Source organism: Hemiscyllium ocellatum, chromosome 32 (assembly GCF_020745735.1).
Source record: "Hemiscyllium ocellatum isolate sHemOce1 chromosome 32, sHemOce1.pat.X.cur, whole genome shotgun sequence".
Classification (NCBI taxonomy): domain Eukaryota; kingdom Metazoa; phylum Chordata; class Chondrichthyes; order Orectolobiformes; family Hemiscylliidae; genus Hemiscyllium; species Hemiscyllium ocellatum.
This window is the reverse complement of record NC_083432.1, coordinates 32,590,293-32,734,471: the sequence shown is the minus strand read 5'-3', so window position 1 is coordinate 32,734,471 and position 144,179 is coordinate 32,590,293. Positions and strand designations below refer to the sequence as shown.

At 40.3% G+C, this 144,179-nt stretch overlaps 1 protein-coding gene across 1 annotated transcript; it reads left to right on the top strand.

Moving 5' to 3' along the window:
* Positions 1-35,303: 35,303 nt before the first annotated feature.
* LOC132830885 (protein HEG-like) lies at positions 35,304-127,831 on the top strand. The gene is made up of 12 exons (XM_060848805.1): positions 35,304-35,855; positions 88,957-89,706; positions 91,230-91,343; positions 93,183-93,292; positions 94,150-94,208; positions 99,623-99,765; positions 105,447-105,575; positions 108,705-108,747; positions 110,187-110,224; positions 113,388-113,475; positions 116,062-116,239; positions 124,124-127,831. The coding sequence occupies exons 1-12, from the start codon at positions 35,759-35,761 to the stop codon at positions 124,244-124,246; spliced, it is 1,872 nt and encodes a 623-aa protein (XP_060704788.1). The 5' UTR covers positions 35,304-35,758; the 3' UTR covers positions 124,247-127,831.
* The last annotated feature ends 16,348 nt before the right edge of the window (positions 127,832-144,179 follow it).

The window sequence follows — 144,179 nt, the reverse complement described above, 5'->3', positions numbered from 1 at the left end:
AATATAAGAACTAGGAGCAGGAGTTGGAAGTTCAGCACATCAAGCCTACTCCACCATTTGATATGATCATGGTTGATCTCAACTCCACTTTCCTGCCACTTTCCGTCAACCTTCAACTCATTACTAATTAAAAATCTGTCTATCTTCTTCTTAAATTTACTCAGTGTCCCAGCATCCACTGCACTCTGGGGGAGTGAATTTGACAGATTCATGACCGTTTCAGAGATAGGCAACAACAAAAAGTAGCCGAGCAGAGGCTGACAGCCAAGTTTGGTACCCATGGGAATGGCGACAACTGGGACCTTGGGTTCCTGTGACACTACAGGTGACCCCATTGCACTACACACACACACACACACACACACACACACACACACACACACACACACACACACACACACACACATTCAGATCGTCTCTCATACACTCATATGTACACTCCCACACACACCCTCTCACAGACTTAAGCCCCTTTAAACTCACACACTTACACAAACCCTCTCACAGACACTCATGACCCCCCTCAAACCACCTTTCCCCTAACATCCTAACCCCTTCCCACCCACCTCCCCTCACACACACACACACACACATACACATATAAGTTTGTGGGGTGAATTTGTACTTGCAGAATTACATTTTACTTTGCTCAAGAACTGCATGAATCCATGTAAGATTCTGAAAATCCATTTTTTGGATTAGAATCAGTCTGACCACAGACAGCCTCACAGGGAGTTAACACCGTCAATACCTTACCTGGGCCAACATGACACCAATTGTTAAAGTGCACTTGAGAATGTAACTTTTAAAAAAAGTTTTGCGATTTATGTATGAAAGAATTGATACCAACATGGTCATTCTAAAGGATGAGAGACTTAACAAACAATTTGGGTCTATTTCAATATATAATTTCGGTTACATCTCACTGGGAACTTTTGCTATAAATTCTGCGCTTACAATCTTATTCTCCACAATCACCTGAAGAACGAGCAGCGCTCCAAAAGTTCATGCTTCCAAATAAACCTGTTGGACTATAACCTAGTGTTGTGTGATTTTTAACTTGATGCCAAAATTCCATTTTCCTTCCAAATTACCTGCATATTACTTTTCTGTAATGCACGCACTGCACCCAAAACTCAAAAGTCTCTGTCTATTTTTCTATTCCTCTGACCAAGTGAAGAACCTTATACTTAGCTATGTTAAACTTCATCATTCCTGTTTTGATTATTGATTTGTGGTGAATTGGTAGATCTTATCAAAAAAGAAACATTAAATGATTTTTATCACCTCAGGATAGCACAAAGCACTTTGTAGTCAAGGAAGTACTTTTTTGAAGTTAGGTCACTGTTGTTAGAGTAGAGACAGATAGCAACTTAATCCAGCGATAATGTAACTGAGAGCTAATCTCCCCTTTCAAAAGTGCAGAGGCCTGGATTGGAGAAGTGCACAGATTCCATGGATGGTTAGAGGGGGAGCTGCAGGATAATACAGAGATCAGCAGGATTGAAACTATGGAGGAATTTGAAAACAAGGATGAGAATTTTCAAATTGATACATTAAGGGTCTGGGAGGTAGTAGATAACCAGAACTTGGAAGCCAAGTGTTGGATGTGCTTAAGTTTATGGAGGGTACAAATTGAAAGACTATTCCATGAGAATAGCAACTATGTGGTGCTAAGATTATAAATTGTAGTCAAAATTTGGGCTTAAGTCCACAACTTTCCAATTCAAAAGTGAGAATATTAGCAATCAGCCAAGATTCAGACCTTTGTCCAAGCAACTAACATTTGTGTGTCTACTATTTGCCTCAAATTATGAAAAATAGAACCTAGAACTCCTACTCCTCATGTTTCTCCATGACCTGAGCTGGAAAAAGCATTGGTAAAGGCAGCTGAGTGTTTGATCATGACGGCCTACATGGTTGAATAGGTACCCAACATTCACATGTGAAGAGTGGCTAGATTGATTGATTCATTCATTGATTGATTGCCATCACATGTACCAAGATACAGTGAGGAGTATTGTTTTGCATGCAATGTAGGCAGATTGTATCATACAAAGTGCATGATGGTAGCAGAACAAAATGCAGAATACACATTGCAGCCACAGAGAAGGTTCAGAGAATGAGATCAGAATTAACATTTGAGAGATTTGTTCAAACGTCTGATAATAACAGAGAAGAAGCTGTCCTTGAATCTATTTGTAAGTGTATTCAAACTTGTTTATCTTCTGCCTGATGGAATAGGATAGAAGAGAGTATAACCAGGGTGGGAGAGGTCATTGATTGGGAAGAATACTAACGGGCAGTTAGTCCTGTAGATGTGTGGTCAATATGAGATGACGCATGAAAAGGGAATAAACAGCGTATGTTATGACATTGAGGAGCCAGGCGGTGCCATGATATTAGTCTAAAAGATTATTCGAAATGCAGTCTCGTGCCAATAACCCGGGAAGTTGTTTTTAATTGCATGTTTCAATGAGAAGTAATGGCTTAAGGTCATTGACTACAATGTTAACTCTTTCTCTCTTTGCTGCCTGACTTGCATTTATTAATTTTATTTCCGATTTTCAATGTCTGTAATGAATTTCAAACCCAGTCCAAGTTTTTACAATGCTACATTTTTTCTAACAAGTGAGAAACCCCAATCGGATTAGGCCAGGAGACACCTCTTGGAAGTGGCGAAGTTAGGAAATAGTCATCCAAGATGGAGGACAGGAAACATTTCTGGCTTTTTGAGGTATTTTAGGTGTTGCAAAATGACAGCAGCCACACTTGTTTAGAAATCTCTGAAGAATTTTGTCTATGACTGAAGGTAATTTACAAACCTGTTTCCTTCATTGTTTTCAAGGAGGGAAGAACATTTGTTTGGTATTGGAGCCTAATCAGTCTCAGTTCGGGCATCAAGAATAATCTGTTACCATGTTGCCTTCTATAAATCAATCTGTGGTCAGTCTAACCAGCCACACCTTTCAAATTACACACAAAATAAAAAGGGTGCTATACCAACATGACTGATACAACAAAAAAACAAGATCTAGGAAGACTAGGAATGGCCTCCAGATTAAAAAAAGAGTATCAAACCAGCAGGAGATTGCAGGGTTTGGGGCTGGTACATGCTGTGCGAATTCAGCGTGCTATTTAAATATCTTGTTTATTTCTGACATACAATTCGTAAGATATTATCATATAATCTCCTTTCAGTTCAAACACAATGTAATCAATCTGGCAGTCAAAATGTTCTCTTTTACCTAATCACTCCCATTAACTAAATAATATCAGCAGAACATGTGCTTACCCACAGCAGGATTCTGTGTAGGACTTCAAGCCATGTGCTTTAATGTCGTAATTATGTTCTGGGATATGTTGTGTGTGCTGTCATCTGTATCTTCTAAGTTTGTGGGTTCTTTCAAGACTTACATAGTTTAGAGTGTGCAACGTTAGCCAGTTTCTGGTCTAATCAGAAAAGATTTGTACAAAAAAGCAACATTTCCTTCATCTTTTGAACACAGTTCTGTAACTATTTCTTCCTTTGCTCAACTTTGATAAGGTGTTACCAATGAGCCTGGTATTCATGGCTGGAAGTCACTATTGGGTCGACTTCTGCCTTCCAACAGTCCTGTTTAGGTATGAACCACATTCCAGGGAAATAATTCAGACCATATTTACTGACTTTTGACCAGTCTTGAGTGGTGGATGTGGCTGCTGCTATCCAGACTGAGTAATGAGTATAGGCACACAATACTGTAAAATGTTGATGGGTGGCACGGTGGCACAGTGGTTAGCACTGCTGCCTCACAGCACCAGAGACCTGGGTTCAAATCCCACCTCAGGATGGAGTCTGTGTGGAGTTTGCACATTCTCCACATGCCTGTGTGAGCACCCTCTGGGTGCTCCAGTTTCCTCCCACAGTCCAAAAATGTGCAGGTTAAGTGAATTGGCCATGCTAAATTAGGTGAAGAGGGTAAATGTAGGGGAATGGGTCTGGGTGGGTTGTGCTTCAGAGGGTCGGTATGGACTTGTTGGGCCAAAGGACCTGTTTCCACACTGTAAGTAATTCACTTGGTGTTGACTAAATTATATGTTTCCTTTGGGGATCCACCAGTGCCTCCATCTCCCTTCAGATAGAACTCCCTAAAATTGTTCCCTCATTACTTGGGTCGAGCCTCAAATGGTCAGGGATCACCATATTCCTATTTTCAATAGTTGGGTTTCACTCCATCTGGCATGAGCAGATTTGTTCCCCCATTCATATTGTATATAGAAAACTCCTTTGTGATTAGGCGGTGATTGAGACACCTGTATCCTCTCATCATAAAGTCTCTACAGTGCAGTTGGAGACCATTCAGTCCATCACGTCTGCACTGACCTTCTAAAGAGCATTCCACCTAGAACCATTCTATCTCCATAACCCCATACTTACCATAGCTAATTCACCCAGCCTATTCATCCCTGTATGTTAACAGAGTAATTTAGCATAGCCAAGCCCTAACCTGCACACCATTGGACTGTGGGCGGTAACCAGAGCACCCAAAGGAAACCAGTGTAGACTTGGGGAGAATGTGCAAACTCGATATAGACGTTCATCAAAGGCTGGATTGAATCTGGGTCCCTGGCACTTTGAGGCAGCAATGCAAACCATTGAGCCACCTTGCTGTCTAAGCACACTAACATTTCATACCAGCAGCTCCCTGATGATGCTTTTATAAATACTTGTGGGTCCTGTCCATTCCTGCCTTCATGGGCTGAGGAAATGCATTTATTCATTTGGCAATCCTTCCAGGATCTGTACTGGACCAGCTCCCCTGACCCAGGATCTGATGGGGGCAGTTTTACCACAATTAAGTTACTGGCTGGTCTTAATAACCGTATTCAATAATGCCACTATTTCACAACTGCTGCAATGCTTCTCAGAGTGTGTCTTGCTTGTTAAATGGCTACCTCATTTACCCATTGTAGAATGGGTCTGTAATCAGTGTGTCCTAAGAATCCAGAACTAGAATTTTCTGTAGGTCTAACTGATTCCTTCCTTTAGCATATTCAGAAATACTGGTTCATTCAGAATTGGATTATAAACTCCTAAGAATTCCAAAAATGCCATGTATTTTCTTTCAGCATAACTCTAGCCAGACCTTTCTCCTGGGTTTTGGGTCACCCCCATTCTTCTTATCACCTCTCCCATTACTTTGTTCATTGCCCAGCACTCCCTCTACTGTTTCTCAAATCCCTGGGATATTTAGTGGGGCTTGATATTTGTTGCCTGGGCATTGGCTCCATTGTTTTCAGAAACATTTTGCTCATAAAAGAACATGTACGTCCTTTGAATGCATGTTGTGAATCTGTGTAATTTTTTCCAATTAGGTGATGTGAGGGCCTTCAAAGTACAATGGGATCACACAAAAAGACACCCACAAGCAGCAAGTGCTGCCTGTGTACTGCAGCTGTCATGTTGTGGACTGTCCTGGGTAAAAAATGAGGTCTGCAGATGCTGGAGATCACAGCTGAAAATGTGTTGCTGGTCAAAGCACAGCAGGCCAGGCAGCATCTCAGGAATAGGGAATTCGACGTTTCGAGCACAAGCCCTTCATCAGGACTTTGGTAAGGTTGTGAACACATTGGAGAGACTGTAAGAGAGATTTACAAGAATGATTCTTGGATGAAAACCTTCACTTATGAAGGGAGATTGGAGAAATTGCAACTTTTTTCTTTGAGAAAGAGAAAGCTAAGAGGAGATTCGATAGAAGTTCTGATAATCATGACAGACCTTACATAGGAATGTATGAGCAAGGAACAAGAGTAGACCACTTGGCTTTTCAAGCTTGCTCCTCCATTCAATAAGATCCTGACTGATCTGATTTTAAACGTACATATTGCCTGATAATCTTTCACCCCCTTGAAATCAAGAATCTATCAGCCTCAGCCTTAAAAATATTTATTCAGCATCCTCTGCTCTTTGAGGAAGGGAATTTCAAAGACTCACAACCTTTTGAGAGAAAAGAAATTCCTCATACCTGTCTTAAATGGAAACCTCCTGGAACACTGTTTGGACGTTGTGAGTTTGGCATGTGTATATGTGCTCAAGACTCTTTTCTCCCTTCTTCATAATTGAATTAAAAAACCTGGGCCTGAATGACCTTTTGATTAGTTTGGAATGGGTGAGGGTGGGTGCAAAACCCATGCTAAGAAATTATTTCTTCAACAAATGTTAAACATAAAGGAAGTATTTCTTATTTACAGTGCTGTGGTGCTATCTAATGCAGAAATAGCACAGCTCCCAACAGAGCGATACTTAAGGCCTACCAATATTTCCTATATCTGCTCCCAACATGGTTGCATATTACACACTTTTCCTCTACTTTTCCTGCTTCCTTCATTCTTTTCCAAGTTAAAGTTCCAAAATCATAAAACTACATTTCTTTACTTATATTAGATTCTGTATAATGTGAAAACAAGCCCACACTGACCCTCCAAAGAAGGACCTACCCAGATCCACTTCCCTATATTTGCCCTTGACTAATGCACTTAACTCTGTGGGCAATTTAGCATGGTCAATTCACCTAACCTGCACATCTTTTGGATTGTGGGAGGAAACCCACACAAATACAGAGAACGTATAAACTCCACACAAACAATCACCCAAGGCTGGAATTGAACCCAGGTCCCGTAAGGCAGCAGCGCTAACCACTGAACCACTATGCCAGCCTTTTATGGAATACGTTTGAACTTATTGTTTACTTATGTGGCTTTTCTCCTTGCTCTCTTTCTCTCTTTCTCTCCTCTGAATTGATTTTCTTCTTTCTTTTTCTTGCTCACTGTTGTTTCTCCTGCTCATTTCCCTTTATCAAAAAAAAATTATGCTATTTTCTTCTCTCTCAGCTCAAATACCCTGCCACTCCAGGTGTCAAGCTAAGCAATGTACAACAAAGATGGTTGGATAGTTTCTCTTTAAAAATTATGCATTTTTGTCTACCTCCCTCTAAAATATCACATTTGTGTAATTCCTTAGAGGTGAAAATCCACATTTGTAGGGGACCTCAACAAGCACCAATTCCCAACTTCTAATTGGGAATCCAGCAGAAAATGGCAGGCGTCTCAATAGTGAGAACACTGCAAATTTTCTCTTGTAGTGTTGACTAAGAAATGTGCCTTGAGGAGCGGCAGCACTTGATCTGTGTTTTTTCCCCACTCGGTTATCTCAAGAATGAATTGGTGCCTGAGTAATGTTCCCATGTAAACACCTGTTCCCCTCAGCAGGGATCATTAATTGGCACACATTGTACCAATACCCATGGTGTTGGCTGCAGGCATCTATAGTATGGATTGTGAAGTAGAACATAGAGTTAACATGGTTAAGAACTTACTGTGGGAAACCTCTGTGAATTTACAAGTTAGAAGTACTTCATAAAATGAAGGAGCACAGAAACAAAATCCAGCGTTTAGCCCATGAGCCAATTCAGAAAACGAAAACAGCTTCTTGGTGTTGATGAAATGTGTATTGTATTCTTTTGGGTGGAGCATGAAGTAGCATAAAGATCAAATCTGGATCTGTTTAATGTGGATTCACTGGCCAAATTGCAGGAAACAATATAAACAGTAAGAGACTTGGCCTTCAAACCAATGTTAATAAAATCCTGATGCCTTATATTCATTGTGAAACTTATTGCAATAGCCTGATTAAACTAAAGCTAACTGACTTACTGCCTTTAAATAAACTTTTGCAACATTATTATGATCATTTGCACTCTGCCAATCACCTCCCCCACAAATCCCTTTGTGAACTCCTGCCACTCTACTCTTTCATTCAGGTTGTTTTTTAGTTAGTTCCTTGGTTGACTGGTTTGAATTTAGTTGTCCACTCAGCTAAATTATTAATCATTATCATTTCACAATGCGTTGGCCTTGTGAGTTGCTTAATTTTGTGTGTGAAAGTCATGAGCTCAATCAACATTGACTGAGAAATCTAAATGTTAAGATTGGTGCTAGGGATTTCTGACATATGTTGCATCGCAAAGTTACAAACTCCAACCACAAACAAAACCTGATTAGGTTGTCAACCACCTTCCATGAATTGCAAACTTCAAAAAGGCTTTTATTGAAAACAGAACTAAATGATTAGTCTACTCATTTTCTGAACTTTCAAGTTCATGTAAATGGTAACTCCCTTCCCGCTGAGTCAGAAACTTGGGAACTGAAGCCTTTCGGATTTGACCCTTTAAGCGTAGCTCCTGTTCCAGAGTAAATCTGAGGGAATGCTCCTTTGTCAGAGATGTCACCTTTTTAAACCCTAAACCAAATTCTAAATAAATAGAAGAAAGTGAGGATTGCAGATGCTGGAATCAGAGTCAAAGAGTGTGGTGCTGCAAAAGCACAGCCGGTCAGGCAACATCTCAGGAGCAGGATAATTGATGTTTCGGGCATAATCCTTTCAGCAGGATGAAGGGCTGATACCCGAAATGTTGATTCTCCTGCTTCTGCGATGCTGCCTGATTGGCTGTGCTTTTCCAGCACCACACTTCTCGGCCCTAAATAAATAGAGTGAAATATTTAAAAAGGATGCAAAATATTAAGTAATACTGGGAAGGAGATTGGAAGGGCAAAAAGGGGAATTAGGAAAAGTAAGATAAAATCACCATTGTCCCAGAGGACCATAGGGCTCCATTAAAAAGAGACAACTGGTGGTGGTTTAACCTATGGTGGGATATTCAGACCAGTGTAGGAATTGAACTAGTTTTGTTGATGTCACTCTACATTACAAACCAGCCATCCAACCAACTGAGCAATGAAGTAAGAGTAAATTGAAGGAGTTCAAGATGGAGAGATTTTAAATGTGGAAGATGAAGATACTAAATAAACACTTTGTATTTCTTTTCACAAATTACATTAAAAGTGAACGTGTGCTTACAGGGGCATTTATTAAAAATAACAGTAGAAAAAGAAAATGAATCTGAAAACAAAATTTAGGCTGCAAGTCACAAGTCCCTTATGGTTTGCTTTCCAGGCTGAAAAGGATTAGCAGTTGCTCTAGCCATAATTTTTCAATCCACAGTTTTTAAATCCACACATGCACAAGTTGTGCTGCTTAACTGGAAACTAGCCAATGTAAGAACTTTCTTCAAATAGGAAGAGAGGGATAAAGTGAGTAACTGCAGAATAATAAAACTGACGTCAATTGTGGGCAAACTCATCACATTGTAAATCAAGGAAGAAAATAGTCAGCATGTAGAAAAGCATGAGGTAGTCAAGATTAGCTGCTCTGGATTTGTTAAAGGCAAGTCCTGTTTTACAAATTCAGTAAAAGCTCTTTTAAGAGGTAACCAACTGAATAAAACAAATGTGATATTACATAATGTACATGGATTTGCAGAAGAAATTCAATAGTCTGTCACATGTAATGGTAGAAAACTTCAGGCATATGGTAGGAAATAAAATATGCCATAAATAGGAAATGAATTGATAAAGCAAAAAGCTTGTTTAAATTTGTTCTGAAGAAATGTCATGTTGGACTTGAGACAATGGCTTGTCTCTCCGCAGATGCCATTCTGCTGATTTTCTCTATCGCTTCCTGTTTGTACAGTCGTGTATATTGGTGTTGCTTAGATTGGAGAAGGCTTAGAAATGGTAACCTGGGCACCGTGCTGTTTATAGTAGACACAGACCATTTAGACATTGGGATGCAGCTTTCAGGTTCTGTGGTTGATACAAAAGTGGGGGTGTTAGCAAGCAAAAATGCAAAAGCCTTCAGGAAGACACACACAGCAGTGGAATATGTAGACAGGCACTAGATCAAATTTAACAAAGATTAAGGTGAGGTAATGAATCTCTGAGAGACAAATAAGAAAAGGGAATTATATCTTTAATGGAAAGATACCAAAGGTTATGAACAAAGAGGCACTTAAGGCTTCAAATATTCAATTCCTTGATACGTGTGTCAGGTGGACAAACTGTAAGGAAAAAAACACCAGTATTGTGGAATTAATAAATAAAGCACAAAACAGAAAAGTAATGATGCATTTGCAATAAACATCTGTTGAACCACAATTAGGATATTGTGTGTGCCATTAAAGCCATAGGGTTCCATGTCAGTGTGATATTTTCATCTCTGGAGGTGGCAAGAGAGGTGGCAAAAAGGGGAAATATTGGGGTGAGTCTGCCCAAGGTAGAAACTCATCCTCTTCTCGTCACCTCAGTAATTATGTTCTGAGCAAGAAGGTCATAGTGACTTTTTGACTTCAGACCAAATAAGCCCCTTAAGTGTTCAATTAATTGCCACTTAAAGATCTCAAGTTATCACCTTCCTAATCACCTGCCACTCAAGCAGGTAAGAAAGATGACTAATATTCCAATTGGGAAACCAGGGAAAACTACCTGTTAATTTGAAGGCCTTCAAATTGCTCTAATATGCTCTGTGAGAAGAGTCAAAGTTGTACTTCTGACCACTGGATCCCCTGAGAAGTAGGCCTTGACCAGCAAGCTTTATGACCCAGGTATTTCTGATGGCTCATTGGCCAGCAACATTTAGTGAGATGTGATGCTAAAGATGAAGTTTGTAATTTGCCAAGCATCTTGGCAAGCTATAAGCAGTTGATTGACAGGCAATTTGATGTGCTTCCTCAGCAATGGACTCAGTGGGTTAGTTATTATCCAACCCATTCGACCCTACATTTGAAGAGAAAATGGGAAATTTTCAGCCACAGAGTAAATGCATCAGCCATTGCTCAGTTGGTATATTCTTGCCTCCTTGAGTCATAAGATTTTAGGTTCAAGCCTATTCCAGGATTTGAGCACAATTGTCAAGGCTTGCACTTCAGTACAAAGCTGAGAGAGTGCTGCACTATTAGAGGAGCCATCTTTTGGAGGAAACGTTGGAGAAGGCCAACTACATATAAAATATTCCAGGGCAGTATTTTGATGAAAAACAGGGAAGTTATCCCTGCCAACATTTATACCCAAAATAATCTCACAAAAAAAAGTCTTATCTGATCATTCTCACATTTACTGCATGTGGGAAAATAATGTGAAAATTAGCTGGGAGGCTTCCTGCATTACAACAAGGACTCCATTTTAAAAGCAATTTGTTGGCTAAAAAGCAGTCTGAGATACCTGATGGCTGTGTAGAGCATGATGTAAATAAACCTTGTTCTTTCATTTTTGAGCTAGGGTGCATGCCCGAAACGTCGAATTTCCTATTCCTTGGATGCTGCCTAACCTGCTGTGCTTTAACCAGCAACATATTTTCAACTGTGATCTCCAGCATCTGCAGACCTCATTTTTTACCCGCAGCAAGGAATCATCAGGTTGGGGAACTGTAGTTACACAAAAATACTTGAAACTACTTCTATTGGAGTATTGATTATTTAATTGAGATTTGTAAAACACTGTAAGGTTTTGATAGCACCTGTTAGAAAGACTATTTGCCCTGTTAACATGTTGTCAATTTGAAGCTTTAATCAAGGGAACAAAGAAACAGGTTTATAGAATATAGATCCATTTGACTCCATGATCACTCTCTCTTCTTTGGGCAACCCTTTCATACACTAATTCATGTTTTCAAAAGTGACAACTTAACCAGGCTTTCTTCAATTAGCAAAAAGAGCAAGCTTATTAATTTCTAAATGCAAGAAAAAATAATATTTCAACATATAGACAGATTAGAGATAAGAAGTGAGTTTAAAAATATTTTGTAAATGCAAGGATCAGTCTGTGAATTGTTCATGAAGAGTGAACATTGCCGATGTTGCAGTCGATATCATTAACAGCATTGACATTGGAAGTTTAACAACCAATTTTGAGGTTTTGGCTTTGTAGGCTCATTGTAATCCTTGGCGTCATTTTTTACAGCAGTGGTTGCCTGGCAGCACTCAGAGTTAGAGTGAGGTCATTCCCTTTGCTTTATCTGCTGTGCTTAACTGGCTGTTCTCGGAGCTGTGGCTAATGTATCACACTTGTCCACACAGGAGAAGACCAGTTCAGGCCACTAACACGCATATACTAGGGTGGAAACTCATGTTCAACTCCTGTCCCTGTGTATTCTTGAAAGGGGGAAATGCATTCATGTCTCTCAGAAGATGGGTTTCCTGGAATTCAGCTGAAATTCTAATCCAAGTGCCTCAATAATTCTTTTAACCATTTAAAGGATAGAATGTTTAAATTGAACTTTACTTAATTCTAGTAGGAACACACCAGTATTTAAAGCAGACACTTCTACGCTGTAGCATGCAAACTCAAAATGACTTTTGCAGTTGTTTCTTTGCATATTTTAAAAGGAGCATCCTAGGAACAGGATGAAGGGCTCTGGCCCGAAACGTTGAATTTCCTGTTCCTAGGATGCTGCCTAACCTGCTGTGCTTTAACCAGCAACACATTTTCAGCTCTGATCTCCAGCATCTGCAGACCTCACTTTTTACTCAAATATTTTAAAAGGAGCCAGGTTAATCAGGCTTTTTTGAAGTAACAGTAGGAGTGAGCTTATTAATTACAGAGTGAGAGGAGAAATATCAAAACGACACACACACACAGATTAAAAATAAGAAATGAGTCTAAAAAGATTAAGTTAAAAATTAAATAAGCTGATCAGTCTGTGAAATGTTGGTGAAGTATGGATAGTTTAACATTATGGTCTGCTGGGATGAGTTTGGATGGTCTGCCTCTCATTATCTGTCCCTTATTAGGCTTTCCATTAAAAGTTTCCCTGACTTTGTACAGGTATGAGATTCTATGATGTCATCCAGGACTTCGCCAAATAGTGGTTGAATTTATTGCTGAAAATGTGTTGCTGGAAAAGTGCAGCAGGTCAGGCAGCATCCAAAGAGCAGGAGAATCGACGTTTCGGGTATGAGCCCTTCTTCAGGAATGGCTCATGCCTGAAGAAGGGCTCATGCCCGAAACGTCGATTCTCCTGCTCTTTGGATGCTGCCTGACCTGCTGCGCTTTTCCAGCAACACATTTTCAGCTCTGATCTCCATCATCTGCAGTCCTCACTTTCTCCCCAGTAGTTGAATTTACACCAAGTAAATGTTTGGCTGTGGTAGAGCTTGTTTACAAAATACAATTTTGAGTTAAAAGTTAACAATGTCCATGGAAGTTCAAGGTTGTCTTGATTGTACTGTGTCTTTATTGAATTGCTGAAAGGTGGAGATCTTCACTGAGTGCCTCATGGTAAAGGTCACATGACCACAGCAAGCCAGAAAGCTCATTAGTAAAGTGTTGCATTTCAATACCAAGCATCCCTCTTGTCATGCAAACAAAATTGGATGGTTTATCATTTACATTGTAAATTACACAAATTATCAACTATGTACACAATTGTTCTCAGGCAATTATTCTCATCAGTTTTTGCATATGCATTGTACACATGGTCTTTAAATACTCCTGGTCTCGAAATAGTACACATGTATGTTTTTGTAGATTGTACACCTGGGTGATGTGAAATCGATAAAGTATGGCGCTGAAAATAGCACAGCAGGTCAGGCAGCATCCAAGGAGCAGGAGAGTTGCTGTTTCGGGCAGGACCCTTTATCTGGGTGATGTTCCAGCCTAGAATGTCTACTGGCATATTGCAGGACATGATCTATACTGCCATGAATATGCTCTCGCTGCTGATTTACAACCTCAATCCATCTGCAAATGTCAATTAATTGCCTGAGAGTAAATTTCTCCTCTCTCTCAGTCATCATGCTTTGATTGTGGGACTGTAAAACTTACTACAATTGTGTCATTAATTAGATCATCTTTTAGTTAAACAATTCAAGATTCCCAAGATTCTAGGAGCTGTGTCAATGAGATGAATAATGGACTCTTTTTCACTTTGGGGTCCAATTTTGAACATATACTGTTCATAGCTTATATTCACTTGGGCTTCAAAGTATGCTTTCAAAATTTCTGCTCCATTTTATCAGTTCTTCAGAGAGATTTAGGGCACAATACACTTTGTAACAGTCTCTTCCCAACAGTGAAAAAAGTGCAGCCATTTTCAGCTTCTTTCGCTTGTTAATTACATTTGTTGCTGTCTTGCAGATTTTCCATTGCATGTGGAAAGTCTGCCAGTTCTGCTTCAAATTATTTTTTGTTTTGACCGGCACTGGAAGAGGAATGTTTGTAGACGTTCTGTCTTAACCAAATGTTTTCAGCTGTGACTTGCATCTTTTTTCATTTTCTTTGGCTACCTGTGACTTTTAGCAACCTACAGCAATTCTAACCATTCCTTCATTCTTCTTTAAGTAGCTATGCCTTTATACATTGCTCCAATACTCTGTCTCAGCTCCACTCTGACACCATGTTATGAACTGGCAGCACAACTTTATTGCTTGTACTGTGTCTTTGTTGAATTGGCTATAAGGTAGATGTTTGCAGTCAGTGACACATGGTAGAGTTCACATGACTACAGCAAGCCAGGAGACTCTTCTGTAGAGTACTATATTTCTATCCCTAACAGTGTGAATGCTTGGTGTGATATGTTTAACTGAAATTCCAGCAACCTAAGCCAAGTTAACCTGAGCTCTAAGTTTCCTCTCCTTCAAATATGTTTAAGAAATGTTACTAAAACCTTCAGAAAATTATATGTCAGTCTATGCCTGTTAAAGCTTGGGAAAAGTGAATAGTACAGATTTTGTTGCAAAAATATTAGCAATTGATTTGTGCTGACCAATGCAGAATTCGGCCAGCATCTTGTGGTGAGGAAGAGATGCTGATGAATTGAGTCTGTACTAGTTAGTACCACACATTTGCAGAATTGTTTGAAGTGTACAAATTTCAAATAAAACCATATCACAAATAACTGACCTAAAAGGAATCTCTTTTTTGCTAAATACAAAACATTTAAACCTCCACAGCCTGTGGCGATGGGATCATCCATATCAGAGCAGGTGGCTTGTGAAAAGAATGACCTTCTCCTGATCTTCATGATAATGAATTGCTCTCCAGGAAACAGGACACATACTTTCAGGTGAAGTGCAACATCAGCAAAATACAGGACTCTTTACATTATCCCATCATTGTATTTCAACCTCAATACCCAACTGCACAAAAGTGACCTATTAATTTCCAGCGTTGTGCATCTTTGTGACCTCTGAGTAAGATTGCAGAATGAGTATTAATTGAAGTGAATTCAAGGGCAATTTTGTGGTGTGCAGATTTTTTTATTAGGAACCACTCTGTGACTGAACAAATAGGATATATTAAGTAGCCTTAATAGTCCCTTCACAAACCCTTCTAATCATTCTGTCTGCATTTTTATGATTACAAACAGATTCCAAGGTTTGATCAGAGGACAGCTATATAATGTTGGTTCCAGGATGAGTAATGTGAGTCATGCCTCAAAGATAAGTCAACCTTCTTTGCATTACTTCTTAAATAACATTAATTAAGGGCGACATAGTGGCTCACAGCACCAGGGACCCAGGTTCGATTCCAGCCACGGGCGACTATCTATGTGGAGTTTGTACATTCTCCCCGTGTCTATGTGGATTTCCTCTGGGTACTCCGGTTTCCTCCCACAGTCCAAAAAATATGTTGGTCAGGTGAATTGGCCATGCTAAATTGCTCACAGTGTTAGGTGCATTAGTCAGAGAGAAATGGGTCTGGGTGGGTTACTCTTCAGAGGGTCGGTGTGGACTAGTTGGACTGAAAAGCCTGTTTTCACACTAGAGAATCTAATTTGTGTTTAAAATGTGCAGATAAAGAAATATATTCTGCTTGTGCATTTCGACCGGTCTACAACACTTCATGACTGTGAACAGCAATGTCAAATTGTCTTAAGACAGGCATTTCTGTGTTACTTGGCATGGGAATTTTAAAAATGCACATTTTTACCTGGATGATATTCAAATAATGTTGCCAGGAATTACTAATTATGACAATCTTGGAGTGCTGAAATTCATTGCTATTTATTTTCTTTGCAATGAGAATATTACTTAACATTTTCCGCTAGATAAATCTAATATAGCTTTCCCTTACAAACCTATTAATATCCTATAAGGGAGACCGTGCTTAATCATAATCACTGGACTTGTCATTCAAAGGTCAAGGTTGGTTCTTTGGGGATGAACTTCCACTATGGGAGCTGATTTAAAATCAATTAATAAGTTGGTTTTGGAAGTTAATTGCAAAGGTGGTGAACATCAGTTTTCATAAAAACCCGTCTGATTCATCAATGCCCTTCAGGGAAAGAAATGTGTGACCTACATTGATTACATGGATTTTCATGGAATTACATTGTTCTTGTGGTTTCCTATTGTCACTAGAGAGAGAAATGGCCCAGATAGATGTTTTCTATTTAAGTCCTTTTAAGATCATAAACCATATTAGAAAAAGGTATAAATGGACAGTTCTTTATGAACAAACCTTGGCAAATTATTTGAAAGGTATACACATCCAATGTTCCTCCTCCGTTACTTATGGAGAAATTACATCTATGTTGGAAATACCTGAAACTTTTGCAACTGATTGTAAACATTTAAGATCCTGGGAGCAATTGAACAGGAAGAATGCTGAGAGGATGTTTGCTGTAGTGGGCGAAGCTAAAATTGGGGGAGGCCATTTAAAAATAAAAGAGTCTCTCATTTAAATAAGATTCATTTTCATTGAGGAATTCTCTTCCTCAGAGAACAAGGAACCCAGGGTCATTAATAACTTTAAGGCTGAGTTAGATAAATTCATGATTAAGAGAGTCAAATGATATAGGGGGCTGGCCAGAAAATGGCCTTGAGGCTATAATCAGCCCAGCCATGATCTTGTCAAATGACACAATAGCTTAAAGAGGCTGAGTGGCCTACCTTGCTTCTAATTCATTTGCTTATAAAATATTCCATGGTACTTTTTAACAGTGGTGTAGAGAATTATCTCAAGGATCCTAGCTAATATTTATCCCTTAATTAACATTACTTAAACAGATTATCTTATCTTTTCACATTGCTGTATGTGGCAGTTTGCCGTCAAAATGTTAGTTACTATGTTTCCAACGTTACAACAGACACCACACTTCAAAAGCATTTCATTGTCACTATTGTATTTCAAGGTACCCTGATAATGTGAAAAATTCTAGATAAATCAAAGTTTTACCATTAACTTCATACACTTTTTATCGGCAGATGACCTCTGACAACATCCTCAAGGTGAATTGTGTGTTTATCCTTGAAGTTAACAACCGATTGTTACTAACAAACAGATTGTGAATACCATGACTTCACTATACGGATTGACTCTATTGTACCCTGCAATAAACCTCTCCTTTGGTCACTTTTTAATACCTTGACCTATAACCTTGGTATTTAATTGGTACACAATAGGCATTCAATACCTCACAGCTAATGCAAACTGATATTCTAAAATCCACGATATAAATTCAACTAATGTGAATGCTTTTATAACCTCAAAATAGAGACAATCTATAGAACTAATTCTCTGATTAGTTGTACCATTTTACCCACCCTATTAAAATCTGTGATCTTAGCAAAGTGAAAATTCATCCATCGTTTTACCAATTCAAGAATGATGCACCAATTAGCATAATTTTCTTCTCTGAGTAAGGGATTTAATGCAAAATCTAGACTGACATTCCAATGCAATGCTGATGGAGTACTGCACTGTCACAAATGTTATTTTTCAGAAAAACATTAATCCAACAGGCTGCCTGCTCTCCCAGGTAGATGCAAAAAGATTGCACAGAGTTATTTTAAAGCAGGGCAAGGTGTTACCCTAGTATCTTGGCTGATATTTTTCCTCAATCAAACATCACTTACAAACAAATTACTATAACTTTGCTATTTTAGGACCTTGCTTTTTGAAATTGATTATTTTCTTCTACATTACAACACTGAATCAAAAATAATTAATTGTCTATAAAAGGTTTTGAGACGACCTGGGTTCAGGAAGGCACTTTATGCACGAGAATCCAGCTTGCTTCTCATACATTTTAATATTCCCATTTACTTCAAGAACTATTTAATATTATTTATGAATCTACCTCAACAACAGTTTATGATGGAGAATTCCAGATTCTAATTATTTCCTGTGTAAAGATAACCTCGTAATTAATTCGCTGCATGGTTATATTAAATATTTGCCCTTTCTTTACTGTTTCACCAACCATCCTGCTGCTCTTCAATTCCATTCAAACAATATATTTATCCAGGTTTTTTTTAAGTTATTAGCATTTTATAAATCCCAATCTTAAGCATTGTTTCAGGAATGTCAGTTTTATGTTTATGTGAGATAATTCTCTTAGGCCAGCTTAGCTAAACAGTCTGCTTCCATGAAATTGCAGACAGAACTCAGAGTGTTCTGTTCACTTGACAAGCGCCCACATTGGTATGGTTACAGGATTTTGTTTTAAATTCTATGAAGTATAAATCTGTAGAATTAAATCTGGATGGGATAAACACAATAACTTCTGAGGTGGTTAACTCTGCTCCCTCCATACAGCAATATCTTAAATATTGCACAAACAGTCATTTAACTATTTATTAACCACTAAGTGAAGCATTTTTGGAAGCGAGCATATTCAGTTATAGTGGACTAATATTAACCTAGGCCACATTTAAGTGTTGCAACTCATGGTAAGTTAGCCAAATAAATGGCACTTACAAGCAGGTTATTTCATTGCTGGTGAGAAACCATCATGCTTGCTATCTCTGAGGAAACATTAGGCTTCTGATTGCAAAACAATCAGAAGGTAGGTTAGACTGACAAGAGGACATGATTTTCAACATGGTCGAAGCACATTGTGGTAAACTTCCATGTTCAAATGGAGGCTGGGAATGTCACCTTATTCACATTTGAAAAACTAAGGTCTGTTGTAGAATCATTGAAAGGTGTAGAAAGAGGCCTCTCTGCACCAGCTGAGAACCAAGCCAGTAAACCTAATACCACTTTCCAACATTTGGACCATAGCCCTGCAGATTACAGCACTTGATATGTACATTCAAACACCTTATAAATGAGCTGAGGGTTTCTGCCTTTTCCACCCCCACCAGACCAGTTACAGACCCCCACCACTTTCAAGGTGAAAAACTCTACCCTCAATACCGCTCTAATCCATCACTTCAAATCTATGCCCTCAGTCACTGACCTCTCTGCTGAGGCAAATAGATATTTCCCAGACAGCCAGGCTCCTCACAATCTTATGTCCGTTCAACTCCTCTATTTCAACCTATCCAATCCTTCCTCATAGCTCTATTTTTCCAGTCTTGGCACCCTCGTGAATCTCTTCTACACACTCCCTAGTGCAATTGTATTCATTCTGGAATGAGTTATCCAGAATAACACACCTTTCACCTAAATGTTATGTTGGACTCAATTTCGCAGCAATTTGCAGCACAATGATGTTTGGGGTTGAATGATGAGTGAAGATGTTTAATTAATAAAAGACGTCTAACTCCAGAAAATTCCATGCCATTGATGCACCATCTTTGGGATTCACAGTAATGTAATCTGAGAATGACACTGCACTGCTGACCAAAGAAAAGTAGATTCCATTTTGCCATGTGTAAATGCAGAAGTGAATTGAATAGATCAATAAATCTTAGTAGGTGATATTGACCCAGTCAAACCAGGGAAGTACAAAGATATGATTCTTCATCTGTGTTTAGTTTAGTTGTATGATGAAGTCATAGTAATGTTTATTTGCTTTATATCTTCACTTACTTTCTTTGTCTTTGGGGAGGTTTGGAAGGATGTGTTGGCTGCATATCAACTCTTATGAAGCATTTCATGAGTAATACAACATGTCTTGAACTTAGAACTCCTGACTGTGAGACAGCAGAATGACTTGTTAAACCACAAGACTCTCAGGACTGTAACTCATATCCCCTTCTGGTGAATCCAGTTATGGAGACAGTTAGCTGGAAATCCTGCTTCTAATCAGTTTGTGCTACCAAACATTGATGTGGGCAGGATTAGATTCAGTTACAATACAGTACAAAGCTCAGTAGCCCATTATCCAGGCTTATATAAAAATAATTACTTTTGCAGTAAGATAATGAGAGTGATTTGGTGTCATCTAAATCCATATTGTGCAATTATTTATGTGTCCAGCAGATGGAGTCATGACCTGGTGGTAATGATGAACATAGTTGAGATGTAGAAGATTGAGTTGGAAGCTGCTGCCAAAACAACGTTAATTGGTATAGAGACAAGTCGGAGAAAGGCATTGTTTCTCTTCAACTTTATTCAAGCCAAATTCTGCGTATGCAATTACCTCAGTAATTCTTTCAGGAGAGCAGGAAGGAAAAAGGAATATTTTGCATTCAAAAAATATCAAGTATATTTGATTGAAAATAGATCTGAAATCATATTGAGCCTAAGACTGAGAAGAACATCGCTTAAGACATTACTTCCCTCGTTTAAGTGGAGCATGTAACTTGCAACTGAAAAATACACAAGAATGTTAAATGGTGGGTTTATTATAAAGTTATTACAACATATAGCTTACGCAGAGTAAACAGATTGTACTGTAACCATTTAGGAGCCACATAATAAATTTAAAGCAGCCATAAACTAACAGCCCGAAGGGAATCGGACGCAGCAGATCTAACGTTTTGCAACAGTCATCAGGAAATACTACATGTACCCATGACAACGGGTCTGTTCAGGCAGGTAGATTTGAACTGACAGGCAAGTGTCCCCTTTTCTGTTGCTTTCTCAACTGCAGTTTCCCTGTGTTACAGTGACATTACTGTATCTCAAGACACAAAAGAATTAATTTATTCAATCTCCAATGGAGACTGTTTACAGCAGTAACAATTGCAGCCAGGGAAAGCTCAATGAGTTACTTGACAGTCAATATATATATTAAAAAAATGGCAATTTTCATCTTCTGAAGAATCAACAGATTTAGGAACAGGAAAATCATTTTCTTCCATTTTATTACCTGCTTGAAGTTCTTATATAATAACAAATTCTATGAGCCTTTATGGTTCGTTATATTGTTGCCAATGTAATGTATTTAGCTTTCTGTTTCCATGTCAACAAGCCTCACTATTAATTGGCAAGAAACCAATTTAAAGCTTCAAATTGGAAGTGTGGGTAGCTATTATTTTGTGGTATCTATTGTCAGATCATGAAATTCTTGCAAACTGTGTGGATGAGAGTGGGGACAGCAGGGTGGATGAGTACAGTACAATTTTACCAGTTGTTATAAACAATATGCAAACGTTTGCTTCCTATGTTCTATTTATAAAATGTGTCCAAACTCACAGCAGTACCATGAACACTAACAAGTTATTCACCACATTCCCTGTACCAGTCATCCTCACACCCTTTTAGCACACTACAGGTAGTTCTAAGATGTAGAAAGTGGGTACTGCGCATGCTGGAGATTAGAGGCAAGATTAGAATGGTGCTGGAAAAGCACAGCAGGTCAGGCAGCATCTGAGGAGCAGGAAAATCAACTTTTCGAGCAAAAGCCCTTCATCAGTTCTAAGATGTACCCCCAAGCCCATCAGTAACATAACCAGAGGATGCTCTAAACTACATAGGACTCTCAGATGTTTACAGGTATTGTTAAGTTGGCAGAGTGTGGGTGATAGGAGTGGAATTTCTCCTGGGTCAATATCCTGATGTAATAGATTACCTCCATGGGCACTATTAAAAAACAAATGGTTCAGAATCTGCCTGAGTTTTGTTCCACACAGATACTACATCCACTCCCATGATATCATGTTTGACATTCACTAAACCCTGGTATGCCTGGGATCAGATCCAGGGAACTCTCTACCTGAATAAAATTTTGATTGCATCTGTCTGGAGCAGATTCAAGCTTCAGTTTTTGAGATATAAAGCATTTTGTTTGAAACTGTTGTGCCATCCAGTCGAGTTGAATTGACTTCTCCCTGAATTGATATCAGGCAAGCAAGCATGCAAACAAAACTGCAGATTCGCAAACTGTGGCAGGGTGCTTTCCACTTGTTGTAATGGATAACAGGGAAAAAAAGTCACTCATTGTTTATGAATCAACTGCAATGTTTTGTAAATGGATTTTGAATTGAAAGCAGGGCTGTGTTCCATTTTCAGGAGGAGGCATTAAAATTTAAGAGTCATTTTAAAATGAATGCTTCCTCTTCTGCAGTAAATGTATACAGCTGGAGGAATTAGGGATCCAGGTTAAGAATCTGGAGTCTGAGTTTCAGACGTCAGGGAGGAACAATGTTAGCTGGACACTTCATCACACACTTCAGTTAGGCATTTCGAATTTCGTCTGTGGTCAGGGGAAAGTGGGTGTGATTGCCGCTGAGGCAGTATTGGGACTCAGAGAGCTGCACTTAAGGAGTCTCAACCCTTGCAATTGCTATGAGGGTCTTGTAAGTTGTGTGGGGACAGCAGCACCTTGGTACAAGTGGCCATCAAGTGGGGGCATGGAATGGGAATGTAATTGTGATTGGGGTGAGTATAATGAAGGGAACAGATGCTGTTCTCTGAAACACGGAGTCCTGAAGGCTGTGTTACCTGCCAGGAACGTAGGTTAAAGACATCTCCTCAAGGCTAGACAAAACTTGGCGAGGGAGAGGAGAGATCCAATTGTTATCATCCATGTTGGTAGCAAAAACATTGATAAGGTTAGGCAGGAGGTTTTACTGAAAGACTTCCACAGTTAGGAGCTACATTAAAAAGTAAAACCTCCAACGTAAGACTCTCTGGATTACTACTTGAGCTACAGGCAAACTGTCATTCAGCAAATAATATCAAGGAGTTAAATGCATGGCTCAATGATGTGTGTGGGTGGAATGGGTTTCAGTTCATGGGGTACTGGCAATCCTGGGATAGGATGAAGTTGTTCTGGAGGGAGAGACCTCACTTGGAGTAGGCTAGGTCCAGATTCCTGATGAATTGAATGACCAGGACTGTCGAGAGGACTTAGAGTAATAGAGGGGGCAGGGTTTGAAGAGGGATGACAAAGCAGAAAGATGCTGCTATTATTCCAAAAATACTAAATAATCAAAAGGCACAAAAGGAACAGGAAATAAATACAGTAATTTTCATGAGAAAAGAATCTAGGGAAAATAATTGGGCTTTCCCCATATCTGATGGCTTGTCTCCTAAGTCATGAAAAGAAATGGCTACTGAAGCGATTACTCTAATAGTAATCATGCAAGAACTCATAGATCAGGAAAGTGCTGGAGAATTGGAAAACTGCCAATGTAACTTCTTTATTCAAAAGGAAGAGATTAAAATAAAAGCATTATAGGCCAGTTAGCTTAACACCTTTTATTGGGAAAATGTTAGTCTGTTATAAAAAATGTATCACAGACCATTTAGAAATCCATAGCATAATCTACCTGAATCAGAATGGATTCGTGAAGGGGAAATCATGTCTAACACCTTTATTATAATTCTTTGCGTGTTGTCCTATTTCCCCCCTCAGTCAAAGCAAAATGTTGAGACTCAATATAGTTTTACCTCCTTCATCTTTATTCCGGGACCTGGAGGGAGAGAGAATGATCACCCATGTGCACAGGGACATGGATTCACGGTCTTCTCTGGAATAGCAGTTTCTTAATGAAATATATAGTCATTTTACAGGAAAGAACATCCAGATAAGGCAACATACATATTAATTGTGTGACCATTACAATCAACGAGTATCATTAGCAAACCCTTTACTGTTACAAAATGAATGTTTTTAATCTTGTTAACTGGATTAATTGAATGGACACTTTTCCCCTTGTTAGGTGACCTTCCATACTGAATGCTTCCATTATTGTTAAATGGGTCTACATAATGACTGCTTTTCTACCTTGTTAACTCATTACCCTTGCCTCCAGCAGCTCATTGTTAACTGTAAGTTCTTATTTCATCTGAATCATGCTCAGCAGAACCTCTTGCTTCACAAAACTTTGTCTAATCTGAGTCATGGTCAGCTGAACTTCTTGTTTCACAAAACTCAGAATTTAATTCTCTCCCTGCCTCCTTATTACACTATACACATTCACATGAGGAAGTAGCAACTGGATAGATAAGGGAAAAGCAGTGGAAGTAATATATTTGGATTTCCAGAATGTTTTTCATATGATCAGAGCATGCAGTGTTGTATATTAGCATGAAGAGATGATTTAATAGAAAACAGGCAAGGTAAGGGTTGTATTTTCAGAACCACAGGGATCAATGCTGGGCCATATTTTTCTCTATACATGTCAATGACTTGATTAGATTAGATTAGATTCCCTGCAGTGTGGAAACAGGCCCATCGGCCCAACAAATCCACACCGACTCTTGGATGAGGAAAGTGAATGTACTATCGCCAAGTTTTTCAGATGACACAAAATTGGTGCGAAGGTAAGTGGTGAGAATGAGTGAAATATCATGCAGAGATGTTAAGACAAAGAACAAAGACTTGGCAAATGGAATATACTATGGGAAAATATGAACTTATGTGCTTTGGCAGGAATGACAGAAGAGCTGAATATTATTTACGTGGAAAACAATTGCAAAGTAGTGCAGCACAAAGCAATTTGGGAGTCCTTATGCATAAATCACAAAAAAACTAGCACACAAGTAATGAGAAAGGCAAATAGAATATTAGTATTTACATCTATAGGATTGGAGTATATAAATAGAGATGTCTTGCTAAAACTGTGCAAGTCAGATCACACTTGGAACACAGGCAAGGTAAGGGTTGTATTTTCAGAACCACAGGGATCAATGCTGGGCCATATTTTTCTCTATACATGTCAATGACTTGATTAGATTAGATTAGATTCCCTGCAGTGTGGAAACAGGCCCATCGGCCCAACAAATCCACACCGACTCTTGGATGAGGAAAGTGAATGTACTATCGCCAAGTTTTTCAGATGACACAAAATTTACCTCAGGAACGATATGTTGGCATTGCAGGCAGTTCAGAGAAGGTTAAGTAGTCTGATCCCAAGTCAGAGGGGATCATTTTATTGAAGTTTAACAAAGTGAGAAGCGACATTATTGAAACATACCAAATTCTTAGAAAACTTGACAGGGTAGGTGCAGAAAGGTTGTGTCCCCTTGTGGCAGAGTCTAAGACAAGAAAACATAATCTCAGAGTGAGAGGGTCACACGTTACAATTACATAGGACAATCACACAGGACAAAAAGAAGGAGAAATTTATTTTCTAAGAGGATAGTAAATCCGTGGGATTCTGTAAGACAGATGGCTGTCAATGCTGAGTTGTTAAATACAATTATGGCTGAGGTAGACAGATTTTTTAAAGGAAAAAGACAGGGAAGTGGAGTTAAGGATTGTTAGATCAAGTTTGATCTCAACTGAGTGATAGAACAGACTTAATGGGTTGAATGGTCTACCTCTGATCCTATGTCTTATGGTGTTGTGATTTCTTGAAGTAACCAAAGGAGTAAGAATTCATAGTGCAGTGATAGTCTTTTAAAGTTGATCTGCTGTTTTAATGGGTATGTGTTTATGTAGTGTCAATGTCACTGGTCTAATAATCCAGAACACCACATTAATGTTCTGGGGGCCCAAATTCAGACCCCATTATGGCCAATGATGAAATTTGAATTCAATAAAAACTGGAGTTAAACATTAACCTAATGACAAAGATTGCTGTAAAAACCCATTTGGTTACTAATGTCCATTGAGAAAGGAATCTGTTGTCCTTGCCTGGTCTGGCCTGCATGCAACAGCGATATAGTTGACCCTTAACTGCTCTATGAAATGGCCAGGCAAACCATTCAGGAAGAGGGCAATTAAAAATGGGAAGTAAATGCTGGTCAAGCAATGCCCAAACATACCACAAATGAAAGAAAAATGAATTGCATTAATGTTTTATCAGAGATTTCAAACACTTTCTGGAGAACAAAATACAGTAGCCCCAGGCGTGAGTATATAGTTCCACAAAATAGGGATTTTTGTATGGAGACTTTAGGACCACTCAGAAAAAGTGTGAGACTTTGCCAACAGGATCTAAGCGGAGAGTGAAACATTTGGAAGAGGAGCCCAGATTTCCTCCACTGGAAACAGATAGCTCTGGTGTGTGCCATTTCTGCAGCCCTGCAGGAATTCCCCTGAGATCCTCAAACAATATCGTCCAAACCCACAACCACTTCCATCAAGAAGGACAAGGGCAGCAGGTACATGGGAACACCATCATCTTCCTGTTCCCCTCCAAGCCACTCACCATCCTGACTTGGAAATGTATTGCGCTTTCTTCACTGTCGCTGGGTCAAACTCTTGGAATTCCCTCCCAAATAGAATTCTGGGTCAACTCACTGCAGGTGGACTGCAGTGGTACAAAAAGGCAGCTGACCAGACCTTCTCAAAAGCAACTAGGAACGGGCAATATAAGACTAGCAATGCCCCAAATCCCACTGAAGAATTTTAAAAAGTGAGTTAGGTGACAAAATTTGAAAACAATAGTAAAGATCCCAGCATCTGGCTCATGGAAGTGGAGACAGAAAGTGTCAGGGTCCAGGGGTTTTACAAATGGTAGGGTATGATTGGATGGGCGGTGATGGACAGGGGTGCAGGTAGAATCCTAGAATATTTAGTCATTCCAATTGTAATTACTCCCCCTATTCACAGCGATGCCATTGGTTGCCAAGGTTCCCAAACTCTCAAGGTCCCTCTCTGACTTTCTTCGTTCCATCTTCAAGATAATCTTTAAAACCTTCCTGGCCAACCTTTTGGTGCAACACCTTCTTCTTTTGTGGCTCAGTATCAAATCTTGAAGATAACATTCCTCTGAAACATCTTGGGACATTTTGCTGTGTTCAAGGTGCTATATAAATATAATTTTCAGTTGTAGGAGGATAAAAAAAATGGCAAGAATTGGAGAAGGCAGATCCCTATCCATTCCAAACATACATTTGCCTTCTGGCTCTATTCTCAGCTTGAAGCCATCTTTCAGCACCACATGCATTTACTGCATATGTAGTTTAATTGTTTCTCTTTGTAAATGGCTCAGTTGAAGCTCTGGGGAGCAGACATGTTACCAGCATGACACTGTAGATTAGAATTTATCCACTGAAGAGGTTATATGAAAGCCTTTTGAAACCCCTATGACTAGAGGTTAAAGGAGTGATTAAGGAAAAAGTGATAGCATTTATTAAGTTGCATGATCTCTGAGAGAACAGCTTACCAATTTTTGCATGTCTAGTAAATATTTAAGGTAAGGCATTTAAGAAGACAACAGGCTGAAGAGCAGGGAGAATGTTGGAAGGGATAGAAGTCACAGAACCCCAACATTGGGCCTAATAGATCTCAGGATCAAGTGCACTTGGGCAGCAGAGAGCTGGAGTGTAACAGGCTGTGGGCGCATAAAGTCGTTCAAAATGAGCAAAAAGTTCAAGCATTTGGGTTCAGACAAAGGTTACACTTCAGGGAATAGTGATTGGTAGACATACTTTCTACGTGATCTGGGAACTTTTACAGATAAGTTAAAATATTTCCACTCACTCCAATAGTACATTCCAAATTGTGAATAGTTGGCAGGTAATTGAGGTAAAAAAACAGAGATAGGAACTGTATTGAAATTGTTTGGAGATAGTTCAACTTCTCTTTTCCATTAAATGCTTTTATAACATTTCTATTGAATGAAACAAACATAAAATTGTGCATGTCAACCAACCAGGTGGAAGAAATTTAATGGTGATGGAATGTATGTGGTAAACGCAATGCAGAATTTTCCTTTCAATTTGAACAGTAACAGAGAAGCATGATAGAAAATAAACACATTCAAAAGTTTTGTTGGTATTCTGTGATATTGCCTGTGCAGAGTTGGAAAACATGATACAGTTCTGCTTGCAGTTGGTGTGTTGTTAGGGAGAAGGACACTCGAGGCTAAATCTTACAAGAAATTGATTAAATGTCATTTTCATCAATTTTCACGAAGGGTTTTATCTCCATGGGCATCAAGTCCCCAGGGCACCTATGTTATCTCAATTATCCCACTCACTGTAGGCAGAAGTCCTTGCATTGCTGGGATATCACAGGATCCCTGGTGCAGGCAACATCTTTGCAACTCAGCCAAGTGTTGGCAGTCAAGAGTTGCCTGTTACCAAGCAGGTAGTGGGATAGCTAATACTTCTCAGAACATGTACGGGGCATGGCTGACACCTCCCTGCAGGTACAAGTGCATATTCCTACACATTATGCTGGTGAAGCACCAAGCCACACCTTTCATTTCCCTTAATCTCTCTAAGCAGTGCTTCTCATTACCCAGTGCCCATTGTAGGCCAACATTGTGGGAACATTGCATGCAGGAAAGCCTTCAAACCAGTTACTTTGAATCAACAGCAGCAAAGCCTAACAGCAAACAAATAAACAGGAGCTACAGTTCACTCTCAGAACAGAAATGGATTGTTTCACTTTTGAATCAAGAACTGATCATTGCACCCAGCTCTCGTCCACTGGAACCAGGTTTCAATTAAGTCCCAATGAAGATTCCAATAAACGTACTTGCTCTCATGCCAACATTTCCATCCTTGGCTTACAGCACAGTGTTCCATTGAAGCTCAACACTAACTGAAGGAACAACATATCATTTTCACCTGAGGCACTTTCTAGGCTCTCGGAATCTATACTGAGTTTCACAATTTTTGAGTAAAGTCCTCTGCTCTCTATTCTTCTGATATGTCACATGCCTGATGAAGGGCTGATACCGAAATGTTGACTCTCCTGCTCCTTGGATGCTGCCTGCCTTGCTGTGCCTTTCCAGTGCCACCCCTTTTGACTCTTCCATCCATTCACTCCATCTATACTTACCCCTGCCTCAGGAAGTCAACCAACATAACCAAAGATCCCTCCCACTTTAGTTATATTCTCTTCCACCCTCTTCCATCGTGCAGAAGATATAAAAGTTTGAATACATGTACAAACAGATTCAAGAACAGCTTCTTCTCCAGTGTTATCAGATTTTTGAACAAACTTCTCAAATGTTAATCCTGGTCGCTCTCTCAGCTCCTTCTCTACACTCTGTCCTGCTATCCTGATGCACTTTATATGGTAAGATTTCCGTGTATAGTGCACAAAACACCTTTCAATGTATCTTGGTACATGTGACAACAATAATTCAATCAATCTGTCATTTCACATAAACAATGTTATGATTACAAATAATTTCAACCTGTACTCTGCAAGTGCATGTTTGATGCCATTACCCCTTGAACGGTTTCCCATCCCTCAGAACTGAGGCCCATGATAGAAATGGAAGACTGACTCTGTCCATTCCCAGGTATGGCTGCAGCATTTTCAATTCACATTTAGTTTGCATTAAGGAGTCCTGAGAACATGGAAGGCACCCAGGCCAGAGGGTTATCTTGGTAATCAAAGGAAGTGCCCCCCAACCCAAACCTCCATGACACTGTCTAACAGACATTCCTGATCCTCCACATCTACTGACCAACCACTTAAAATTACATCTGTGACTCTCCTCCTTACCTACTCGGTTGTGCCCTTATACTTTAGTCCTGCAGTGATAGTGACTGCCTTTAACACCCCTCCCACAGCATCCACGACCCGTGCAACTTCCCCACTTCATTTGTCAAATTCCCCCCTTTCATCATCCTTGTGCCGTCTGTATCCCAGCTTCTGCCACCGAGCCCCAGCACCAAGCTCCCCCACTACCGTGCTACAGCAGTGCCTCCTGACAATTTCCCAGGTTCCACTGACTTCTAGGACTGAGTGTGACCCCACCCCATAACTGGCGGTTGGATCACCCTGACTCCTGACTGACCAGACCCCTGACTGTTCTCTGCGTAGCTCTCAGACCGACAAATCATGAATCCTTTGGCTGCTGCAGGACTGGCCATGGCCTATTCCCTAGACTGATGTCCTTGACTGGCAATTTTAGGAAGTTCTGACTGATGTCCCTTGACTTCTCTGAGGACTATTCCCCATCGATTTTGAGACATGCCCATTTGGTTGAAACACATGCATTGTGCTTGGCGCACATGCACTGGCACATACTGTAGGGTAACTTTGACAAAGCACGGTGCCATATAGCAACATGGCCATCCCCACTGACTGATCACTGCTGACAACCACGACAAGCTGCCTGGCTTTGCGTCCGTACTAAATGGTAATGCAAGACCAAATTATTATGAGCCTTAAGGTGTGAGCTGAGGGGACAAAGTGAGGTAAGGTAAGGTAAGACAAGGTAAGCTGGGGATGCTGTAAGCCCTGAAGTCAGCACAAGTGAGTGAGCAGCTCAGAGTTGCACCCTGGTTCACTCCATGAGCTGGGTCCCCCTGTCCAAAATATATTATCAGCACCGTTGCAATGAAAGGGGCGAGTGCGCTCCAAACTGCAGAAGCAAGATGTAAATGATCAGAGATGTGCCACAATGGTGTAGCGACATTGTTAAATGCTAGATGCCGTGGTTGTGTTCTGCACGTGGCTGCTGTCCAGGGACTACAGTTTGTGCTCAGTGCCCAAGATGGTGGACCAGGGGAGGAAGTGTCAAGCTGCAGGCACCAGATAAATGCTCTGACATTTGTTTTGGGAATTCTTGGTGCTCAGTTTATGCCTAGCAGGTGGAAATTTGGGCAAATTGCATATTAATGAGGTGAGATTAAGCTGTAATTAGGATGATAGTGAATGATAATCCACACAAATAACTCACTGGTCAGAATCTCATCTCAATATCCAACACTTGGTTGGAAAATGAGACATTTTGATCTCTACATCTCTCCCAATTTTCCTAAATTCCTCACTATAGTCCATGTCAATCGGGGGCTGGGAAAATTCTACCTTTGGTTTGTGAGGATTCATCTATAACTCCTCTCCTCTCTTCTATCTTCCTATTCTTCTCAACTCTCCTCTGTTCTGTGTCATACTTTCCCACTCTACTCTTCTTTCTTATGTTGCCCCTTATGAGAACTCTACCCAATGAATGTGAGTTGTAATGTTTGTATTTTCTATCAATACAATGCAAGTGATTATTACTCAAGGATCAGTGGCTTTTTAATTTTAAAAAATGAAATCTGGTCAGCATGTACAGGTTGGACTGAAGGGTCTGTTTCAATGCTGTACATCTCTATGACTCTATGAAATGACCTTCAAACTATTTGAGAAATCTTTCCACAAGTTCACTTATCTTTTTCTGTTTCACAACACCACAATGGAGTGCAGCTCACAAACAGCAGGTGCTAACATGCTGTCTTACTGATGTAAGATCAAAAAATTGACAATCGTTTGAATTTGTGAAATGTTATTTGAATAAAGCAATTCAAATTCATAAACCAGCTTTGTGATGAAATGTGGAAATCCATTGACAGCACACAAACATGTATCATCTTCTCTGTTCTACGTTTTGGTTTTTATGCTATTGTAAAATATGTAATGCTTTTTATTAAATTGGAAATCTTAGATTGAAAATGGAGTCAAGATTTTTATTGGAGATCTACATAGGAAAGAGAAAAATCAATCTGACATTCTGTACTTAATCATTGCACATCAAACTCACTGAGTATCTGGCATGAGGAAGCAGTCTATAGCCCTCTGGTTGTACCTATATTACATGCGCTGTTATGGTTCAAAAGGATGTCTCACTACCACCTTCTCAAAGTCCATTCAGGATATGCAATAAATGGTGACCTTGCCAGCATTGTCTACATTCTGTGTATGACAATGAAAAGAAAATTATTTGCTATGAGGTTGCATCCCCATGTCTAGTTTGTGAACATGCAATATTGATTTGTAGGTAAAGAGTAGCCACTTAGATACTCAATTGTTAAATATCTCATGTAAAATTTCTTCTCTAATAGGGACAGTGTCAAGATATGTTAATTGAAATTCCTATCCAATACCATGAAAATTAAAATTACCCCATGGAACCCTGTCTCAGCAAGAGTCAGAGTCCTCAGCAGAGAAATGGAGAAAGGCATAATTCTCTAAGTATCTTCAAAGAACCCATACTAATAATAAAAGACTTTCAATTTTACATGAGGTCATTAATAATAAGTAAAGCTATTATAAATTTACAATTCATTAACAAAGTTGCTTAGTAATATAATCTTACACTATTATTTAGAATATGAGCTGATAGTCCCTGTGATAACTAATTTAACCAAAACCATTAACAAACTGTAGGTGACCATTGGAAAGAATGAGTAACTTCTTTTTCAGTGATTTCTATACATAATAATTCATGGTGAAGATTTCCCTGGCAAAGTTGGAGTGAAATCTTTTTCACTTCCACCTTTTTTTGCTAGCTGGGAAAGAAAATGAAGTAATTCTCTGGAATTTAGAGGTGCTTATCTTTTCCTGCCCATGGGAAGGCTTCAGCCAAGCCTGGCTGGCTAACACCTCAACCTAACCTGATCTTGGCATCATTTCCATTCAAGTGAGTATGCACAACTGAATCCTCTCAAACATTTGTTGTGTGATTGTAATTCTTATAGTGAAGGGTTTTGGAAATTCAGGCTGCATTCCTGTAGGATGTTCTGCAGATGTCTGTTGTAAAGGTCGCAAAAAGATCACGAACATAGTTATGTTGACCTTAAGGCAGAATTTCACATGGGGTTGTGTGGTGGTGGAGAAAGAAGGGCCAGCAACATAACCTTTGGAGATGCTGCTTCAAACCTTTCATAAGGTAGGCACATGTACATCCGATTTGAAGTACAAGTCGAGGTTGAGATCCAAATCCTCGCAAGCCACAAAGATGTGTTTTGGAGCATTCTCTTCATTTGAAACTATTCACAACAGTGCAGCATTCCTTCAGCACTGAACTGGAGTCTCAATCTATTTCAGGTCCTGAACCAACAACATTTTGATTCAGAGGTAAGTGTGCCAGCACTAAACAAAAATGATATAATTTAATTCAAACTAAAAAGAGACCATTCTGCCATCTTTTAAATGTTTTGATCCTGAAATTCCTCAACAAGTTCACTTAGCCTCTTGTTCCATCCACCCCTTACAAATAGATAGATAGAGGCTGTACTCTGGCTTTCATGTGCTCACATTCCCAGCCGCACTCACACATTCATGTACACCCACCTGAGCACAGTACAATCTGCAAAACTTTGCTCAGGAGCATGGAGTACAAATGACATGGTACTGTTCAATTTGCGTTGAAATAGACTCAGCATAACCCAAGGGATTTCCTTAGAGGTATGCCTAGTTTTGATTGAATCTGTTGGGGTGCTATTACAACTTTTAAACATGTTTAATGGAAATTATTAAATAAACCAATAAATGATTAATTACTGACAGTATGAAGCAGATGTTATTTTATTAAATAATCATACAGTGTACAGATATTGGTAGGTTAAGCCTTGAAGGAAGATTGTATAAAAAACATGCTCAGACTAATAGCAAGTAGATGAACCTGTACGAAGAATAATAATCATGTTGGTTATTAATTTGCTGAAATGTTATTAATTCTCCCTTATTGTGAAACTCCTTGATTATCAGGAAAATTGAAACAATTCACCATTTGGAGGATCGCTTTAATAAACTTGACTATTCCGTGTGCAAGTATGTAGATGTCATTCGCTTCACTTCACAGAGAGTAAGGTGCTTCAGGTAATTCTGAAAACATTCTTTGTCTTCTGAATAGGAAATAATATTCCATATTGTGTGCATTTCAAAAATTTTCAACATAAACCAGTTGTGAATAAATGTAAGTGGGGACCAAATAAGTATTCCCCTCACAGCTTCTTCCCTCAGTCCAAAGGAAGCTGACACAGAACGTGATACAGTCTCCCAAGGGTCAATCATCCTCCAGTACTTGATTCAAGACCGACTATGACTCAGCTTTTTTTAAAATCATGTACACATCACAGATGAGCTCATTTCTTATTCAATCTCATCCACAGCCCAGTGAGTAGCATTCTTGACCTGGTGCCTGTAGGATTGTAATTTTCAGCCTTTGGAAGTCCTTCTTTCTTACAACTTAATGTTCATTCACATGCTCAATCTGGCAGGAACTAGATCATGATCTGAAAGCAAGAATTTTCCATCTTCACCAACTCCAAGCTGGGACCAGTTATTTCTAAAGTGTAAACTGAAACTTGCTGAAACTTACATGTTTGAAGCAACACACACTACCCAAATTCACAATGCAGGACAAAGAGCCCGAAACAGCTTGAGCTTACTTAATATAATAGCTTGACCCAAGTATACGCTCTGTGCAAAAGCAAAGTACAAAAAATGCTGGAGACCTGAAATAAAAACAGAGTGCAGGAGAGACTCAACAAGTCTGGCAACATCTTCAAATGAAGAAAAGTCATAAGGATCTTGAAACATTAACTCTGTTCCATTCAATTTGCAAAGAAAATGCTTTATTCATAAAACGTAGATAATGGTTCAAGCCAGACATTACAGGAAATGCAAAATTAAAATTACATTTTTCATTTGAGCATTGCACGTTTAGGTAAGAATTCCTACAGTGTGGGAACAGGCCCTTTGGCACAACAAGTCCACATTGACCCTCTGAGGAGTAACCCACCCCCCCATTCCTATTGCTCTACATTTACCCCTCACTAATGCACATTACCTACACATCCCCAGACACAATGGGCAATTTAGCATAGCCAATTCACCTAACCAACACATCTTTGGATTGTGGGAGGAACCCCACACAACACAGGCAGAATGTGCAAACTCCACATAGCCAGTCGCCCAAGTCGAACCCGGGTCCCTGGCGCTGTGAGGCAACAATGCTAACCACTGAGTCACCATGCCACCCATTTTGTTCCTCTATCCAAATGCAAAATTGGAACATTTACCAAATATGAGCAGAAATTACGTACATTCCAATACAAGGGGTTCAATTACTTAACAGCTCTGATGAAGAGTCATTTAAACTTGAAATATTAGCTTGCTCTGATTCCACAGATTCTATTGTGATTTCCAGCATTTTGCTGGTTTCAGTACAGATTCCACCATCTGCAGAAATTTGTTCCTATTACTTCACAGCCCCTTGGCACATTCTGGCAGAAAGGCATCAGTGCCCTTTTCCCAGTGTACCTTCGGGATTGCCCAGGGTTCAGGGTATCCTTTAGCACTGGTCCTGGACCTTGGAGTGTGCCGCTCGGTTTTGGACAACTGGAGGATCAACAAGTTTCAGGCAGACCAAAGACGGGTCTTTGAGCAAGTTGTTGGTATTTGAGGCGCAATTGTTAACCCTGGTTCTCCCTCCACAGATGCCAGCGCATCTGCTGTGCATATACAGCACTTTCTGTCCTTTTTAACACCATCCACGCGTTGTGGAGCGCGGCGGCGGGCGTAAATGGAAGGGATTTAGTGCCGAGTTTCTCGCTCCTGGGCTGAAATGTTCGGAAATGCTGATGGCAATTTCATTATACCTCACGTCCTGTGGGTGTACACCCCGCATGTCTGAGATGCTGAATGTAATTACCCCCTCTGTGCATGCCAGTAAGGTTAGCGCTAGGAGTCTGACTCAGACACACACACACATATACGGAACCACTGGCTGTGTATTGTCATGTATTCTTGTCAACTTGAGTCATCTCTCCCGAGGGGCAGGAGCGGAGTCTTTGCAGACGATACGCCTTTAAGGCCGGCGAGAGGGTGGAGTCTGAAGGCGCCGTGAAACCGCTACATCTGCTGAAAGTGACCAGAGCCGGGAGTTTTACTGAACACCTGTACGGTACAGTCCACACAGGGAGTGCGGGTGACGGACTGATTGACTGACCGTCTGTCTGGGGACCGGGCCCGTTCAGCTTTTCCGTGGTCGTTAAGGGAGAGACCGCCTGAAACAGCAGCACTGTCGTTTGGATAAGGAGCCCGCGACCTTTATTTGATTCTCTGCCCACCATCAGCAACCCCCTCACCCTGCTCTCTCTCTCTCTCAGGCCGAATTTGTAACCAGCAGCCAGGATGGCGATGATACACAGAGTCACATTGACTTGCCTCCTTTCGCTTATCTGCTACATTACAGTTGAAGGCGACACCAGCAACAGCACTGCGTCCACGGGTAGGTCACTGGGAAATTGTCCCCCCCATCCTCCTGAGGGTTTACTTGGATGGGGGGGGGGGGGAGGGGGGTGGAATACTAAGAATGGTAACAAACTTTGTTTAAGAAACTTTATTTTTTTTGAAAAAAAATGTATCTTTGTTGAATTCCTTTCCAAGAAACCAGTTTTTTTAAAAAAAAGCAAGAATCCATCAGGCGTAAAGTTTCGCTAATCTTCTTACAATGATTCGCTGCAGTTCACATAGCAACTGTGCAACGACTCAAATAACCTGGAGCACTCCAGTGAGGTGTCCTCCTGTTAGTCCGAAATCCAGATCGAACACGTTTAAATCTCTGCCAGTGAGGCTTGTTGTGCATGCTCTACCCCCTCTTTTTGTGCGTGTGCGATATATTGTCTGAGCAACATTGCGCATTTTTTTCCGTTTGCGTTACAATGAAGTGGGAGTGACGCCTAAAACAAAAATTTACTGGCTGTAGCTTTCAGCGTGTTTTTTTTATATCTCTCTCTCTCCCAGTTGGTATTGCCACGGTGGAACCCGGACAGTTCAGTTGCTCTCTGCCCATGCCCGCTCACTTTAATTTTATCGGTTGATGAGCCACCAGCATTAACTAGCCCTTGATATGAAGCATTTGGTTTGAATTGTTTTGTCCATAAAACCGCCTCCTAGATCAGTCTGCCTAAAGCGGACAGTGATGAATGTTCGAAGTCTTTCCTGGGCTCTTTGCGGATATTTCCTTTCAAATGGACACTTTGAGTAAAAAATAACTTGAAACTATTGAATGCTAACAAGCTGTGCCCAGCAGTTGTCACTATTAGCTGAGTCCCAGTCTCCAGTTTAGTAACTGGAGGGAGGCTGTCTCTCTATTGTTTCAGTGATACCAGCCCCTTTTGTGAAGGGAGCGTAAGTGTATTTTTTCCCGAGTTGTGTAACTTGTCATTGTCAGAGATGTACAAGCCATGTTTCCTGTCATTCAGTTGGTGCACAAGAATTAGGAACAAGATCAAACCATACCTCCAGCTCTGCCATTCAGTATGATCACAGCTGATCTCGGATTCAAAATGCAAGCACTGAGCTCAACAGATCAATAGTGCAACCTTTACCCTCCACATGGAGGTTGCCAGGAACAAGAAAATCTGTGTTACACATGTACGGGCTGTTTTAAATTGGATTCCCATTTTGATCTGCCTTTATCCATCTAAGTGGTAGGAGTGCAATGCTACTATGATTCACTGTTGAATAGCTGTACCAGTGGTTGGTCACCAATGGAACTTGGAGCATGTCAAGATTGGTTTGAAACTATGGAGATTGCAACATAACATACAAATGTCGCAATTAACTTGCATTTGACTCACTTGGACTGGATCACAATCAGACAACTCTAGTGCACTGTCAGAGTAACTTCAATAAACGCTCATAATTTGAAAGCCATGTAGCTTCTGTTTTTTTCTAAAGTTTGTCATTTAAAGCTAGGCTTTAATGGTATAGAAAATTAATTGACTGTAGCATTACCGAATCCAATTAGAGCCCTACTTGTCTGGTTGCCTTTTGCCTGTGCGTCAGTTCTGCCCAGATGAAGCTGACAATATTAACTGATGCTCAGGCTGTTTTGGTCAGAGGTTGTTGGCGGCAATTAGTCAAGATGTTTTATAGTGAGTCAGGAAGCAAGGTGATGAATCGGCATTTAGCTTTTTATTTGGGCTAACTTCCCCTAGCAAATTGTTTCTGTAATTGCAGGAAGCAGATTCTAGGGTTGTGCTTTGAATCTTTGTACTTTTTAATTCCATTTATACATACAAGGGTATGTAAGGATCAGCAGTAGGCTGTTTGATACCTTTGCCATTCGTTAAGATTGTGACTGATCTGATTTGTGACTTCAGCACCACATTCCTGCCTGTCCCATGAGTTTTTTAAAAGAATTGTTTTTAAAGGTGGAATGTTTGTAACCACTTAGCTGTGCACTATACTATTATTCTGGATTAGAGTGATGCTGGAAACTGTCCCATTTACAATTCCCATTCTTGGTCAGTACAGCTGGTCTCTAACTCTTCAGTTTAAGCACAAGTACAATCTGCTCATGCTGCTCCTAATTGTTACTAAATGATCCAATGGGGAAATATGAATCTTAGGTGGGAATGGTACATGCTAAACTGCTGACACACACAATAGGCTCACAAATCTACAGAATAAAGTCTCAAATTTAAAAATTGGCTTTTTCTTGACGCTGGCCAACCACAAGGGATGAACTCAGATTTCTCCAGTTTCCTCATTTCCCCCCCCCCCCCCACCCCTTGTCTCAGTCCCAACCCTCGAACTCAGCACCACCTTCCTAACCTGCAATCTTCTCCACCCCCACCCCCACTCCCACTCCAGCCTATCCACCCTCATCTTAACCTCCTTTCACCGATCGCATTTCCAACGCCCCTCCCCCAAGTCCCTCCTCCCTACCTTTAATCTTAGCCTGCTTGGCACACTTTCCTCATTCCTGAAGAAGGGCTCATGCCCGAAACGTCGATTCTCCTATTCCTTGGATGCTGCCTGACCTGCTGCGCTTTTCCAGCAACACATTTTCAGCTCTGATCTCCAGCATCTGCAGTCCTCACTTTCTGCTAGTCTATTCAACACCTGTGTATGATCATCAAGATGAAATAACTAAAGACTCGCTGAACACTTTGTTTAAATCTAGTTTGATGCAGGAGTTACCTGTTCTAGAGTATGCTGGGTCTTTCACCATCTCTTTCCATCATCCAGTTGAGGTTGGGTGCTGGATCTAGATTTACATTTCAGCATTAGTAACACTGAGTTTGACTGCAACCATCATTTATCTAAACCACAACCTAACTTCAAGTTGCAGTGCATCCATTTTGTTCACTTGCCATTTACAGCCATCCCTGGATGCCCTTGGGAAGGTGCTGGTGAGCTGCCTTCTTGAACCACTGCAGTCCATTAAATTAGATTCCCTACAGTGTGGAAACAAGCCATTTGGCCCAACAAGTCCAAATCAACCCTTTGAAGAGTAACCCACCCGGCCCCATCCCTCTGACCAATGCACCTATAGCATTTTCAATCCACTCTAACCTGCTCATCTTTAGACTGTGGAATGAAACCAGAGCAAACCTGGAGAGAATGTGCAAACTCCACGCAGTCACCTGAGGTGAGAATTGAACCCAGGTCCCTGGTGCTGTGAGGCAGCAGTGCTAACCACTGAACCACCATGCTGCAGGTTATGGTTATAAATGAACTATAACAATTGGCTACTTAATTTCCTACAATTGACTTCTTCTCCTTGGGATATCGAGATTCATGTCTTGATAAAATGGAAAAGCTTAATTTTAATTCTACTTTAGATGGTGGTACTGTCTAATAGTGTGAAGCTTGTGAATTTTTAACCATTCATGGAATCTGGTTATCGTTGGCAAGGCTAACATTCCTTGCATTTTCCTAATAACATCACACAAAGAACTGAGTTGAAAAGTTACGTGGAGGTGAATCATGAATCCCATCTGTGTTTTGCAGAGCTTGGGGATTAAATAGAATGATTTATTGTAAATACACATTTCGTTTGGAATTCTAATTCGCCCGATTTAAACAACTGGCCAACCGGACTGCATTCAGTAGTGTATTGTTGTCAGTAAGGAAAGGAAGGCCCATCATCCTTGACTGGTGGTTTCCCTGTCAAAACAATTCTTCTCTGTGCTTGAATACCTCACAGTTTAGGTTTCAATGTTTTAAAACCTAGCAGAGCAGCCAAGTGATATATTTACTCAGAGTCAAAATCCATTTGTCGACTGCAAATGTTTCCAGGAAATTTTTAATACGTATTGGAAATTAAAGCAACTGTTGAGGCTTATCAACTTAGTATTTTTATGATCTACCTTTTGGAAAAATCAGATTCGTTGCTACAAGTTAGTTTGAATAGTAAATGTCATAAATAGAGTTAAATCAGTGGGCACCGCCCAGAACAAAAGCTCTCACTGATGCAGAGTGATTCCAAACTAGTAACAGCATACCAAATATTACCTTCCAAAAGCTCCTGAGTTATACTGAGAGACAAAAAGATGTTGTAGGGAACATTGGCTACTCACTTGCCCCCAGTATGAACTCTGTCCCTTCCTACCCATTGGCTGCTTACGAGCCTCTGGTATGAATTCTGTCCCTTACTACCCACTTAGGCATTTTTTTTTTCTTTTTGATTCTTTTCTGCCTAATAAGAATATTGGTGCCATCCTAACTATGAAATGGTCAGTTTGAATCTGAGAGGAGTGCAGTAATGATCAGTTTTGAATGTATGCATTATGGGCTGATTGGACCTCTGGATGGGAAATATGTGAGGAAAAGGGCAAGCCATTTTTACTGTGGCTCTTAACAGAGATGTATGCTTACAACGGTAAAGGCAATTGAAGGACTTTTATAAGAGGATCTTTCAATCCACGTAAAATTCTTCTGGCTTTGATTTAAAACATTTTCAAAGACAGGAATTATAATGTAATTCATGTAATTATAAATCTCATAAAAGAGGGGACAGCCTCCAAATCAAAAATTGTTGACAGAAGATTTGGTTACAGGACACCTCTGCTGGGAAAACTATCTCAGAAGAAGTTAGGGACTTGCTGGGAACAGAGTAGCTATCTCTTCCCAAGAGATGATTTTAGTTAAAGAATGCATGCTTATAACAGCCTCCCTTCCGAGCTGAGTAATTAAGCTCGTGGGCTCGCTTGCAAGTCTTAATGTTGCAATTGAATGGCTCGCCCCTGGTGCCCTGCTTGTCTGTGTTTACACTATGTGACTCCTGCTTGATTGCACTTCCAAGAGCATGATAAATGAAGGACGGATAGTGCTCACTTTGGGCAGGTGTCCCTCCAAGATAACAGCAGGTATTGCAACATATGACAAAAGAAAAGAAATCGCATCTGTGCAGCATTTTCCATGATCTCTGACTGCCCCAAAGCTCCTTGTAGCCAATGCCTTTTGAAATGTAATCACTGTTGTAACGTAGGGCATGTGGCAACCAGCATAGCGCACAGCCTGTAAAATTGAAAAGGAACTGATTTATTTTTCATGTTTTGGAAGAGGTCTGAGGTCTGGGAGGAATCCCCACCAGGTCTTCGAAAACCGTGGAGTCTATTAGTAATCCTGAGCAGTAGTGGTTAGCTCTGTTTCACCTCATATCTGACACCACCAAAAGTGTAACATTCCCTCAGTACTGCATTTAATTTGTTAACTTAAATGTCGTACTCACGACCTCTGGACTGGGCCTTGACCCTGTAATCTTCTACCTCAGAATTCTTCCCTGAAGGCGTGAATCAACTCTATATGGTATTATTTCCAACGTCATTGCCTTTCTTGCAACATGTATTGGCATTTTTTTACATTTTTTTTGCTTTTATGGAATAGCTTCTTCTGTCCTGAAAAAGGGCTTCTTCTTCCTAAAATGTCGTCTATCCTGCTCCTCTTATGCTGCCTGACTTCTTGATTTTAATCTCCACTATCTGCAGTCCTTACTTTCACCTTGCTTCTGTCATCAGTTGGTTGATATATTTTACCAACAAGTTCAGAGGTTTGGACTTGAATGCGAGCCTCCTGGCTCAGATATAGGGACACAACCACTGCACCACAAGAGCTACTAGCTTCTGTGATCAATGCTTCACTGGCTGGTTTTGGATCATTTGTAAAGCTTTGTTTTGAAGTGTTGCTGGGATTTATTGTCTTTCTGTAGATAACAGAAAATAGGATCAAAGTTGAATCTCAGCAGCATCTTTGGGGAGAGAAACAGAGTCAACGTTTTGAGTCCAGTATGACTTTTTTTGGAACTGCACATCAATGTTAACTCTGCTTCTTTCTCTCTACAATTGTCATTCAATCTACTGAGTTTCTCCAGCACTTTGTTTCTATTTCAGATTTCTAACATCCACCGTACTTTGTTTTGTTGTTCTCATATGTTGGGGTCTGCCTCCTTGAAAGAAGTTAAAAATCACACAACACCAGGTTATAATCCAACAGGTTTATTTGGAAGCACTAGCTTTAGGAGCGCTGCCCCTTTATCAGATGGTTGGAGTGGTACCACCTGATGAAGGAGCGGTCCTCCAAAAGCTAGTGCTTCCAAATAAACGTGTTGGACTGTAACCTGGTGTTGTGTGATTTTTAATTTTGTCCACCCAAGACCACCACCTGCACCTTCAAGTCCTTGAAAGAAGGTTGCAGTCCAATTGGCTACTTAGTCAAAGTTTAATGAAACTTTTTCTGTGCTGTATGATGCTATACAGGCTTAGAAAGGGTGGACGCTAGGAAATTGTTTCCATTAGACGAGGAGACTAGGACCCATGAACACAGCCTTAGAATTAGAGGGGGTGAATTCAGAACAGAAACGCGGAGACATTTCTTTAGCCAGAGAGTGGTGGGCCTGTGGAATTCATTGCCACAGAGTGCAGTGGAGGCCGGGACGCTAAATGTCTTCAAAGCAGAGATTGATAGATTCTTGTTGTCTCGAGGAATTAAGGGCTACGGGGAGAACGCTGGTAAGTGGAGTTGAAATGTCCATCAGCCATGATTGAATGGCGGAGTGGACTCGATGGGCCGAATGGCCTTACTTCCACTCCTATGTCTTATGGTCTTATAACGCTATTTATGAATCTGTAAATCTATGATTCTATGACTAGATAGCGTATTTCAGTGGGTGTGGAGCCACATATGGCCAGACAGGATACAGGAAATGGGATTCCTTTCCGAACAAATATCACTGATTCAATTGGATTTTGAACAGCCTACCTACAGCTTTCTGATTATTTTTGCTGCTACCAGCTTCACATTTCCAGATTTTAAAAAAAACTGAATTCAAATACTCAAACTGCCATTTCAACTCAATTTCTCAGCTCAGAAATATAGTTATGACACTGCAGCACCCGAGTTGTATTATTGGGCTAATTATAGCCAATTGTAAGGCTCCTTTTTTTAAACTACCTTTCATCAGGATTAACTAAAATGTTTTCCACTTTTCAAATGCTGGTTGCCATTATCTGCCTCTGCCAGTTGATGTTGGCATATTGAAATTGTCCCTGGCCAACTTTCTGCTTTTCATAAAACCAAAGAGCTGTGGATGCTGGAAATTAGAAACAAAATCAGGAATTGCTGAAAAAGCTCAGCAGGTCTCACAGCATCTGCCAAGAGGAGCAGAGTTAACATTTCTGGTCCAGTGATCCTTATTCAGAACTGATTGTAGCTAGGAAAAGGTTGGTATATATGGTTAGAGAAGAGTGGAGGGAGTGGTCGCCCAGTCTGCACTTTGTCTGCTCAGTGTAGAGGAGACCGCATTGTGAGCAGTGACTATAGTAGACTAGGTTGAGTGAAGTGCAAGTACTTTTACGAAGTGCAGACTGGGTGACCACTTTGCAGAATACCTATGTTCTGCCTGCAAAAATGACCCTGAGCTTTCAGTTGCCTGCCACTTCAACACACCACCATGTTCCCTGGCCAACATCTTTCTTATGCTTACTCCAGTGCTCCAGAGAAGTTTAAAGAACTGCATCTAATTTTCCGCTTGGGAATCCTACAATCTCTGGACTCGATATCAAGTTCAACAGTTATAGGGCTTGAGCATCTCACCCATGTCCTTACCCCATCTCTCACACTAGGCCTTGTTACCATATGGCCTGGTACCACACACAACCAACCCATTGTCAGCCACTAATAGACTGACCTTTATCCACTTCTCTGTCTGCCTGCTTTTCTCTCTCTCTGGTCTCCATCTCCACCTATTGTTTACAATTTCACCCTCCCCTGACCCCCTCTCTAACATATCAACCAACAATTTCACCCTCCCCCGACCCTCTCTCTGACATATAAACCAACATTTTCCTAGCTACAATCAATTCAGAAGAAGGATGACTGGACCCGAAATGTTAACTCTGCTTTCTCTCCACAGATGCTGCCAGACCTGCTGAGTTTTTCCAGCAATTTCTGATTTTGTTTCTATTATTTATTTCGTGCTGAAGATGGAGTTAGGGAATTGTAGCTAATTGACGTGAGCTTTGAAGTTGTGTGTTAGTCAAATATCACATTACCGTAGGGACAAAGGACGTGTCTAATCCTGTTCCCAACTGCATTCTTCATAACTGTGGTCATTGTGTGGTGATCAGGAATGCAAACGCTGGCCAATTTCCCAAACAGAAGCTGTTTCCAGATTTATCAGCGGGCTGATTTGCCACAAATTACCATTGTGTGGACCTCATGCAATTGTAAATTTGCCAATTTGCTCAAGCCAATGTCCAGAAAATCTTATTCTTAAACTGGGGCACCCCAGATTTTTGACACTTATCATTACGACAGAGTTGTAATAAAATTCCGACTCACGGCACAAGACCCACATCAACCTATTTTATTTCAGAAATACTTTTTTTATTAAAAATCTTTATACGTTCTAAACCACATTTGTACAGGTCCGCAGTGTTTAAAAAAAAGTCAAACAAAAGATTGGAACTTTGACATTTCTCAGAGCCTCTCTACAGTTGCAAATAAAACAGACATTTTCTCCTTTATGTTCACTATGTTCTATGAACCATTTATGCTCATTTTGAGGCCCCAGGAGGAACTGACAACTGATTGCACCCATGTTATAATTTGGTAGAAGGACCCTAGACTTTCAGTTTTCTCCCAGTACGCTTTGGCGGCAGCTTTCCTGAGCACATAGTCCTGGACATTAAATATGCCATTCTGCAACAGTCAGTCAAATTTACAGTCAAAAACCAACAAGTTTCAGGTAAACCAAAAAGCGTCTTTCTTTGTTTTTTATTCATTTTTGTGGGATGTGGGCTTTTTTGGCTAGCCAACATCTATTGCCGTCCCTAGTTGCCCTTGAGAAGGTGGTAGTGAGCTGCCTTTCTAAACTGCTGCAGTCCACCTGCTGTGGGTTTATCCACAAGGCTGTTAGGGAGGGAATTCCAGGACTTTGTCCCATTGAAGGAATGGTGATATATTTCCAAGTCAGAATGGTGAGTGACTTGGAAGGAAACGTGAAAGTGGCAATGTTCCCATGTATCTGCTGCCAATGTCCTTCTGGATGGAAGTGGCGTGGTATTAGAAGGTGCTGTGTGATGATCTTTGAATTTCTGCAGTGCATCTTGTAGACAGTACACACTGCGGCTACTGTGTGTCGATTGGTGGAGGGAGTGGATGCTTGTGGATGCAGTGCCAATGAAGTGGGCTGCTTTGTCCTGGATGCATCGAGCTTCTTCAGTGCTGTTGGAGCTGCGCCCATTGAGGCAAATGGAGAGTATTCCATCACACTTCTGACTTGTCATTGTAGATGGTGGACAGGATTTGGGGGATCAGGAGGTGAGTTACTTGCTGCAGTATTCCTAGCCTCTGACCTGCTTTTGTAACTACTGTGTTTATGTGGCGAGTCCACTTGAGTTTCTGACCAGTGGTCACTCCCAGAATGTTGATAGTGGAGGGTTCAGTGATGGTAACACTATTGAATGTCAAGAGGTGGTCATTAGATTGTCTCTTATTGGTGATAGTCATTTGTGTGGTGCAAATATTACTTGCCAGTTTTCAGCCCAAGCTGGATATTGTCTAGATCTTGTTGCATTTGAACATGGACTGCTTCAGTATCTGAGAAGTCGTGAATGGTGCTGAACATTGTGCAATCATCAGCAAACAACCCCACCTCTGACTTTATGATGGAAGAAAGGTCATTGATGAAGCAGCTAAAAATAATTGGGCCTACGACACTATTCTGTGGAACTCCTGTAGAGATGTCCTGGAGCTGAGGTGACTTACCTCAAAGAACCATGACCATTTTTGAATGTGCCAGGTATGACCCCAATCAGTGGAGAGTTTGCACCCTGATACCCTTTGATTCCAGTTTTGCTAGAGCTTCTTGATGCCACACTTGGTCAAATATAGCCTTGATGTCAAGGGCTGTCACTCTCCCCATATCTGACAACAGACAATAAACATTCTCTGGAATTCAGCTGTTTTTGAACCAAGGCTGTAATGAGGTCAGGTGTTGAGTGGTCCTGGAGGAACCCAAACTGATTGAGCAGGTTATTGCTGAGTAGGTGCTGCTTAATAGCACTGTTGATGACACCTTCCATCACTTTACTGATGATTGAGAGTAGACTGATGAGGCAGTTATTGGCCAGGTTGAATTAGTTCTGCTTTTTATATACATAACATATCTGGACAATTTTCCACATTGTTGGGTAGATATCAGTGTTGCAACTGTACAGGAACAGCTTGGCTCTGGGAGCGTCAAGTTCTGGAGCACATCTTCAGTACTATTGCCAGATGTTTTCAGGGCCCATAGTCTTTGCAGTATTCAGTTCCTCCAACCTTTCCTTGGTATCAGATGGAGTTAATCAAATTGGCTGAAGATTGGTATCTGTAATGCCTGGGGACCACTGGAAGAGGCTGAGTTGGATCATCCATTCGGCACCTCTAGCTGAAGATTGCTGTGAAAGCTTCAGCCTCATCTTTTGCACTGATATGCTGGGTTGTTCCATCATTGAGAATGGGCATACTTATGGAGCTTCCTCCTCCTCCAGTGAGTTGTTTAATTGTCCTGCACCATTCTCGACTAGATGCAGCAGGACTGCAAAGCTTATGTCTGATCTGTTGGTTGTGGGATCATTTAGCTCTGTTTATCACTCACTACTTTGGCATGCAAGTTCTCCTGTTTGATAGCTTTACCAGGTTGACAGCTTATTTTCAGGTGTGCCTGGTGCTGCTCCTAGCATGCCCTCTTGCACTTTCTATTGAACCAGGGTTGACGCCCTGGCAGAATGGTAATGATTGATTTGGGAATATGCTAGGTCATGAGGTTACTGAATTCGCTGGAGTACAATTGTGCTGCTGTTAATGGTCCACAGTGGCTCATGGATGCTCAGTCTTGAGTTGCTAGATCTATTCGAAGTCTGTCCCATTTAGCACAGTGATAGTGCCACACAACAAGATGGAGGTTATTCTCAATGTGAAGGCAGGACTTTGTCTACACAACGTCTTTGTGGTGGTCCCTCTTACCGATGCTGTCATGATTCACCGAGTTGATGGTCCTCCAGTTTGGTTGATATTTGTCTCACTGTGTATCCCAGGGAGACCTATATCAATTGCTTCTTGTGGTGGATTCTACTGACAATCAATAAAGAAATAAGTCAAGGAAATTGGTCAATCTTAGCAACTCTGCCACCCAACTTCTGAGTGCAGCTAACTTGGCACCAACAGGTCATTGAGCCCTGGTTTGTCCCTTGCTTACCAAGATGCTTTTATCACCCTGAGGAGATTTTTTTTCTCTCCATCTGTGAGATGAGGTGAGACTGTCAAAACTGTTTTTGAGAGGAAAGGAGCTAGAAGTGTATATTCAGATTTGTGTTGGCAACAATGCAATCCATATGTCAGTTTAAATGATTATGTGAATGTTGTTTATATGACAAATCATTTGCAAGTCTCCAGCAATGATTTTTTTTTAAATTACTGTTTGTTCTTGTAACCTAAACAGGAAAATCAAGTTTCAGTATAAAAGCTTTCCACATAATGCTTGGTTAGCAGATTTTGCATTTGTATTTAAATCTCTGCATGCTTGGGCTGGCAATAATGTACATTAGAAGTTCCAAGTAAAGATCTGCCCTCTGATCAGATCAGCAAATTCAGCATGGATCAAGACTGAAACTTTGGTGTTATTCTAATCTATGTTGTTCAGCTGCTGATTTCAATAGATTTGCTGAACCATCGTAGGGGTCATTCCACGTGGTGTAATCCACTGACAGGTTATTAAATCAATGCAATTCTTCAAATTAGTATTCAGTACCTTCCATTCATTGGGAGACCATCTTTGACTTTAAGTGCATTTAATCCATTTGGAGGAACAAATTATTTTGAGCCTGAAACTTTTCTTTGCTAGAATACTTTAAAAACATAAGAACGAGGAGCAGTAATAGATCATTCACTCTCTTACTTGCTCTGTTATTCAATACTATCAGGGCTGATCTCATCTCAGCCTCAACCCCACTTTCCTGAGGTCTCCATAACACTTCAACCCATTATTAATTAAAAATGTGTCTATGTCCTCTGTAAAATTAGAAACCACTGCCCATTGACATTTAGTGGTGTTACCATGACTGAATCCCCCACATCATGAAACCTATAATGATAACGTTAAAAATCACACAACACCAGGTCATAGTCCAACAGGTTTATTTGGAAGCACTCGCTTTCAGAGCATTGCCCCTTCATCAGGTCACAACCACCTAATGACGAAGCATGCTCCAAAAGCTATTGTTTCCAAATAAATCTGTTGGACAATAACGTAGTGTTGTGTGATTTTTCACTTTGTCCACCCCAGTTCAACACTGGCAACTCCAAGTCATGACTACAATGATAACATCACTCTACTTTTAATCCCTGTTTGTACTCAAGCTGTGCTAACACTCGCTATTCATTCCCTACGTGAGAGCTACAGGTATCAGGTACTTGTTTTCAGTTAATGGTACTGTGCAAAGAAAGGTAAAGGAGATAAAAGTGAATGATTGCAATCTTGACAGCCAAGACATTCAAATGAATGATCATTAGATGAGGACTTGACAGGGTCGATGCGGAAAGAGATAGTCTAGGACCTGAGGTCACACATTTAAGACAGAGATGAGGAATTTACTGCTTTCTGAGAATGGGAAATTTGTGGAATTCTTTTCTGCAGAGGGCTGTTGAGTCTGGGTCATTAAGTATATTTAAGGCGGAGATAGGTTTTCAATCAGTAAGAGAATGAGGTTTATCGGGAAATGGCAGAAAAATGGGAGTTGAAGATGGTCAGATCAGCTGTGATTGCTTTGAATGGTCGAGCAGAGTGAATGAGCAAAATGGGCTATTTCTGTTCCTATGTCATTGCTTTAAGTGGCTGAGTAGATTCTGTCTAATAATGTTGTATGTAGTTAGTTTATTTTTATTGTAATATTCATTTATTATTAATAATTAGGCTCACTTGACCCTTCTAGGGATGGAAAGCTTACCTTATGAAGAATGTTATGCTGTTCAAAATTATGTCTACTGAAGTTTAGAAGAATGAGTGGTGGTCTTGAGGGATCAGATAGGTGGCTACCGAGAGGATATTTCCTGTTGTTTGGTCTCTTTTAGACACGTGAGAATTATTTTTCACTAGTGTAGAATTCTTTCCTCAGGAAGTAGTAGGGTGTCAATCTTTAAATTTATTTAAAGTTGAGTTAGATGCATTTTTGATAAAACATGGAAGATGAGGTTTATGGGTACAGACAAAAAAAAATGGAGCTTATATCACAACCAGATCATCCATGATCATATAATGTAGTGGAGCAGCCTCAAAGGGTCAATGGCCTATTCTTGTTCCTCAGTCCTATGTTACTCTGTATGAAGGCCACACCAGGAATGGCAAGTAAGATTTCAGAAAGTAACTTTATTTTGAATAGAGGGAACCAATCTGACTCAATGTTGGAATCTCTGTTATCTTCAATTAATTAATTTTAGTCTCTTTTTATATTTTCCTAAACATTTTGCTTCCTATAGTATTTTTCTCACTCTTTTATATCTGCGTGGAGTATGGACAAATTAAAAGAAGAGGCAACAGTACACTCCTGAAAGAAAAATTAAAAATTATGGAAATATATAAATGTGTCAGTGTCTGATGGAGATCCAAATACAAAATTGAAATGACAGAGCAAATGGGGGAGTCAATTGACAGCAGTTTTGCGTCTGGGTCTAAGGTGACTGAAAAGTTTAAAAATTGCAAAAACAAATGAAGGGGATTGGAGATGAAAATAGGGAGAGGACTAGGGAAAATAAAATCTAGAGAATACTTTTGAATTTGGTCATTGCTAAAATTAGAAATGTGTTTCTTGTGATTTGATTTTTTTGGTAATTTTTTGTCCTTCCTGTTCCCAAACACACCTTCTGACTCACCAAAAGTTGGAGCAGACTGCCCTTACCTTGATTTGAAAAATTGTTTAGTTGCACATACAGCTCTGATTACATTATACTTGAACTATTTTAAAATAACCAGATGTTATCAGGCTGAAAATTTGACAGGGGGCAAGAGGTTAAGGAACAAAGCATGCCACGAAGTCAGTATGAGAAGGGGGGAAACAATAGGCTGAAGTATTTTTATGTCCTGTATTTATACAGTTCATTATTAGATCATTCTCCCCTTTTTTACCTGGAAATGCTGAAGTCCCAGGATTCAGCAGAGATGCCTGTTCATATAAGCTCCTTAGCTGAAATCGGCCAACTTGTTAAAGACCAGCAAATATGCATGAACATGGACGTAAAAACTCCATTCACTAATGAATGAAGCTTTGTGCATCACTGAACAGTATTTCTAAATTGGATCATAGGAAGGTGGGTGGTAAATGTGGAATAACCTTTTGTAAGAAGAGATAATGTAGTTTAAAGTGGTGTCCCCAGTGTCATAAAGCAGGTTTCTTTCAATTTGGGGCCACAGTTTGGAGGCTAAGCCAATAATCTTTGTATTTCTTTCTTTCTTGCATTTTGGAGTGTCTTTATTTCATGAGGGTTGCCACTTCAGCCCTCCTGTTTGGGAACACCCACACATCACTGATAGTAAAGTAAAACAAGAAATAATTAGGCAAGTTTTAGCTACTACTGAGAACAACTAACTTGGCACAAGCTGTTAATTGAGTCTGTGATTTTCCTGATCTTTATGATATTTACCCAAGTTTGTTAATGTTTGTCATTTAAGAAGCATGTAAAATAATGGGAAGACAGATAAACTTGATGTTTTCTCTCTCATTCCTTCCCCAACCCCAAGATTTGTATGGTATACACTTGTGCAGCCTATAAATACTCAAAGGCTTGAATGCACTTTTGGCTGAGAGATCAAATACACTGTTTAGTACTTGAACAGAGATCAGAAAAGCATTGTGTTTTTTTTAATCGTTTTCTGTTAATCATCACAGGTTTTGGTTATTGCAGTTGGCCTCTGTAATCATACACTGAAGAGGCTTGAAACAAAATTAACCAAAGTTCTGGGTGGAGATGAAGGAAAATTTCCTGGAAAGAAGGAACAGATTAAGGTTGTTTGTGCTGTCAAACGGACCCTGAAGGGTCAAGAGAGAAACTAGCAAAAAAATGCCATGCACAGACTTTGTTAGTAGTTGTGAAATAAGTATGAAATAATAACAACTGAGGAAGTTTTGTCTTTTTAAAAAAAGGGACTTTCACTTTAAATTTCTATTAGTTCAGTTCAATGTGTTTTGTGATGCAGTTACTAAAGTATTAAATCAATATAAAAGTCATGACTTAACAGGTTATGTTATTGACCAGTTCCTCTAACAACTTCCATTTAATTAACAAAAAGACAATCACACTAAACATGTTCAAATTGTTGCTTGAGTTGTTATGTTTTGTTAATGCTGAAGAGTCATGGGTGTGACTGACTGTAGACACTTTTGACAGTTGTTTAAAGCAATGTGTGTAACCAGAATGCAGTTTAACTCTCCAACTATATATAAAGGAAGAGCAAATGATTTATTAATATGCGGCCGATGGGGAAGGGTCCACGTCAGTACTGAACATGCTTAAGGTTGAAGTCTTCCTGTTGAATCTGTCCGTTTTAATGCTGCAGCTATATAAGGTTTGGATTAGACCACACCTGGAGTACTGTGAGCAGGTCTGGACTTCACACCTCAGCAAGGACTGTTCGCATTGGAGACAAAGTTAAAAATCACATGTCAACAGGTTCAATTGGAAGTACTAGATTTCAGAGCGCAGCTCCTTCATCAGGTGTTGACCTGATGAAGCTAGTGCTTCCAATTAGATCTGTTGGACTATAACCTGGTATCGTGTGATTTTTAACTTTGTACAGCCCAGTCCAACACCGGCATCTCCATATCATTGGAGACAATGCAGTTTAGACCTACTGAAATGATACCTGAGCTTTGAAAGAAATTTTGGAAGAGAGACTATACAAACTAGCATTACATTTCCTGCAATTTGGGTTAACAGATGGTTTGATTAAAGTACCAAGTTATTAGGTGAAATAGATAGAAATATTAGTTTTGGTGGTTGGGAGGTCTAGAGCAATGGAATATGATCTTTAAAAAAGCCAGATCGTTCAGGAGTTAGTTAATGAACAAATAATTTTAGCCAAGTCTTTGGGTGGTTCTAGTTCTTTTTGTGCTGCTTATGTTATGTTTAGCCGAACACTCCCTAAATCTATAGCTTCCTTTGCCAACGCATCCATGGGAATGTCTGAGAATCAGACCTTATACAACAAGTTCATATTTGTCAGTACAGAATCAGTGCCTAGGGTCAGAATGGTTCTAAGACTGCTGTTTTGTTTTACGAGTAAGTACAATATATTAACCTTCCAGTGTCAACTTGGCTTAATAATAATACTTTCACTTCTGAGTCAGAAGATCACGAACTCAAGCAATACTGTAGGTTTTAGGTGACACTTTGACTATTGAAGGTGTTATCAGATATGCTACTGTGTAGATGTTTTGTTAAGCTGAAGTTTGACTTGTGTTCGTAAAGCTGAATGTACAGGATCCCACATTACTCTTTCAGAGAGTACGGTGAGTTCTCTCTCTCAGCCTGGCTGACTCTGATTCCTCAATCAACATCAACAAAATGAATCAATAGCTTGTTTGTGTCGGAAAAGAATTGGCTGCCACATTTCATAGGAATAAGAGTTGGCCATTCAGCCCGTCGAGCCTTCTGCACTTTTCAAAACGATCATGGTTGATCTGTTGCCTAACTCTATATGCTTACCTTGGTCCCGTAAGTCCTGATACCCTTGCTTAATAAAAACATTTTTTTATCAAAGATGGAAATTTAATAATTGAATTAGCATCAAATGCTGTTTGAGTTCCAAACCTTGGCTATTTTTAGTGTATATAAATGTTTTGGAACATCTGTCCTGAATTGAGAATGTGGTGCTGGAAAAGCACAGCAGGTCAGGCAGCATCCGTGGAGCAGGAAAATTGACATTTTGGGCAGAAGCCCTTCATTAGGAAGGACTTTTGCCCAAAACATCAACTCTCCTGCTCCTCGGATGCTGCCTGACCTGCTGTGCTTTTCCAGCACCACACTCTTGACTCTAATCTCCAGCATCTGCAGTCCTCACTTTCACCTATCTGTCCAGAATGGCCCAGTCCTAATTTTTATACTAACCCCACTGGTTCTAGTATCTCCAACCAATGGAAATTGTTTGTCTTTGTTTCCCCTATCTTTCCCTGTAAATATCCTGAAAACCTTGATAATATCACCCCTTAACCCTTTAAAATCTAGAGAATAAAGGCCTAATTTGCCTAATTTCTCCTCATAACTTAACGCCTGAAGTCCATTTAACATTCTTGTAAACCTGCATTAAACTCGGTACAGGGCCAGAACATCCATCCTAAAGTGTGGTATCTAGATCTGTTCCAACTACTTGAAAGTGGGATCTAACTAGGGTTTTGTATAACAGCAGCATAATGTCTGCATCCTGATACACCAGCCCTTTAGCTGTGAAGACCAGCGTTCCATAAGCCTCTTGACTATTTTGCAACAGTGACTGCACTTTAGAGGTGCTTCGTCAATTGGTAAAAAGTAAGCTAAAGTCTCTTTAGTTCCCACGGCTGATGTCTCATTAGAGGAACATTACTGCTGGTGGTGATTTAACCTAAGGGTCGTCATGGAACATTCTTTATCATAACCGTAACTGGTGCAGGAAATTAATCCACACTGTTGACGTCACTCTGCATCATAAAGCAGCCGTCCAGTCAACTAGTTAAGTGCCCCCCCCCACTTTGTCAATTGTAAACTGCTTTGGAAGCTCCTGAGGGTGTGAATGGCACTATATAAACGCACAGCATTATTTATATCTTGCTGTACATTAATTGATTGCTCTCTCTTAGCAATGTGATTGTACTTCCAAATATTATCCATTGGCTGTGAAGTGATTTTCTAAGTCCCAAGGATGTGAACAAAATATAATGCCCTGCCCTGCCAAAAGTATAATTGACATGAATTGAAACTCCCTGTACCCTTGGAATTAATTTAGGTATAGGGGAAAGCAGAATTTTTTAAAGAACTGAGATTATTCTGATGTGAGAAGTTATAAACTATACAATATAATCAGTGAATATTGTACAAATTTCAATTTAGAAAAAAGCTTTAGAATGTACAGCAGGTCCTTGTAATGTTTGTTGAATTTCAATTGTTGCATTTTTGACAAACCATTAAGGATTTCATAGAATTTAAACTTATAAAATTACAAGTCTTAAATTAAAGTTTTTAACTTGTAGTACTTTGACTGCATAAAGTATATCAGTGATATGGGAAAACGCCATGGAAATTGAATAAGATATTTCAATGTATCATCCATGAAGATTACTGTTGACATGACTAATGCACTGCTGACTACAATAGGCATAAGAACTTCTGTTATACTCATCCATGTGATTTTGCTAGTGCTATGAACTAACCTTTTTAAACATCTCATACTGCTTTGAAAATCAATTAATGACTGAACAACTATGTGTGTTTCATACTGTCTTTAGCATAGGAAAATGTTCCAAGGTGCTGTCACAGAAATAATTGTCAAATAAAATGAGTCACAATTATGGTTTTGTTTCGTGAATTGGCATGGGATCCAACAATTGTACTGACATCTTATTCACATATCTTATTTTTGCCCCAGGTGAAGTAGGTGTTTGTTGGATCAATAGTTGGCAGCAACAGAGACATGGATTCAATTTGCACTACAGCAGATGGTGAGATTTTTAAGTCAATTACTAGACCTGAGATTAAAAGTTTATGGTGACCATGAAACCAATGCCAATTGTTGTTAGAACTCATCTGGTTCACTAAAGTCCTTGGTTAGATGAGGAAAATCTGCCACTCTCACCTGGTCTAACCTATTTATGACTTCGGATCCTCAGCAATGTGGTTGACTCTTTAAGTGCTTTCTAAAATAGTGCACCAAATCACTCAGTTGTACCTAACCAATGCAAAGTGCGGTAGGAAGAATAAAACCGGACAGACCATCTGATATCCACCAGGATTTCAAACAACAGTGGCACACAAAGCCCTGTCTACCCTGAAAAGTCCTCTGGGCTAACATTTGGAGTTTTGTGCCAGAATTAGGGCTGCTGTCCCACAGGTTAGTTGAGCCCCACTCAGCCTGATATAGTCATACTCACAGCATCATACTTTACAGATCATGTTGCAGATGCCACCATCACCATTCAGGGCAGGCTGATCAGATCTGCTGGCATCATGTTACAGTCAGGAGGGAGTTGCCTTGAGAGTTCTCAGCATTGATTTAAGATCCCATGAAGTCTCATGCCATCAACACAAAGGCACGGTAATCTTGTTGATTACCACCTACTGCTCTCCCGTGGCTGATAATCACTGTTAAACACCACTTGGAAAATACATTGAGGGTAGGACTAGCATAAAACGTACCGTGAGTGGAGGGTCTTCAATGTTCATTGCCAAGACTGGTATTGTAGAGCCATTATTGACTAAGTGCTTAAGGGCAGTGTTAGCTCAGTTGGCTGGATGGCTTGTTTGCACTGCTGAGAGATGCCAACAGGGTAGATTTGTTTCCTGCGCTGCCTGAGGTTACCATGAAGGACTTGCCTTCTCAACTTCTTCTCTTGCCTGAGGTGTGGTGACAATCAGGTTAAACTACCACCAGTTGTCTCTCTCTCGAGCTCTCTCTTGCTCTCTATCACACACTCTCTCTCTCTGTCTGTCTGTCTGTCTGTCTGTCTCTCTCTCTCTCTCTCTCTCTCTCTCTCTCTCTCTCTCTCTCTCTCTCTAATGAGTAAGTAGCTGTATGGTCCAGTAGGACGATGGTGACTTTTCCTTTACTGGGCCTGTGGCTGGTGGTGAGGAAACCAAAGAGGGAAAAACATACCTGACATCATCCTCACCAATCTACCTGTAGCAGATGCATCTATGCATGTGACCACTATACTTGTCAATACCAAGACCAACTTTAACATTGAGGATAATCTCAACTGTGTACTGTGGCACTGTAACTGAATGGAATAGGTTTGTAACAAATCAAGCAACTCTGATCTGAGCATCCATTAGGTAGTGTGGACCATCAGCATCAGCAGGATTGAACTTAATCACAATCTGTAACCCAGTGTATCTGCATGTCACCAAGTTAGGGGAGTAACCTTGGTCAATTAAAAATGAGGTATCAACATGGTAAAGCTACAACACAAGGTTAATTGAATGCTAAGCAATGTAAGCAGCAGATGATAGACTGAACTCAATGATCCCACAATCCCAGGTCTACACTCCTTGCTCCTTTCACATCACATCTAATCATGAATGTTGGACAATTAAATACTTAGAGGTAAGTATTTCCATCCTCAATGATGGGGCAGCCCAGCGCAAAAGACAAAGCTGCAACAATGGAAAGCATCTTCAGAAAAGGTCTAAGTGGACTCTTGCTCCAGAACTAGCTGTGCTCCTAGCTAAGCTGTTTCGAGGACAGTTACAGCACTGGCATCTACCCAATGGATTGACCAAGTATGTCTCATTCACAGAAAGCAGAACAAATCCAACCCAGCCAATTACTGCTCCATCATTCTAAGTTCCATCGGCTATCTGATGAATGGTGTAACTGACAACATTCCTGGCAAAGCTTGTAATTTTTATCTCAGAGATTGAAAAACTGTCAATGTAGCACCCTTATTTAAAAAGAGGGAGAGGCAAAAATCAAGTAATTCTAAGTCAGTTAACTTGACATCTTCCATTGGGAAAATGTTGGAGTCTACTTTAAAACAGGCAAATTGCAGACCATTTAGAACTTCCTGACAACCACCTGATGAAGGAGCAGCGCTCCGAAAGCTAGTGCTTCCAATTAAACCTGCTGGATTATAACTTGGTGTTGTGTGATTTTTTAAATTTAGAATTTCGTAAAGTAAAGAAACAGAGTTAACATGGCTTTGTGAAGGGGACATCATGCTTGATATACTTATTAGAGTCCTTTTGAGGATGTAGCAAGCAGAATAGATAAAAGGAGAAGTAGATATATTTGAATTTACAAAAGTTACTTCATGAGATCCAAGCATATGGTGTTGGGGCAGTATATTAGAATGGCTAATTAATAGAAGAGCAAGTTGGTGGCATTTGAAGGATGGTAAACTGTTACTAGTGGAATGCCACAGCGATTGATAGTGATGAGATACCTATAAATATATATTTGCAATATATTTTAATGACCAGGATGAGGGAAGTGAATATATTAAACATCAAATTGCAGATGACCTAAAATAGGTGGGAAGGAAAGTGGTGAGGATAACAGTCTAGAGAGGGATGTAGACTGGTTAGGACACGTGGGCAAAAACTTGACAGGTTGAACATATTATGAGAAATTCTGAGGTTTTGCACTCTGGCAGGAGGAATAGAGGAGCTGAATAACATTTACTAGAATCATACAATTATAGATTCTAAGATTCGCCATTTAAGTGGGAGCACAGTGGCTCAGTGGTTAGCACTGGTGCCTCTCAGCGCCAGGGACCTGGGTTCAATTCAGCCTCGGGTGACAATCTGTGTGGAGTTTGCACATTCTCCTCGTGCCTGCGTGGTTTTCCTTTGGGTGCTCCAGTTTCCTCCCACAATCCAAAGATGTGCAGGTTTGATGAATGGGCGGTGCTAAATTGCACATAGTGTAGATTATTAATCAGAGGTAAATATAGGGGAATGGATCTGAGTGGATTACTCTTCGGTGGGTCAGTGTGGACTTGTTGGGCCGATGGGCCTGTTTCCACACTGTAGGGATTCTAATTCTAAATTCTAAAAGATGGCTGAAAGCTCCAACACAAATGAATTTGGGGCTTCCATAGCATGAATCATAAAAATATTAATGTCCAAGTTCAGTGGGTAATAAGGAAGGCTAATGGAATGTTGCCCTTTATTTGAAAGGGAGTGGAGTACGAAAATAGAGAAGTCTTGCTAAAATTATACAAAGTACTAGTTAAACCACACCTAGAATACTGTGGTCAGTTTTGGTTCCCTTACTAGAGGAGGCTTATATTGGTGTTGGAAACTATCTAGAGAAATTTCATTAGGTTGATCTGAGTGGAGGTCAAGTAGGTTGGATTTTGTGCTTGTTGGAGTTCAGAGACATTAGTGTGGCCTTACTGAGACGTAGTTACCTGATGAGGGAGCAGCGCTTCGAAAGCCAGTACTTCCAAATAAACCTATTTGACTCTAAACTGGTATTGTGTGATTTTTAATGTAATTCTAGGAGGCATCTCACCACCTTCTCCAGGGATAGGCAGTTAGAGCTGGCCTACTTAGCAACTCCCGCATCCTGGAAATAAACTAAAAAGAATATGCTGACATTTGAAGGATGCAATAGAAAAACATGTTTGCTTTTTCTTCGTAATTTAGATTTTGTTTTCTTTTAGTGGCCTTGAGAATGAGGCAAAGTAAAAACAAGTCAGTGTGAAAGTACAGTGTTAGGCTTCACCTTGCATTTTCCTTGCATTTAGGTAACTAAGTAACTGCTATGTTGGAAACTCTAAACATCCATGAAGTAACAGTTAAGGAAGGTACTATCTTCACATCTCAGCTTTTTTTAAATGTCTGAATATTTACTTGATCAGTTCATTTATCTTTCCTTTTGTGGCTTCCCATTTGGATGATGACCTTGGTAGATAACCAATTTGAGTTATTAACTTTTTATCTATTTATATAAACAGTATTTGGCAGGGATATGTGTTTACACTGCACTATATGCTGGGCCCCATACCGGACAGAGCTTCTCTCCCTTGGGAGGAATGTGGTGGTTCTCCTTTCTGTTGGTTCATTTTTATAAAAACTTCCTTATCTCTTTTCTCTGTTTCCCCCACACCCAGCCCCAATTTATGTGCCCTGTTGTGAAATCGTGAAATATTCTAAATTCAATTCATAGCTTTAATATGGTCAATCTAATCAGAAATTGGTCAGTCTCGACCATAGTCCATGTATCAAGGTGTGGGGTCAGGATCCGATGACGATACTGGTGAGGTGCATGGTCTCTGGTCCAAATCGCTTGCTGATGTTTGCTGTATCTTTCTGGCAAAGAACTTGTGTGATCATAAAGCTAAAGATGCTAATGAAGACTTGAGAGAAGAAAATTTGCAAGGGAGACAGAAAACTTACTCTGGTCCCTGATTAAACATAATTTTAATCAGAAATCCCAACAAGCCTAATTTTCTGGTCTGTGTAATAATCCTTTTTAATGATGTCTGTCCACAGTACTTGTAAGTACAAAATAAACATGGGCATTGACAGTTGAGTGCACCATGGGGCTGTTCAACCATTAAGTGGAGGATGATGAATGAAAATACTTTATTATTATCCTTTTGAGTCACTGCAGCAGCATTCAGCTTGCAAATAAGCACTCCGTTCTGGAATTCAATGTGCTGCACAAACAAGTTAATTAAACTGATGGTTGTCATTACTACTAACTGCTTGAAGACTGGTTGCAATGTCTGTGAGTTCTGTGTTTTCTTCACATTGCACATTATTTGTGACACTTTCCTGCTATACTCAATGCTGACCTAATGGAAACAAATGGGGCCTGAGGGTTCAAAGCAAGAATGATTAACCATAGAAAACTTGAGTTAGAAAAAGCAATGTGTATCTGGTCCTTTTCCTCAGCTTATATTCTGGGTGAGCAATGTCTAAACCTCAGCAGAGATGACAAATTTATCTCTGAAATTTAACATACTTGGTTCACAAGCTTTATGTTAAGTTCTTGTGTGGTGCTTTGCATATGTTGTGGATTCCAAAGCAATAACTACACTGCTTCAGGCATTTATTATCTTGCCTCCTCATCGCCATTATTACAGGACTCAATTACAATTCATACTGCAGCAGGAAGGTAGTTGTCTTTTGTTTTTATGAGTACTTCTCCAAAAGTTTCGCTTCTCATCCTGAAAATAAATGATTCGGCTGTGCCGGTGTTGGGGTGTGCAAAGTTAAAAATCACACCACACCTGGTGTTAGTCCAACACATTTCTTTGGAAGCACTAGCTTTCGGAGCACTGCTCCTCCATCAGGTTGTGGAGTATAAGATTGTAAGACACAGAATTGATAGCAAAATTCTTTGCAATTTTGCAATAAATTTTGTGTCTTACAATCTTATACTCCACAACTACCTGATGAAGGAGCAGCGCTCCGAAAGCTAGTGCTTCCATATAAACCTGTTGGACTATAACCTGATGTTGTGTGACTTTGAACTGAAAATAGATGTAAAGTAATAGCAAAGCTCCAGCGAAACAATGTAAATGTTGGAAATACTGAGCAGGTCAGGCAGCATCCATAGAGCAAAAACGAGATAACGTTGCACATTGTGATGACCTTTTCTTTGGGAATCAAACCTCTGTGTTTCTCTCTCCAGTGATGCCACCTGACCTGCTAGATAAACAGCACATGACATCTCAAGTTTCATTCTTTGGGCGTGAGCCCCATGAGTTGTTTTCAGATACAAGGTCATGCATTTTGAAGCTAAAGTCATATGATGTTGATACACAGCATAGTCATCAAAACTTACTCACTGTTACTGCTCTGTTTGTTTAATATTTGTACCTCTAACTTGCTGCCTCTTCAAATAGGGAAGCGCCATATTTGAAGGCCTGAGGACTGATTATAACCCCTACCTACCAGCAGCAATCACTTGGTGCTATTTCCAAAAAAAAAGTTGTCCATATTGCTAATCACTTCATTTGAGCCTCAAATTGATGTTTCAAAATCCCAACAATGAGCAATAGATGAGGAAGCAGATATTATCATTTAAGGCCTGTTAGAAGGGACCTGACAAATTATCTCCAAGCAACCGCTTTAGAATAGAAAGGGAATTGTTAGCAGCTTACGTCAGAAGTGTTGTGAATTAAATGTTACAAACTGGGAGTTTCAGTGAAGATACTGTGTAATGGAAAGCATCTCAGTTTCTTTTAAACGATAGAGGTTTTCATTTAAAATTTCTCTCATCATCAACATGTCAAATAACTTCAGTCATTTTTAAAATTCAATATGGAAGAAGACAGTAATTACAGTCAAGCTAACAATGGTTATTTTTACTGCAGTTTGGACTCCTTTGCCGTAGGCTACTGATGTCTGAACCTCTCTTTTACCCTTTAGATTTGCTTTCCTTGAAGTTTATAGAAGCAAATGGAGATGAATCGTGTTTTCTGCTGTTTGTTACTATAAACAATTTGTATAATCACTTGGCCATCCCAACTGATATCTCAGAAAGTCATGCGATGAACTCTGGGATTTTAATTTGCACTGGATTTATTGTTGATGGGAATCTGTCACATTAGTGGCAAGTTTGGGAATCTCTACGGGTGCATTTACCAGGATTATGGTGCTAGTACTTCCACAGGATGGATGTTTCACTCTGCTGTAGTGCTGAATAACACGAGATGGAAGCACTTGATGCTGGCTGGATGCCAAATTAATAAAGTGCTTATTTGAAAGCATTGGTGCCTTTAATTTAGAGCTTAAAAAGGAAGTTGCCTCAAAAACATCTTCCTCAGAAGGCATCAATTTAATTAAACATTATTGGCCAAATTAATTTATTAGGACAATATAGTGACTGAAATTGGACTTGTACTTATGCCGGATCTCAACAGTACTTGAATGCACTGTCAACCGCTTTTATGTCACCAGTTATATGTACTGACTCCTGAATGTTTGTTTGGGCCATTTGTGAAATAGAAGTATGAATCCCAAAGGTGGCTGAGAGTTACGTTGTGCCAGCGCTAACCCAAGTGCAATTGACAAGGCTGGAATCATTGGGGAGGTCCTGTAAACTCGAATAATCTAGTAACTTTCCAATATAAAGGCAGCATTGGAGTAAATACATATTTGTGGTAGTCGGGGATGGACAAAGAAGATCTTTTGAACCCTGCTGCTTTTTGAATGATATATGGGGTCATTTAACTTGGCAGAAGATCATGGATTAAGCAGTTAAAGCTGTCTGGAGAGCCTGATTTGGATCGAGTGAGTGAACCTGAAATGGCAGTGGGCACCAACTGAGTTCTAGCTAACTCAATCATTGAACCGTGTGACTGTTTTGCCACTTGCTTACAAATGCTTTTGGCAGTCATCTAGTTTTTCCTAAATAAATACCTGACCTACTGTATACAAGCGGGCATGGAGAATGGCAGCAATCATTTAAGGCATAAAGTTGATAGTAAATTTGTGTGTACAGGTAGCCCTGGAAACACAAAGGCCTTTGTAGTGTTTCGAAACTGAATCCACCTTATAATGTGGAAAGGAATTTATGTTTATGTGTATGGTGTAAATCTGCAGCGACCTTCAAGTTAAGCATTCTGACAACCTAAGGGCATTGTAGCTTGTCATGCTCAAAAATATGTGAGATGAAAGATTTTATCTTACTGACTCTAATCTAGGGCCAGTATTTTATTTTCATATCTTGTGTTGGTTTGTTTGCCAAAGACTTGATTCAGTTTTATTGAGATAAGCAGTCCTCTCATAGTGAACAGACATGAGGAAAATTGTATCTGTGAATGAGAGTTTGTCTACATCTTTATTCATTATTAACCTCCTCTCCCCTGAATCCTTGGCTGTATTGGTATGGGTTAAGCTCATAATACAAACTGTAGAGTTTTCACCCCCACAGCTTTGTTATCCATGCTTTCTAATATTCAGAGGTTGGGAGTTCTTGCAAAACATGAAACTTTCATACTTCATATGGCAGGAAATGAACTCCTGTTGGAGTTCTTGTAGCTCCATGCAGATCAAAGAAACAAAGTCGTGTCGGTCCCCAAGGTGACTGCGTTGAATGTGTTGCCACGCTGACCACTGCCATCTTGTGGTTGGGGTAGCTTGCTGCCACCATCCCCTTTTCTTGACTGGCAGTAAGGGTCTACTTGGTTTACAGTGGGAGAGGAAAACCATGAGTGAACGTTCCTGAGAAAAGGATCTCGTTTTAATACGTGGTTTATGGTATAATGGCAATCTGGTCCCAGTTACTTCACTAAGTTAGACATTGTTTAAAAGACTGAGATGACCTGTGGAATCAGTCAGCACCCTACAAGATCCCAAAGGCGCTCTGCCATTTTCTCACTCAATTCCTAATAACCCCATTTGCTTCAGTAAAGCCTTTCAGAGCTATTGCCACACGCAACAGTGTTGATTTTCACTAACTAGCCAATATGAAAGTCTGGAGCAGCAGTAGGCCATTCAGCCCTTCAACCTGTACTACCATTCAATACAATTAAGGCTAATTTGATTGTAATCTAAAGTCAAGATAGGATTTACATGCATTTGGTAGGGAAAGGACTGTTTATGGATAGTCAGGATGGCTTTGTGTGTGGGAATTTGTGTTTCACAAACCTGATTGAGATTTTTTGATGGTGTGACGAAGAAGATTGAATACAAAATTAACTTGATGATAGGAGACAGATGGTGGTGGTAGAGAGTTGTTTTTAGGACTGGAGGCCTGTGACAAGTGATGTTGCAAATGGATTGGTACTGGATCCACTGTCTTTTGTCAATTAGACAAACAATTTGGATGGGTTAGTAAGTTTGCTGATGACACCAAAATTGGTGGTATAGTGAACTGTGAAGAAGGTTATCTCAGAGTACAATGGGACCTTGATCAGATGGGTCAAGGAGTGTCAAATGGAATTTAATTTAGATAAATGCAAGATGTTGCATTTTGCTAAGGCAAACCAGGGCAGGACTTATTGGTTAGGGCTGTGGGTTGTCTAACAGAAGTTCAGGTACATAGTTCCTTGAAAGAGGAGTGACAGGTAGGTGGAGTGGTTAAAAAAAGATATTTGGCATGCTTGCTTTTATTGGTCAGATCATTGAGTATACAAGTTGTGGCTGTATCAGACACTGGTAAGACCACTTTTAGAATACTGCAAACAGTTCTGATCACCCTTCTAAGGAGGGATATCATTAAATTGGAAAGAGTGCAGACAAAATTTACAAGAATGTTACCAGGACTGGAGGGTTTGAGTTAAGAGGAGAGGCTGGGATGTTTTTCTCTGGAGCATAGACGTTTGAGGGGGTTACCTTATCAGATCGTGAGGGGCATAGATAAGGTGAATTGCAAAAGATGTTTGTTATAAAGTGGAGGTTGACCTCCCTCAGAAAACTAAAGCTCAAACACCCAAAGAGGAGCACCTTTCTCTATAAAGTGTAAAAAGAGTGTGAAAACTGGTGTAACCTGCTCTTCAGCAACTTCTAGTGGTTAAATAAAATAAATCCCTGACACTGACTTTAAAAGCAACAAGTAACAGTGCATTTATTCAACTCTAAACAGTGAACAAATTAACTAAACTACGAACTAACCAAATAAATCCCTTCTAGATACTAACTATTCCCAAATAAACTAAAGATTTAATGGTATGCTGTTCCAATAAATATAAGTCCCACCCATATACAAAAAAATTACATTTAGTCTGTCAAAGTTACAGCCAGGTTATGTGTCTTCCGGAATGTTTTGTGTCTCCTCAGTTGTTATTCTGTCAGGAATGTTTCCTCAGATTCTTCTGTCAGGAATGCCTTTTTCAGTACCATTAGTTTTTTTTTTAGATGGTGCTTTCCCTAATACATCAGTGACTGAGTGCCAAATTCTGAGGGCTGAGGGCTCTTAGCTCTGGCTGATGGCAGTTAGCTTTGGGACTCTGTCCAACTGCCCCCTTTTATATCCATGGTGACATATCAATTTCTAACAATAAGATTGGTCCTATGTTGTCAAAATCATCAGATTTAAATTTAATATGCTTTTGGTATCTAAAGGCCTGATTCAAATTGATTGGCTAAATCCAAAACCTGTTGCATTGATTGAAGACTGCTGTTTTGCCTCCTGAGTGTTTTTCAATACAAAATATCCCAATTCAGATGCTGTCTGTTCCTGCAAACTTTAAAACTGCAGTTCACAGACATCCATGTTTTTCAATCTCCTAGCACAGAAAAAAGCACTCTTCTCTTAAACGAACCACACAGTGCTTTCCCCATTTTTCAATTTTACACACAGCACCAAATTCTAACTTCCTGCCTCCCAATCGAACCAACTTTGCAACACTTTTCCCGAGGGTAGGGAAATTCAAAACTAGAGGGCATAGGTTTAAGTTGAGAGGGGCAAAATTTGAAAAGGACCTGAAGGGCAACTTTTGCACATAGTCAGAGATGTGAATATTGAATAAAGTGGTAAATGCAGATATAGTAATAACATTTAAAAGAAATTTGGACAGGTACATGAATAGGAAAGTTTTGGGACTGATTTTAGTTTGGGGAAGCTTGGTTGGTATGGATGAATTGGTCTTTTTCCTTGCTATATGACTGATTTTATGACTCTGTGACTCTAACCCTGATAACATTTCAACCCATTGCTTAACAAATAAAATAACTAACTGTGCCTTAAAAATGTTCAAGGTCTCTGCTTCCATAACCATCACTGAGACTTGCTTTAAGCATTTGCATTGAAAGATATTACACTTGCCTGAATACTTTTGAATGACATGTCAATACCCTTGTATAATAGATAAACCATTCACATTATAATCACCATCTCTGGCATTTCGTCTTTGTGTTACATCGATGAAAATAACTCTCCAGACACAGTCTTTGTTTTGAGTAGAAAAATCTGGAGGGTATAGTAGCAGTTAAGTGTCAGTCTTGAACATGGCTCACTGATAGTTGTTTAACCTTGGAGTCAACAGGCTGTAGATTCGTGTCCTGCTGCAAATGCTCAAATGCATTATCCGGACCAATTATGTGCAGTGCTGAGTGAGAGCCACACTGCTAAAGTATCCCTGCCTGCTGAGCCAGGAGACTTGGGTTCAAGTCCCATTTACTCCAGACGTGTGTAATGACATCTTTGAACCGGTTGATTAGAAAATGCTTCCTTACCTCTGGGATTCACCAAAAGTTGATACTAGAATCGTTGTTTTTCCTGATTCATATTTGGATGACTTAGACTAAGTGTGCATAGACCTGCAACGTATACATTTTGGTAAGAAAAGCAAGGATATGAAATAAAGGATAACATTCTAAAGGGTGTGCAAATTGTTGAATGCAGCAGGGCAGATTGAGAGCGTACTTAGTGCGATCCTGGGCTTCTAAATCAAGCTATACACGCCAAAGGCTGGGCAGTTGTGAAGAATCTTTAAAAATGTTCAGGTTCAGCCACATCTGAAATGTTGTGAACAATTTCTGCCTTTGGGTAAATCTTTAAGTATTTCAGAGGATGCTGGAAGATTTGAGGATGCTTTCAGGAATAAGGAGATTGTGTGGATGGATTAGAGAATCTGGGGCACTTCATCTCTTAGAAAAAGATAAGCATCTCCATCTCAACCATGGCAGGCATAAAATGCTTTACACAGTACTAAGTTGAGATCTGGAATACGTTGCTTTGAGAGTCTGGAGGCAATTGAACCGTGACTTTCCAAAGGGAATTTTGCAGGAGTTCGAAGAACAGGAGTGGAACAAGTGAATTTGCTTTTGCGGAGAGCTGGCACACCCCTGACAGGCCAAATGGCCTCCTGCTGTGCTTGGACCATTTTTAGCTGATGCCAGCTCAATGACTGTTGCAAGAAAGAACATATAGCATAAAGTGAATGGCAATGTCAATAAAAATGTTTTGAGTCAGTGTTACAGCCATAATCTCTAATCATCATGAACTGTTACATGCTGTAATTGTACCAGTTTGCTGAAAAGGTTTAGTCACTAAAAACTTTGTGTTAGCTCCAAGATAGGCTCAGTACTCTGTGTACTTTCATGTTCCACAAGGATGGACACAATAACACTGGCATTTTTCTACTGATATGCAGCTTGGGTATTTCAATCCAGCTGGATAAATATGCCCATTCATTATCTTCAGTGTTATATAATAAAAAAATTGTAATGATTGAGTATACAGTTTTCACCCAAAATTAATTTGTCAGCTTTCATCTCTGGCTTCAGTTAATTCTTTTCCCTCAGTGCCTTCCTCTTCAATTGGCAGTCTTTACTGTGTTGTCAAAAGTCAGTTGCAAATGTGTTGCTGGTCAAAGCACAGCAGGTTAGGCAGCATCTCAGGAATAGAGAATTCGACGTTTCGAGCATAAGCCCTTCATCAGGAATAAGAGCTTATGCTCGAAACGTCGAATTCTCTATTCCTGAGATGCTGCCTAACCTGCTGTGCTTTGACCAGCAACACATTTGCAGCTGTGATCTCCAGCATCTGCAGACCTCATTTTTTACTGTCAAAAGTCAGTGCCAGTTGTGCATATGAACCTGCACCAGAACAGCTATAAAAGTCATAGACTCATTCAGCCTGGAAACATACCCTTCTGTTCAACCCATCCATGCCGACTAGATATCCTAAACTGAACTAGGCCCATTTGCCTGAATTTGACCCTCTGAACCATTCCTAATCATGTACTTGTGCAAATGTCTGTTAAATCTTATAATTGTACCCACCTCTACCACTTCCTCTGGCAGGCAAAAGTAAGGACTGCAGATGCTGGAGATTAGAGTCGAGAGTGTGTAGTGCTGGAAAAGCACAGCAGGTTGGGCAGCATCTGAGGAGCAGGAGAGTCGACGTTTCAGGCAAAAGTCAATTTTCCTGCTCCTCAGATGCTGCCTGACCTGCTGTGCTTTTCCAGCACCACTCTCAATTCACTTCCTCTGGTTGTTCATTCTATGTGAATAAGATGCCCCTCAGATGCCTTTTAAATCTTCCCCTTTCACTTTAAATGCCCTCTAGTTTTGGACTCCCCCACCCTGGGGAAAAGACCTTGGCCGTGCACTTTATCCATGCCCCTCATGATTTTATAAACCTCTATAAGGTAACCCCTCTGCCTTCGCCGCTCCAGGGAAAAAAGTCATCCTTGAATTTCTGAGTTTGGTTCCTATCTTAAAGATGGTTAAAAATATCCGTGGAGCAGAAAGAAGTACTTTTGGCTTTGAGAAACTCAACAGGTCTGGCAGCATCTGTGGAGAGAAAGCAGAGTTAACGTTTTAGGTCAAATGACCCTTCTTCAAAACCTTCTTGAGCTCTGAAGAAGGGTCACTGGACCAGAAAGGGTAACTCTGCTTTCTGTCCACAGTGGCTGCCAGACCCGCTGAATTTTTCCAGCATTTGCAGCTCTTTGGTATTTTTTCATTCGGCTTCAAGATTGCCTGACAACAGCTGGGTACAAGAACTCTAGTGGTACTAATACGATAACATTTGGCCATCCAGCTGACTGAAAGGGAATGCCTTTCTATTTGCTACACGAGAGCCTACATTTCACTTAAGGTGGCTATTTCTCCTTTTGAGTCCCATTGCAGTAACTGAGTTTTATTTTCAGTATAATTCTACCTCAGCCTTTTCAAGAGCAGCCTTCAACTTTTCAGTGAGCAGGGTTTTTTTTTATTTGGTGTTCAGGAAGAGGATTTTGTGCGGATAACGCAGAAATGTGGCACCTTTTTCAATATTTAGTAGATAGATCATTTTGAATGTTTTTACTGTGTTTGGAAGAAAGATTTGTTTGTGAGCTAATTAAATATGGAAATGTTAGTTGATTAATCTTTTTGTGTAGAGCTTCAGATTTTGTGAATTTGAAACTGGCTAACTTTTGGACATTGATTAATGTTTGGCCAATGACAATGCATATTTATTTCAGGACGCTTGTTAAGGGTCAAGCAACTGGCTTCAGGATAAGATGAGCACGCACCTGCCTGTAAGGTCAATGCAACTCTTCTGGCAATTCCCAAAGGAATGGTTGCCAACTCTCCAGTTGGATAAGTTTCTCAAAGCGGCTTGACTTGCTCACTCTGCCTCCAGCTAATTTTCTCAGTAGAACACCTTTCTTCTCGTCTGCAATATTTTTATCACCTTAAAACAAGTGAAAACAAAATTATGCAACTATGGACATCTGTTTTCTACTGAGTCAATCACCGTGACATTGAGATTTAATTCCTTGACAATCCTGGTGGGTTGCCAACCCCAGCAAGAGACGTAAATGCTTCACTAAAGGTGAAGCGAATGTGTACATTCAAAGTGTTTGTGTATCAGAGGCAAGCCAACTGATGGTGTTGGGGCTACTGGAGTTGGTGATAGCTGGCAAATACATTTCAGTGCAGAGAAGTGTGAAGGTTAGTAGGAAGAACATTGAAGGATAGTATAGAGTAGGAGCACAATTCTGAAGAAGCTGCAGGAGCAGTGATACCTGTTTGGATGCTCAGTCCTCATCCACCAATTCATTACCGGGGAGGGGTCAGCTCCAGACCCCAGTTTTGTTTTTATTGACTTGTCCGCTCTGATTGTGCAGTCCTTCATAATACCTAGAGTTACCTAAAACAGTATCAGCAATTTTGGTATCTGCCAGAAGTCCATTTTCCATTCTCTATGGAAAACAAAGTATTGGTGTATATGAGCACCAATCATCAAAGGCAAAAGGAAAGGCAGAGAGCAGTAAATAAAGCACGTAATATCTTTAGCTAGATAAATAAGACGTAGAGTACAAGAACAAGATGATGTTGAACACATATAAGAAACTTCTTAATCCACATGGACATACATGGAATAGTGTAGGTTAGACGGGCTTCAGATTGGTAGGACAGGTTGGCGCAACATCGAGGGCCGAAGGGCCTGTACTGTGCTGTAATGTTCTATGTCTATGTTAACAGCTGGAGTATTGTGTACCACTCTGGGCAGCACTTTTTAGGAAGGATATGAACACATTGGAGAGAGAGAGCAGAAGTGCGTTGCAAGAATGTTTTTCCAGGGATGAGAAATTTCAGTTATGAAGATAGACTGAAGAAGCTAGGACTGCTCTCATCGGAGAGATAAAAGCCAAGAGGAGATCAAAAGGATGTTTTCAAAATCATGAGTGGGTTGAACAGTGCAGATGGACAGAAACTGTTCCAGCTCAAACCAAAAAACACAAGTGTGCAGTGATTTTTTTTCAAAGGAAGCAAGAGTGGTCTGAGTGAAAACCTTATCACAGCAAGTTGTTAGTGTAACTGATGCACTGCCTAGAAGTGTGGTGGAGGCAGGTTCAATTGAGGCATGTGAAGAGTTTGTGGGAATGTTAGATAAACATAGTGTACAAAGATTTAGGAATAAAAGCAGGAGATTGGCTTTAGTTGATGCTCATTTGAAGATCCGGTGCAGACACGATGAGCTGAATAACACTTCTGTGATTCCATAATGTATGACTCAATACTGGAATGATTACTATGGCCTCTTTTCCAAACTTCCAGGTTCTGATTGTTGGCAGAACTGATTCTTATTGACTTGGCATTCTTGTTTCACCTATTCCCTGCAACAAACTACATGAAATATCTTTAATCATTATGCTAGCGTAAATCTAAATAGATTCATTCTTAATTGCTATTGTCTTGTTTTAAAAGACGAAACAACTTCCTGAAATTCCAAATTCTACAGTTGTTTTTTGCCTCAGTTGAAGAAATGAGGTTGACAGAGTCTGGTGTTTACATCAGTAGATCCAAAGTCCAGGCACCCAGTCATCCATCTCTGACCAAAGCGAATTGACCCTATCCATTATTTTCTGTCCTTTGTGTAATTGCTTGTGAGATATCACAGTTTCCATGCACGCCAACATGCCTATATTTATCTTTTTAATTGCTGTAATCAAACAGTACAATTTCCATAACCATCAAGAACATTGCAGTCTATCATTATGGAAAGTTTTTTTTACTGTTTTAGTGTCCTAAGCTGAATGAAAAATCCTCCATAAAATGTGTGTTTTGTTTAATCTTTCACAGTTATTTAAATAGGAGATCTAGACTGTTAGAGGTTCCATCTTTCAAATCAAATAATAAATCTATATCCTTGTTCAGGAGAATGCTGAAAGATTCCATGACATTGTTTTGAAGACAAGCAGTGTCCTAGCTAATATCTATTCACTTTTCAACATCTCGAAAAACAATTTACTGGTTATAATCATACCAATGTTAGTGGGAGTTTGCTTTGTGTAACTGAACTGCCAAGTTCCCTACATTACGCTAAAAAAAATTACTTCCTTGGCTATTAAGTGCTTTAAGATGTAGTTGCAAAAGCTGCTATCTAAAAGCAAGGTTTTTTTAAATCACATTTATACATTTACTTCAATTGGTGACACTGTTCATTACAAAACAGTCACCTGTAAACGCTGCATTTTCTTTCATTTCTACCAAATTTTCACTAACTTGTGTTAAGTTGGTAATTCAAACTGGCACACACTTATGGGAAAATCAACTGTTCTCCTGAGACTGCTCATAAGTGAACCGTGGCCATCACTGTCTCTATTTAGGTTAAGGTGATGAAATTGAGGCCTTCCCAGTCCACAGAGATTAGCAGCTCATCATTTGCATTGGAAAACTTCCTTCACCGCACTATGTTGTTACTTTGATTTAGAAACACAACTAAGATTGTGGATTGTGACTGACCACTTTTTAAATTCTAGTCATTTGACAGCTACTTGCTCCTTCCTCTCTGAAGAGGAGTAGTTGGAAGGCTGGATCTGCCGTGCTCTCCTGTATCTTCAGTGTTCCCCTTCAAAATCCTACAGAGTGGAACAAACAAGCATATGAAAATGATAAGAGGCCATGCAGCCTGTCTGGCCAGTTATACTCGTGATCTCAACTTTCCTATCTGTAGCTATTCTGTTTAACTCTCTTGTCAATCAGAGTTTAACTCTGCCTTTAAAAATCTTGAATGACTTTGTCTCCGCTGCTTTGTGGGGAAGAGAACCTCCAACAATCTCAGGACACCAAGAGAAAAGAATAACTCCTCATCTCTGTCTTAAATGGGAGACTCCTTATTTTCCAACAGTGTCCCCTATTTCTATTTCTATATGGGGAAACAGTCCTTTCGGCAACCACACTTCTCCAGAACTTGATCGAAATTAGTGAACCCTAACCCTGCTGAGATTGGATAACCACTGGATAAAATTGAATCTGAAGCTTCAATGGCTGAAAATGTAGTTTGATTCCGTTTTTCAAAGTACAAGGCCTGGCAATTTGGAAGCCCCAAATTCCTGCCAATTTTATGAATTTTGAAGTTGGAAAGGAGAGCCATATTTGAATCTTGGGGCATTTTGGGACCCAAAGTTATTCTGTTGATTTGTGAAGTACTGTGTTCGAGCTCTCCAGTTCGCAGCTATTCTGTGTCTTAAAGCATACAACCCAATTTAATTTTATGTTGTCACTTGAATGAAAGGGGTAACTTCAATTTGAGTTAGTTGCTCAGATTGATTTTGGAGATGCTAAAGTGATGCGTGGAGCAGTTGCATTGATCACTAAAAATGGAATAGCAGGCAAACACTTTTAGAATTGCCAGTGATGCCAGTCACCTAGACTTACCAGTCAGCAGCAATGCTGGGTACATTATTATGCCTGCAAGGTTTTCTGTGCTCCGATGGGACACTACGGTTTCAACTGGGACTTTGGATCCTGGCTGAAGCAGGAATGTGCAGCACTGACTCTCTCGGGCTAGACTAGCAATCACGGACGTTTCAAAAGAAGACCACCCTTTTGTTTTTGACTGCACTAGCTGCACAACAATTAACAGACAGGAGGGTTCCCTCCCAGTCGGGGAACACTTCAGCGGTCCGGGACATTCAACCTCGGGCCTTCAGGTGACTATCCTCCAAGGCAGACTTTGGGACAGGCAACAATGCAAAGTGGCCAAGCAGAGGCTGACAGCCAAGTTTGCTATTCATGGGGATGACCTCAACCAGGACCTTGGGTTCATATCACACTACAGGTGACCCCACTGCAGTATACACATACACACACACACTCTCACTCTCTCACTCTCTCACTCTCACTCTCTCTCTCGCTCACTCTCTCACTCTCTCACTCTCTCTCTCGCTCACTCGCTCACTCTCTCTCGCTCACTCGCTCACTCTCTCACTCTGTCTGTCTGTCTCTCTCTCTCTCGCACAGACACTCCTAGAGACCCACACACTCATTCAGACCCTCATACACAAGCTCTCTCTCATACACTCACATGTACACTCCCACGATGCCTCTCAGACTTATACCCCTTTCCACTCACATTCACACACATACACACACACACACACACACACACACACACACACAATTTTGTGGGGTGAATTTGTACCTGCAGAATTACATTTTATTTAGCTCAAAAACTGCACAAATCCATGTGAGGTTCTGTAAATCTGTTTTTTCGATTAGAATCAGTCTGAACAGTTCAGCACAGACAGCCTCACACACAGCAGCTCACACCTCAATGCATTATCTGGGCCGACATGACACCAATTGTCAAAGTTCACTTGAGAACATAACTTTTAAAAAATTCTGCGGTTTACATATGAAAAGCTTAAACTAACATGTTCATCCTAAAAGATGTGAGACTTAACAAACAATTCAGGTCTTTTTCAACATATAATTTCAGTTACATCACACTGTAAACATTTGCTATAAATTTTGTGTCTTTCGATCATATTCTCCCCAACCACCTGATGAAGGAGCAGCGCTCCGAAAGTTACTATTTACAAATAAACCTGTTGGACTATAACCTGGTGTTGTGTGATTTTTAACTTTGTACACCCCAGTCCAACACCAGCATCTTCAGATCGCATTATATTCCTGTAAGTGTTTTTTTCTAAAGGTCCTGAGTCTTCCAGTGGGTGGGTGAACAAATGTATAAGTGGTGATGGGAGTGTGTTTCAAGTCAGGTCAAGTTGGATGATTTCTGTGTAGTTGTGACTGGATGGGGTTTTTAGTCATACTTGGCTAATCCCTAGCTGATACAGACCAGCCTAACCTTTCCTGGGTAAATATCTGGCATAAATCTCTCACGGAGAACTCAGGATCAAAGACATTTGTGGAGATTCCAGAACCAATGAACATCAGCTCACCTGAGTTTAAACCTACCCAGGCAAGTACAGGACACACGGTCACAGCTGGACCCCACACACAACAGACTTAAATCCAGATTTCACTGCTCTGGATGTTGGAAGATTTAGGACATTATATTGTGTTCTCCATTATAACACAGCTTTTGTTACACTGGTATCTGTCATCGAGCTAATAAAGGTTCAAAAATGAATCAGGAAACATTTCCGTTCTGGAGGAGGAGGTGGGTTGAATTCATGCAACGTGGTATGGTTGCAGGATACCAGCTACAAAATATTTCAAGAATGCAGGATAATCCCTGTATGTTTGAGGGGTCAGGCTGTGTGTATGCTCTGGGGCTGATTACAGGCACACGTTGTGATCATTTTACTCATTTATCTTGGCTTCTGATATCAAGAAGGAAAGATAACATACTAAATATAGACCTTTTGTGCAAGAGCCATAATTATAATTTCTACTACAGAAAAAGGCTGGGCATAAAAATGGCCTTCAAGCAGAGTTTGGGAATTTTATTTCCGTTTGGCATATGCTGAAATAATAATGAATAATTGAACTGGCTGTTTTCATGAATATTTACTGATAAGATCGCTGTTACGGAAGAGAAAAACTGAACTTGCTGGTTTTGAACTGTTACTGTCATGAATAGGGAAGGTGAGTGCATTCTGTGTCTTTTACTTCCCAGCCATCTTTTTTGTAAAAACTATAAACATTGGATTTTGCTTTGCTAAACGTTTCCCTCTAACTTACACAAAAGGTCCAGAACGGCAGAATCAATCCTAATCAAATTCCACGTATGTTCAAATGTCTTGAATTCAGCTTATAATTTTTAAAATTTGTGTGGAGTTTGGATTTCTAATATCGCTATTGAGAAACAGAGACTAGCCCTGTAATATAACGAATGTGTGAAAAATTGCCAGTAATCCTTGGGCCTTTTTTTACTATTCATTTACAGAATCATAGCATCACTGGCCAGCACTTATTCACCATCCCTAATTGCCCAGAGGGTAATTAAGAGTAAAACATATTGCTTTGGGTCTGGGGTCACATGCAGACCAGACCAGGTAAAGATGGCAGATTGCTTCCCTAAAGGATGTGAGTGAACTAGATGGGTTTTTCCACAACAATCTGCAATAGATTAATGGTCATCATTGCACTGTTAATTCCTGTTTTTTTTTTAAATATTGAAGTCAAATTCCATCATCCATAGTGAGATTTGAACCCAGATCCCCAGAACATTATCCAGGTCTCTGATTAACAGTCCAGAATAATACTACTACGCCATCACATCTGCTTGATGCTCAGAGAAAATAAGTACAGCTTGGTTGCATTTTATTTTTTTGAAGTGGCTGAATAATAATGAATCCCTTGAATTACCATGTGAGTCAAAAAACTCAAGAGGGAGAAGTGTTCATCATTTTCCATTACCTAAACAAGGGTCTACACCCTAGTAGATATGCCATCAGAGAAGCGCATGGAATTTGTGCTGAGACATTAACCATTTGTCTGGTCATTGACCAGATGTTATACTTTGCAAAACAGATTATTTCAGTAAAGTTATTCAAGTGGAAGTAATGGATCTTGTGACAATCTTTTAACTATCAGTTCCTAAACTTGTTGTTTAGCGTTTAGTGCCGTTATCAAAAGCAGAGGTACTTTGTCAGTCAATCTTGAAATTGGCTCCAAGCTAAAAGGGCACGAACCTCCTGGCATTCTGCCTACACAATATAAAAGAAGACATCACATTCTGAGCTGATTAATTGGCTTGTAAGATTAGAAAAATACATTGGGCAGGTCAAAGTTGCCTCATGCTACCTGCCACTTGCTGGAAAATAATGATACTGTTGATTAAACAAATCACTACTTTATGTTCCCTCTGGCAGCTTTTAATAGTTGACTGACCACAAATATAGTCAATTTTACATAGCATTATTTGTAAATGACATTTTTGACCATGTTTTTAACACGGAGTTGTAGATTTCTTTTAAATGTTTGTATTGACCATGGAATTATGAGAAACGTGTAGGGTAGAAACAGACTATACCACCCAACTAGTTGATATCTGTTCTGATGCTTCATTTAAGCCTCTACTCCCATCTGCCTCCATCTAACCCTCTCCAAATTTCTCCTCTTATTCAAACTAGTTTCTCCTCAGTTGTATTACTGGTAGTGGATTCCACAAGCTGCTTTTGGTGGTACTATTCAAACTCACCATCTCTACTCTCTGGAAGAATAAGAACAGCAGACATATAGGAATACCGTCACTTACATAACCTCCTTAAGCTGCACGTGGAATGATTTCCTGCTCTGTCATTGGAATAAAATCCTGGAGCAACCTGTCTAACATCTCTGTGATTGTACCTACGTCACAGACTGCAGTATATCAGGAAGGCAGCTCACCACCACCTCCTTAAGGGTAATTAGAGCAACTAGTGTTGACCAAGTCAGTGATACTCTCCTTCAATGATAGGTTGTTTTTTTCCAAAAATTACAAACCCTGTATCTTTGGTTTCTTGTGCATTCTCCATTCAACTGATGAGTGGTGGTGGTGGTTACGGCTCATAATTTTAGACTCCCCTCTGCCAAAGTGGCAGCAACATTTGTGCTTACTCAATCAAACCCTTTCATAGTATTGCCTAGTTGGCTTTCGTACAACTTGGCATGGACCAAGATGTCCTTCATATTCTATTTCACTCAGTAGGGGCTAAAAGGTTGATTTGAATCGAATTGAATTGAATTTATTGTCACGTGTACCAAGGCGCGGTGAAAAGCTTGTCTTGTGAGCAATGCAGGCAGATCACACAGTTAAGTAGCATAGATAGTAAATAATAGGTAAACAGTGGCAAAAACAAAAACACAGGTACAGGCGAATGCTAAGAGTTTATGAGACCATTAAGTATTCTAACAACATTAGGGTAGAAACTGTGTTGAAACCATCTGAGATTCGACTGACTATGGTGGTGTCATCAATGAACTTGTAAATGGCATTAGTCTGGTATTTGGCGACGCAGTCATGGGTATATAGTGAATACAGTCGGGGGCTGAGTACGCACTGGGAGGCTCCAGTGTTGAGTGTTAGTGAGGATGAAATATTGTCCCCAGTCTTCTCTGATTGTGGCCTGTGGGTTAGGCAACTGAGGATCCAGTTGCAGAGAGTGGTGCTCGGTTTGAGATCACTAAGTTTAGTAATCAGTCTCGAGGGGATAATAGTGTTGACTACAGTTCAGCCTTCAATGAATAGGATTCTTAACGTAGCTGTTCTTGGTGTCAAGATGTTCTAGGGAGGAGTGAAGGGCAAGTGATTTGGCATCTGACGTGGATCTGTTGGTTCGATAGGTGAATTGGAGTGGGTCAAGAGTAGTGGGGAGGCTGGAGTTGAGTAATGCTATGACCAGCCTTTCAAAGCACTTCATGACCACCAAAGTTCGAGCCACTGGGCGGTAGTCATTGAGACATGCTGCATGAGCCTTCTTAGGCACAGGGATGATGTTGGCCCTCTTGAAACAGGCAGGGACAGTGGCCTGCTGCAGGGAGAGATTGAAGATGTCCGAGAAGACCTCTGCCAGTTGATCTGAGGGCATGGTCTGGTATGGCCTGCAAAGTGTGAATCTAATAGCAGAAAAGTGCAGTACATTTCAACCACATAGTAAGACATTTTGGAAGTATTTTTAATTATGTTCTTATTGTCCTCTAAACGATTGACCTGGTATACAGTTCCAAAGTTAACAGCACACCAGTATCTACTCTACTGTTTGTGTATGACACTACTCTTTGTGCATGTATCTGTACCCTAAGTGTAGAGATGGTTTCATTATCCTGAAGTTTCCTCCATTACAACAGTGACCACACCTTACTGCTGGTGAAATGCTATGAGACTATATATAGATGTGAAAGTCACTGTATTTAAATGGAAGTTTATCTTTCTCTGCAAGGACATCGCAGCTTGTCATGGTATGGTCTTTTTGTTCCTCTTGATGTTGAGATGCTCAGCTTTTTTTATGTCGAGATGCACAAGCTGCCATTGTCTTCTGAACAATCCCAGGAATTTCAGAAATCCCAGGGCATGCGCGACAAAGTCCCTTAAAATTAATATATTTGCCCAAATTTTCAGTCTGACAAATAGGTGACAAAGAACAATTTCTAACCCTATACTTTTGAGACTACATTCTATTTGTAAATCCTGTTCATTACTGTGAAGGTACTGCTATAATTTCTGTTAGAGATTGAAGGTTGTCTTTAGATTAGATCCTTACAGTGTGAAAACAGGCCATTTGGCCCAACAAGTGCACACTAACCCTCCGAAGAGTAACCCGCCCAAACCCATTTCCTTCTGACTAATGCATCTAACACAATGGGCAATTTAGCATGGCCATCCACCTGACCTGCACATCTCTGGATTGAGGGAGGAAACTGGAGTACCTGGAGTTTGCTGAATAACTAAGGCTGTAAGGAAGTAACACAAACAAAAGTGAACAAAGAATTGGTTTCTGCTATTACAAAAATTAAAGAAAAATAAATTAATAAACTTGCAATGCAAATACCTTACAATCCTGATTCTCAGTGCCCAATTACGTTTCTCTGATCCATGTCCAAGTTAACTGACTAAAGCACTGCCAGAGACCTGTTCAAATTGTGTTTATTTTAAAGGGCACGCTGTTCAAAGAATTAAACGCAGCCCTTTCTTTTCCAAATGCAATGGTATTAATCACATGAAACTGTGACATTATTCATTTCTGTAATATCACTATAAAATTACCCTTCTTCCCTACAACAACAAAAGATTTGTCCACTGTGTGTCGCTGAACTTGAACATTGGTGTGGTAAATTTGAACTTTTTGTTTACTGATGACAGTTGCTAGGGCTGAGAATTGCTTTCACTCTATTGTGGGAAACTCCTTACTGAAGAAATTTGACAGTATCTAACTGCCTTGTTACAGTTAGAAAGTATTCATGTTTAATGTTGAGGGAGGGAACCATCTTGTTTACTTTTTATGATTAACTTTTAATGCGAGGGATGTGAGCTGTACTGCATGTTGTGCGCAAGTGATCATGGAATGTTTAGTTAACAAGAAAACAATAATTAATCTGCAGCAAAAAAACATGCTCACTTGTTGAAAGAAAACAACCAATACCCTCGCCTTAAAAGGTAACACCACATTGCTGTCATCAGCACAGAGGAGAAAAGAGAAGCAAAGGTGAGAAAATAAAATCTACAAAAGGGGCATTTAGTTCATTGGAGTTGATACTGAGTGAAAATATAATCGGGGAATTGCAAGTTTGTATCTCAGCGCTTGCAAATGGATTATTGTGGATGCATGGCAACTAATTCCAGGTGACTGGTCTTGAACTTCAAGTTGATTTATTAAAACATATAAATCTGTCAGCATTAAGAGGCAAAGTAATGCTTGCTGTTTATAAAGAAACTGTGCTTGCCTAGGAAAATCATAGGAAAATCAAATACAGCTAGAACAACCACAGGATCAGTAGGTGACTTTTTAAAAATTCATTTATTGATTGTGGGTGGTCTCTTGTTGGGACAACCTATCCCTAATAACTCAGAGGGCAGTTAAGACTGGATTAGATTTTCTACAGTGTGAAAACAGGCCCTTCGACCCAACAAGTCCACACCGATTCTCCAAAGAGTAATCCACCCAGACCAATGACCCTCTTACAAATGCACCTAACACCATGGGCCATTTAGCATGACCAATTCACTTGACCTGCACATCTTTGGACTGTGGGAGGAAACCGGAGCACCCGGAAGAAACCAACGCAGACACTGGGAGAATGTGCAAACTCCACGTGACAGTCGCCCACATTGCTGTAGGAGTTGGAGTCACATGTAGGATAGCGGATTTTCTTTCCTAAAGGACATGAGTGAACCAGATTTTTTTGCTAATGACAATTGACCGTGGTTACATGGTTGTCATGAGGAAAGCTTTTCCATTTACCATCTGCCATGGTGGAATTCGAACACATGTCCCCAGAGCATTTACCTGATCTCTGAGAAAGAGCCAACTGGACTCAAAATGTTAGCATGCTTTTTCTCCATGGATGCTGCCTGACCCGCTGGGATCGCCAGCATTCCTTGTTTTTATTTACCCGAGGTTCCTGGGTAACTAATTCAGTGATATCTCCACAACACCGAAGCCTTCCTTTTAAACGTTGAGGCCGTTTAAATGTTTGTGAGCACATTATTTACTCCCACAAGCAATAATGATCAGATAATCTGTATGTGGTATGTACTGAAGAATAAATATTGACTAGGTCACCAGAGACAGCCTTTTAGATTGTCTTTGAAATAGTGCCATGTCAACATTGATGCCCTTATGAAAGGGATCTCATTTTAACATTTCTTCTGGAAATCAGCATCTGGCAGTATAGCATGAACCCACAAACATCTGGTTTCGAAGTGAGGGTGATCCCCACTCAGCCGCAATTGATAATGCAACACACTGCTGGAATCCATGACAAAATCTGGCATTTGAGAAACATAAGCCAGAAGAGGGTAGAAATGTCTGTTCACCTGGCCTTGCTCATTTGGATGGGCAATTGTTGATTTTGATGTAAAATTTTCTGTGCCTTAACTTTTATGAGCTCTTTAAACACATATATTTGAATGTGTTTGCTTGTTCCTTTTGATTAGTGATAACTCCTAACTATTCTATTACTAAGAGCCACTAAAACATCATCCTTTACAAATTTGTCTGTAAACAACCGGTCAATCCGGGCTGGAACAATGTTGGGCTCCCAAATTGGTGTGATAATTCCTGTCACTATTGTCTACTACCTTTAAAAGCTGAATGGTTTTCTTTACATAGTGTTACCATTGTTGGCAGTTGTTTGGAGTTTTAAGTTTCACTTACTCAGCACCTGTGAAACTGCTTGTTTGCACAGCATCAATTGAAACCATTACATCAAATGTATCTTTATAGCATTTGTCGCTTATTTTTTGTTTTGTCATATTTCCTTTTGTAAAGTCTGGCTATTGACTGTTTAGACTTGATGCTTGTGAACGAAATGATTATTGTTTTGTAAAAATATTGCCACCAAAATACTCTTTCTCATCAATGCATCCTGCAACCACAAAAAAACCTTGTGGTGTTAGTCTTTACATAGACATTTCAAGTAAAAAGTGAGGTCTGCAGATGCTGGAGATCACAGCTGAAAATGTGTTGCTGGTTAAAGCACAGCAGGTTAGGCAGCATCCAAGGAACAGGAAATTCAACGTTTCGGGCCAGAGCCCTTCATCAGGAATGGATAGACATTTCAAGGACGATAATACTGCCTTTTAAGTTCAAAAGTGTACCACTGTGAGAAAAATGAACTGTTCTAATGGTGGTTGCTGTACCTTTTAAATATTTCATAATAATGCATTTGGAATTTAAGCAAGTTGGCTCAGATCAGAAATTTTGTTTCCAAGCCTGTCCAATTTGCACATTTTATCAGTTGCAAGTTTGAGAGTGTTATAATTCCAGTTCAGAAGTATGCTATATGATTTGGTTTAGTTCATTGCAAACTGGCCTATCCTGATTTTGAAACTGAGATATTTGAATGTTCAAAATATGGATGCCCTGCTAGGCATGTCTTTCTGAATAGAAGAGAGAAATTGAGCATGTATAAATTGAGCAATTAGGTAGTTAGAAAATGTCTTCCTAAAATGATAAAAGACGCTTACAAAGCTTCAGAAGGCAAGTTTCTTTCCTCAGCGAGTCGTGAGTTCATGGAATGCCTTGCCAGTAGCAGTGGTGGACTCGCCCTCTTTATGGGCATTTAAACGGGCATTCGATAGACATATGGAGGATAGTGGGCTAGTGTAGGTTAGGTGGGCTTGGATCGGCGCAACATCGAGGGCCAAAGGGCCTGTACTGTGCTGTATTTTTCTATGTTCTATGTTCTATATTCTATGTTCTAATTTAACAAAGAAGCAAAATGTGCATTGAAAAGATTTGTGAAAATTTAACTTAACCTTAATTATAATCTTTATCTCCTGCATTGAATAGAAGACTTTCAGCTGTAAATATTTAACTGTTTTATTGCTTGCTTCACTGTTTGTATAATGTGTTGCATTCATTTTGTACAGGTTTATAGTGCATCATTTCTTCGTTTAAAGACTGAAGAAAGAATTTATGGAGGCATTAGATAATCTTTCAGACAATTCCAACAGGGCACCACCACCAAACACATCTTCCCCCTCACTTCCCCATCTGCATTTCACAGGGTTCATTCCCTTCGGGACACCCCAGTCCATTCCACAGCCAGCAGCACAACCCTTCCCTCTTCACAGTACTTTCCCATGTAATCACAGAGAGTGCAACACCTGCCCCTTTACCACCTCTCTGCCCACCATCCAAGGACCTAAACAGTAATTCTATGTGAGGTACCATTTTACCTGTACGTCCTCCAATCTTGTGTATTATATTCACTGCAACCAATGTGGCCTACTCTGCATTGGAGAAGCCAAACACTGACTGGGTGACCGTTTTGCAGAATGCCTCCTGTCTGTGCAAAAGCAGGACCCTAACCTTCCCATAGCCGGTCATTTTAACACAGCTTCCTGCTTACGTGCCCACATTGACTGTCCTTGGCATGTTGCAATGCTCCAGCGAATCACAGCGCAAACTGGACGAACAACACGGTGGCACGGGTTCAATTCCCACCTCAGGCGACTGACTATGTGGAGTTTGCACATTCTCTCTGTGTCTGCGTGGGTTTCCTCCGGGTGCTCTGGTTTCCTCCCACAGTCCAAAAATGTGCAGGTTAGGTGAATTGGCCATGCTAAATGGCCCGCAGTGTTAAGTGTAGGGGAATGGGTCTGGGTGGGTTGCACTGCAGCAGGTTGGTGTGGACGTGTTGGGCTGGAGGGCCTGTTTCCACACTGTAAGTAATCTAAATAAAAACATCTCATCTTCAAACCAGACACTTTATAGCCTTCTGGACTTAATATTGAGTTCAACACCTTCAAATTGTGAACCCTTTCCTTTAGCTTGTTATCATGGTTTAAAGGGGTTTGAGCTGAAGTTAAATGTTCAAGTACTGCAAAATTGACCAGTGAAATCATTCAAATAATTTCTCCACGTTGTATGTCAGTTTACTTCATTAAATTTACAGCAAGACACATGGAGAAGAATTAACAACACCTTGACCGGGCAAAATAAGAATTAATCAATTAAATTGTCATAGACTGAGTTCAATAAAGTGAGGTTGTTTTTTTCCTGGAGAATGAAGGTTGAGGGTGATCTTAATAGGAACTTATAAAATGATGAGGGACAAGGTCTTTTCCCTGGGGTGGGAGAGTCCAGAACTAGAGGGTATAGGTTTAGGATGAGAGGGGAAAGATTTAAAAGAAATCTAAGGGGCACCTTTTTCATGCAGAGGGTGGTGCACGTGTGGAATGAGCTGCCAGAGGAAGTCTTGAAGGCTGGTCCCATTACAACATTTAAAAGGCATTTGGATGGGTACATAAATGGGGAGGGTTTAGAGGGATATGGGCCAAGTGCTGGCAAGTGGGACTAGATTAATTTAGGATATCTGCTCAGCACAGGCAGGTTGGACCAAAGGGTCTGTTTCTGTGCTGTACATCTCTATGATTCTGTGTCCTTCTCTCCCCACCCCACTCACTGTCCTTTCAAGTCTGGCAGGAGACACACCGTTTTTCTCCCATTCTCACATTCCAATCACTTAAGATAGACTACTAACATAGCACTCTACACCCACTAAATAGCCTCCCCCCGCCCAAACTGGAGCATAAATGCTGTCCCTCCACATCCATTTCAGCTCTGAGGAAGAGTCCTTTAGACTCACAAAGTTAGCTTGCTCTCTCCACGGATACTGCCTGACTCACTGTGATCTGTAGCATTTGTTGTTTTCATTAGATAACCTTCATATCCACAATGAACAAGCTGTTGGTCTAAGTGCATGGTCAAACATGCACCCAGATCTTGAAGCAAGGACACATTCCTGAAACAATGGCCATGCTTAATACTTGCTGGAAATTGTGTAGCTATCACCCTTGCCATTGTAGTTATCTGAGTTTCTTGCACAATAGCTTAGCAGGCTTTTATAAGAATAATGTAACGTGATAGCATGAATAGTGAAATACAGAATTAGCTTATTTTCATTAAGATTCTTCTCAGAGGCACAAATTTGACTGTTTTTGAGAACTTAATTTATGTTTGCTTGAGTTTTGTTAGCTTTTTTTCTGTTTAAGAAGAAGTTCAACTTTAAACACAGTTCACAAGTAGAGGTAAATGTAAATGCATCATATACAGTGGCTATTCCCACATGATCAAAGTTGTAAAGTTTGTTGCATAAAGGAAATAGCGTAAGTACAACCAGGAGAGAACAAAGCAATCTAATCTCTCTGAGCCACCATTCTTAAATGTTCAAGTACGGCAAAATTGACCAGTGAAATCATTCAAATAATTTCTTCATGTTGTATATCAGTTTACTTCATTCAATTTACAGCAAGGCACATGGAGAAGAATTAACAACACCTTGACCAGGCAAAATAAGAATTAATCAATTAAATTGTCATTTAAGTATAAGCAATACTTGCAAGAGAGTATCCTTTGCGTAAACCATTTCCTTTTGATGGGTGGCACAGTGGTTAGCACTGCTGCCTTACAGCAGCAGAGACCTGGGTTCAATTCCTGCCTCAGGCAACTCTCTGTGTGGAGTTTGCACATTCTCCCCATGTCTGCGTGGGTTTCCTCCGAGTGCTCCGGTTTCCTCCCACAGTCAAAAGATGTGCGGGTCAGGTGAATTGGCCATGCTAAATGGCCCGCAGTGTTAAGTGATGGGGTAAATGTAGGGGATTGGATTTGGGTGGGTTGCTCTACGGAGGGTCGGTATGGACTTGTTGGGCCGAAGGGCCTGTTTCCACACTGTAAGTAATCGAATCTAAAACGCAAGTTAGAAATGTTTTTTTACCTCCATCTTCGGTAAAGCAGGTGTCCAGATATGACAGAAACAAGCATACTACAATGTAAATGAAACTACATTCTCCAGAGTCCAGGCTTGGAGGGCCTGTGCTGTAATGATCTTTCTTTGTTAGCCCCCAGTAACAAACTGAGTCACCTGATCAGGTCGTAGAGTCATAGAGATGTACAGCATGGAAACAGACCCTTCGGTCTAACCTGTCCTTGCCAACCAGATATCTCAACCCAATCTAGTCCCACCCACCAGCACCCGGCCCATATCCCTCCAAACCCGTTCTATTCATATATCCATCCAAATGCCTTTTTAAATGTTGCAATTATATACCCTCTGCATGAAAAAGTTGCCCCTTAGGTCCCTTTTATATCTTTCCCCTCTTACCCTAAACTTATGCCCTCTAGTTCTGGACTCCCCAACCCCAGGGAAAAGACTTTGTCTATTTAACCTAAACATCCCCCTCACTATTTTGTAAATCTCTATAAGGTCACCCCTCAGCCTCCGACGCTCCAGGGAAAACAGCCCCAGCCTGTTCAGCCTCTCCCTGTAGCTCAGACCCTCTAACCCTGGCAACATCCTTGTAAGTCTTTTCTGAACTCTTTCAAGTTTCACAGCATCTTTCCGATAGAAGGAGACCAGATTTGCACGCAATATTCCAACAGTGGCCTAACCAATGTCCTGTATAGCCGCAACATAACCTCCCAACTCCTGTACTCAATACTCTGACCAATAAAGGAAAGCATACCAAACACCTTCTTCACTATCCTATCTATCTGCGATTCCGCTTTCATGGAGCTATGAACCTGCACTCCAAGCTCTCTTTATTCAGCAACACTCCCTAGGATCTTACCATTATGCATATAAGTAATGATTAGACAGAGAAGATATGGCTTTGGAATCTCTGCCTGGGGCTGGAGTAAACCAGCAAGCTGCAAGTAGTCTGGTTCATCCCAAGAAGGCCACTAACGAGGAAACCAAAATGTGTGGCATTGCTGCATGTTGTTGGCAGTGCCTGAAGGCATTGACTACAATCTTGCCTGTGCTCATTTGTAAGAAATTCTGGTTTGTTGTGATGATTTAGAAATGCCAGTGTTGGACTGGGGTGTACAAAGATACACCAGCTTATAGTCCAACAGCTTTAATTTGAAGCACTAGCTTTCAGAGCACTGCTCCTTCATCAGGTGGTTTGTTGTGATCAGTTTCCCAAAACAGACTGCTGGACCAGCTGGTGGAGGGATGTCTTAGGTGTCATCAATGTGCATGTAACTACTGTCCCCTTGTCTGTGGACGTTGATGTCAAGCATAATGCTGATTAAGAAGCCAAGAATAAATCCTTCTAGGATTATGAGAGTAATGAGATTTTGAGTAAAAACTAATGCAAATGTTGCAGAAAAAAGTAAATTACTGGGTATGGAATTCTTGTGAAAGGAAAATAAATGATTTCAAATCTTTAAAGACTTAAAGTTTATTGCATACTTCCTTTATGCAACAAACTTTATGACTTTGATCATGAGGGAATAGCTACTGTATATGATGCATTTACATTTATCTACTTGCGAACTGTATTTAAAGTTGAACTTCTTAAACCGAGAAAAGCTAACAAAACTCAAACAAGCATAAATTAAGTTCTCAAAAACAGTCAAAACCAGTTATGATTTGGATGACTTCATTAAAATGAGGGCAATATCTCTTAAATTCGATGTCATCGAGTCAATGAGATGTACAGCATGGAAACAGACCCTTCGGTCCAACTCGTCCATGCTGACAGATATCCCAACCCAATCTAGTCCCACTTGCCAGCACTTGCCCCATATCCCTCCAATACCTTCCTATTCATATACCCATACAAATGCCTTTTAAATGTTGCAATTGTACCAGCCTCCACCACTTCCTCTGGCAGCTCAATCCATACACGTACCACCTTCTGCATGGAAAAAGTTGCCCCTTCGGTCACTTTTATATCTTTCCCCTCTCACCCTAAATCTATGCCCTCTAGTTCTGGATTCTCCAACCCCAGGGAAAAGACTTTTGTCTATTTATCCTATCCATGCCCCTCATAATTTTGTGAACGTCTATAAGGTTACCATTCAGCCTCCGACGCTCCAGGGAAAACAGCCCCAGCCTGTTCAGCCTCTCTCTATAGTTCAGATCCTCCAACCCTCGCAACATCCTCGTAAATCTTTTCTGAACCCTTTCAAGTTTCACAACATCTTTCTGATAGGATGAAGACCAGAATTGCACGCAATATTCCAAGTAGCCTAACCAATGTCCTGTACAGCTGCAACATGACCTCCCAACTCCTGTACTCAATACTCTGACCAATGAAAGAAAACATACCAAGTGCCTTCTTCACTATCCTATCTACCTGCGACTCCACTTTCAAGGAGCTATGAACCTGCACTGCAAGGTCTCTTTGTTCAGCAACACTCTCTAGGACTTTACCATTGAGTATATAAGTTCTGCTAAAATTTGCTTTCCCAAAATGCAGCACCTCACGTTTATCCGAATTAAACTCCATCTGCCACTTCTCGGCCCATTGGCCCATCTGATAAGATTGTGTTGTAATCTGATGTTAACTTCTTCACTGTCCACTGCCCCTCCAATTTTGGTGTCATCTGCCAACTTACTAACTGTACCCCTTATGTCTGCATTCAAATAATTTATGTAAATGACAAAAAGTAGAGGACCCAGCACCGATCCTTGTGGCACTCCACTGGTCACAGGCCTCCAGTCTGAAAACCAACCCTCCACCACCACCCTCTGTCTTCTACCTTTGAGCCAGTTCTGTATCCAAATGGCTAGTTATCCCTTTTATGTGTAATGTTTTTAACCAAATATTGATATTGGACTATGTTGTTTCAATATATTTTCTTGTTCATAGAAGTGGTAAGGTACAATTTACATTTAAGATGCAGCAAGGCTATAGTGAACAGATTTTCTTGTTGCTTCTATTTCTTTTCAAGTCAAATTTTATATTTGGTTAAAGTTAAATATGGTGGTGCTTTGGGTCAGTAGCAAAGCAATAATACTCAGTGCTAATTTCGAAGAAAGATGCCACCAACAATCTAATTATTATAGCAGCAGAGACTTCCTGATATTAATTTGAATCTTGTGTCAAGTCAAGGGGATTTCTGAGGAATCCGGCATCTGTGGGGTCATCAAACAGGGTTAAATAACCAATTACCATGAATTCTCAGTGACTAGGAAATAAAGATTGTCTGACACACATTCAGTTCTGTAGATAGCAATCTAAAATTTTGAGATTGATATTTCAGCTTATTTTAAACTGTTTACTTTTTATCATGAGGAAAAGGTTGACACTGAACAAAAATAAACCCGGTATTACAGGGCCAGAGATGATGTTCATCATAGGTTTTTACTCAGTACATCATAACTATTTTGATATATTTCCTGTTTCTTTGCAATCCATCGCTGAAGCATATGGGACTTGCAGTCACGTCCCCTGACTCAGAGATAGGAACACTACCACTGCACTAAAAGAACTCCCCCCAATAAAATCGTTTGAACAAGATATACTTTCAAGCGCTTTTAACAGTGGTATGAGAGCATTAAAAGGGATGATCATTTTGAAAGTGTATCTGTGTTGGAAAAAAAATCACTCACAGGAATATTTGAATTTCCATGATTAAGTGCACACATGCACACTCAAGATACAATATTGTTGGGGCTGACACTTTTGCTGGGCAAAATCTAGGCAAAAGGCTCAACACAAAGTAACAACCAAATGAACATCTTTGAGCAGCATAAATTATAGGACCCCTACAGTATGGAAGTAGGCCAGTCAACCCTTCAAGTCCGCATCGACCCTCCAAAGAGCATCCTGCCCAGACCCAACCCACCACTGTAACGCTGCATTTTCCCATGGCCAGTCCATCTCACCTGCACATCCTTGGACTGAGAGTAAACCTAAACAGACACAAGGAGTATGTGTAAACTCCACACAGACGGTTGCCTGAGGGTGGATTTGAACCCAGATCCCTAACATTATGAGACAGCAGTGCTAACCATTGAACCCCATGCCATAGAGGCCTCTACCCTCTACTCCATGGCAACCATGTTACAAATCTATCAGGCATCAATGATCTTAAAGGCACATATACATCTCTCGAAGTAAAAGATTTTCCACTGCCTCCACTTAACAGTGACTATATTTCAAAAAGCTTTTCACTTTATCCAAAGTATTTTGAGATGAATGGTGGTCATGAAAAAGACTATATCAATACAAGTCTTTCTTTTCCCTTTTACTTCTCCAACATGTTTTTCCTCACAAGGGAGATGTCTAGCTTCAAAATGGTAAAATATTTAATTCTAATTTGAGATTTGATTTCTTTCAGGAGGGACAAATGCCACAGAATTGACTCCTGTGACGTCCAGGTCATCATCCAGCACCATTACAGTAGTGGAATCGCAGACAACTAAACACATATCCACTTCAAAACCAAGTACAGTTGACAAGAGCACTACCTCAACACCCAGTTCTGCCTCTGAGGTAACTGCAGTGTCTACCACTGTTCCAATATCTGACACAAGTCTTTCAGCAAGCTCCCCACTTATTTCAATGACCAGTGTAACATCATCTTCAACCAGAGAAAATACAAGAACAACCGAAGCACAAACCTCTTTTTCAAATGCAACGTTTGCTCCCACGTATTCCCCAGTTAACATGACAGTTGCAACATCAGGGGCTTCAACTCTTCAAACGGTAGCCACAGCTGAGATTCCAACAAACACCACAGAAAATACCACCCAAAGTTCAACCCCAGAACACACAACCACCGCCGCCACACCTCATAATGCATCAACCAGCATACCAGCTACAAGTGGAGAAATTAATGTTACTATGTCAACAGTCTTTTCCACCACTGAAAGATCTACGTGGGTTCCGATGAACATTACGTCAGCCAACACATCTGCAAACAGTGAAGCCAGCACAAATGTTACAATGCCAGCAACTGCTACAGTGTCAATGAATGCTACAGTGCCAATGAATACTACAAGTGAGGCAATGACTCAGAGTACAGAACTTTCCAATTCTACTTGGTCCACAACCCAGCCTCCAAAGACCACGACTCCACAGCCTACAGGTAAGCCTACACTTTTGCATTGGCTGATGTTTCTCAGTCTAGTAAACTGCTTTGTTTCCTTTTGCTCAAAAGCTGGCTAATCAGTTTGGGGTTAGTATTTAACTAAACATCGTCAGTGTTAGCAATAGTTGGCTATTGGGATTACACATTTTACCACAACGGTGAAAACAGCAGTGTCAAGGATCCAAGTACCTGTCAAGTAAATCAAGGCAAGATGGACTAACTTTTTTTATGGCATAGTTGGTTGCTGATATAACTTCCTCCAGCCAAGAGTTAGTGCTCTCAAAATTAACATATATGACTTAACCTTGAATCTTGTCAGCCATAATGGCTTTCATTTCTTCTTCATGTGTAGTAAATATCTTAAGTTGTAGTGAAAATGTCACTGACAACAGCAGTGAACAATCATCATCAGCATTTTTGCCAAATGAAACCCAAATGTCAAACCTTTTTGGATTAAAACCATTCAAAGCATTCTCATCCAAGTTCAAGTTTAGGAAAAGTAAACTTGATGGGAAGGGATAAATGATGGGCATTAATTTTAGAGGGAAAGTGTTCTTTTTTAAAAAACAATGTGTGCTTAAATCCATGGATTTCCCTTTTAAATATGAAAAAGTCTGAGATCTATGCCAATGCTGAACATATTGGCATTGTGTTCTTATAAACCCATCTTGGAGTCTGATGGAAAGTGGAATTTTCCATTAGTGCTTGTGTTGTGACTGTTGTGAAAGAGTGTCTGTTGTCTAAATAAGCATCTGATTTATTTACAGATTTGAACACCAATTTTCCATCTTGTGCAGTAAAATGATTTAACTTTCTGCTCCAAGGCTGTTTCTGCCGATACTTTGTAAAAATCACATAATACTAGGTTATAGTCTAACAGGTTTATTTGAAGGTACTAGCTTTTGGAGCGCTGCTCCTTCATCAGGAAATGGAGTGGGGCAGGATCATAAGAGACAGAATTTATAGCAAAAGATCAGAGTGTCTTGCAACTGATACACTATATTGAACACGCCTAGATTGCTAGACAGCAATGAAGGAACAGTGCTCCAAAAGCTAGTGCTTCCAAGTAAACCTGTTGGACTATAACCTGGTGTTGTGTGATTTTTAACTTTGTACACCTCCAAATCATGTATTGGAGACAGTATAGGTTGTTCTTTAACCAAGTTCACAGCAGAGCTTTGATTTAAATGATTGTTGAAGCATGAGACGGAGATTCCTTGCAACACCGTTGTACACTCAAATTGTGTAACTATAGTTGGCAATATGGTGGGGGTGGGGGGGTTTGCTTGAAACTTGGGTAAATCTAAATCCCATTGTTAAACTCCACTGACGATTATGACCAATACTATAATTACATTTGTTAAATCCTATAAGAAATAAGTTGTCAGCTGTTTTACTTCTAATCCAATGCTTTGATTCATTGTGTTCAGTAAATTTCAAATCATAGTGGATGTTACTTTACCAAATAAGTCTGTAATGAAACAAATAACAATTTCAGCATGTATTATTTTGATTTCCAGATCATTGCAAAAATGCAATCTGTCCTCCAAGCAGTACTTGTGTGAATCTGTTTCAGACGTATAAGTGTCAATGCTTCCCTGGGTTCTTTGAAAAGGAAAATAGCTGTGTAACAGGTAAAAATAAAATTGTCAACCCTATTGTTTTCTGATAATATTTACATCAAACTCTTGACTTACATATGTTACTTTTATATTAACATAAGACCTGATCTGGTGATGCTAACTCCTGATATGCTGATCTGTCTCAATGAGGGGAAACTTGCAAAGATTCCTTAAAATTAATGATCCCAGCATTTTAGTATAAGAGCAGCTTAAGATTTCACTTTTTGGGAGTAGATTAATTACATTTTTTATATTGTAGATTAGCTGTTTGAGTCATTATGCAGTAACTGCCACAATCATTGTTGTCCTCTTTATTAAGATGGAGGTAATTTTTAAGATGCACAAGCATGCTCCCTGCTTTGACTAAGGGTCAGTTAGACTTGAAACGTCAGCTCTTTTCTCTCCTTACAGATGCTGCCAGACCTGCTGAGATTTTCCAGCATTTTCTCTTTTGGTTTCAGATTCCAGCATCCGCAGTAATTTGCTTTTATCCATGCTCCCTGCTTACTGTAGGATAGCGACTGCTCCAAGTTCATCTGTAATAGTCTGCATGGTGGATATAGAGTCACCAATTTTAATGAAGAATGAATTACACTTCCCCCTCATTTTTTGTCCACTGACTGTCCTCAATATATAGATCAACAAGAGCAAAAGTGTTTCACTGACGTAATTCCTTCAAGCCAATCTGTCTTTGCTAGTCTTTCCATGGGTTTGTGCATGTACATGTCTTTCCTTCCTGCACTAGTAGAGACTGATTAAAGTTGAAGATAGATAAACAAAGTTACTGGTATGAAACCCCCACCAGCTTTCTCCACCTCTAGATGAGGAGAAGAGTGCCTAGTGTCAGGAGAAAGTGGATTAAATAAGAAAAATGCATCTCCAAAGACTCTTTTTTTTTTCATAATTTGGCATAATGTTTTTCATGTGCAAATAACACTTTCTTTGAAACAGTTGTCAGACTGGATTAACTTTGTGGAGAAAAGCAGCCTTGTGTTGATGGTAATTTTATTGTAATTAATACTTGCTGTTGAGTAGTCTTTTTTAATATCTTCAAAGAATCGATTCAGGAGAAGAACTCCCACTTCAAGTCTGATATTTGATGATGTTGATTGAAGGGTGACACCATTGTGCATACCCAACTGCTACATTGTCAAAGTTACTGTCCTCCAGCTTCAATCTTAACCCTACCTGAACAGGATCTGTCCCCCTGATCTCCAGCAGTATATAAAACTGCAATGAAATCCTGATTTGCTGCCTGACCACCTTCCTCCAACTAACACCACCAAAATAGTTTGGTTGCTCCATTTATTGGATGCAGTGCCCTTTACAGTACATTTAGGAGACAAAAGATATTACAGAAATGGACATTTTTATATAAAATAATGTTGATTAATTAGAATTTTCTATATTGACTGAGAAACCCTTTGCACAGAAAATATTGGTATTAAAATATTTGTATTTCCATGATAGCCCAATTTGTCCAATATCTCTTTTTTTAAGATCTGTAGATGCTTCTTTCCTTTTGCAGTAATTTTCACTTTTGTCAAACTGTGACTGAATTGTTTTCTCTCAGTTATAATTGTACACTTTTTTATTCGTCAGTATCTATTTGGAGAATATTTTCTGACTCCATTCTGAGTGAGTTTTATTTTTGAATTATGTTGGCTAGCAAACTGAAATTGACAATAACAGGAATTCATAGCCCATAATCTCACTCTTCCTCATGGAATCAAACCAGAGGACAGGAAGGCAATCTGTCTGCCTCATGGTTTTTATTGCTTTAAGTCCTTACACTAATTGTCCAGGCTACATGGTCAATATGTCAATGTTTTGTTTTCTCTCTCTTTCTAGCGAGAAACTTCCCAGGAATCTTGCACTTAACAAAAATCAATTTTACGGATGACATGAATGAAATAAACTCAAAGGCATTTTATGACACTGCAAAAGAAGTAGAGAAAGAGGTTAGTTATAATCTACTTAGTCATAACTAACATACTAACCTCACACGCAACACCACAATTCTGGTTTAATGTCTGAGGAAATCTCTGGTTATGGGCAATTATTCCCCTAATGGGGTCAAAATATGCCACATTAAGTCTCCTGTCAGAATCTTTTTCGGTAGTTGGGGAAGAACTCCAAATTTTAGGTCTATCCAGCATGATATGTTGGGCAATTTGTAATCATTGAAAACTTGGGAAGCTTTTACTAAAGTCCTTAGCAAATAGTGCCAATTGTGAAACTATGTAAATCGTATCTGGCATTGTGTTTAAATGGTGCTGTTGGCTAGCCTCTCCTAGTTTAGTTAAGAGGGGACTGATTTCCTGCTGGTTTTGTCATGATCCACTGAACAATAGTCTTTATTCAACAAGAAAAAAACCTTTGTTGTCATGACAAATTGAATGGGGAGAAAACATTGGAGAATCGATGCCTGCAATCTGCATCTTTTGTGTGAAGTGTTGTCTTCTGCAATGTATGATCATGTATCTTTTTATAACAGCAGAGGACCCTTTTGTGCTAGTTGATTTTCATTTCCATCCTCAAGTAATTTTATTTTGTACAGAGTTGTGTTTAGCCATATGGTTCAGTGGTATTTGATTCTCATTTTCTTATGACTTAACGTATTTTTTCATTTCCCACCAACTGCCACTAACTTTAATAATAATTGAAGAACACTGTGAACATCAAAATATTTTTGAACAACCACGGTGAAAGTTATTTTAATATGGTGTGAAAGTGCCGTTGCTTACAGACAGACGTGTACACATTGACATGATTCTTCAAACTACTTGTTTTCTGCCTTTCTCCCCACTGTTGTTAGATGGCGATCCTTTTCAAAAACGACAGTTCCTTCTACAAATCCGTTGTTCGGAAGCTTGGGTGAGTATCCGTATTTAATTGCTGGGTAACCCTGACCACGTGCTAAATCCTGTTTTCAGCTTGGAAATGCATGTTTGTCTGGTTAGATGGACCGATAAGTAAGAGTTACCTCGCGGTCACTCAATAATAATCTGAACAATTTGCCCTTTGCCACGACCACAATGTAAGAAAGAAACGCATAATACAATAAAACTAAAAGAAGCACATCATAAGCAATTAATGTTCCAACGAAAGAATGGAGAATCTTCCCAACTAAATCAAAATGCATCTGCAGTTATAAGATGTTGTACGCCCTCCAGGTGCGGAATCTGGGAGTTGGGACTCTTCGACCATGCAAGCTAATGCCAAATTCTTGTATGTATCTGGCTTCTTTGTTTCTTTAATCCCATTGTTCAATTTATTCACTTCAAGTTCTTATTTTCTGCTCCTCTTTTCAGTGCATTATGCCCCAGTGATTTAACAATGAAAAGAATTGGGACATCTCTTTAACAGTCCCTCAGGATTGAGGATGACTTTCTAGCATGATGGGTTTTGAGACGGCTGATAATTCCAAAGTAGAATTTGCAAACTTTGCCACATCCAGGCAATCAGTGCTCATTGGACGTTTGAACACTCTCTCTAATGAAGGCTGTTTTTGGTGGATCTCTTCATCAGGATGTGGAAAATGAATCTGAATTTCCAGGACTTTGCTGTTGATCTTGAATCGATAGGCAGTAGTTGTTGAGTGAGTGCATGTTGTAAAATGATGCGCCTATGTAGATGATTCTAAACTGTCATGACACAACTTGAGGAGATATTGGCCTAAATCTCATTCTAATGTGTTCAATTGTTGTGCTCAGTCTCAAGAGTGTTATAATAATTTTGTTAACTTGGATATAACCATAGGGTTCCTACAGTGTGGAAGATGGCCAAACAGCCCATTGAATCCACACCAACCCTCCAAAGAACATTCCTCCCAGCTGCCTACCCAATCCCTGTAAACCATGGCTAACCCACCTAGCCTGCACACTATGGACAATTTAGCACTGCCAACCCATCTAACCTGCTCATCTTTGGGCTGTGGGAGGAAACTGGAGCACCCAGAGGAAACCCATGCTGACATGGGAAGAATATGCCAGATCAAAACGAGATCCCTGGTGCACTGAGGTGACAATGCTAACCACTGAGCCACCATGCTACAACACAGAATAACCTGTATACAGCTGGCATGTTCATGTAAACAGACTCCAAATCAACTCAGTATAGTTTGGGTTATTTGAGACAGTGTGTAAATTTGCATAGGTTTGCAATGTGTCTTTGTATTGTTTCAATGTGAAGGCCTCTGCCCTGTTGCATACACTACATCACATGCCTGCAGTCTGTCAAGTGGCGTACATTGGTGCTGGAACTTAAATTGAGTCGATGGAGAATTCTTGAGAATGTGCTGAAGTTTAAATAGCTCACCTCATTTGTGAATGGAAAAATTGTTCACTTGACATTATACGTGGGTGGTAATCCAAAAGTTTACATAAAATGTCAAATTGCCAGTTCCTTTATGTATTACAATGGATGAGAAATTCAGGCAGTAAAACCAGTGCCTTTCCTCTCCATTTACTTCAAATTGTGTACACTGGCTGGATAAAATTAATTCTTAAGTCAGAGCTACTTGTTACAGGCAAGCCTGCTTGTACATGGAAATATCAATATCTATTATCTTCAGATGAATGGTCTATTTACTTCAAGTAGCCTTTTTAGTTCTAATGTAGGCGATTTAGCAATGTTTGGTTTTCAGTGACATTTTTTCCTTTCAGTATGATGGAACTGCGACAAAATCTACCTTGGACTAGCAAATTTTGAGAAGGTTTTTAGCTCAGTTTGAGGTTCTAGATGTAGGTTTGCTTGCTGAGCTGCAAGGTTCATTTTCAGACATTTCGTCACCGTACTAAAGAAGATCATCAGTTAGCCTCTGGATGAAGTACTGGTGGTATGGCTTGCTTTTTATTTATGTGTTTAGGTTTCCTTGGGTCAGTGATGTCATTTCCGATGGTGTTGCCAGTTCCTGTGGTGATGTCATTTCCTGTTCCTTTTCTCAGGGGGTGATAAATGGGATCCAAGTCAATGTGTTTGTCGATAGAATTCCGGTTGGAATGCCATGCTTTTAGGAATTCTCACACATGTCTCTGTTTGGCTTGTCCTCGGTTGGATATGTTGTACCAGTCAAAGTAGTGTCCCTCCTCATCTGTATGTAAAGATATCAGTGAGAGTGGATCATGTCCTTTTGTGGGTAGTTGATGTTCATGTATCCTGGTGACCAGTTTTCTGCCTGTTTGTCCAATGTAGTGTTTGTTATAGTTCTTGCACGGTATTTTGTAAATTACATTTGTTTTGCTTGTTGTCTGTATAGGGTCTTTCAAGTTCATTAGCTGCTGTTTTAGTGTGTTGGTGGGTTTGTGGGCTACAATGATGCCAAGGGGTCTGAGTAGCATGGCAGTCATTTCTGGGATGTCTTTGGTGTAGGGGAGAGTGGCTAGAGTTTCTGGACATGTTTTATCTGCTTGTTTGAGTTGGTTGCTGAAAAATCAGCAGACTTTGGCCTCACGTACCTGGCCAGCACAGGACTGAGTGAGTGTTGTGCTAGTCTTCCATCTGAAGCCTGTGGCATGGTGACTCAGTGGTTAGTGCTGCTGCCTCACAGCGCCAGGGACCCGGGTTCAATTCCAGCCTCTGGCAACTTTCTGTGTGGAGTTTACACATTCTCCCCAATTGGGTACCTGTTCTTTTCTTGAATACACTGTATAGGTGATTTTCCTCTGTTCTTTATAGTTCCTCTGTGCTGCAGTGTGTGGTGACTCTTTGAAATTATGTTCTAATGCAACTTCATTTGTGAATGTTGGGATGATTGCTTCTGTAGTTCAGCGTTTTGTCTGTATGTGTTGTTTTCCTGTAGACGCTAACTTGAAGTTCCCCGATGACTGTTCGCTCTACTGTAACATCAGGAATGGCAGTTTGTTGTTGTTTTCCTCCTCTTTAGTGAATTCTATGCCAGTAAAGGTATTATTGCTGGTCTTGAAGGTTTCCTCTAATTTGTCTTATTTATTGATGACAAACGTCTCATCCACATAGTGGACCCAAAGTTTGGGTTGGATGATTGGCAGAGCTGTTTGTTCTGCATTACTGCCTCTGCTAAGAACCCTGGTAATGGAGAGCCCATGGGTTTGTCTGCAGGTTTTGTTATTGAAGGTGAACATTGGACCACAATATTGTTTCAAAATTTCAGGACTTGTGCTGCTTGAGGGCAAATGAATATAAAAGTGACCAGAACTGGGGAATGTGTTTACTGGTAGAAGATATGACCTGGAAATTCATCCAAGTTTCAATCGTTAGCACTGGAGCTTGGAGAGACTTGAGAGACCACAATATAAATATGAAACTTGGCTTCCAAATAAATATTATGAAATAAAACTAATAATAAATAAAAGCTGTCAAGCAATATAAATACACACTAGTGGTAATCAGAGATGCTAGCATGTTTTAAACTGAGGGAAAAAAACTCCCAATCAACATTCTACACGAGCAGCCAGCAAATTATTTCCTAATCTGAAGAACTGGGTCCAGCTTGTATTACTGAATTTGGATCTGTTGCATCTAAACACAGAATGAGTTAAAAATGTTGTGTAACTAATTACAATTGCCCCTCTCTGTCTTGGAGCCCTCTGCTTTTGCTTACTAGCCCTTCTCATTCCCTCCAAAACAAAAGATACTATTACATGTTGATGCAATGCCTCGAGTATTTTTCCCTTAATACAATTCTTAACTTTTGCTGTCAAGACCAACCATTAGATTGTATAGAAGTTTATAAAATTATGAGGGATATAGATAGAGTGAATGATGGGTGTCTTTTTCCTGGGATGGAGATTTCAAGACTAGGGGGTACATTTTTAAGGTGAGAGGAGAGAGATTTTAAAAAAGGCACAAGGGGCAGAGTTTTTACACAGAAGGTGGTTCAGGTGTGGAATGAACTTCCCAAGGATGTGGTGGGTGTAGGCACAATTATAAGGTTTAAAAGACATTCAAAAGTACAGAAGTAGGAAGAGTTTGGAGGGATATGGTCCAGGAGCAGGCAGGTGGGATTAGTTTAGTTTGGGATTATGTTCGGCATGGACTGGTTGGACCTAAGGGTCTGTTTCCATATGGTGTGACTCTACATACCAGGCTCATGGGCAGTTACATTCCAGTGGCTGTACCTCTGAAGTATTTTCCATCGTCTCTGACACTTATAGTGACTTAAAAGCAAACCTTGGTTTTGCATTCATGTGATGAAAGGATGCACTTTGAGAAGGGCTTCAAGTAGGTGTGTCCTGAAAATCTGAAATGTAAATTTTGAAAATCCTGGTTGAATTTGGAAATACAATTGACTTCATTCGCAAGCTGAAGCCATAGGGACCTTTCTTTCTTTCTGAAAAAGATAAATTTGAAATATCCTTACTTGAAGGATGCAAGATGCCAAAGATTGGAAAATATAAGTAAAGCTTTAATGTAAAATGATCAAGTAAACATCAACTTAGGTGGTTACTTGTACTTTACTTCTGAAAACACAATGAAATACAGCCACAAAGACTCAGGGCTGAAAACTTCCCTTTTCCAATATAAATCTCCCAGAAAGTCCTGAGCTATTTGTCAGGTTCTTAAAAATTGTCCACATTCTTGGGATCAACACCAAATCTTTCAGCTGAAATCTGAATGTCTGTCATTATTCCAACATGTGAACTTACAAATAATTATGAATCTGCCTGATTTCTACTATCTGTGTACTTCTGTACTACAACTGCTGCACAACTCTTGGTCAATCCTTTTCCATTGCCTCTGAACTCTGGGCTTATACATGAAGTTCGCTGCTTCCAGCTCAAAGGCCAAATCTTCTGGCTCCTCCAACATTGAACGCCTGTCTCAGAGCAAAACACACAGATAAACCCCACAGAAAGGCAACATATTTCCATGGTAACGTGGCATGCCTGGAATGTTCCAAACATAAATTTATATTAATTAACTCTTAGCTTCAAAGCAAATCCTGAGATCCATAGAAATAGTTTAAATTTCTAATCAAATTAGAAGACTTTGTTTTATAATTTCCCAGCAAAATGAAGGTCGAGTTCTCTTTTTATGATGTTCACCCTCCTACCCCTGACCCCGAAGGGGCACATGGCAAGGTGTTTTGATAGAAATACATTGGGTGGTCTTGCACCTCGTGACGTTTGGTAACATCTCACTTAAGCACTTAATTTTCCAAAATTGGCATTTGTATCTCTAAAAGTAATTATAAATGAGGAATATAGATTGTTACCGTAATCTGTGGCTCTAAGCAATGAGTTGATTATCTATAGAGTCTTTTGTATGTATCTATGCTGATTCTTATTTGATGTTCTTTGTCTTTTCAGAAAAGGAAGTGTTAATGCCTTTTTAGACAATATTTTTGAATTTTCTTCCAACGCAACAGAGAGCTCTGTCACCGCACTTATCAAATATGGTATCAAAAATTGTGCATCCTGTAAGCTAATATCGTCTTCAGACTCTTATACTGGTAAGTGAATGTTCTGTGTTAATATGGAGCTGCATTTCAATAATCCAACAGAATGCATTCTATCATTGTCTAGGCAATGACTGCTGTGTTTACAGCAGAGATAGAGGCCTCTGAACCCATTGTGTCATGGCAGTCGAAATGCCATCCTCCCAGCCTAATCTCACTTTTCAGCAGCAGACCCATAGGCCTATAGTTTATGGCTTTTAAGGCAATATAACTCTATTGAAAATGGACATCTGGATTTCTGTTTCTACTACCCTATTGAGCAGTGAATTCCAGGCTCCTACTTCCCTCATCTCCCCTCTAATCGTTCTAATTGGAATTTGAAATGAAGAGCTCTACTATTGTAATTTGGCACTTCCTAGATCTCTCAACGATTTGTACATCTCGATCAGCTGTCCCCTCGGCCTCCTCTGGTCTAAGAAGAGCAGTCCTGGCCAGTCCAATCTTCCTTCATAACTGCGTTTTTCCAGTTCTGACAAGATGTGGGTAAATCTCCTCTGTGTAACCCTATCTGGTGCATTACATCCTTTTTGTAATTAGGTGACCAGAGTTACACATAGTACATAGGTTATGCCTTAGGAATTGATTTGTACAGTTGCACCATTACATCCTGGTCTTATAACCTATACCTTGACTAATGAAGGATTTAGAAGGGGCTGATGTATGTGGGTTGCTTGCATGACCAGAGTTACCTGTTTGTGAGCAATAAATGTGATCTTATATTTGACAACAGGTTTTGTATTCTGAAATGCAAGTTGGATTGGTCTCATTCTTCACTTGCCTCATCTCCCCATAAGCACATTTGAAAACCTTGTGGGGGGTCAGGAGAGAGTGTACACATCATTCTGTCTATTCTCTCCCCTCTGTTTTCAAGCTGTTTTTGTAGTATCTGCCATCACCTACATCTGTACTGTTACATAGTTGTGAGCTATAATTCTCAATGTTTGAAAACCTGCATCCAGACCATGACCCTGTGGGTATTTGCTTGTCTTGCCCAGAACTGCATTTCCTCAGGTAAATTGTATTCTTCTGACTAAGAAGCTGCATAAAAGCTGAAATTTGCTTTTTGTCCTCGGCTATGTTCGCCAATTAAATCCATGAGAATCACATACCCTTTTATAAACTTGGAATATCAGGAACTGGAACCGTTTTGTTGCAGCTGTTTTCTTCTGCCTGAACTGCAGTGTCGAAGAAAATCAATGTAAGTGACAGTGAAGCAGATTTTTGAAATATTTACAGAGCCAAGTGCCAATGCAACAATGACTCGTTCATCTATTGCACCTTTAATGTAGTAACATGTTGCAAGTCACTTCACAGGAGTCTTTGGATGAATGCAGACATAAGGACAAATGATCAAAAACTTGGTTGAAGAGAGAGGTTTTAAGGGGTGCCTCAAACGAGATGTTTGGGGGGTGCATGGAATTCAAGTTTTGCTGTTCTGACAGCTGAAAGCACAGCTGCTAATGATGGAGCAATTCTAATTGGCAATGCATAAGAGGCCAGAGTTGGAATGGTGCAGAGATGTCTTAAGCCTGTCCAGCAGGCCGAGGTTACAGAGGGCAAGGCCTTGAAGGGATTTGAAAAGAAGGGTGAGAATTGTAAAACTAAATAGTTTCTGGAAGGGGAGCTGCTGTCTACATCCTAACTCTATTTTGGACAACCTCAAAATTATGAAAGATAGAAAACAAGAGGGCAGCCAAATTATCCTCCTTCGCTTGTTTTGTTCCAATTGATTTGGTAATGTTATTTTGTTGAGTGGAACACTGGCAATAACTGTGGACCAGTTGTCATTGATATCCATTTACTTATGGAACACTGGTTTACTTAAATTATAAATTTACAAACTCAAGATTCTTAAATTGCATCTAATTACAGGATCTTTTAAATTTTGGGGCAAAGAGGAGTGTTCAGAGTAAAGTTAAATCTGCATGGTGCAACAATATTCTGTGCTCACAATTTAACCACTTCTTTGGTGTTTTTTCCAATTGCAATTGTTAGGAATTTACATTATGCTTGATCCAGGGACAGAAGAATGAGTCAAAAGCAGAAATTGCTGGCGAAACTCAGCAGATCTGGCAGCATAAACTCAGAATAACAGCACAGAAACAGACCCTTCAGTGTCCCAACTCGTCCACGCCGACCAGATATCCTAAATTAATCTAATCCCATTTGCCATGATTTGGTCCATATCCCCGTAAACCCTTCCTATCCATGTCAAGAGTGTGGTGCTGTAAAGGCACAGCAGGCCAGGCAGAATCAGAGGAGCAGGAAAATCGACGTCACGGACAAAAGCCCTTCATCAGGACTGCCTGAGATGTCAATTTCCCTCCTCGGAGCATTCCCGAGGAAGGGTTTTTGCCCGAGATGTCAATTTTCCTGTTCCTTGGATGCTACCTGACCAACTGTGCTTTTCCAGCACCACACTCTCAACTCTACTCTCCAGCATCTGCAGTACTCACATTTGCCTTTCCTTCTGATTCATGTACCCATCCAGATGCCTTTTAAATCTAATTGTACCAGCCTCTGTGAGAAGAAAGCAGAATCAATATCTTTGGTCCGGTGATTCTTCATTGAAATGTCATGAAGACTCTATGGCTCAAAACGTTAATTCTGTTTTCTTCCCACTCGTACTGCCAGACCTGCTGAGTTTCACCAGCAATTTGTTTTTATTACAAATCTCTAGAATCTGTATAGCTCTTTTATTATACAAGATTTGGGTCTTTGGTATAAGATAATGAGGAACTAATGTGATAAGGAGATGATAATAAAACAAAGAACTGTGGATGCTGAAGATCTGAAACAAAAATCGAAACTGTTGGAGAAACTCAGCAGGTCCATCAACATTTGTGCAGAGAAAGCAGAGTAAAAGTTTGAGTCCAATGACCCTTCTTCAGACCTGAACTCCAGTTAGGAAATAGTCTGTACCAAGACCCAGGATATTGGTGAGGCCATTTTTAGAATTCTGTGTCTCCATGCTATAGAAAATATGTTGTTAAAAAGATTTACAAGGATGTGACAGGGATTGGAGGCTTTGAGCTTTGGGAGAGAGGCTGAATAGGCTGGGTCTTTTTTTTCCCTGGAGCGTTGGAGGCTGAGGGGTGACCTTATAGAGTTTTTTTTAATAAAATCATGAGGGGCATGGATAAGGTGAATAACAAAAGTCCTTTACCCAGGGTAGAGGAGTCCAAAACGAGAAGGCATGTGGTTAAGGTGAGAGAGAAAATTTTTAAAACGGACCCAAGGGACAACATTTTCATGTATATGGAATGAGCAGGAGACAAAAAAGCTGAAGATGCTGGAATCCAAAGTAAACATGCGGGAGGCTGGAAGAAAACAGCAAGCCAGGCAGCATCAGAACGTGGAGACGTTGACATTTCGAGTGTAACCCTTCTTCAGGACTGGAGGTGGGTTTAGGGGGAGCATCTGAGGGAGGCAGAGAACTTCTTCAAAGTGGGCAGTCTGAGGAAGTGATGGAGCCAAGTACAATTGCAACATTTAAAAGGCATCTGGCTGGGTATATGACTAGGAAGGGTTTGGAGAGTTATGGGCCAAATTCTGGAAAATGGGACTCAATCAGTTTAGGATATCTGGTCGGCACGGACGAGTTGGACTGAAGGGTCACTTTCCATGCTGTATGACTCAATGACTAATGAGAGATGCACTCACAGAGAATAGTATTATGTGCAGTAATGTGAGTAAGGGTTTGCAAAAACCACATAGAACCTGACAGCAGTCACTCATAGGTAACGCAGAATCATTTCAGGCAAAAAACTACTAGCAGAGATGCAAACTCACGAATCTGCAGAAATAAAACTTCTGGTGGCTCGAAACACAAATTGTTTGAGAGGGGAATTAATGTAACAGATTGCAATTTGCTAACCATAACTTTGTGGCATTCATTAAAACAGGATTCCTTTTGTGCATTTTGGAGTGGTCAGCATTTAAATCCGAGATAAAAAAATAAAATATCTAGGAAAGAATGCAATCTGTAGTGAGGTTTGGAATGTGTTACAATCCATTGTGTTTGGATTTCAATGGAGGCTGAAAGACAACTGCCTAGCACAATGGAGTGAGACAAAGAGAATGACAAATTGGCTGTGATCTACAGAAACAGGCTCCTGAACGAGAGTGCTGGAAGCAAAGATAGACAGATTGCACAGGTGCACAAAGAGGGATAAGACCTCTCAGACTATTGGTTAGAGGTGTCAAATTACAGAGTAAGAGAGCAGAAATACAGGTCATTAGCAGTCTAGTATTTTATTTTCTCAAGGGTGACTCTATTGGTGGTTGCACAGCCATCATTTTGATGGTGATTACCTCCCTCTTGCCTTATTCATAATACATAACTTCAGAAGGTTAGAATGATTTAGAAACATTTAATCACATGTGCTTCCTTGGAGTCTATGAAAGACTATGAAAGTTGCAGCAAGTTCTGAAAATACTGTCTCCACAATCCCACATAGCCACATTTGGTAAGCTTTGTTATTTTAAGACTCAGCATGTACTTGCTGTCTACAGCTTTTGAGCAAAGTTTGGCCCTCAATCATGTATTTAATTATCACTGCACTCTAAGTGACTTCACTTGCCACTAGTCGCCTATATAGTGTAGAGATTTTATAATGGGAAGCAATTTACAACAGTTACTCACACAGAGAGTGAGATGGTCCATAGCTTTATGTCAGCTTTTTCATTAGATTGTGGACTGGAAATGAACTTTACCAATTATTTGACAGAGTGGGTCCATTTTTAAGCAATGAACTGAAGTTTTTTTTAAAAAATATGAAACTTTTTCAAAAATCAACACCTACAATATTTTGGCGTGGACATTTGTAAGGAAGACAGCGACATATTTAAGAACGTTAACTCTGCTTTCTCTGCACAGGTGTTGCCAGACCTGCTGAGTTTCTCCAACAAACTCTGTTTCTGTTTGTTTTAAATCTCCAGCATCTGCAGTGCTTTCTTTTATGTTTAAGATCTTTCTATCTTGAAGTTATTTGTAACACATGTTTTACATCTGTTTGATGCTGTGTAAGCAGTTGTATGTTTTCCAAGGTTAGAATACAAGGCGCTGGGCAGTATTGAATGATCTCAGCTCTTCATAAAGTAATTTTCAAAGTTCGTCCATTACTACTAAATATCCAGTGCCTGCTGCAGTATAGCCTCTGCACAAAACCACTGCAGCAGTATTGGCTTTGAAACAATTGTTACAACTTGCAAGCTAATGTTTTCCACTTCAGTTCTGTGGCTGGACTGCCAAAGTTAAGAGGAATGCCTGTTGGCAGCTTGATTAGCCATCATACTGCATTAGAGATGGAAGGATTTCTTTCTTAAAATTAACTTCTGTTTTAGCTATAGAGGAATGTTGACCTTTGTTGATATGACGCATAGGCACATTGACCGTGCATTTACCTATCGATTTAGAAATAAATCTTGCATGATATATGTTCAACTGGAATCTGTTGAACTAATATTACAGCGGTTAAGGGGCAGGTCCTCTCGAGGTGTTTGCTTTGCTGGAGGGAATATTTGAAGCAAAGGATGGAGTAGAGCTGCAGCAAAAGCAGATTTTGCCAAATTCCAAATAATATTGAAAACAACTGGAGCAAATTTCTTGTAACTGAAGTTTCCTTTTCTTGTTTTGCCTTTCTTTTCCCCAAACCCCCACCTTTTGTAAAAAGGCCAAAACGTATGCAACCTGAACCCTTGCGATAACAGCACCTCACTATGTAAAGCAAACAATGGGATTGCTACCTGCAACTGTCTGCCCGGCTACTTCAAGTTTGCTGCTTCTGATCGAAGCTGCAAAGGTGGGTGACAACTCTCCAGTGAATGTGCTTTTTAATACATAGACAGCAATGATGTGCATTCGTATAATGCATTTCACATTGTGAAATACCTTAGACAAAAGAGCAACAGCAAACATCATTTGACACAGCAGCATATGACCACACATTGGAATGAAATGCTAAATGCATGTTTGAAGAGATTGGCTCACTTTACAAAGCAGAAAAATGCCAAGAGGTTGAGAGCAGATCTGATGTATGGGATATGGGCAGATGAGAGCACAGTCGGTAAATGTGCAGTGATTTAAAGTCACTGATATTAAAGAGGCAGAATTGGATGGGTATACAGATTTCCATGGGTTCTGTTACTGAAGGATGCAACAGAAAGGGTTGTGGAAATGCCATGACAAGTGATGAGGGCAGCCAAAACTTGAACTGTACAGGTCGTTCTGTTATTAACATGTGTTTCGTTAATGCAAATTCACTGTAATGCAGTTGACAAATTGGGGAAACTGGTTTTACCGCACAAACGTTTAGAAATGTGTTGGCTATAACGCTGTTACATTGCCAACACTTTAAGCGCTGTTTCTACAGCACAATTTTTCTAAAACGCAGGATTGCACAAGAACACAACCATTGCTTTAAAGAAGAACTGTACTGCTCACCTTCCTAATTGTTTATAACACTTTCCGTATAATGTATTTTGTTGACTTTTGAGACCAGATCTGTCATTTCAGAGTTAGTTATTCTTACTGGTTATTCTTTTGGTGAGGTCATGTGACATGTTTTTAAAGTTAGTGGTGAACTTACAATCATAAGTTCCAAATTCTATCCGTCAATGGAGAGGAGCCATCAAAGTAAGGCTTTGCGCATTTGTTGGTCTTGCAAAATAGTCCATCCCTATGAGCTCTTGAAATGGATTAAGATCCAAAGGGCAAAGTAACTTGTGAAAGTTTCCTTAATTTCCAAATCCATCCAGTGATTTGATTGTCATACACCATGAATTTCAAAGAGTAGAATTATACTCTGCTACAGGATTTTGCTTCAAACTTACCAGATTTGTTGCTCTTTACTTTTGCACATGTAGGGCAATCTGTTAGTTAATGCTGAACCACAATGATAACCTGTCCCTGCCAGTGTCCTTCTGAAACCAGCCCTCATCACAAGATAGTATGATGCATCTGCATACTTCTCCATTAAAGCTACCACTGAACTCTTTATTTCCAAAAAACTTTAGATATTTGAACATTAGAATAGGAAATATGTATTGTAGCCGAATGCTAAGTGTATCTTTCACACAATCAAAGACTCCAAATCTCACTAACCTGCTAATTAACATACAACCCAGAGAAGATAAAATGGCCCAAGAAATACTGGATGCTTTAGTGGTAACCCTTCATGATTCTATAGAATCTGGAACAGTTTCTATGGATTGGGAGGTAGCTCATGTAACCCCAGTATTTTTTCAAAAAAGGAAGCCGCAATAGAACAGGGAATTAGAGACCAGTTTTCCTGACATCACTGGTGGGAAAATGCTGTAAACACCATTACAAAGGAATTAAGAGCAAAGCAATTCAAAACAGTGATGGGATCTGACAGAGTCAGCATGGATTTACAAAAAGGAAACCATGGTTGACAAATGAGGGTAGTGTTGATGAAAGGGAACCAGTGGATCTAGTTTACCTGGACTTTCAGAAGACTTTTGATACTCATATAAGAGATTAGCATATAAAACTAAAGCATGTGGCGTTGGGGATGGTGTAAGGACATAGAGAACTGGTCGGCAGACAGGAACCAAAGAGTAGGAAAAAACAAGTAATAGAATCCCTGCAATGTGGTAGCAGGCCACCCAGACCCACCCCACCCCTAACCTATCCCTGTAACCCTACAATTCCCACGAATGATGATAGATTGAGAAAGAAGTGGGAGGCAGGGTGCAATGGGATCTGGGTATCCTCATAAACCAGTCGCTGAAAGTAAACATTGCAGCCAATGGTGAAGAAGGAGAAAGGTATGTTGGGCTTCATAGCAAGAGGACTGGAGTACAGGAGCAGCGATGTCTAGCTGCAACTGGACAGAGCCTTGGTGAGACTGCACCTGGAATGTTGCCTGCAGTTTTGATCTCCTTATCTGGGGAAGGATCTTCTAACTATGGAAGGGGTGCACCAGAGGTTTTTCAGGAATCAGTCTGGTTATGATAGGATTGATTTACAAAAAAATGTGATTGGATCAGTTATGACTATATTCTCTGGAGTTTAGGAGAATGAGAGGGGTATCTCACAGAAACCTACAAAATTCTAACAGGACTAGACAGGATGAATGCAGGAAGGATATGCCTGATGACCGAGGAAGTCTAGAACCAGGTTTACAAAGGAGTATATGGGTTGCACTGTTTTTTTTTAAAATATATTTTTATTGAAAAAGTAGATTTTTAAAAATATTACAACAAATACAAAACAATACAGTTCAAAACAATAGAAAGAGAGAACGCAAAGTAAAAAAACCCAACCCGCCCTCATGTACAAATGTATAAATATATGTGGAAAAATATATAATTTTTTTTAAAAATTAATTAAATAAATAATAACCAACAACAAACTAATAGATAGTAATAACTCAACTCAGCCAAACAAGACAGTCATAAGTTCGCAGTTCCTCCTCCCTGGGTATTGGACTCGTAAAACACAATTGTTATGAGCCGTAACAATTTAACAATTTAAAGCCCCTATTAGTGTGGCAGATAAATCTGTGTCCAGGTAGTCCAAAAAGGACTTATGTCTTATAAAAATTCTCAGTTTTGAGGTGTACCATACTTGTGAGAAAATCCAAGGGGATATGCTCCATAACAATCTTCCGCCAACCCGATAGGCCCGGGGATTTTCGGATATCCAACCTAGCAAGATATTATTTCTTGCGCACAAAGTGAGGATATTGAAAAGCTTTTTCTTATGCGCATCTACAAGGAACACACTGGGCAAAGCAAGAAGAAGAGAGATCGGTTCCTTCTCCATCCTTACACCCAAAATCCTCTCTATAGCACTGTTTTTTAACAGATGTAGTACTGCTATTGTGCTAATGGAAACATGGCACTAGTTGAAATGTATAAGTATTAATGAAACATAATCAACTTATTTACTTTTCTTTTCTAAACAGCCTGTCTAAGTGGATTTAAGCTTGAAAATAGAATATGTGTGAAGTAAGTTATTAAATATAAACTGCTACAGCAGACACCTTTATTTGTGTCTGTTACTTTATTTCCCTTTCAATTTCTGTTACGATTTCAAGAAATACTATACACTTGCCTCAGTCATACTCTCTCTTAAGTACACCATTGAGGCTCCTAAATCACAACAGTCATGAGGTTGAGGTAATCCAATTGATCCTAGTTCTGTACAGTTTTGTGGACTTGAAATATCTGTGATGGAAAGGCACTTTTATTTTGTTTGTAACTCAGTTTTGTTCAACACCTTCTGTGTACTATTTGATTGCTTTTCTACTCTTGAGTCGGCAGCCAGTCTCTGTGTACTGCACTGTTTTTAAACTGTGTACCCAAATAGCAAGTGTGTACAACATCAGCTGCCCAAGTTTTCTTGATAAAATCAAACAACCTTTACTGATGTTGATATGAATGATTTAGATGAAGAATTAAATCTGATACTTCCAAATTTGCAGCCAACACAAAACTGGGTGGGAATGTGAGCTGGGACGGTAACACAGAGGTCCTTCTATGTGAGTTGGAGAAGTTGAGTAAGTGGGCAATTGCATTGCAGATTAAGTATAATGTGGATAAATGTGATGTTATCTGCTTTGGTAGCAAAAATAAGACTATTATCTGATTGACAATAGATAGGGTATTGGTATCGATAATTTGAATCTTTAACATTGCCAGGTTTTCAATCCTGAAAGGGAATGTAGCTCTTAGCCATGTCTAAGCATTGTGTAAAGTTGCCTCTGTGTACCAGCAGGAAGCTGCAGCCTTCAGTAAAGGACTGATGCTGTCAAACTCAAAAGCAGCTCATGCATTGCTCCAGATGGTCTGTGTCTTGTACGTGGGCAAAGATCCAGAGCTGTGTATTCGAAAAGGATCAAAGTAATCAGTTTGATTGGAATCCGACTCCAGGTGCAGCAAAGCCCAGTTGTGAATCTAGACTCCAAAAAACATAGAAAGGAGGCAAACTAATAGCTATTTCAGCCATGCAGTTGGATTAATACAGAGACTTGCTGTCCAAAAATAATTAACTTCTAATGACTTTTACAAATTTGAAATGGGAAACCTTTGGTCCATCAACTTTGACTGGAAATCCAGAAGGACTTCATTTTGAATTTATTATGCTATGCATTATTGTTGATAATTTGAATCCTTATCATTATAAGTTAAGTACTGCTGCATAGTTGGTGTTAGATAGCACGTGATTCTCATTAAACATCCCTGGCTATGTGGTTACTAACTATGAAAATTCAGTGTACGGATTCCACAATAGGTTGCTAGTAGAAATAATCCACAATATCCTTTTTAGACTGTCTGTGTGAAATAAGCCTGTTAAGCTAATTTACTTTACTGGAAGGGCTGGATCTGATTTTCAACATTTGCTCGACAATATAGTTCTGAGAAAATGACATCTCTGTTATTTCTAGGTGTCCATTTGGTTATGGAGGATTTAACTGTGATAAATGTAAGTACCTATCATTTAATAAACTTTTGCCAACAATTGTTTTTATAAATTATTCTGAGGTTCAGACTTTTTTTTGTAGTCAAATAATGAAAGTGATTGTTCGAAGATAGATGTTTGGTGAAATGATCCAAGATCATATTGATGAAGTGAGATTTGTTGCAGTGGGTTGCACGCTCTGACTAGGTTTCTCACTGCTGGCCTGTACAGCGTGAAATCTGAGTGGAGCCTTTGATGCACAATGACCTGAAAAGTGGACTGGCATGGTGACAGAAAGCATGCTCTGTGGCTTCAGCAGTCGTCACTTTCTGGTTTCATGTAACACTGTAGCTATTTTAAGTTACACCAACAGGTGCCAGTGCTATTTTTTTTCACTACTCAAGGATAATGTGGTTAAGCCTGAGAGCTGTTTGAGCCCTCAAGTTAAACAATTTTTTTGATTTTAGCCCTTTGCCACCGACACTCTATACATACAGTCAAACTGAGCAAACCAAACGCACAGCTTGACAGAAAACAGTTGTTAATGCTGGCATTTCTATGACCAACCTTTTGCAAATATAATCACTACAGTCATACGGTGCCTGTAATCCTGAAATTTAGCTTACTAATGATGTGCCAGGTATGCTTCAAGTCAGCAGCCTGACTAACTCTGGATAACATTTCCCATTCCCTTGGTCCCACCATGAGGCTTAGACTCCACCTCCTTCTGTTCCTCCTCCTTTTACCTTTCCCCGCTACCATGAGCATTCCAAAAGGTTGGCAGTGCCAGTCTCCTGCAGAGGGCAGCAGTGTTGCTGAAGACTAACCAATGAAGGTATCCTATTATTAAAAGAAATTATCTATGCATATAGATCTCTCCAAGTACTTTTCCTACTATTGGTCAGCAGGGCAGTAATGTTTTCTGAAATGCTATATCTCAATTTGCCCACTGTTAAAAATTGTATATTGTTCGTAAGCACCATTATTGAATGTGCAGGTCAAAGACAGACAAGCTGAAACTAGTTACTGAGCTGTGCCCTATTTGGAGGAAAGTTGCCAGTTTGGGAAACATAATGCACCTTTTGATTTATGACCACATCCTGAGAAGCCAAATCTGGTTTCAGTCCAGCAGAAGCACTGGCCTGGATTTTGTTGAGACCCCTGTAGATATTTCTTGGAGATCTTGACTTGGGTCCTCCCTCATGGACCAGTCATCTAAACGCCCTGATTATAACTGGAGGTTAGAGGCTGGAAATTCAGGACCAACTAACCCCACCTCCTGACTCCTACAATCCTGTCCACTACAAGGCTCAAGCCAAGGAGTATGACACTCTACTTGCCTGGATGTGCACAGTTCCAACAACACTTGGGAAGCTCAACACTGCCCAGTAAACTTGTTTCATTGGCATCCCATCGATTACCTTCATTCCCTCCATCACTCAGATACAGTGGTAGCAGCATGTACCATGTACAAAATCTCTGAGGCAATCCACCAAAGCTGCAGGGACAGCACCATCCAAACCCGCAACCTCTGCCACCTAGAGGACAATATGGGGAGCGTCATTGCCTACAGGTTTTCCTCCAAGCCACACTTGACTACTTGGTGCTAAATTGCTGTCCTTTCACTGGTGCTGGGTACAAATCCTAGAACCCCTTCACTAACAGCATTGAGTGTCCATACACTCTATGGACTGCAGTGGTTCAAGAACACTGCTCACTTCTTGAGGGTAATTGGGAACGGGTAATAAATTCAGACTTAAGTAGTGAAACTCAATTCTATTAATATGAGTGGGCTGTGCCTATTTGATTAGCAAAACAAAAGCAGGATTATTTTGGAATGGCCTGTTGATAACAATTTATCAGACTTGTGGTGAAATTGAAGTTCTTATCAGAGTTTAATCGATTGTGTTTGTGTTGCATAATGGTATAGAAATAAACTCTTGCAGCAGGAATCCAAGGAGTATTTTGTTTCTAAACTGTAGAGTATTTTGAGATCATGTTAACCACCCGGACTTTGCAGTTGGTGAGAAATGAGTACCCACTGTAGAGGAGACCAAATTGTGAGCAGTGTGCACACCATAGTATGTGTCTGCAAATGGAAAGTCACTCAGTGAAACTTCTGCACAACTTAGACAGCAACTTCCTGATCTTGGTATTTAACTGATCATGTGCAGATGTGAAAAGTTGTTTTAATTGAATTAATACGGTAAATTGTCACAACTACTTCAAAGTTTCTTTTTCTATTTTGGGTTGTGGAACAAAATGAGGAAACAATACTGCTTTAAACCAAGAACTATGGAAGGAATCGCTGCATTCTTAAAAACATTGAGAGTTGTGTTCACATATTTACAGTGGGTGTATGCAGAGCAAGCTTTACGAAGAGACAAACTGCTGATTAGTTTGAGCAGTCAGGAATTATCAGCATGGATAACAAATTTCAGATTGTTTACCTCCAGGCTACAAAGGGAAAGACATTGTCGTATGCCCCCTCTGTCTTTGTCACATGTGCTGTCTCTCTCTGTTGTGCACTTGCTCTCCGTAGCACTCACTCTCTGTGTCCAGTGCAACTACTGAAGCATGTCCAGGGACTCTGTCTTAATGTCTAAGGACTATTTTGGTCATCCAGAAGAAAATAGCTGTTACTTTCTACTTGGGTTTTAACTGTGTAAATTCGGTATTGGTAAAGTTGGAATAAAATCACCTCAGGGACGTGAGCCCTGAGGATTAAGAGACTGCAGCCTAAAAACCTAGGAATCCATGTTGAGGAGGTTTAGCAGATGCTGCCTAATCTGACCAGTCATTCTGTAGTAGTGATAAAGTGGATATATTTATATGAAAATGGGAATATATACATGACCAGCATTGTTGTGCTTCACCTCAGTAAATCTCAAAATCAGTATAGCTGAAAGCATGAACAAATCTGTTCAGGGAGAGAGAAGACAGCCAAATTTTTGTAACAAATACTTCATTATAAATAGTCATCCTGTAAATTCTAATTCTGTAATTACATGGTTTGAAAATGGAATAATTCACCTTTTTTGTGAATTTATATGTTTGGTTTAATGTGTTCCTGATCAGGTTAAAATCTGATTCTTTCTGGGTATTCTTGAAAATGGGATACATGCCCAGTGTGTCAAAACTGTAAGATTTTGCATTGAATATTAATGCGTGGTTTCTGTTTCTCCAGCATATTTACTGGCAGTTGTGGTGATCTCCTGTGTACTGGGTGGTATCCTCCTCCTCTCGTTGTTGGCCCTAATTGTAACCTGTCTCAGGTAAGGATGTGTCATGAAAAGCAGAGTTATTTCTGTCCTGTGCTGTTTAATAAAGGGTTGGGTTCAGGGAAAATGATGGTCTTTATTCCCAATGATGAAAACAGCACAATTGACCAATCATCCAAATTGGTAGCTTCATGACGCTGGTGGAAATATTTCTTTAGAATGTATCTCTACTTGTTGCCCTAATGGTCTATCAATTGAATTGTTAAATGCTGAAGAATAAACCTTCACAGCTAGTTTTGAATGAACATCAAGCTGACGAGCCGTCAAATATCCTCCCTTTCACCTGTGAAAGTCCCCCCTAAAGCCTTTTGGATGCTATTGTGATAACGAGCCAAAACCCAAAAGTACTATGGATATTTTTAATGTGTACTTCCAAAATCTAAAAGGTACGGCCAACTATGCCTGTAGATATAAATTGAGTTGCTATCTGTGCATTTGGAGAGAGAGAGAGAGAGAGATACATGAAATGATACATCTAAAGAGGCAAAAAGAACTTCAAACAACAACCATTCAGAGGAGAAAGTGAGGTCTGCAGATGCTGGAGTATCAGAGCTGAAAATGTGTTGCTGGAAAAGCGCAGCAGGTCAGGCAGCATCCAAGGAACAGGAAATTCGGCGTTTCGGACATAAGCCCTTCATCAGGCTTCCTGATGAAGGGCTTATGCCTGAAACGTCGAATTTCCTGTTCCTCAGATGCTGCCTGACCTGCTGCGCTTTTCCAGCAACACATTTTCAACCATTCAGAGGGGAAGGGCCAACTCAGAACTGACTGTACTGTGATTTTCTGTGACTACAAAAATAACAAGAGACCGAGGAACCCCTGCTCAACAGCAAGCCACCTCCTCTGGATTATGTTCCAAACCGCAGAGATGATTTTTAATTTTCTCGTTGAAGAATACAGAAGGGCATCAGTTAGAAGGTCAGGTTTATATTTGCTACAGTGTGCTAATGGGACTGAATATTTTCACGTGCCAGTGGGTTAAGTTACCCTTTATGCACTGGCGTGGGTCCTAGTGTTAATGTGCTGTGAAGGTCACCGTTGATGACCTATCCCCTCGTCACCCCTGTGTTGCAAGTAGAGGGACTTTGTATTCTGAGTGCTAAAACCAACAAGCTAGCAAGCCAGACTAAAGGGAACAGGACAAAAAAAGGACTCTCCCTTGTGCTGAACGCTGGAATTCAGTCACTGTCAAAAGGAATGAGGATAACAGAATCTCAACCAATCTACAAAGCTGAAAATCTTGAAATCAACTGTTCAACTACCAATGTCAATGCCACCAATGTCAGGCATCCACAAGGGAAGGGTTCCATTTTAAAATTGATCTGTCACGACCATCAGGTTGAAAGGCGAGGATAGTTTGTGGATGAATAAAGAAGTTCATCCTTCTCCCTGGGAGCTTAACAGTTTAGGGTGTCCTATCTAGGACCTTAATAAATTAAAGAACATTGCCTGGAAACTGCACAGAACAGTACCTATACTCCTTTCGTAGTGCACAGCAGTTACAGTGAATGCTATTGTCTCTGACTGGGTTGAATATCGTACACTTATGCCTAATTTTATATTTGACAGCCAATACTTCAGCCAAAATGCCTTGATAGGAATAAATGCTGGAGAAGTAGTGCAGTGTTTCAGTGACTCAATCTCCAAGGCTCCTTCAGCAGCAACATTATGTTAACAAATGTTAACCAATAATTAATTTCCCTGGCTTCTAGGTTAGAAAATTAAAACTTTCATTTGTCCTTCACATACGATGCCCTTGAGTGTAAACCTGCTTTGCGTAGAGTGTCCATTGTTGTTTTCCCATTGTGTCCAAACCCTCTCATTGTCAGCAATGTGTGTATCGCTTAACTTTACCCACAGCCAAAGTGCTTTATTTTCTGTATCATTCTTGGACTTATACAGCAATTTAGGGATATGCAGATCAGGTGGAAAAGTGGAGTTGAGATCCAGGTTCATCCATGAATGGTAGAGCAGACTGAGTCCTTGTTTTACAAATTGGGAGCTAATGACATGGAATGATTGAAGTTTCTGTACTTGTTGCTTTAATAATTTTTCAACCAAGTTGAAGTATTCTAAAGGAATAAGTCTTCACAGCTAGTTTTCTTTTACTGCTCTTAGTCATGACAGTGAAGACATCAGTCTGATGTACATCATTGTCATTAAAGGGTAGTGATTTTTTAAAAAGTCATTGTTGAAATACTGTTTCTTTCTTCATTGCACTAAAGGAAGGGTGATATTTTGGTCAGTCAAACCTCAGTAGAAATACTCCTTGGCTAATCAAAACAACTTAAATGTAATTTTGAAGTATCATCCTCAGTCTCTCATTCACCAACTCCACTGTAAAGGGGAAAATAAACACTGTGCAGCCATTTATATTATCTCTGCAGCCTTAATTCTACTTGGGCACTCACATATTTCACATCAATGGATAGATGCATGGGCTTAAAGTAGGGTTAGAATGCTGTGAGATCTGCACACATCTAATTGAAAAATGTAATCCCATCATAGAGTTACACAAATTATGTTATCAAATGCTGAGGTTGGAAGTGCAGTTAAAGTGACATTGACTCTTATTTGCAGGTGCAAAAGTGGCTCTTGCAGTTCCTCATCAGACTCTCACGACTATGTCATGTGGCCCAAATCCGAGATGCCGAAGATTCCCCGTGCCACCATGCACTGGGATGGTAATCAGCTTGAAATGCAAGAGAATGGAAGCACCAGCAGTTTAAATGATATCCATCGAGATGCTGGGAGAACAGTGAGTGCACTTAAAACTGGAAAGTAGAGGGTGGGGGGGGGGAAGAAAAGGTGGAAAGAAATTGGGCCATTCCTTTGATTAAATGCAATTCTTGCTGGTTTCACGAAGCCATAGCTGTCAGCACTCTCTAGTCACCACTAGGATTAGCACAGGTCTTCCCAACAGAGAACTGGAAAGTTTGTTGTGTTGGAAAATGTTAGTATTTGGTTTTGTTTCTGATTTTCCTCTGCCACTGATGGACTGCATCCTTCTCCAAACACCCATGTTTTCCAATAAAGCAGTTTCAGACTTTTATTTTAGAATCAGAAACAAATCTCTGGTTCACCTGGAAATTTTGTGAAGCTTGTCGGCCGAACAGATATAATTAGTCTGACACAAAAGTTACACAGTGTCTAAAGTTCTTCATTTAAAATAGTCTCCTGAATTTTATATTTATCTCAAACGTTGCTGTCCAGCTTATCACTTGTATTCTTGTACTTTGGAACTGGAATAGTAATTTCAGTGTGGGTATGTTTTTGCTGATTATAATTATAGATACAGAAGGCCAATTAGCCCATGTAACTTCATCCACCTCAAGAGGTTTTAATGCTTCATCCACCAAGCTTCCGGGCTTTTCGTCTCCACTATGCTTTACCTGAATGACCATTCCATAAGTAAAGCACACTTTGGTGACATGGTGGCTCAGTGGTTAGCACTGCTGCCTCACAGCATCAGGGTCCCATGTTCGATTCCAGCCTTGGGCAACTGTCTGTGTGGAGTTTGCACATTCTCCCCGAGTCTGTGTGGGTTTTCTCCGGGGGCTCCGGTTTTCTCCCACAGTCCAAAGATGTGCAGGTTAGATGAATTAGCCATGATAAATTGCCCATTGTGTTAGGTACATTAGTCAGAGGGAACTGGGTCCGGGTGGGTTACTCTTCGGAGGGTTGGTGTGGACTTGTTGGGCCAAAGGGCCTGTTTCCACACTGTAGAGAATCGAATCTAATCTTAATGCAAAAGAGTCTTTAGACATCATAAAGTTATCTGGTCCTAGGCTAAACCTGTGTGCCTTTTGATGGAACAAAGCTGTTTCATAACATTGTAGATCCAGTACATAACCAGAACTTGGTGTTCCATTTCCTAAATAAACTTCAAATTGCCTGTGAAGTGTGTTTTTGTACTGTTACAATTTAGTAGCAAGCTAGCCATTGTAATGTGTGAAAGGTCATTTGGTTTGATACATGGCCATCTCATTGGCAAGCATCAGATATAAATGAATCTGTAAAGCCGCAGAGACTTGTTACCAAATAATGTCGAGTTACTGTAAATGGTATTTCCTCTATTAAAGACTTAGATGTGGGTAAATATCCTGATGAAAAATATTACTCGCATTTCACTCTGGCCTAATTCTGAAAGTATATTAATGGTAATCACTTAAGTGTCAGGTAAATGGCTATCATTCTCCACCCTTGGAAATTAACTTAGAATGTCCATCTTCTCCTTTTTAGGAATATTGTACATGTTGTTTCAGATCCTGTTAGGGACACGTTATGTTTGAAATAAATTTGTCATTAACTGTAAGAATCATACTACAACTTTTCATAGTTTTAAACAATAGCTTTACAATTAAAATTTTAAAAAAGCAGGTATAACAAACTTAACACTAACTTAATTATTAGTATGCAATGAGTCCACTGTTACTTTCCCCTATCTTTCAAAATCTAGAAAGCTCTTTCAATTTTTAAGGGACCAAGCCTGGATGCCACAGCCGTCTGAAAATCACAATCCTGAAGAAGGGTCACTAGACCTGAAACGTTAATGCGGATTTCTGTCCATAGTTAGGATATTTACCCACTTCCAAATCTTTAAAAGAGGAAATACCATTTAGAGTAACTGAACATTATTTGGTAACACGTCTTTGCAGCTTTACAGATTGATTTATGTCTGATACTTGCCAATCAGATGACCATGCCTGAACTGCTGGGATCTTACAGCAAATTTTTCGTTTTTTTTTTAAACAACAAGTCATAGAGTCATGCCACGCAGTAAAAGCCCTTTCGTCCATCAAGTCTGCCCTGACAATAATTACTGCTAAAGGCTCATTAATCCCAATTTCCTACATTTGTCCCATATCCTTGAATGTTATGATATTTCAAGTGCTCATCCAAATACCTTTTAAAGGTTTAAGGTTTTCGGCCTCCACTATCTTCCCAGTCAGTGCAATCCAGATTCCCTCCACCCTCTGAAAGGTTTATTTTTCCTCAAACCCCCTCTGATCCTCCTGTCCCTTACCCTAAAACTATGCCCCATGTGATTGGCCCCTCAAACACGTGGGACAGCTGCTCTCTATTCACACTCATAACCTTATGCACCCCAATCATGAGCCCCTCAGCCTTCTCTGCTCTCAAGAAGATAATCCAGCCTGTCTAGTTGCTCCTTATAGCTCATTCTCCATCTCAGGCATCATCCTGGTGAACCTCCAGTGTAGCACCTCCAGTGCTATCACAGTGAGACGATCAGAACTGCACACCTAACCAACGCTCTGTACAACCCCATCATTACCTCCTTGCTCTTACACTGTATGCTATGACTGATGAAAGCAAATATCCCATTCATGTGCTCTGAAAGTGAGAGCTGTCACAGTGACTTTGACCTTGTGCCAGCCCCATAAATGACCAGATTCACTCGGCTCAATTGCACAATCTGCCTTTTTCTTTTGGATTTCCCTCACTGTTTTTTTTCTGCTGTAAATCTCTTCCCAGGGAATTAGAAGAGGACATTTTGCAATTATGAAACTGAAACTAAGCATCTCATCAGGAACTGATAGAGACCCCTAATTCATTGAAACCTGAATATCAGTGGACTGTGAGCTTTCTGATTCCTAGCGTCCGCAATCTTTTTTTTCATCTGGAATTCACTTTTGATTTTTCCTTAGTTTCACAGTCAAGACACTTGGAGACTTCCAGACTTCTTACTCTATAAGGATTCTACTGCTTTTTGCCTTGACTTTGGACACTCTGTTCCTTCTAAGCCTGCCCCCATAATTCTTTTAAAGCAATTTCCAAGCTAGTTCTTCAAGCTGTTTTCTGCTTACACCTCTTGTGACATGAAGGGAAGGTAAAACCTGCACCCGCACCTTTCCCTCCCTCCTAAGACCCCAAAGGATCCTTCCACAGCGATTTTCCTGCATCTACAATGTCTGTTGCTCTCAGTGTGGTCTCTACATTGGGGAGACAGGTTGCCAATTCAAGGAACGTTTCAATGAACATCTCTGGGACACATCCACCAAACAACCCCACCGCCCTGTGGCCAACCACTTCAACTCCCCTCCCACTCCACCAAGGACATGCATGTTCTGGTCTGCCTCCACCACCAAATCCTAGCCACCCAATGGTTGGAGGAAGAACGCCTCATCTTCCACCTCGGGACTCCCCAACCACATGGCATCAACGTCAATTTTACCAGTTTCCTCATCTCCCTTCACTCCATGTCATCCCAGATCCAACCCTCCAACTCAGCACTGCCTGCTTGAGCTGTCTTTTCTGTCTACCTCACTTCCCATCCATTTGTTCCACCCTCTGCTCCAACCTATCACCATCACCCCTCCTCCTACATCCACCTATCACCTTCCCAGTGACCTTCCCCACAGCCCCACCTACCCTCCTATTTATCTCTCAGCCCCTTTTCCCCTCTATATTCTTGATGAAGGGCTTATACCCAAAATGTTGACTGGAAATGCTCCCTAACCTGCTGTACTTTTCCAGCATCACACTTGGAGTTTAGAAGATTAAGGGGAGACTTAATAGAGACATACAAGATAATACATGCATGTTTACCTTTAGAGAAACCTCGACTAGCACTCCCAGATCCCTTTTTTTCTGCTTCAACAAGGCAAACTGCCTTTTACCGGAAATTTCTTAACTTTTGCTCCAAACTAGGCAAATCTTCTGATTTTATTTTCCCCAATCAATTCCAAGTGAATAGCAATCTGCATCGATCTGCAACTTCCTTCTGAGGACGCCTGGATAAAAGGTAAAAGTCAAGTGACCTTACCAGACCACAGGTCTGCTCTCCCTTTTTAGAGAGAGAGAGACAACTGTTTTGTTTAACCTGAGGGTCATCATACCTTTGAGGGGAAAGGTTGAGGAGTGTCCTTCATGGTAACTTCTGCTGTTGGAGGAATTGAACCCATGCTATTGGCATCCAAAAAAGAGCCAATTGAGCTAACAAACCCTTTTACTTTACAACTGGATAACATTTTTTTTAAAAAAAGACCTCTTACCCTCAAATGCTATCTCCATGGCAATCTGGCAGGCTTTGGGAAGCTCATAACTGAAATATAAACCAATTATCTTCAAGATAACTCCTTTTGATTCTGTGACCAGTACGAATAATTTCTACCTCTATTGGAGTTTGTGATCCTCTTTCTCAGAAGTTCTGGTCCCAACAAGAAACTCCCTGTTCACCAACTGCCTCTAGCTTCTTCTCATCTGGGGACCACAAACAATTTAAATATTTTATTAAGACAAGTGGTTGATCTTCTGACTTCACTGCTAGCTTATTTCTTTATCCAAGTTCTCACAACCAACTCTGACAATGCAAGATTAACGTAGGTTACCATTTAATTGCAATTAACTCAGGCTTGTTTCAGTTGCATTTTTGCTCGGACTGTATATTTGTTTTTAATTCCATGTCTCCCTTTATCTTGCATTTAACACTTTAATTCCTAAAACTGAAAGTTGCCTCTCAAAAATATGAACAATGGAATGGAGACAAGTCGGCCACAAATCTAGAAGACTGCCTAATGAGACCATAAGACCATAAGACATAGGAGTGGAAGTAAGGCCATTCGGCCCATTGAGTCCACTCCGCCATTCAATCACGGCTGATGGGCATTTCAACTCCACTTACCAGCGTTCTCCCCGTAGCCCTTAATTCCTCGAGTCAACAAGAATCTATCAATCTCTGCCTTGAAGACATTTAGCGTCCCGGCCTCCACTGCACCCTGTGGCAATGAATTGCACAGGCCCACCACCCTCTGGCTGAAGAAATGTCTCCGCATTTCTGTTCTGAATTGACCCCCTCTAATTCTAAGGCTGTGTCCACGGGTCCTAGTCTCCTCGCCTAATGGAAACAATTTCCTAGCGTCCACCTTTTCCAAGCCATGTATTATCTTGTATGTCTCTATTAAGTCTCCCCTTAATCTCCTAAACTCCAATGAATATAATCCCAGGATCCTCAGCCGTTCCTCATATGTTAGACCTGCCATTCCAGGGATCATCCGTGTGAATCTCCGCTGGACACGTTCCAGTGCCAGTATGTCCTTCCTGAGGTGTGGGGACCAAAACTGGACACAGTACTCCAAATGGGGCCTAACCAGAGCTTTGTAAAGTCTCAGTAGCACATCTCTGCTTTTATATTCCAACCCTCTTGAGATAAGAGATAACATTGCATTCGCTTTCTTAATCACGGACTCAACCTGCATGTTTACCTTTAGAGAAACCTCGACTAGCACTCCCAGATCCCTTTATACTTTGGCTTTACGAATTTTCTCACCATTTAGAAAGTAGTCTATGCTTTTATTCTTTTTGCCAAAGTGCAAGACCTCACATTTGCTCACGTTAAATTCCATCAGCCATTTCCTGGACCACTCTCCCAACCTGTCTAGATCCTTCTGTAGCCTCCCCACTTCCTCAGTACTACCTGCCTGTCCACCTAACTTCGTATCATCAGCAAACTTCACTAGAATGCCCCCAGTCCCCTCATCCAAATCATTAATATATAATGCGAATAGCTGTGGCCCCAACACTGAACCCTGCGGGACACCGCTCGTCACCGGCTGCCATTCTGAAAAAGAACCTTTTATCCCAACTCTCTGCCTTCTGTTAGACAGCCAATCCTCAATCCATCCCAGCAGCTCACCTCAAACACCATGGGCCCTCACCTTGCTCAGCAGCCTCCCGTGTGGCACCTTATCAAAGGCTTTTTGAAAGTCTAGATAGACCACATCCACTGGGTTTCCCTGGTCTAACCTACTTGTCATCTCTTCAAAGTCTTGGTTTCACTGGGCAATTTGTCATATTTAGTTCCAGACGGAACCATTTCAATAATGAAAAGCTTTCTGCAGATAAAGGACGGAGAGTCATCATTTCTTGTTTCGACGTGTGCTGACTGCTGGGAACTCTAAAGAAAATTGTTAGAATCTAATAACTGAATTTTGAAAAATTTCAATTTTCTCAACTCCATTTCCTTGGGACTCAAAAACAACAGGTGGATGTTACAGCATTGGTTAATGATCGCAAAATGTTGCACAAAGTATTACTATTGAGATTTGTTTATTTGAAATTTGTTGACTACTGAGCCATCTTGGTATAATGACTATCTTCACTTTATACTTTCACAATGAAAGCAGTTTCTTCTCTGTGTCCTTCACATCAGTGCTTGCTGCTTAATGTTCAAGCATTTATTTCAAGCATCAAAAGTACAGTAATTTTTAAAAAGTTTTAGTATCCTTTTAACTCTTCCGCAACCACATTTCCAAACTCTACTTGTATTTAAATAGTACATTATAATAGTGTCATGATTTGGAGATGCCGGTGTTGGACTGGGGTATACAAAGTTAAAAATCACACAACGCCAGGTTATAGTCCAACAGGTTTAATTGGAAGCACCAGCTTTCGGAGCGCGATCCTTCATCAGGTGATAGTCTACCTAATGAAGTACTATCACCTGATGAAGGATCGCGCTCCGAAAGCTGGTGCTTCCAATTAAACCTGTTGGACTATAACCTGGCGTTGTGTGATTTTTAACTTTATAATAGTGTAATGGCCTTGTCACACAACAGACTTTGTGCTGCGTTACAGTGACTTCTAACTTAAGATCTTTTCTGTCAGAATACTTTACAACTTTTTTAAAACTTCGTTGTAATGTAGTCATGAATTTGGCTGTGGCACCATTTGTCAAAAATTGTTGCATGGTGAGAAAATTTGTTGAACATCAGGTGATTCGTTTAATGACTAGAATGACCTCATTGTGGATGGCTTGTGCTCAGCAGCTGTGGTCAACACTGTACAAAACGTTTTATTTTGTTTTGCTTGCTTCTTAATAATGATCCAAGTAAGATTTAGGTCGTTGATTTCCCCTTCGCCACAAAGCATTGTGCCTAGAAGTCAGTACAGCATCTGCTGTCAGGTGTGCAATTCCCCTTCACGTGCTCATTGCCTTTGGTAACTAGACAACCCCTTTGCTTAAACGATGAACAGTGACTCACTAAAAGCTGCAGTCAAATCCGATTGCTTAGACAGACTTCTTGTCCACTCATGCTGTCAGCCTTCATCTGGAACAGAATGCAATATTTTATCAAAATGGGTTTTATTTTGTCAGAAATATCAATCTTGACACAAAGGGGAAACATGGCGGAGCCCAGGGAGTGACTTTAAAATTGAAGAGCTTGCCCATTCAGGGGTAATGTTGAGAAGCATTCCCCCTACACAAAGGGTGGTGGAAGTCTGAAATTCTCTCCCTCAAATAAAAAAACGGCTGTGGCCAGAACAATTGAAAATGCAAAACATGGGATTAATTGACTTTTATTAGGTAAGGGCATGGAACCAAGCGTTAAGTGGAATTTAAGATACAGATCAGCTGCGATGCAGTTGAATGGCAAAGCAGGCTTGAGGGACTCAGTGACCTGCTCCTGTCCCTTTGTTTCTACAATACATTCCTCTAGAAGATTCTATCTTTAAACTTCAAGCAGTAAATGTCACTCATTCCTCACCCAGCAGCCTGAGCATTTGCATTAAAAACAAAAAGGTTTCAAGATGTATTTGAAAGAGTATAACATTATAGTAAAGTACACATTCAGTCAGTGTGCTCCCAATTAAATTGATATCTTGCGTGTTTCTATTCTAGCCTGAAAAAAATGATGACCTGAAGACCTTTAAAGGGAAGCAGCAGTCCCGGTACACCTATCTCTGCCAGGGTCAAGAGAATCCATATTACGTCAGTGATGAGAAAAAACCCGAATATTTGTAAATGGAGCAGGATTGATTTTTAGAGGGTGAAGCAGATATTCTTTCAACTATTGATAATGTTTGTGCTTCTGTGCGTGTCGCATAGCAAGCGTAAAGGGTAGGGAAGGGGGAAATAAAGGTGGAATTTTGTACGTTGTTTTTAAACCAAATTCTTGGGACGTATTTCTGTAGTGAGGCAACTATGAAACAAAAACCTTCAACTTAGTATTTAAAAATCAAGACTCCAATTTTCCTGGCCATTAAAATGTCAGACGAGGGACTTCCAACTTCCGGCATTAACCTATTGGAACATTACCTTTGCCTCTCTTCCTAACACTATAATAAAACAGATTATTCTTCCAAATTTAACCAAACAATGCCAGGAGGAGCACAGAGACTTAATGAGGAGGGTAGGATTGGCAGGAGGTGCGGGGTGGTTTTTGATCTGTGTGGGGAGGGGGAGCGGGGGGAGTGGAGAAGGTGTGGTAGTTGTTGATGGATGGGAATTTAATCTGGTTAGCACCCAGAGTATTTCTTTTGGTATTGAAGTGTTGAATCATAATTTTAGAATTTTCCTTCCGTTTTTACCAACTGATTCAGTACATTATTTCCAAACCATAATACCCAAATGTAAAGGTCCCTCCTTCACCAGCTAGCTATTACATTGTGCTGAACACAATACTGTAGATGGCTGCAGTAGGAGAACATTGTTCATTGATGGTCAGAAGACTACAGCTGACCATTGCATCCATGAGTTCCTTCTAAATCTAGCATAAAATTAACAGGTTTCCACATTTCAGCATCCCTTATAGTGACTGCAAAATTGTAACATTTTAACTTTTGATTGGATGTGTTTAAACAGGTTGCTCAGTCACACCACTAATGTTCCCTCTTTAGATTTGCATAGTAATATAATTTTCATTGAGTTTTCATGAATATTCGATAACCAGCTCTTTTACATTGTGCTGCTGTCTTTGAATGGGATGGAAAACGCAAAGCAATGTGGTGGGACTTTCCTTTCAAATTTTAACCAAGCAAAGTAAAAGAAAATTGAAGCAAATCTTATCATTAATGATTAAAATGTTGATTAGTAAATGATAGGAAATTACTAATTGTGACTTAAAATACCAGAAGGAGGAGAGTCTAAATGGCACGCCAATTTTAGCACTGTCCAATCACCAGCCAACTGAAGAGGATGCATTTCCACCTTTAAAATGTTTTTTAACAAATACATTGCACATTTTTCTGATCAAATATGTGGATGTAAATTGTAAATACACTGGGGAGATACTATACTCCAAGATGTATATTTAATTTTCTTTCGGTTTTAATCTTTTTTGAATTCCTTGGTGTTTTTTTGATTTTTAGGTTCTTCAATATTTTTCTTCAATGAAGACTTTCCATATTTGGCAATCTAAGCATAAATAATTTTGCCAAGGAAAAAGTGGTGGTACTAAGTTTTGCAAATAAACTAGGCAGTCCTTCTGATTTTTTTCCCTGAAAAAAAACTTCTTAAAGTTTGGTTTTTAATACTGATAAATTAATGTAAACACTAGCTTGTATTCTGAGAAATGCCAATAATTAATTATTATCTAGTAATAATTAGTTTGTCCCATTCTTAAATAAACTTTATTTTTGCACTCTGGGTCTTGACTGACAGGACTAACTATACTGCTTGCCATGATTAATACTTGTAATGTGTGGTTTCCCTATAAACTATGGGTACACCATAGAAATATTTGCAGATTGGCCATGACATTTTGGCTAGGGTGCATGTATGAACTAAGTGATCTTATGACCAAGAATAGTGATGCGCACACACACTGTTGACTTCAAGGTGCATAGTTACTGCTATGGGACAGCAGCTTTATGGGCCCACAGAGATTGGCTGCAGCCAAGCAGATTTTTAAGATTGACGTTAGAGTCTGCCAGCCTTAATTTGGTTGATTTAGTTTAATATAACAACCTGCTGCATAAGCTTGAGCTACAACAACTGGTAGCTCAAGACCAGAGTAAAATGTATCTCTGAATAGTTGTTTGGGGGAATTGAGCGTTTTGGGCACCTTTCCATTCCTTTTCTCTCTGATCTTGTTAAAGGATATTAAAGCACTAGTAGCACTTGATTGTTCAATGGTAGGAGATGCTGTGACAAAGTGTTATTGAATAGTGAAGCTCAATAACCTTTTCCAGTTTTCAGTCGATAGGAAATAACTCCAAAGATTAGACAAATAAAGCACACAAACATTTGTTTGTCCTTGGTAACTTTAGATTCCAAATCCAAATGTTGGCATCTCCTATTATTGGTGAATGGATATAGACCAGATTCCTGCAGAGCTTTCCCCAAAACGGTGGTTATCTCCTACAATATTCAACTTGAGTGTCTTAAATAATTGTATAATGTAAACTTCAAAGCATGTTTGTGGAAACACATAAGCTTGTGCATGTATAAACTTTTGTTTCTAGATCAAAATGGAACAGCCTATAAATAAAGATGTGACTATTTTTCCCCTTATATAAATGATATATTTTTGCAATACAAAGAATGACTATCAGAAATGGAAATGAATTTACTGAACTGAAATGTACTCCAGCTTTCAATGCACAAGCCGATTGTACCTAATCTGTTTGAGTTGTTAGTAAGGTTTATGTTTTTCCTTTAACATGGACGTTAGGCTTTGTCTTGTCTTTCTCTCCTTGTCATTTTCTGCTTAGCCTCATTCTACTTTGCCTTTTGTTCTGTCAATGAATAGATTATATATTATTGTTTGCCCAGGATAAGAACTAACTGCTTCATGAGGTGGGAGTATTCAGTGGGAAATTGGAAGTAGCCAACAACTGAGGCATAGAGCAATTACTCCCGGCTACATTAGAGCACAAGAATTTTTTTTTAATGGATGTAGTTATTATGGTTCATGGGTTCTGAATGCTATATAGGTATCTTTTGACTTTCGGCATCCCATTGAAAGACTTGCAACTGTGCTTGGTTGCATTTTTAAAATTTATTTTTGGAGGGGAAAGCGTAGAGGGAAAAGAGGGTACACCACTCAGGTTGTGACTACTACTGAATATTTATAGATAGGAGATTGGTTTTAGCTTTGTGATGTGGTTGCCCATTTGGAGATCACCTCTGCACAAAACAGAACCAAAATTCAAACGAAGAACCCTTCAGAGATGGCATAGTTTCTACATTAATTCCAAAAAATGTACATAAGGGAGACACTTTCACGTACCCAATGAACCTGCTTCATGGCTGTCACTTGTGTCTGTGTTCTGTTGCGTTTCAGTAAATGTGTAATGGAAAGTGTACTTCCTGGAGCTTAAAGATTCCCGTTGCTCAAAACAAATTTAATTTGCTGCTCTTGCATGGAATAAAAATGGCCAAAGTTGCATTCTCAATTTGGATTAATGGTTTTGCTTGTAACTTTTATTTTGTACATTGTAGTTATGTGAAATATAAAAGAATTTCATGCCAAATAGGAGTAAAATCATGAGAATTTCAAGTAACTTTGTTAAAATCACAGGTATTAAAATATGAATTTGTTTTTCTATTGATCACCCATTGTACAATTTAAACATATTGAAATAAAGAAAAATTCTTTCCAGTTTCCACCTTGTTCTTTGACTCCAGGTAAAATCAATACAGAGAATGGAACTGGTAAGTTTTTGTACAAATGTTGGCTTGTACTAAAGGGGGAGTTGAGAACCTGTTTGTTCTCTACAGTGCACTGCCAAATGCATATTCAATTACGGTACAACTAACAACCCACTCAGCAACTAATCTATTCAATAGCCCACACAGATGAGAGAGCTAGTTTAGTTTGGCAATTGAACTTCCTTACAGATTGATTTTACATTTATCTGCTAAAAGATCAATTGTCTTTATTATTCCAAACCATGCATTTATCTTTGGTAATTGAGTGTTCCAAACCTAGATGTTTGGTTGTTCAAGTTTTGAAGTGCTTAAGGAATCAAAAAACATGCCATCTGCAAATGTTTGTGATCAAGATCAATGTCCAAGTCATAATGTGGAATAGTGGACTGTGGTAGACAAAGTTAAAAATCACACAACACCAGGTTATAGTCCAACAGGTTTAATTGGAAGCACTAGCGATCAAAGTGCTGCCTCTTCATCAGGTGTTCCACAACCACCTGATGAAGGAGCAGTGCTCCGAAAGCTAGTGCTTCCAAATAAGCCTGTTGGATTATAACGGCGTTGTGTGATTTTTTTAACAACGTCCCAACTCAGCACCTTAATTATTGTTGCTTACTGCAGGGGTATCAAAAGATAGTGACAATGCAATGACTTTTGTACCATCCAAGCCTCCCACCCCCCAACACCCTTCTCTCATAGTATGGTGGTAGTGTCCCTCCTTCTGGACTGGGAGGCCTGGGTTAAAGTCCCACCTGCTCCAGAGGTGTGTAATGCCATCTCTGAATGGCTTGATTGAAATCATATGTTAAATAAAATTTCAGTGAAGCAGATATACTTTTACAACAATTGTAAGCTCTTATTCCAGATTTTGTTGAATTCAAATCTCTTCGGATGCCGTGATCCTCTCCCTTCCCTCTCTCTATACCATTTCCTCAACGGGCTTTGCTGTAAATTGTTCATTTGGAAACATGGGTGATTCACTGATAGCGGCTAATAGATTAAAAAAAAACTCTGGGTGATTTGCTGATGGAGAAAATCTGTTCACATGTGTGTGAGAGTATTCCTGGTTAGAAAATAAATTATATCTCCAGATCATGAGCCCAGCATTACTAGTCCAGTGACATTATTACTTTAAGGGTATTGCTATTCTTTTATAAAACTCTCTAATTGAGCCTAGTAAATGCATTTGCAGCTGTACATAACCCTACCCTCTGTGCAGTGGATTGTAGTAGTTAGATTGATTCTTCAGCAATAATTAGCAGACCAAGACCTAAGCAGTACAAGTACTGCTCCTGAGTGTATACTTTGTACTTCAGTTAATTCATCCAATTAATCATCGGCAGATGGACAAAATCCAAGAGGTGTTTCATTCTTTTAGACTTACCCTGTACATGACCACATCGTCTGCAGCAAAAAAAACTGAAAATACATTGTGGGCTAAATATTGGTAAAAAAATAGATTTGCATTCATACGATTTCCAACAATCCATCACTGCCACCAGGAGGGAGATCGTGGCACTACATCCATTTATCTCCATGCTTAAAGTGGATGTGAATGTTTTGATTTGGAGATGCCGGTGTTGGACTGAGGTATACAAAGTTAAAAATTACACAACACCAGGTTACAGTCCAACAGGTTTAATTGGAAGCACACACCTAGCTTTCGGAGTGACACTCCTTCATCAGGTGATTGTGGAGGGCTCGATCGTAACACAGAATTTATAGCAAGAATTTGCAGTGTGATGTAACTGAAATTATACATTGAAAAATTGATTGTCTGTTAAGCCTTTCATCTATTAGAATACAGTGATAGTTTCACTTCTTTCATGTGTAATGTGGAAAAATTCCGAGGTGGGTCCTGTCCATGAAAAGCAGGACATGTCCAACCATTACTGCCCTATCTGTATCCTCTCAATCATTAACAGAGTGATTCAATGGTTAGCACTGTGCCTCACAGCACCAGGGACCTGGGTTTGATTCCAGCCAATAGACAATAGGTGCAGGAGTAGGCCATTCTGCCCTTCAAGCCTGCACCACCATTCAATATGATCATGGCTGATCATCCTTAATCAGTGTCCTGTTCCTGCCTTATCTCCATAACCCTTGATTCCAAAATCCTTGAGAGTTCTATCCAACTCTTGGGTGACTGTCTGTGTTGAGCTTACACATTCTGCGTGGTTTTCCTCTGGGTGCTCCAATTTCCTCACACAATCCAAAGATATGCAGGTTAGGTGAATTGGCTGTGCTAAATTGTCCATAGTGTTCAGGGATGTGTAGGTTAGGTGCATTAGTCAGGGGTAAATGTAGAGTAGTAGGGGAATGGGTCTTAGTGGGATATTCTTTGGAGGGTTAGTGTGGACTTGTTGGGCCGAAGGGCCTGTTTCCACACTGTAGTGATTTGATTCGATTCTAACAAGGTGCTATCAAGATGCTCACAAGCAGCTCAATAACACTAAATGATAACCTGTTCTCTGACACTCAATTTGGGTTTCGCAAGGTCCATCCAGCTTCTGAATTTATTACAGTCTTGGTTTAAACATAGATAAAACAGTGGAATTCCAGGAAGGCAGAGAGGGAAACTGTTCTTGAAGGTAACATAGTGACTGTCTGAGTGTGGCATCAAGGAGCCCTAGCATGGGAACAATAGAAAACTCTTTGGTGGTGTTCACCTGGCGCAAAGAAAGATGGTTCTGACCGTTGGAGATCAATCATCTCAGCTCCAGGACATCTCTGCTAGAGTTCCTCAGGGTAATGTCCTGGGCCCAAATATCTTCATCTGTTCACGAATGAGTATCCATCATAAGGTCAGGGGTGGGAATGGTCACTAATGATTGCACAATTTTCGACACTATTTGTGACTACTCATATACATGGGGAAGGGGGGGGGGGGAGGCGGCACAATAAGGATGGTGCTCCACAACCACCTGATGAAGGAGCAGCACTCCGAAAGCTAGTGCCTCCAAATAAAGCTGTTGGACAATAACCTGGTGTGTGTGATTTTTCACTTTACAAAGCCAAGTATTCAGTACGTTTCCTTAATTGTCTTATCAACTTGCCAAGGCACCTTTGAAGGTTTGTGAATATTAATTCCTGGGTTCAGCAGCTCCGGCACCACTTCAAAACTCTACTATTTAAATTCTATGGCCTCTGCCCCAATGGAGTGGGACCATTCCTCCCAATGGAGTGGGACCATTCCATGCAGCCATTTTGTTGTGAGCAATTTGGTGTGGCCTGTTTGGCACAGCCCATTTTGCTGCCAACCCATTTAGGCGCAGAACTATTTCGGCACAGCTCATATTTATTGCTTTCATTAATGCTTTTAACTAAGCCTGAAAAGGAATCAATATGAGCTGCGTCGAAATAACTCTGCGTCTAAATGGGTCGGCGGCAAAATTGGCATGTGCCAAACAGGCCGCACCAAGTCGCTCACGCCAAAATGGATGTGCCAAATGGTCCTACACCCTTACCCCAAAATGCCTCATTTACATTTATCCACACTGCATCATCCAACATCACCAGCCCAAGCCTATGTAAGTCCCCCTTTATCGTCCTCAGTATTTATTCTTACCAAGCTTTGTATCATTCACAAATTTTGAAGTGATTCCCTATATCAAATTTACATACGTCAATAAAACCAATGACTCTAACCACAATCCTGGGGGACTCAGGGAGCGCACCTCTCCATAGAGCAAGACTCTTGTGTCAGAAAAATTGTCAAGAAACATCTGCAGACATTATGTAACATTATTCCATACACTTTGTGAAATTGTTCCACAGTACTTAATGTAATGAGCCTGAAGTGAAAAAAAAATGCTCGGTTGAAAAGCAATGCAAAGAAGACATTTATATATTTTTTTAAAAATCTCAGCATGCCCTGAAGATTGATTACAGGAATGATGCGGCCTAATAAATGTCATTGACTGGGAAGAGCTCCGCTTCCTACCAACCCCCCAGCTCTCCCAACCACAATCAGCAGGCCAACTCTTTCAGATGGCAGGAGGTAGAGCTCTCAATTGGTTGTGATAACAAATTACATGCTAATTACTTGCTCAATTGCTACTTCCATCACACAGCAGGGGGTTTGGGTAAGAAAGAGAGCATTTCTATAACATTAGTGGGCATTCGCTTAAATTGGCAATGGCACAAGATTAGAAATGAGTTGTATTCTGTGTAGTTCTATGACAGTTTTTTTTGATAAAGTACTTTCTACTTTGAACCCTTTTTTTATGCCAGCTCATTTCCTGGGTTAAACCTGGAAACACAATCATAGCATTCATCACACTAAGAAAATGCTTTTTTTTCTACTCTTTTACCTAGTCTTCAGTGTCCTACACATTCACTGATGAGAAGCTAAAAATAAATATACAAAAACCACAGACAGAAAAAATGCTCCTTTAAACCTACTCGAAGTAAGCAATGTTTTCTTAAACTCATATCTTTACCAATTGTAATTATCAGAATGGGTTATTTCTTTGTCTTGTAAGACATTTCAATAGTCAAACTTATGGTTTGCAATAAAACCCTTTGTTGTGTTTGGTTACTAAACATGTGCCACATTCAACTCATTAGAACTACAAAGGAATAAATGATATTGCATGTTCAGTACTCCAAATCCAACAGGAACTGACCTTACATTGATCATTTGTCCATCTATGTGTACCACCCAACATTTAAAATGTGTTTTACAATTTATTCTAAAACAAAGCAAAATAGTTCAGATGCTGAAAATCTGAAATAGATACAGAAAAAGTACTGGAAAAGCACAACATGTCTAGCAGCATCTGCAAAGAGAGAGAAACAGAGTTAACCTTTCAAGGCAGCTAATCACTGAATTCTCAAAGGCAACTAAGAATGGGAAATAAGTGCTGACCTGTCCACCAATGCCGAAATCCATATGAATGAATTGAAAATAAAATCCAACCTGACTCTTCTTCAGGTTCTCCTGCATTTTCTGTTCTGTTATAAAGAATTTATGTCATCATATCAATTAGTATGTGTCTCAAATACCAGCATTCAGCAGTTAACCTGTACATAGAATTGATGGTTTGGGTTACTGTTATAACCCAACTGGAGCTCTTTCATTTCTTGGATCTATTGTAAAAGTCCATTCCTCTCAAAGCTGTAAGGAGACTAAAGTCAAAATGACTGCTATGAGTTGGGTCATTCCTGATGAAGGATTCCTGCCCGAAATGTCAATTTTCCTGCTCCTCAAATACTGCCTCATCTGCTGTGCTATTCAAGCACCACTCTAATCTCAAGCATCTGCAGTCCTCGCTTTCGCCACAAGTGTTTAAAGTGTTTAGAGATGAACTAATCAAAATGGTTGCTTCTTCATTGTTTTATTACCATGTTGAGTTGTTATGAAAATGTGTGATCTAAACCGGTAATCTGAAATGTGGGAAAATCTGAAACCTGATGTGATCCCAGCAGTGCTGGATTTGGGACACCTATACACTAATATTCCCCAAATTGAGGAATAACTCAGCTAATCCTTTCAAACCTGTCTTCCTCGACAAAAGTTTGATGAAAACCCAAATCTTTAAGGGCCTCTAACTACATGCTGAGCTTGTAATTCATTAGAGCATGAAAAGAGTTATTGTACATAAGAGTGCCAACCAACTACCAGATCATCAACTTGTTTATCACATAATTATTAAACTCATTCTCCTGAGGTAACTGACATATTTCATTACGTTATGATTATTTTCATGATCTTATTTCAAAATGGGGCAAGAAATGGAACTGAAAAAGTATGAATTATGCATCATACACCCCACATTCTGTACTTTCACAGAAGCTAATTCACATATTCAGCTAAATTGTGCCCTGACATGTTAAACTGTAAACCAGGCCATCTCTAAATATTTCATTATTTCTTGCAGCAGCACAAATCTCAAGCTATTTATAAGAACAAAGATTGAAAGAACTGTAATCATAAGAAATAGAAACAAATCCTAATCTTATGCATATACATGACTAGGATATTTTACAGTCAGTGCTGAGGGCTTATTCTTCCAAAGCATTTTTCAAACCGTCTGACCACAATTTTAATTTATTGTATGAAGAATCACAACAAGGTTGCACCTGAGGACTCCGTAAAGTTGTCAGAAGTTCTATTTGAAAATGGTTACATTCTGCACTTCTTTCTAATACACCAGATAAAAAAAATGACAGAAAACATTTAATATTATGTTTTTCAAATCTGACATTATTTAAAATATTTGAAATGTTAACTGAACAGAACAAAGACGTGGCATGTGATTTGCATGTTGGCTACAGCAAGATACTAAGCGACAATGATTAGGATTTTCCTCATATCTTGAGAAACCAGGCATGAATCACAGCTTGCTTTTGAAGTATCCAACAAACATTTATTACAGCTCAGCAATGTAGACAAATATTACATTCACAGGCACATTAGTGCCTTGGCTAACATTAAGCTGTTGGATAATGAAAGAGCAGTATGCTTTCAATAGGGTGTCATGCTTCAAGTGATCACGTAAGATAGTATCTCAGACCTTTATACCTTGAGGTCACATGCTATGATACAGTAACTATATCATAAGCATGTCTCTTAAAGATATACAGCTTTCTGATCATGAGACATAACATGTTTGCGTCGGCTGCAATCATTGCTTTATTACCATTTGGGTACAATAACTGTACCCATGTCAGGTACAATAGCTGTAACAATAATTAGATAATTTATGTCCATTATTAATCACCCATGTCCATGTTACTCAACAAATTAAACATTGAAGCAATCTGTCAGAATGAACAACTCCTGAGTGATGAAAATTAAAATTGTAAGGGTTTCATGACTTCACCTCCTCAGATAAAGTCAGAAACTCTATGATTTCTTTGTCTTCTCTGAGTTTCAAAATTCTGTTTGCAGACTTTTTCTAAATTAGTTTTCATGAAAAGTTTCAGGCAGATCAACTTAGTGAGCCATGACATAGAGAATTGACTTTCCACCAATACTGTAAGCCTCAGGCGATGGTTTTGAATACCTCAGATCCAAACCAGCATTCTGTCCCTTGACATTGAAGACAGCACCAGGATTACCAAGGCTCTTTGAGCTCTCATCTCAAAGTTGAGAAGTCAACAACAGCAAGCTAACAGAAGCTAAATCACAACTGTGATCAGTCTTATGTTCTCAGCACCCTCCGGGTGAGTCTGTTGGTGACTGTACAGACCAATGCAGCTGCTGCAGGCTCGGTTACACTTGAGGCAGGCAGTGGTCACAGGAAGGGGCAGCTGAGGTAACTCACTCCTTTTGCTGTCTTCAGGTGGCAAGTCTCCAGGTGTTCAATACCTTGCCAGGTATTCCTCCTCCACTTTGGATGCTCTTGGGCCAATGATTCCCAGGTTTACATTCGATTCCCTACAGTATGGAACCAAGCCCTTCAGTCCAACAAGTCCACACCGACCCTCTGAAGAGTAACCCACTCAGACCCATTTCCCTCTGACTAATGCACCTAACACTATGGGCAATTTAGCATGGCCAATTCACCTGACCTGTACATCTTTGGATTGTGGGAGGAAACTGGAGCACCCGGAAGAAACTCACGCAGACACGGGGAGAATGTGCAAACTCCACTAAGGCAGTCACCAAAGCTGGAATTGAACCCTGGTCCCTGGTGCTGCGAGGCAGCAGTGCTAACCACTGAGCCACCGTGCCACCTGAGTGTGTGTGGGAATGCTGTGCTTCATCAGTGAGGCCTTGAGGGTATCCCTGAAGTGCTTCCTATGTCCCACCTGGGGCTCGCCTGCCGTTGAAGCCAGGAGTAGAGCACCTGCTTGGGGAGTCTTGTGTCAGTCATTCAGACAACATACCCAGTCCTTCAGAGCCAATCAAGGGTGGTCAGTGCCTCAATGCTGGGGATGTTGGCCTGATCGAAGACACTGGTGTTGGTGCATCTTTTTTCACAATAGATTCGCAGGATCTTCCACCAATGTTGACTGTGCAACTGTCCCAGCACCTTGGGGTGTCTGCAGTAAACAAATACTGTATGCAGGCAGGAGGCTGGAAGAACACAGAAAGCCAGGCAGCATCAGGAGGTACAGACGTCAGGTGTAACCTTTCAGGTAATGTCACCTCCTTGCGTCCTGATGCTGCCTTGGTTACTGTGTTCTTTCAAACTCCTGCCTGTCTACTTTGGATTCCACCATCTGCAGTTTTTTGACTGTAGACAAATACTGGGCATCTCTAAGCGACACAAAGTGCCAAATATGGAAGTACACCAAAGTGAAAGGCAGGAGTTCTTGTTTAGCAGGAACAGCAGCAGGTGATCCTCCTGCCTAATCAAGATAGCCTGGTCAAAGGTCACAGCCGGAGTTAGTGTCCGTAGAGCCGCCTTCAGAACAAGTCTGCATGAATGATCTGATGCACTCCACCAAGGTATATGGCATTTTATAGTCACAGCAGAGTAACACTCATAAGGGCATCAAGCAAGGGAAGAGTGTGAGGACAGTAGCAAATCTTTAGTATTTTTTGCTTTTTGATTAAATTATGCTTTATCAATCTTTCATCAAAAAAGAAAGTTTCTCAATCCCTAGGCTCAATTCTGGCTCACACGTCTGGGATTTTGTCAGAAGCTGTAACCTTTATCATAGTTACTTGCTCATAACTTTGGCAGCCATAGCACATTCTTCACTCATGACATTGAAGACAGTGACCATAAAGAATTAGCCAATGATTATGCATGATCCCTTTGCTCATCGGTGTTTTAGGCATTGCTCCTGTATGTCCATTTGTCAACACCAGACCAGGTCAACTTCATTGGATGGCTGTGAAACTCCAGTATCTCCAATAGAACGGGTTAAGTCTGGGTCTATCCTTCTTTTTAAAGGAGTTTGGGATTCTTATGTTTGAGACTATTCAATCCATCTTTGATTGCTGCTGTCTATTATGAATAGCCTCCAGCAAACAGACAACAGATGGTTGAATATCATCCTAATAGGCGCATGACCAGTTTAAGAGCATGTTGGCCTACTGCTGCCCCGAGCCCTTCTCAATAAGTATTTGACATATGCATGGTTCTGCAACTGGTCGTCATCCATTGAATGAAGGGGCTTCCATACATTCAGTATACAGCTGAAACCTGAGGCCTGTCAGCCCTTTGCTGCAGGTTATCATAGCAAGGCAAATTATGAGGAAGAGATAGCCTTCCTACAATTCCACCATGAGCATCAATCCAGGAATGATGCCTCAGAATCACTAGAGATCCCTCTTTTAGAGTACTGCTTTCAATTTCTGGTCACCCTTCTTTAGGAAGGATGTTGTTAAAGGTGAGAGGGTTCAGAAATGACATAGAAGGGTGTTGCCAGGATTGGAGGCTTTGAGTGATAGAAAGAAGCTGGATGAGCTGGGGCTTTATTCCTGAGAGCATTGGACTCTAAGGGGTGACCATATAGAGATTTATAGAGTCAAGAGGGGCATGATGGGGTCTTTTATCCAGGATGACAGAGTTCAAAACAGGAAGCCATAGGTTTAAGGCAAGGGAGGAAAGATTTAAAAAGGACCCAAGGGGTACCTTTTTCACCCATTTGGTGGTGTGTGGATAGAACAAGCTGTCAGAGAAGTGGTGGAGGCTGGTACAATTATGACATTTAAAAGGCATCTGGATGGATAGAGGAGCAGGAAGGGTTTAGTGGGATATAGGCCAAATGCTGGCAAATGGTACGAGGTCAGAGTGGGATATCTGGTTGGCACAGATGAGTTGGATCAAAGGATCTGTTTCTGTGCTGGATAACTCTATGACTGGAGGAAGCACCTTGACAGTCTTGTCCTGCATTTTCCACCAGTGCAGAGACAGTCACCTCAGTGGTTACTACTCTAGCTCAGGTTAAGGGTCAGGGTCCAGTAAGCACTTACTTCATAGATACATGCCCGCAGCTGACAGAGGATGTGTCAGTCCTGGACTCTGTCAGTTGGATGAGAACCATCCTGAGACCTATCTCAGATAGATCTCAGCCATATGGAATCAAATGGACACAGTGGCTCAGTGGTTAGCACTGCTGTCTCACAGCGCCAGGGACCTGGGTTCAATTCCAGCTTCCGGTGGACTGTCGAGTTTGCACATTCTTCCTGTGTCTGCATGGGTATCCTTCGAGTATTCCGGTTTCATCCCACAATCCAAGGATGTGCAGGTTAGGTGAATTGGCCATGCTAAATTGCCCATAGTGATCAGGGATGTGTAGTTTAGATACATTAGTCAGGGGTAAATGTTGGGGAATGGGTCTGGTTGAGTTACTCTTAGGAGGGCAAGTGTGGACTTGTTGGGCCTAATGGCCTGTTTCCACACTGTAGAGATTCTATGAAATGGAGATGCTAATCAGGGAGTGGGAGTGTCTGACAGAGACAGTGAAAAGAGAAGGTATTGATGGTTGCCCCTTGTCAGATTTTGACTACCTTCACAAAAAGGTTGGTGACTGCCTTGGAGCATCAGGTCCAAAAGGACAGTCAGAGGCTGTTGGGTATATACTCTGACTTGCACAAAAGGTAAAATCAAACACAGGGTCTTATAGGAGACAGGTCAGAGCGAGAGGTGGCAGCAGGTAACACTCTGTTCCATGTAGCTGTTTCTTGGACCAGCAGCCTCAAACTGCCTAACTGCCAAAAATCAAATCCAGCCAGAGAAAAACTGAGTTGGGAGAACTGGCCACTCCCCTTTCACTGTGGAAGTGTTTTTTTAAACTTGAAAGCCCTTTTCCCAAGGCGGTATGTGTTAGCTATAATCAAATTGGCCCTAAAACCCACCAAAAGCAAGACCTTTCTGAACCACTACTTTTTGATTTCTCTGAAAAAAAAGCCATGGACAGCATAACCTTGTTAAAGGAACAGCATCATCACGGGTCCCACTGTGCATTGACAAGGAAGACAGCCCTGGACGGGCAGCCGAGGGACTTTGTTTCAGGACCCTTCACGGGTTCCCTGGATCCGTGGAGAAGACCCTCAGGAGTCCAGAGCCATTAAGGCTATGGACCATCAGAAGTCATCTCATGCAACAGGGTAGAGCATTCAACAGGCTGCCTTCCCATCAACTGTGCAGTTCAGGGCTGCACAGAGGTGTAGGGTTAGGAAAAGAAAGATGATGAGGTTTTAAAACCACAAAGGTGGCATTCATTGTATATAGCTGAAAATGTGTTGCTGGTTAAAGCGCAGCAGGTCAGGCAGCATCCAAGGAACAGGAAATTTGACGTTTCGGGCACAAGCCCTTCATCAGGAATCCTGATGAAGGGCTTGTGCCCGAAACATCGAATTTCCTGTTCCTTGGATGCTGCCTGACCTGCTGCGCTTTAACCAGCAACACATTTTCAGCTCTGATCTCCAGCATCTGCAGACCTCACTTTTTACTCATTCATTGTATATATCCAACACACTTGGAAATATATGTTTAACCTAACTGTTTCTCACACATATTGCATTTTCATTACATTTTGACAAAAAAATCAAGATGGATCCTGCAATGGGGTGTGGGTGGGTGAAGGTCTGACAACATGAGGTCGGGCCCAGCAAGGGTTAGAGAGGAGGCTTGGGTCCGGCATGGCAAATGGTAGGGTTTTCGGTTCTGTCCAGCTGTAGGGTGGCTGGGCTTACATCATGCAAGTTGAAGAAAGGGGTTGTCGGGTCCCTGGAGGTGGTGTAGGTGGTCTCAAGGACATATAGTTGAGTGTGTGTGAGGAAAGTATAGGGTCAGTTTAATAGCTGCTGAAGCATTAGATTATGTATTTACCAGTCCAACTTTCCAACTGCTCTACTTAATTTCATCAGAAGTTTCAGATTTAGATGAAAACTTTCAGAAGGTTCCAAGCAGAAATGAATTGTCCAAATGAAAATTCAATTTCCCAGGCAATTCTTTCAGACCATGGTATGAGGGAAATTCCAGAAATTCCTTGTACAACTCCCATATACACTGGAATAACGACTGTCTGGCAAGTGGAAAATCCAGGCCAGTACACTTTGGGCTAGAGTCTGACAGACAATGCACTTAAATGGTACCTTGTCTACAAGGCTCCTTTTTATGTATCTTCTAACCCTGGAGAGCATTAGCATAACCTGATTAGTCAGTTCACTTTCCAGCAGACATCTCTGGATAACAATTAACTTTAATGGATCTCCTCCACCAACTGCAACATCACTACACATGCACCATCTGAGAGCAGTTAGCTTCACAATGTCTGCAATTTGAAACCTTTCTGGTTTATAATTTATCACTCTCCCACACCAGTATTTATCTCTGCATACCTCGACATGGTCCTGTCCCCCTTAGTCCAAGAACTTCCCACTTATGTTCAAGACACCACCCACGCCCTCCACCTTCTCCATGATTTTCGCTTTCCCGGTCCCCAACGCCTTATCTTCACCATGGACATCCAGTCCCTGTACACCTCCATCCCCCATCACGAAGGACTCAAAGCCCTCCGTTTCTTCCTTTCCCGCCGTTCCAACCAGTACCCTTCCACTGACACCCTCCTTTGACTGACTGAACTGGTCCTCACCCTGAACAACTTCTCTTTCCAATCCTCCCACTTCCTCCAAACCAAAGGAGTAGCCATGGGCACCCGCATGGGCCCCAGCTATGCTTGCCTCTTCGTAGGATATGTGGAACAGTCCATCTTCCACAGCTACACTGGCACCACCCCCCACCTTTTCCTCCGCTACATCGATGACTGTATCGGCGCTGCCTCGTGCTCCCACGAAGAGGTTGAACAGTTCATCCACTTTACCAACACCTTCCACCTCAACCTCAAATTTACCTGGACCATCTCAGACTCCTCCCTTCCCTTCCTAGACCTTTCCATTTCTACCTCGGGTGACCGAATCAACACGGACATTTATTACAAACCGACCGACTCCCACAGCTACCTAGACTACACCTCCTCCCACCCTGCCCTCTGTAAAAATGCCATCCCATTCTTCCAATTCCTTTGTCTCCGCCGCATCTGCTCCCAGGAGGACCAGTTCCAATACCGTACAACCCAAATGGCCTCCTTCTTCAAAGACAGCAATTTCCTCCCAGACGTGATCAATAATGCCCTCCACCACATCTCCTCCACTTCCCGCTCCTCCGCACTTGAGCCCCACCCCTCCAATTGCCACCAGGACAGAACCCCACTGGTCCTCACCTACCATCCCACCAACCTCCACATACATCGTATCATCCATCGTCATTTCCGCCACCTCCAAACGAACCCCAGCACCAGAGATATATTTCCCTCCCCTCCCCTATCAGCGTTCCAAAAAGACCATTCCCTCCGTGACTCCCTTGTCAGGTCCACACACCCCATCAACCCAACCTCCACTCTCAGGACCTTCCCCTGCAACCGCAAGAAATGCAACACTTGTGCCCACACCTCCCCCCTTACTTCCCTCCAAGGCCCCAAGCGATCCTTCCATATCTGCCACAAATTCACCTGCACCTCCACACACATCATTTACTGCATCCGCTGCACCCGATGTGGCCTCCTTTATATTGGGGAGACAGGCCGCCTACTTGCGGAACATTTCAGGGAACACCTCTGGGACACCCGGACTAACCAACCCAACCACCCCATGGCTCAACACTTCAACTCCCCCTCCCACTCCGCCAAGGACATGCAGGTCCTTGGACTCCTCCATCGCCAGACCATAGCAACACGGCGGCTGGAGGAAGAGCGCCTCATCTTCCGCCTAGGAACCCTCCAACCACAAGGGATGAACCTAGATTTCTCCAGTTTCCTCATTTCCCCTCCCCCCACCTTGTCTCAGTCAAATCCCTCAAACTGAGCACCGCCTTCCTAACCTGCAATCTTCTTCCTGACCTCTCCGCCACCATCCCTACTCCGGGCTATCACCCTCATCTTGACCTCCTTCCACCTATCGCATTTCCAACACCCCACTTTCCTCATTCCTGAAGAAGGGCTCATGCCCGAAACGTTGACTCTCCTGCTCCTTGGATGCTGCCTGACCTGCTGCGCTTTTCCAGCAACACATTTTCAGCTCTGATTTCCAGCATCTGCAGTCCTCACTTTCTCCCACACCAGTATTTAACCCATTTAATCATTGGGCTGCCAATAGTTAAATGTTGTGAGAGGATTATCCCTTCTCAAAGAAATGGTTTTCTGTCAGTGACTGCATGTGTCATTTGAATATTAGCAAACACTGGTTCACTAATTAACTGGTTTGCCATCTGCCAAAATATTTCTGTTTTTTCAATAATTGATTTTCAATACTTGGAATGAATATTCATCAAAATGCATTGAAGAGAGACTGTTGTGTAATATTGTATTAGTTTTTAAAAGATTGAGGTTGGGTATTACTTTTCTTCTGATATGATCATTAATTCAATTCATTACCTCACTTCAGAATGTGGAATCTTTTGTCCATATTAAGTTTCTCCCATTAAAAGGCATTAATGAACCATGAAGCTATGCTAATGTGCCAGAGCTGCTGATAGGTCAAAGCAGTTTGAAACATTTGGATGTTGTCACTAAATGCAGTGTGGTCAGGCCCAGCAAAACCTTACAGAAAGTCTCTATTCTGTGAAATAACTCTGAAATGTCTTGCATACTATCTAACCTAATGCATTTATTCCCAGTAGACTTTCATGCCTCTACACAATTATCTTTGTACATACTTAAGAAGAGAGCCAGGTTTCCAATATCATGCATCAAATTACCTTCTGCAAATTAATTAATGAGTAATATCATGCACTCAGTTAAGGTAGCAGGCAGAGATCAAGTATTTTTATCAAAACCTTTTAATTGGAAATTTAATAACAGAACTTAATGTAAGATACAGTAGCAACATTCAAAAGGGAAAAAGAAACTTATATTTTAAAGGAAATAGAATCCCCTATCTCAAAATAGTCTGCACAAGAATATTTCCATCCAATTTCAGCTGGAAAAAATGACGTGGACTGGTGCATTGTGTCGATTTGCTGAAAGAGTGATCCATTTTGTGGCATTCCTTTGCCATTCTGTTTTTTCAGTGCTTCAATCTCTATTCATTACCATTTAAAACACCTTTGCCTCAAATTTTCAGGTTGCAGCTAATAAGATCATAACATATCGGAGTGGGAGAAAGGCCATTCAGCCCATCGAGTCCACTCCGCCATTTAATCATGGCTAATGGGTGTTTCAATTCCACTTACCTCGCATGCTCCCCATAGCCCTCAATTCCTTAGTGTTATTAAAGGTCGAAGATGATGGTAACCTCTGGTTTATATAGGTATTTTTAATCAATCTGTTCAGATGTATTAATGGCACACCTATGATATATCTCGTACGTCTGGAGCAGGTAGGGCTTGAACCAGGCCTCTGGCTCATAGGTCAGGATACTAACACTGTGCCTCTGGCAGATGTCCATGCACAGTTTAAGATCAAAATGCTGAGTTTCTGTCAGCGATGCCCAGATCCTTCAGAGGCTGTGCTGTTGAAGACTTCAGTGACGGCACTGCAGTGATTTTTGTGCAAATTCTATCTGCCTGATACCATTACAGTAATTAAATATATTTTAATCAAGCTGCTCAGAGGTGACATTACACAGCACTGGAGCAGCTGAGACTTGAACACATGAAGTCTTGTCCCAGAGGTAGGGAACACTACAATTGTGTCACAAGAACCCTGTTACAGTAATTACCCACTTGTCACACATTAAAAGACAATTGAAAACATCAGGGATAGAAAGGTAAATGGGCTTTTCATAAGCAACCTTTGCTGCTGAGCAATCTATCTGCTGGAAAAAGATCCCAAGTGTGAATTCTCATTCTTTCAAAAAAAATTTCATGCGGTGCATTTTTGAAATTGTTTATTTGAGATTTGATGATTCATGTCTCCCCTTTAATCCAATGTTCCTGTTTGATTTTTTTGTGCAGTGACATGAATGTCTTTTACCCCTGTTTTGCAATATCTATCTTTTGAGCATGTTTCTACTTCCTGGCATTTTAGAGCAGAAACATGCTAAGCAGGAGGTCATTCACCCCTTTGCAACTGCTCTGCCATTCAATATGATGATGACGGATTATTCAATTCGGTATCCTGCTAATGCTTTCTCCCTATTCCCTTTGATCCCTTCAGCCCACGTACAACAGCTCACCCCTTCCTTGTAGCCGAAAATTACATACCACTCTCTAGGTGGAGAAATGTCTCCTCAACTCAGTCCGAAATGGCCTAACCCATATCCCTAGAATGTGATGCCCTGGTCCGACTCTAATATTGGTCAGGGTCAAATGTTGCTTTCTGACGCTCCTGTGAAGGCTCTGCGTATTTCGATTAAAAATTCTATAAAAATGGAACTTGCTGTTGTTCGGCATGTCAG

What these genes read in the sequence shown, in the direction of transcription:
- LOC132830885 (XM_060848805.1), top strand. Translation starts at nt 35,759, where the DNA reads ATGGCGATGATACACAGAGTCACATTGACTTGCCTCCTTTCGCTTATC. An exon ending in CAACAGCACTGCGTCCACGG is followed by an intron (nt 35,856 to 88,956) that starts GTAGGTCACTGG and finishes GATTTCTTTCAG; the next exon opens with GAGGGACAAATGCCACAGAA. An exon ending in AGGATTTAACTGTGATAAAT is followed by an intron (nt 110,225 to 113,387) that starts GTAAGTACCTAT and finishes CTGTTTCTCCAG; the next exon opens with CATATTTACTGGCAGTTGTG.